At 45.8% G+C, this 144,179-nt stretch overlaps 1 protein-coding gene and 1 pseudogene across 1 annotated transcript; one reads left to right on the forward strand and one right to left on the reverse strand.

Annotated features, from left to right (window-relative positions):
• The first annotated feature begins 3,994 nt into the window (after nt 1–3,994).
• LOC123396676 (protein NRT1/ PTR FAMILY 2.3-like) lies at nt 3,995–80,868 on the forward strand. The gene is made up of 5 exons (XM_045091545.1): nt 3,995–4,241; nt 75,331–75,561; nt 75,678–75,895; nt 79,173–79,717; nt 79,806–80,868. Exons 1-5 carry the CDS (start codon nt 3,995–3,997, stop codon nt 80,641–80,643), a joined length of 2,079 nt encoding a protein of 692 aa, XP_044947480.1. The 3' UTR covers nt 80,644–80,868.
• A 4,702-nt stretch (nt 80,869–85,570) lies between these two features.
• On the reverse strand, nt 85,571–86,614 carry LOC123452743 (annotated as a pseudogene).
• Nucleotides 86,615–144,179: the final 57,565 nt, after the last annotated feature.

Raw genomic sequence — 144,179 nt, forward strand, 5'->3', positions numbered from 1 at the left:
TCTTTATCTCTTCGTCCATAAGAACTTCACCCAAAACTTGAAAACTTCACAACACGAAACTTAAACAGAAACTCGTGATAACATTAGTATAAGAAAGCAAACCACCAAAACTTCAATTCTACTTATGTTGATGTTGGGTTACTGTATTTTCAATCTTCCATGACTAATACCCCCCGATACTATCCATAGTTTCATCAAAATAAGCAACCAACTCAACAAAAACAGAATATGTTAACAGCAGACGAGTGTGTAGCAATATGTATACTTCGTATACTTCTAGTACTTAAAAAATTCTGAAAAATTACAAATTCTGAAGAATTTGCGTAGCAATCAGCAGCAGAAATAATCAACTCAAAAGCTCTTACAGAAAAAATGAAAATTCTTTTCGTGAGCATAAAGTTTATGTCTTTTCCAGCATGACCAAACGATCATCCCCAAGACTAACCATAACGGTTTTGCTTGGCACAAATGCAAAAAGAAACACAAAAAACACAATCATAACGGAATTATGAAAGTTTGGAAAACACAAAACATAAAGAAAAAGGATAGATTCGTTGGGTTGCCTCCCAACAAGCGCTATTGTTTGACGCCCTTAGCTAGGCAAAAGGTGATGGAATCACGTATAGTCATCTTTGGTGCTCAAACCATAAGTAGCCCTCATCATAGATTCATAAGGCAATATTATTTTCTTTCTGTTGGAAATATGCCCTAGAGGCAATAATAAATTAGTTATTATTATATTTATTTGTTCATGAACTACTCACGAGTCATTGGAGGGGCGATGATGTTGATGTAGATGCCCTCCAACTCCAAAGTCCCCTCCGGCAGGGCACCGGGAAGGGTCTCCAGATAAGATCTAGCGAAAACGGAAGCTTGCGGCGATGGAAAAGTGTTTTCGTGGATTCCCCTATTTTTTCTGTATTTTAGGGAATATATAGGCGAAGGAGCTAGGTCAGGGGGCGCCAGGGGGGCCAGAAGCCTGGTAGCCGCCGCCCACTGGTGGTGGCTACAGGGCTTGTGGGCCCCCTGTGGCTCTCCTGCATTGGCCCTCAAGTCCCCTGATCTTCTTCCGTTCTGAAAATTATTTCGGGGATTTTATTCCGTTTGGACTCTGTTCCAAAATCAGATCTGAAAGAGTCAAAAACACAGAAAAAACAGGAACTGGCACTTGGACCTGAATTAATAAGTAAGTCCCAAAAAAGATATAGAAGGTACATAAAACATCCAAAGATGACAAGATAACAGCATGAAACCATCAAAAATTATAGATACGTTTGAGACATATCATGTATATTGAGTAATCATCCACAATCACCAAGCGGTACCTTCTACCCCCAAGACTGCCAAAGGAATGAGGACCAAAGAGATCCATATGAAGGAGCTCCAAAGGCCTCTTAGTGTAGATGATTGTCGTGGGACGATGTGTTGTTTCATGAATCTTTCCTTCAATGCAAGCACTGCAAGCACGATCTCTGGCAAAGCTCACATTTGTTAGTCCATGAACATGGTCCCCTTTGAGGAGACTTTGCAAAGATCTCATATTGACATGAGCTAGCCGGCGATGCCAAAGCCAACCCAGATCAACTTTAGCCATTAGACAAGTTGCGGTCTTGTGTAGCGACCCGACTCAAAACGAGTCAAGCCTCTGTGTTTCTGTGCCATCCCTGGATCAGTATGCTGGCACACATAGTACATCAATATATATATCAAAGTGCAATCACATGTAAATAGCGTAAAACTGATATATACCTTAAATATCTCAGCGGAAGCAGTCAAGGGAGTGGAGTCCCAATAAACACCAACGGCAAGTTGAGTGTAGACCGTAACCCTGAATCGTACTCTTACTCGTCGAAGAAAATATTTGCAATATAAGACGTTGCAGCCGTGTAGGTCAGCATATTGAATATGCCGGCAAGTCACGTAAGAGAGGGGTGAAAAATAATCATCTATACTATATGCATATATGGCAGGTGGGGCTATAAATTTTTTTAGCGAAAACCAAGTTTTCTCCTACCTCAAGAGAGGGCTAAAAGCAAAATGTTACTACATTGTTGGTTGTTAACGAGATGGCTCCACCAACCAATTCTCGTACCCATGTTGTCAATAATACCCACATCAATATTATTATTTGTGTTGAGAAGTTCAGATAACTTCAGTTCCTTTGGCTCAAGTTGTCCATGACCGTGGACACGGCTAATCGATTAGGTTTGAGTACTCTGCAGAGTTTTGCACACGTTCCCCACAAGATTTGATCGCCTCCGTGTATGTCCTCGCACTTCAGGGTGTTTGAAGACCGGATGATCAAAACATGGTCTTTCAACAGGTCCCTCTGAATCCCTGTCGGTGCCCATCCATTCCTACAATTCTTCTACATCTGCTAGCACCGCCTGTCCAGAGTCGCCGCGTTGTCCAACCAAGCCAAAGCCCATAATGACTTGTGGCTGTGCAGGTAAGCCTTGGGTCTTGAAAATATACGTCCGTCTCTTTGAGCCTGGGTAAAGCTTTCCGCAAGATGTCATGGCCGTCTCCAACATCCCGGGTCATCCACTGGTTTCTCCAGGGAGCCGATCAACCGTCCTTCACCCAGAGTTGCATTGCATCACGAGGTCTTGAAAAGTCATGACTTAACCGGTCTTGGTTATTAAATTATTCTCGCATCACTCGTGGTAAACTCTCAACCAGAATCCCGTCTACTCAAGGATAGCAATATGAAATTTGTTGTCCCGGGCCAAGTAACGGGGTTGTTGGGTGCCTACCACATGATACTACAATATGTAACCATAATTTCCAAGTACCTACTCAGCATGCAATTGGGCATAGGATGGTAGAACTACGATGCATAAAACATAGGTGATACATGATCAAATGACTTGCCTGGTGATGTTGACGAAGAAGAATTTCTCGAGAAATAACTTGATAGACTACTCGTCACTCTCCGATGAGATCTATATAACAAACATATCATTCACATAAGCACTCATACAAGCAATCATTCTAGCAATCAAAACAAAAGAGAGAGTGAATAAGAATCCGAAGGAAACTTCAAATAAGACTAGGGAGTCTTCTACTACATCAAACACTAAATAGTTTTTGTCCAACGGAAAATAATAACAGGGAACTAAGATATAAATTTAACTAAGATAAAATAAAGTATTTTTCACAAAACTATTTGAAAGTATTTCCAAACGGGATTTGAAACAGTGGAGAAACCAATTAAAAGTTATTAGAGAACTAGAATTGATTTCATGATAACATATAAAAATCAAAATCAAAACTTGTTGCAAACCTACTGTTAACTAACAGAAACAAAAACATAATCTTTCTGAAATATAAAAAAAAAATTATAGAAAAGGAAATAGCCATAATCCTAAAAGAGGTGAAACAGAAATTGTTTCACAAGAAAAAATGAGCTAAAATACTCAAATAATTCTGAAATTTTTACCATGGATAACTAAGATCACTAGTGATCAGTAGCAAAAAGAATCAAATTAAAATCTGTTTTTAAACTCCTGGAATAAGCAAAACAAGGTTTACACTAAATCTGATCTAATTCAAATTTGAAAATTTCAAACATAGACAAATTATATGTTTTTAAAAACTACAGAACAATTGCGATCTACTGGAACACGTTACAACTCCATTGGAATTCGGGGTTAAATGCTATGATCAAAACAATTTTGAAACTTTCTCTGTTTTGGAATTAAACAGAAAAAGAGAAAACAGATTCTAACAGACAGGGGTACACGTGGCACGCCCTGATTGGTTGCGGGGTGTGTTTGCTGCGGGAGTAGTAAGCAAATGGCCGATAACTAAACAAAACTCCGGCTAAAATTAAGTGAGACAGAAAACCGTTCGGTTCTTTAACTAAAACCGAAGGGGTAAGTTGTTTTTAATGTACGCGGTTGGATCTAAATCTAACGGTAGGCTACACAATACAAAAACAAAAACAAAACGAACAAAAGAAAAAAAGAAAAGGAGGAGTTACCTCCCGTGGATGGAGTTGCTGGGCACGACAGAGGTGCTCCGGCGAGGGGGCTACGCCGGCGAGGTGGGGGAGAGTAGCTCCGGCGTGGGGAAAGGGTCGCCGGCGGGGTGTGGTGGCGGAGGAGGGGGCCGGTGGAGGAAGGGGTCGCTGGTTGGGGGGGAGAGGCGCTCCTGGGCGAGGGAGCTCGAGCTCCTAGAGCTCCTGGTGATGGCCGAATTCCGGCGAGGGGTGGTGCGGTGGCGTGGAGCGGCGATGGGTCGGGCTAGGGGGAAAAATTGGACGCGGTGGTTGTGGGGAACTTGCTGGTGGTCTCGGTGGTGCGTGGGGGCGAGGTGGTGACCGGGGCGGAGCGGGGAAAAATTCCTGTGGTGTTGCTCCGACGAGCAACAGAGGCAGGGGCGAGGCGGCGTGACGGCGAGGGGAGGAGGGGTCCGACGGGGTGGTGTGGCGGAGGTTTATATAGGGCAGAGGGGGCCGAAGGAAGGAAGGGGGAGGGGGAATCGGGGGGGATCCCATCGAATCAGGGGTGGCAGGAGGTCACGCCATGGCTGTGCGTTGGAAAGGAAAAGGGTCACGTGGGAAGAAAGAAGGAAGGAAGAAGAAAGAAGGAAGAAAAAAAGAAAGGAAAGAAAAGGAAGTGAAAGAAAAAAATAAAGAAAGGAAGAGGGGTGCGCTGGAGGGTTGGATGCTCATGGGGATGGCCAGGAATCTCTCCCAGCGATGGGGGGATCTGCCCAGGAAAATCTCCAGATTTCTTTTTTTAAACAGCAAGAGAAAAAATAAAAGGAAATAATTTATATGGAGTATTATATACCAAATCGATCAGAAAAATATTTCCTAATTGATTATCATTTTTCCAAAACCAAAATAAAAACTTTTTAAAAAATGTTTTTTCAGAAAAATCCCTAAGGCTTTATTTTCCTTTTGGCAATTAATTTCTCCATAAAACTTGGGTCTTCTTGGCTCAAAATATTTCAGAAATGCCTCACATTTTGGAGGGTCATTTTCCTCCGCTCTTTCTTGCGTGCAAGAATTTTGTCGGGGCATTTTCTCGGGGAAGAAAAATATAGAAGAGCAAAAGGATTTTTTTTAAAGAATTCAAATGCAAACTCCATTCAAATTCTTTATAGTTGAAGAAGTCATGTCATCTTCTCTCATTGCTTTCGAATTTAAATTTACCGGAAAAGGGGAAAGTCATTTTATTCCCTCTCATTCAAAAAATTTGAAAAGTTTCAAATTTCACTCAAGTTTCAATCACTCAAGCAAACAAACAAACAATATAATAATTATATTAACATTCCAATTTGGGATGTTACATCTTGGTGGGTCGTTGTGAAAAGTTCACCACATAGAGACCGTTTTTGACATATCCAACATAGGCTACTTTAAGAGTCTTGCTCCACAAAGGGGCCATGATATAAAGATTAAAAAAATGTGGCAAAGCCCATAATAGCAAGTTGACGAACACAAAGTAAATTGTATACAAGGGACTCGACAAGCATGACCTTCTCTATAGATAAATCTTCACAGATGACCACGTTACCAAATCCCAATACCTTAGACGTTGACGCATCAGCATGTTGGACATGTGTGGGCATAGAAGGAGTAGGATGCACATCCACCACCAAATCATTGCTCCTGATCATATGCTTTGTTGCTCCACTGTCGAGCAACAATGACACCCCACCGGAAGCAAACTCCTACAATAGATCAAGGTTTGGATTTAGGTACCCTTTCTTGAATGGTCCTTTGATGTGAGAAACAAGGGTCTTAGGAACCCAAATAGCCCATTCAATGCACTCATAATAGGAACCAACAAACTTGGTATAAACATGCCCATCACTAGCATGACATAAAACATAGGAAGGATTAAAATCGTCGGCTGTGTTGGTAGGGACAGTTTTGCCCTTCTTGGCATTACCGCCCCCTTCCTTGTCCATTTTCTCCTTGTGAGTACTCTCCCCCTCCTTGACAAAGATGTCCTTGAGAGTTAGAGGTTTCTTGTTCCTGTTCTTCCTTTTCCTCTTAGACTTGGGTGGAAACCCAAGTCCCTCCTTTCCTACAACTTCCTTTTGATTACTCAAAAGGCCATTTAGGTTCTTCTCGCCTTGGATGCATGACACAGGGCCCTTCTCAAGTTGATCTTTTAACTTAGCATTTTCCTCCACAAGATGCAAATGCTCACAACAAGGGTTCATAGCACAAGAATTATCAATTAGAACAAAAGGAGGACATGTAGAGATCTCCTTAGATAGTTTTACTTACATTTGATCATGAGACTCCTTAAGACAATAATGAACACCTTTCAAGACCTTGTGGGACTTGTCGAGTGTGTCAAACTCTTCCTTGAGTCTATCATGTCCAACCCCAAGTGCAACTTTTACAGACTTAAGCACACGGGCAAGGACAGTAGCATGATCAAGCTCTTTTTGTAATTTAGCACAGTCAACATTGTGTGACTCCTCAAGAGCCAAACGAAGATTGCACTCCTTCTCTAGAGCAATAGATAGTTCGACAATCTCATCGACATAGTCACGACTATGTCCTTGCATCTCGGAGATAGTCTCCTCATGAGTCTCAATGAGATCATTTGCCTCACCAAGTTGTTCCAACAGAGCAACAAAGTGCTTCTTGGATTCACCCTTGATTTTGCACAGTAATTTGTCAAAATCACGCTCATTCAACTCCACAACATCACCATCATAAACACAATTTAACAATGAGGGAGCAGTAGTGATGGTGGGCATAATGTTGGCTGTTACCTGATTGATACCTTTGGCCATAAGGCACTTGGTGATGCGGTTATCATTGGAAGTGCCGAAGAGAGACACCTTGGGAGAGGAGGTAGCAATGGCCACAGTAGTCGTTGCCATCCCTTCACAGCTTGTGTCATCCTCGTCATCATCGGAGCGGTACTCTTCAAGTGCCACCATACCCTTTGGATGAGGTTTCTTGGTGAAGTTGTTCTTGCTTGGGAAGAACTTGGCTTTGTCTTTTCGAATGAGTTTGCCACCATTGTCTTCCCTCTTCTCATAAGGACAATCAACCACGAAGTGACTCACATTGATGCAGTTGTAGCATCTCCTCGCACGCTGCTTGCTCTTGGACCCACTCGAGTTGTTCTTGGAGAAGTTTGGCCTTGAGTTTCTCTTGTTGCCCTAGAATTGCCTTGATGCAAGCGCCATGTGCTCGTGATAAGCATACTTAGTATCTTCCGGGCAACCATCCTCTTCTTCTTCCTCTTCGTCATCCGAGACAGCCTTAGCTTTCAAGGCAAGGTTGGGTGAGCCTTTCTTTGACCGAACACGAGCAAGAGCATTGTCGGCGGTCTTGTTCATGATATTCATGGCAATGAACTCATCGAACACTTCGCCTGAGGACAAGAAATGAAAATCTGGCCTTTGCCGAATGACCAAAGACATGGCTTTGTTGAAAGACATGATGGCCTTGAGAAACTTGCGTTTGATCCACATGTCATCCACATCCTTGCTCCCGTGATCTTGGAGAACAACGTCAGGAGTAGTCACCCTTCGATAGAGATCTTGTGGGTCCTCATCTTCCAGCAGTACAAACTCATCGGCCTCATCAAGAACCACTTCATAGTTGGATCGTTGGATGCTTGAGCTTCCCTTGTACAACAACATCATGTTCTCCCAACACTCCTTTGCACGGGTGAAGGGGCGCAGATGAGGTAGATCTTCGGGAGGAAATGTGGACTGTAGGATGAACAACACAGAGTGGTTTTATTGATTGTCCACTTCTTCTCTTGGGGTGAAGTTGTTTGGATCATGTGGGCAAAATCCTTGCTTGATGATTCTCCAAAGATTTGTTGAGCTCTGACTGACATGAGACTTGATACAAAAGACCCAGTTAGCAAATTCACCTTTAACAAGCTTGGGAGGAGGATCAGTATTATTGATATGCGGTGTAGGGACCGGTCCTCCATAGACCGGGGAAGGAGGAATTGAGACAAAACTTCCTATCCCATTCTTGTTACTGGGGGAAGAAGTTTGAGTACCTTTAGTCGCTTCCTTATCGGAATTGGCCTCCGACTCCGTCATGGTGGGTTTAACCACCAACACTGGATCAGGAGAATTCTTCATCCCCTCAAACAACTCTTTAATCATGGCCTTGACTTCAATCGTCATTGGAGTCTTGAGTGAAGCCATATGCTCATTCAAGTCGTCCCGTCTGACCGAACTCATCGCCACGGCCTCGGGTTGTCCACTCGTACCACCTCCGTCGTCAACCATACTCTTTAGGTGATTAAACCCTTAATAAAGAAACCTGGCACCGATACCAATTGAAAGGATCGACATGGTTGACTAGAGGGGGGTGAATAGGCAACTACCAATTTTTAGCTTTTCTTAACAAATTAGGGTTAGCAACAAAAGGTTCTCTATATGAACAACTAGGTGAGCAACCTATATGATGCTAACAACCACGAAAACAAGTGCAATCAAGGAATACAACACAACAATAATAAACACAATCTAAAGGTAAGAGATAACCGCAAGTGGAACCGGTGGAGACGAGGATGTGTTACTGAAGTTCCTTCCCTTTGACAGGAAGTACGTCTCCATTGGAGCGGTGTGGAGGCCCAATGCTCCCCAAGATTCCACTATTGGTGCCCTTGAAGGCGGCACCCGGACCTTTACAAACAAGGTTGGGGCAATCTCCACACAATGCTCGCAGGCTCCCAATAAGACCACCATAATAGATACAGCTTTGAGGTGACCTCAACCGTCTAGGGTGCTCAAACACCCAAGAGTAACAAGATCCGCAAGGGATTAGTGGGGGGAATCAAATATCTCTTGGTGGAATTGTAGATCAGGGCCTTCTCATCCAATCCCTAGAAAATTAACAAGTTTGATTGGCTAGGGAGAGAGATCGGGCAAGAATGAGTTTTAGAGAAACAATGGAGATTATGGAGGTAAGAGATGCCTGTTCTGAGGAAAAAAACACCCTTATATAGTGGGGGGGGGACAAATCCAACCGTTACCCCCCACTCACAGCCTTTGGCAGAGCGGTACTACCGCTACTAGGAGCCGTACTGCCACTTCTACGAGCGGTACTATTGCTACTAGGAGCGGTACTACCGCTTGGTAGTCTCACCTACCACTGTAGTTAAAAATTACTACCGTGCCTACCACGGCTGGGGGGAAAATATGCGCAAAATAATCCGACGGAGCGGTGGTAAAAAATTACTAACGCACCTGGAGCGGTAGTAAAAAATTGCTACCGCTCCTGGAGCGGTACTACCGCTGGACCTTTTTCTACAGACTTGAAATGGTAAGGTTGGAGATCCATTGGCAAGGAAAAGGTGGTCCAAAGGAATGTGGATGTGTTGATTCCACCCAAACCTTTCCGATGTGGACCCCCTCTTAATAGTACGACTTTCCTACGACACACATCCACCACAGAGAATCGTAGAAGACCACCGCTCTTGAAATATACCGAGGGGCACCGAATCGTCTTGTGCCTAATCATATAATATCTAAAATTCTCAATGCACACAATTAGTCCGCAGAGATACCGTCATCAATCACCAAAACCACTTAGGGAGAAATATGCCCTAACAGGTATGTATGGATGTAAGACTCTTGTTATTCAGTTTCTGTGTGTTCAGTGTGCATTGATCTCTGGGATCACTGAGCACGTACAATCGGCGATCTCGAGCTACAAGTCGGGCTCCCCACAGAGCTCGTATCAGAGCCATCCTGACTGTAGGAAGCCCTTAGTTAGCACAGACGTTAGTTATGACAAATAGTTTCCCAGACCCTTCAAAAGCACTTACAAAACTTCTATATTTCTCACCTCTCCTAAATCTTCAAAGGAAGCGAAGGTTTTACCTTAGCACTCCGACCCTTGTTCCTTTAACTCTCCTCTTCTGCCTCTCAAAACTTGCAAACGGTCACTAGCACCCTTATGCAGTGATCACTGGATTACTTAGAATCTTCGTGGGTAACTTGGAATGAAGCAAACTTTTCAAGCAATCAGCCATGTACTTGGAAGACAAGGTTGGCAATGCTGCGATAAGACGACACCAATAGAAGCTACCTTCTTGAGGAATGAGGACGTCAAGATGGTGACACCCTCGACCCTATTCCAGAGTGATTCGACCTTGGCCTGCAATGACCAGGACATAAGATATGCAAGATCATGATATGCATTGCTAATAGAACGACCATGTCATTATCATTGTAGTGTCGACCACCACCGGTAGATGAGAACCTCGCCATTTGGTCCGCCTCACATTAGTGAGCAAGAAAATGGTTCTCTTCACCCCCGCCCTTGGAGTCAATGTTGTCATCAACGTAACTGATAGTTCGGAACTCTATCAAGCCTTGTTAGTGTCATTGCATGATGGTTGTCAACTTGGAACCCTCAACGCCTTGGATGGCAAGAAGACATTGGCAGGATTATGAGACCTACAGAGGACCTTGTCAACGAGATCCGAGAGGAATCACCTTCGCCTATAGCTCACCAGATAAGAAGTCGCCAGGGACTCATTCCAGCTCAACCCGATTCGTTTCGGCAAATAACAACAAAGGGCATTGCGAAACTGTGAGAAGACCTAGAAGACGGAACAGACTCCTCTCCAAGGCACGAAGCAAACACGACTATTGAGTCCAAGTACCCCTAGGGTAGGATGAGTCGTGAAGCCCCTATGCGAAGCCGAGTCCGCGAAATGGTTTGAATGGGACCATATTGTGTGCTGCTTGTTTTACTTGTTTATGCATTGATATATGTCGCACTTTTTCCCTAGGCAATGAGTACGTGATTATATCTTGAAGTTTGTGTTGGCCTTTCGGCACTTCTTTGATTGCACTTGCACTATACCACCCCTTAGGAACTCCCGTGTGTGCTACTATTCTCTCTCTCTCACCCTTCTCGACAACTGAAGACCAGCAATACAAGATGCACCAAGGATCCACCCGACACGCGACTGGCATTGAAGACTCCGACTTCAACATACTCAACCATACGCAACCCCATAGCGTTATACTTCTCCCTCAAGATTTGAAACCCCTCCCTAGACCAACCTAGACCTCACAAGATTCTCCAGCTCAAACTTCTGGTCACGCGTCTAACACATGGATTTGCCAGAGCACGTGTTGAGCTCTAATAACCCCTGCTTAGCACTAGGTCCACTACGGAACAAGTGATCACAGTGACCAAGTATCCTTCATTCTTAAGCTAGCATGGAACCGTGATGCCACGGGAATGATCGTTCTAGAATATATGATTTGTGGGCAATGGGTAGTTGTGATGATAATAAGTGTCTTGAGGGTATAGCTAGACTATATTGGTGGATCGTGAGACCCATATGATGGTCGGTAAACTTGGTGGAACAAGTTGATAAAGTAGCATAACCTACATATTCATGGATTAAGTTCGGATTCAGTAGGAAAATTATGATCACGAGATAAAATTCTTGGTGGTACAATAAAATAAGTTTGTCAAGTAGTAGTCATGGTATGATGATGGTGCCATAATGACTTGGAATGACAAGTCGGAATTTTGAATCGGATTTAAATAGGTAATCCTACTAGAGTATTGGCGTTGAATGAAGCCACATGGTTCAAAGTAAATTGGATTTAGTCCGATGATCTCGATCATGATATCATGCTTCTACACGGGTAACAAGTAGGAGTAATCGGAGATGTCGACTTGATTTTTGAATCTATACAAGCCTGGCCTTGGAGATTAGTTGGCCATGATATTGGAAGATGGTGGGTATTGTATGGCATAGTCCGGGCAATGATATGAGGATGATGAGGACTCTAGGTGATCATGTAAAACCCATTTGATATTGGATTTGTAGGAGTGATGGTTCTAGTGATGGTTGATGGGATTGATGAACCACTTGATTGGATTCGTAGGAAGGAAACAAAACCTTGCATTGGTACACTACGTGTTTCCTTAAACATAGGAATGTGGTACCCTGTCCATTGGATGATCTAGCGGAACACTTGGATTTGTAGTGTCTTAATTTAAGCTTAGCAGCTTGCATGCTTTCCCGTACATAGGAATACATGTGCAACTTAGCTATAACATACTTATGATGTTTGGTTTAGTCCTTCTCTCAACCTTGGAGTTGAATAGCATGAGTGGTGTCGAGTTGACTTAAGTGAGATAGTACCTTCGATGATATAGGGTGTTTTTTTGTCCATAGATAGAGGATAGGTTGTTGGCACCCAAGGATGTGCTTAAGGATAAGATGATAGACGTTCGCTCACATCCTAAGTTCATTGGAACCCTAAATGTTCACCGAGCCCTAAAGTGATCGTACTAAGACCATAAGTAATGGCTCTAAGTCATTAAACTATGGCCAATTCTCTACCCCGACCATCACCAATCATGTCTATGAGGAACATGGGCATGAAGGACTAGATTATGTTGGACCACAAACCCCTCGGCAAGTGACTGCCCATAACAAACCCCCGCTCCTCTCACATGTGTCTCATGAGCAGTGTGCTTATGTGATTCTTGGGGAAGTATGTTATTATCCTCATGGATGGCATACTTCTTCACCCAACAAGAGGAGGAACACCTTGGTCCTGTTTGTACAAGCCCCAGGAACACAGATAGCCATGCCTCTCAAGAGTAAGGTATTTCCTTGAGAAAATTGATTACTCAAAGCAAACTCCAAACAGCAGAAGTCAATCCTACCCAAGACGACACTAAGAACCGGCATGGTTGGGAAGCCACAACGAAGGAGAAGAACCAGTAGAAGTCAACCGCCGCTCCTGTGCCGGCTACATCAACTATGTCAAGAAGCATAAACGTTCAAGAAGATGAAGCCTTTGGACATCAAGGGAAACTAAATAGACCTTCTTGGTCCAAATCAGGGACATGAGTCCTAAATCGACCATGGTGAATCCCCTCTCGAGAAGAAGTTCACCCCGCTTGCCAAGCCGCAGACCGTAGGGATTGGATGACTGGTCTATACTTCCGGGTATCCAGCTCATCTAGGACCCCTCAAGAACTTCCCTAGGTAATAGGAGCCATTCTAACACCGTGTCCTTAAGCTTAGTCTCATGGACGAGACCCAACCCAAACCTTTTCACGAGAAGCTACGAAGAGGCTAGAAGACCAAGCATGTGAAGACACACCAGAAGCATGCGTCCATGATGACAATGACAAATGGTCGGAGAATAATGAAGCACATACATGGGCAACTTACTCAAGCAGAAGATCTCGACGAAAATCCTACGACGAACCCTTCTATTCTAACCCAAGACATCTAGGTGTCACTAACCAACATGCGCAACCCCAGGACCAGCACCCACACACGCAACGTTGCCACGTATTTCGACTATGGAGTACACATGCAAGTTAGACCATTGCGAGGACTTCGTCCACCAAGCCCTTGACCCTTAGTCAAGCCTAGCTTATTTCCAGAACCCCGTTCACGGTCAGGCGAAGACGAGCGGAGCATTCGAAGTTGTATCATCAAGCACTTCAAGACCCATAGGAGCAACATGGGAATGTGAAGACTGCCTCTGACCCAAAGTTCTGTATCTCTCCAACACCTAGCCTAGAAATATCGAGGACGAGATTTTTCTTAAGGGGGTAAGGTCAGTCACCCCCTGTGTTTTGAGTCTCCTAGCTAAACAAACATAGCCCAAAAATTAGGACCAATTAAAAATTTTGTGAATGCTTGTGATGGTTGATGTGATTGTTGCTTGTTGCATGTTTGCTTGTGTTTTAGATCACAAGGTTCCTACTACCCTCTAGACTCACCTTCTCGTCCCATACCTTTGTCCAATGACCATAACATGTTTATAGGACCAAAAACTATTTTTTACCAAATATTATTTTGACCAAAAAGCATTTATTTAATTTAAACTTTCAAAAACACCTAAGTTGGGATTTGAACTACAAGTCCTCAAATTAGGGGAGTTGTTCGGCCGAAACTATTTTATTCGAATCCCATTGTGAAAAGGACTTACCAAAAAAATTAATGTTATTTTCCTATTTTATTTTAAAACATTTTTCTAAGGCCAGAAATGGACTTTTACAAAGGAAGATTATTTTTCTTGCTTACAAAATATTTGGGAAAATTTAGGGAAACTCACTGGATATATATATTCTATATGTAATAGTTTCAATGCGTGGTCATGTTAAAAATATTGGACAAAACCCTTTCTGTCTATTTCAAGATTTTGGTAGGAAATATTCACAATAAATTCCAGTAAAATTCTATAAATTAACACATGATATATGTGATGATCTTGCCAAGTTTCATCTCAACCCAAGTTGATTTGACTCAGCTAAATATTCCAAAACTCTATCTTTCCAGATCCAAATTTGAGAAACTCTACATTGCCAAATGTCTCCAATTGTGCTCAAATATTGTGGATATGTTTTTATGCTCCAATAATGCATCCAGACCAAGTAGTGCATCAAGGAGAATAGATTAACTTGTCAAGAAAAAACCTCAAAACCATCTCTGTTGATTTCTAGAATTGGGAAACTTTACATTGTGAAGTTTCTCCAATTAATCCCAAACTTTTTGGACATGCTCCGATACTCAAATATTGTCACCACACCAAGTGGTGCATTTGTGGGAATTAAATTTGCATGGGTTTTACTTCCGGAAGTCATTTTTGCCTATTTATTGAGTTTTTCAAGTCTACATTGGGAACTTTCTCCAAAAAATCCCAAATTTGGTGTCCAATCTTATTTTAACCTATCGTGTGATCGTGTTAAGCTTCATACCAATTGGAATCCATTTGCTAGCCCTAACACCCATCAAACACCTTCTGCTCATTTATCAAACTTGCTTCTTTGACCCCTTCTACTAATCTCCTTGAGTTCATTTTTTTTCCACACTATTCCCTCACCATATTTTACCTCCAGTAACCTTGCCATGGCCTCTGGTCAATTATTGTAAGGCGACTCCATCTCTCTACCTCTCCTTTTTACCATGGCAACAGCTATTTTACCCCTCTCTCAATAATTCAATTCAAGCCAATGCACCAACGTCCTTCCAGAGAATCTCTAGTAGGACAATGCACTATTTCAAGCAAAGATATGGCATGCTCATGTGGGAAAAATGAGCAGCCCTTCTGAAACTTGATTCTGGCAAAAATGGGGGGCCGAGGTGGACGCAGCTCATCGTCCCGACCGCGCAGGTGGCCGGACCGCCGCGGGAGATGGCCCGAGCCGTCGAATCGGTGGCGGTGGTTCGCGTGCCATCGCCTCCCCTACTCTCTCTGTTCAGGCGGGAGGTAGGGGACGAGCCTAACAAGCAGGGCCCGCATGCCACCGACCCAGCGGTCGAGCCCGCCCCGGATAAGTGGTCTTGCCCCATGGCCTTTTGCGTTTTCCCGCGTGGAGGTGTACTATAGGCAGTATGCCTCCTGCATGGCCACTTCTGTTCGCTTGGCCGACCGACTGGGCCGGCCCAGTACGTTGCAGCACTAAGCTGCGCCCACTGCACAGCTTAGGCCCACCTAGGTATTTCCCCTTTTTCCTTTCTCTTATTTTTGTTCACAGAGAGTATTTAAATCATAACTAATTCATATGGACTCCAAAAATGTTCATTCAAGTTCCTACTGACTCCTAAAATCATACTATATCAAAATATGTGCACTTCACATTTTTCTAAAAAGTTTTTCTTCACTGCCCTAATTAAAACTTCAATATTTCAAACCCACCTTGCAAAATTCCTATAGAGCTCAAATCAACTCCAAATGGAGTGATTCCAATTTCCAGAGACTTATAAAATCATGCTCTAATTATCTATGCTTAGTCAACATTTTTCTTTGTCATATTTGTGTTGCATCAAATTAATAGCACATGTTTCTATTTATTCCATGTTAGAAAAATTCATAGGAAATTCAGGCAAACTCCAAATCCAATGGAACCACTTCCTAAATATTTCTAAAATCATGCCCTATTAAATGAGTGCCTCCCATCATTTTTTTGCAGAATATTTTTTGTAGGCTTCTTGTGGGGCCACTAATGCCTCCATTTCCACCATTCAAAAATCTCTAGTGATCCAAATCCCATAGAACAACTTTAGGAATTTTTCTTATGACCAGAGATGTCCAAGAGTAATAAAAATCCTATTTATAGAGCACTTTTTGTTCCGCTTGTCGTGTGGCTTATCGTTGTTGTTTCCGATGATAGTTGCCCAAATAAACGGAGCACTCGGAGCTGGACCGGAAGACCTTGAAGACCCTGGAGACCTATTTGAGCTAGGCAAGCAGCCCTTTGACCATGTTTGAGAAAATACTTTGATGCATGCCATGTCAATTATTTCATTTCGATGCACGTGTTCATGATTGAATCGGTAAAACCCCTGGTACGGTGTTTCCGATGATTCCTCGATAAAACTTGCATTTGAGCTTGACCCTACCACCTATGAGGGTGACACAGATAAAAAGTTGATAGTCTCCTAGTAGTGCTACGCATACGATGAGCATATGCATGGTGATGGTAACACGGACGTGATTTCAAAAGCTTTTCAAAAACCCCGTCGGGTGACACTAATGCCCGAGGCTGATGGTGTTGAGATGGTGACCCTTGAGAAAGAAGTGGTGTACACGAAAAATGTTTCATGTGTGTGTGGTTTCGGAAACAAGGAGAGATTTAAGATGTGTCAACCATCCCAACCTTACATGTGCGACCACGATACCCCAATATGGGAACGGGGATTTGTTGATTACCTTGGTCGATGCTAGCAAAGAGCCTGCATTACTAGTGACGGGAGTGATAAGGTCACTCTCGGGACAGGATTGTGTCATGCACGACGACTATGATGTTTTACAGGTTCCGGGCACACCGTTGGTCCCTACATGGATGACACGATCTAGAGTGAGGCTCGTAAGATGTATATCATGTGGGTTGGGCACCAATCGAGTGGACTCTTTGTTTAGTGTCGTCAGGGGAAAGGCATTATTCGGGTGCTTACCTCGGGAATGTTACATATCGCAAGCCGTGGATGACACGGAAGTTCCCCGGGTCTCGTGGGTACAACGTGCAACCTCTGCAGAGTGTAAAACTATTTGAATAGCCGTGTCCACGGTCAAGGACAGTTGGGTAATCCTTCTTAAACTAAGCCTAGTCATTTTCACATAAACCAAGTGTGTGTGTGTGTGAAAAAGATGGTGGGTGAGGAAGATGTTACCCGGGTCAAGTCAGGCGACTTGGCATGGAGGGTGAACATGAGGTGTTCAGCCCTCAGTTGAGATATTGATATATGTAACATGTTCATGTGGTTACTACTTACCTTATGATGCATGTCCATACAAGAATTTGATCATGTTACTGTATTCAGGGAAAAACTTTCTTTCTGCGAAAACTGTATACTAGTGATATATCATGCTTCATTATTGCCTTGTTCCACATCATTGGTTGCTTTCAAGTACATTCAAAGTAATCATTGGCTTGCCACTAGTTATTTCATTAACCAGGTAAGAGAGAACATGAGATGGTGAAGAGTACGTCGGTGACGTTCCTGCGAGCTAGGACGCTTGGTGATACGTCTCCAACGTATCTATAATTTTGATGGTTTCATGCTATTATCTTGTCAAACTATGGATGTTTTGTATGCCTTTTATATCTATTTTGAGACTAACTTATTAACTCAGTGCCAAGTGCCAGTTCCTGTTTTTTTCCATGTTTTTGACCCCTTTCAGAGGAGGATTTTAAACGGGGTCCAAATGGAACGAAACTTCCAAAAAGATTTTTTCCGAAACAGAAAAATCGGGAAGCCTGAGAATCAGGGCAGGGGGCCAGCAGGGACCCCACAAGCCCCCTAGCCGCGGCCAGGGGGCCTGCACCTCCCAGGCTTGTGGGCTCCCTGGGCCACCTCTGCCCTAGGTCTTTCGCCTATAAATTCCCTAAAATCCCAGAAAAATCACGAGATCATCGAAAGTACTTTTCCGCCGCCGCAAGCTTGTGTCTCCGCAAGATCCCATCTGGGGCATGTTCTGGTGCCCTACCAGAGGGGGATTCGGATATGGAGGGCTTCTTCATCAACACCGTGACCTCTCCGATGATGCGTGAGTAGTTCACCATAGACCTACGGGTCCATAGCTAGTAGCTAGATGGCTTCTTCTCTCTCTTGGATGTTCAATACAAAGTTCTCCATGATCTTCACGGAGATCTATCCGATGTAATCTTCTTTTGTGGTGTGTTTGTAGAGATCCGATGAATTGTGGATTTATGATCAGATTATCTATGAATCTTATTTGAGTTTCTTCAGTTCTCTCTTATGCATGATTTCACATCCTTGTAATTCTCTTCGCGTTGTGGGTTTTGTTTGGCCAACTAGATCTATGATTCTTGCAATGGGAGAAGTGTTTGGTTTTGGGTTCATATCGTGCGGTGACCTCACCCAGTGACAGAAGGGGTAGGGAGGCACGCATCGTGTTGTTGCCATCAAGGGTAAAAAGATGGGGTTTTCGTCATTGGTTTGAGATTATCCCTCTACATCATGTCATGTTGCTTAAGGCGTTACTCTGTTTGTCATGAACTCAATACACTAGATGCATGCTCGATAGCGGTCGATGTGTGGAGTAATAGTAGTAGATGCAGAAAGTATGGGTCTACTTTTCTCGGACGTGATGCCTATATGTATGATCATTGCCTTAGATATCGTCATGACTTTGCGCGGTTCTATGAATTGCTCGATAGTAATTTGTTCACCTACCGTAATATTTGCTATTTTGAGAGAAGCCTCTAGTGAACACTATGGCCCCCGGGTCAACTACACACCATATTTTCAGCCTTACTCTTTTTCTTCGTTGCACTTTCCGCCTTCAGATCTCACTTTGCAATCAATCTTGAAGGAATTGACAACCCCTTTATAGCTTTTGGTGCAAGCTCGTTTGTGTTTGGGCAGGTACTCTGGACTTGACGAGATTCTCCTACTAGATTGATACCTTGGTTCTCAAACTGAGGGAAATACTTACTGCTCCTGTGCTGCATCACCCTTTCCTCTTCAAGGGAAAAACCGACGCAAGCAAGTCTCCATCAACGTGTCAATTTTTGGCGCTGTTGTTTGAGAAGTAGCAAGAAGAATTTCTGGCGCCGTTGCCGGGGAGGATCAAGTCAAGAACTCATACAAGTAAGTGTCGCAAACTCATCTCTTGCCTTTACTTTTTTTGCCTCTTGTTTTCCTCTCCCCCACTTCTGAAAAACAAAAAATTACAGAAAAATATTTGCCTTTTTTCGTTTGCCTTTTTCGTTCACCCTTTTCTCTTGCTTGCTTTCTGTTCGCTTGTGTGCCATGTGCCTTCAATATGCTTGCATCTTCGCTTGCTTAAAATCTAGTGATATGGATCCTCATCCACTTGCTAATCTCTTTAAAAGATCCAATTTCTAGTGAGTTGAGTGCACTTGACTATCTTTATGGCGTTTTGCTTGAGATGCGTGAATCTGAAAATTGTGAGGAATAAATTTATGAAGTGATTCACGAGGGCTCCTTGGATGAAAAGCATGATTGCAATGGTTTCACTATAAATTCTATTAGTGACAATCATGCTAAAAATATGCAAAACCCTAAGCTTGGGGATGCTAGTTTTGCTATGTCCACTACTTGTTGTAATGATCATGAGTGGGGCGATGATTTTTCTTATGATCTTGAAAAAAATTTAAGCCTCATGATGAATATGATATTTGCAATATTTTTGAAAGTGGGTTTGGAGAAGTCATGACTTTAGTTGATGATAATCCCACTATTTTTGAAGAGCGTCAACTTTGCATGCATGTGGATCATGAAAAGAATATCCTATGTGATAGTTACATTGTTGAATTCGAATATGATCCCACATGTAATTATTATGAGAGAGGAAAATATGGTGGTAGCAACTTTCATATCACTAAATCACCTCTCGTTATGTTGAGATTGCTATTGTCTCTTTCTTCTTCCTTGCATATGGTAACTATTGGTTGTCTTGACAATCTGTTTTCCTATAAAATGCCTATGCATAGGAAGTATGTTAGACTTAGATGTGATTTTCACATGCTTTATGATGCTCTCGTTGTGCTTCAATTCTTGTCTTTTGTGTGAGCAACATTGAATTATAAATGCCTAGCTAAGGGCGTTAAACAATAGCGCTTGTTGGGAGGCAACCCAATGAATTTATTTCTTTTTCTTTCTGTTTTGTTGCGTCCACACCATCATAATTATGTTATCATTGTGTTTTTTGTGTTTCTTTTTGTGTTTGAGCCAAGCAAAACCTTTATGACTAGTCTTGGTGATGGTTGTTTGATCCTGCTGGAAAAAGACAGAAACTTTTCGCTCACGAGATGATTTTCCATTTTTATTCATAAAGAGATTTTGAGTTAATTCTTTTAGCTGCTAGTTGATATGCCTTTTTCCGAGTCAGTCATAATTTTTCAGAATTTTTGAGGTACCAGAAGTATACGAAGTATACAGATTGCTACAAACTGGTCTGTTTTTGACATATTCTATTTTTGTTGAGTTGGTTGCTTGTTTTGATGAAACTATGGATAGTATCGGGGGGTACTAGCCATGGAAAAGTGAGAATAAAGTATCCCAACACCATTATAAATAGAAATCAAGATTACTACAGTACCTAAAGTGGTGGTACTTTGTTTTCTTGTGCTAATGTTATCATGAGTTTCTGTTTAAGTTTTGTGTTGTGAAGTTTTCAAGTTTTGGGTGATGTTCTCATGGACAAATAGATAAGGAGTGGAAAGAGCTCAACCTTGGGGATGCCCAAGGCAACCCAAGCCAAATTCAAGGACACCAAAAAGCCTAAGCTTGGTGATGCCCCGGGAAGGCATCCCCTCTTTCGTCTTCAATCCATCGGTAATGTTACTTGGAGCTTATTTTTATTCACCACATGATATGTGTTTCACTTGGAGCGTCTTGTATCTTAGGAGTCTTTTATTTTTGTTGTGTAACAATCATCCTTGCTGCACACCTTTACAGAGAGACATGCACTCATCGTGGTTTTGCTAGAATGCTCATAGTGCTTCACTTATATCTTTTGAGCTAGATAATTTTGCTCTATGTGCTTCACTTAGATCTTTTAGAGCACGGTGGTGCGTGACTTGGTAGTTGTCTTATGCTATGAAAGTAGTCCCAAGGGTGATAGGTACCCAAAGAGGATACAAAAACCTCCATCTTCATGTGCATTGAGTAGAAAGAGAAGTCTTGATTCCTCTCAATTAGTTTTGAGACGTGGATTTGGTAATATTAAGAGCTATGTTAGTAGGGTGTTGTGAATCTAGAAATACTTGTGTTGAAGTTAGTGATTCCCGTAGCATGCACGTATGGTGAACCGCTATGTTAGGAAGTCGGAGCATAATTGATCTATTGATTGTCATCCTTTGTGTTGCGGTTGGGATCGCGCGATGGTTAACACCTACCAACCCTTCCCCTAGGAGTATGCGTTTAGCACTTTGTTTCGGTTACTAATAAAAACTTTCGCAACAAGTATGTGAGTTCTTCATGACTAATGTGAGTCCATGGTATAGATGCACTTTCACCTTCCACCATTACTAACCTCTCTAGTGCCGCGCAATTTTCGCCGGTACATAAACCCACCATATGCCTTCCTCAAAACAGCCACCATACCTACCTACTATGGCATTTTGACAGCCATTCCGAGATATATTGCATGATTGTAAGATAGCTAGCGAGATGTTTCAACGTCATACGCCAAGCTAGATCGTTGCACATCCCGGTACACTGCCGGAGGCATTTCCAATAGAGTCATTTCTAAGCTTTGAGCTGTGAGTAAATAAAAGTGTGATGATCATCATTATTAGAGCATTGTCCCATGTGAGGAAATAAAAAAAGAGAAAAAAGGCCAAAGAGCCCAAATAAAAAAAAGAAAAAAAAGAGGCCTAAGAGCCCAAATAAAAAAATAAAAAAATAAAAAAAAGAGAGAAAAAGAGAGAAGGGGCATTGCTACTATCTTTTTCCACACTTGTGCTTCGTAATAGCACCATGTTCTTCAGGTTTGAGAGTCTCTCGTTTCGTCACTACCATATGATAGTGGGAATCTTCATTATATAACTTGGCTTGTATATTCCAATGATGGGCTTCCTCAAATTGCCCTCGGTCTTCGTGAGCAAGCAAGTTGGATGCACACCCACTAGTTCTCCTTTTGAGCTTTCACATACTTATTGCTCTAGTGCATCCCTTGTATGGCAATCCCTACTCATTCACATTGATATCTATTAATGGGCATCTCCATAGCCCTTTGATACGCCGAGTCAATGTGACCATCTCCTCCTTTTTTGTCTCACAACCACCACCACACTCTATTCCACCTATAGTGCTATATCCATGGCTCACGCTCATGTATTGCGTGATAGTTATAAAAAGTTTGAGAAAATAAGAGTGCGAAGACAATTACTTGCCAATACCGGAGTTGTGCATGATTTACATTAGTTCTGTGAAGATGATGGAGCATAGCCAGACTATATGATTTTGTAGGGATAACTTTCCTTGGCCTCGTTATTTTGAAAGTTCATGATTACCTTGCTAGTTTGCTTGAAGTATTATTGTTTTCATGTCAATATCAAACTATTGTTTTGAATCTTACGGATCTGAACATTCATGTCACACGAAAGAAGTTGCAAAGGACAACTATGCTAGGTAGCATTCCACATCAAGAATTCAGTCTTTATCACTTCCCTACTCGAGACGAGCAGGAGTTAAGCTTGGGGATGCTTGATACGTCTCCAACGTATCTATAATTTTTGATGGTTTCATTCTATTATCTTGTCAAACTTTGGATGTTTTGTACGCCTTTTATATCTTTTTTTAGACTAACTTATTAACTCAGTGCCAAGTGCCAGTTCCTGTTTTTTCCATGTTTTTGACCCCTTTCAGAGGAGGATTTTAAACGGAGTCCAAACGGAACGAAACTGCCAAAAAGATTTTTTTTCTGAAACAGAAAAAGAACGGGAAGCTTGAGAATCAGGGCAGGGGGCCAGCAGGGACCGCACAAGGTCCCTAGCCGCGGCCAGGGGGGCCCACGGCTCCCAGGCTTGTGGGCTCCCTGGGCCACCTCTGCCCTAGGTCTTTCGCCTATAAATTCCCTAAAATCCCAGAAAAAATCAGGAGATCATCGAAAGTACTTTTCCGCCGCCGCAAGCTTCTGTCTCCGCAAGATCCCATTTGGGGCACGTTCTGGTGCCCTGCCGGAGGGGGAATTCGGATACGGAGGGCTTCTTCATCAACACCATAACCTCTCCGATGATGCGTGAGTAGTTCACCATGGACCTACGGGTCCATAGCTAGTAGCTAGATGGCTTCTTCTCTCTCTTGGATCTTCAATACAAAGTTCTCCATGATCTTCATGGAGATCTATCCGATGTAATCTTCTTTTGCAGTGTGTTTGTCGAGATCTGATGAATTGTGGATTTATGATCAGATTATCTATGAATCTTATTTGAGTTTCTTCCGATCTCTCTTATGCATGATTTCATATCCTTGTAATTCTCTTCGAGTTGTGGGTTTTGTTTGGCCAACTAGATCTATGATTCTTGCAATGGGAGAACTGCCTGGTTTTGGGTTCATACCGTGCGGTGACCTCACCCAGTGACAGAAGGGGTAGCGAGGCACGCATCGTGTTGTTGCCATCAAGGGTAAAAAGATGGGGTTTTCAACATTGGTTTGAGATTATCCCTCTACATCATGTCATCTTGCTTAAGGCGTTACTCTGTTCGTCATGAACTCAATACACTAGATGCATGCTGGATAGCGGTCGATGTGTGGAGTAATAGTAGTAGATGCGGAAAGTATCGGTCTACTTGTCTCGGGTGTGATACCTATATGTATGATTGTTGCCTTAGATATCGTCATGACTTTGCGCGGTTCTATCAATTGCTCCACAGTAATTTGTTCACTCGCCGTAATATTTGCTATTTCGAGAGAAGCCTCTAGGGAACACTATGGCCCCGGGGTCTACTCCACACCATATTTTCAGCCTTACTCTTTTTCTTCGTTGCACTTTCCGCCTTCAGATCTCACTTTGCAATCAATCTTGGAGGGATTGTTAACCCCCTTATAGCGTTGGGTGCAAGCTCGTTTCTGTTTGCGCAGGTACTCTGGACTTGACGAGATTCTCCTACTGGATTGATACCTTGGTTCTCAAACTGAGGGAAATACTTACTGCTCCTCTGCTGCATCACCCTTTCCTCTTCAAGGGAAAAACCGACGCAAGCAAGTCTCCGTCAACGTGTCAATTTTTGGCGCTGTTTTTTGAGAAGTAGCACTTCCCAGTCAGAATAGGTTAGGGATGATGGCATGGGTTCACGCTTTCAACCAAGATTTCCGCTATTAGTTGAGTTTGGTGTGTTGGCCTACAAGGTCGTACCTATGTAAGACTTGACCTCAATGGTCCTTTTTTGTATCAAACGGTATGTACGGATGTAAGACTCTTGTTATTTAGTTTATGTGTGTTTAGTGAGCATTGCTCTCTGGGATTACTGAGCACGTACATTGGGCGATCTCGAGCTACAAGTCGGGGTCCCCAAGAGCTCGTATCAGAGCCATCCTTACTGTAGGAAGCCCATAGTTAGCACGGACATTAGTTACGACAAAATTGATTCCCAGACCCTTCAAAAGCACTTACGAAACCTCTATATTTCTCACCTCTCCTAAATCTTCAAAGGATGCGAAGGTTTTACCTTAGAACACCCATCCTTGTTCCTTTAACTCTCCTCTTCTGCCTTTCAAAACTTGCAAACGGTCGCTAGCACCCTTATGATGTGTGATGGGGTTATAGTCCCAGGGTAGGGTCATAGGCCTGCCCTATAGGTCCTACCCAAGGACTACCCTTCTTAGAGGACAAGTACCTTAGACAGTTCCGACTGAACTAAGGACTCCCCCATCATCCAGTCGGTGACGAGTATTCGGAGCGTATTTAACGTACCGACTGAATTCCACTCTGTACATCGTAACCTCCCAGGAAGGCAACGGTCATACGTTTTCATACACCATTATTAGCATTTAAGGCATACGTTACCTGTAACGTAGGCATTTATTTGCCACTATTCCACCCCTGTCCACCGGGCCGTTGTGGAGGGCAACGCACTCTATATAAGCCGCCCTTCCCCACTGGTGCAGGGGTTGGCATTTACTGTAATCCGATATTCCACTCGACACTAAGCTCCCAAGAGCACTGAGACGTAGGTCTTTTACCTCCACCGTAGAGGGCCCTGAACTCATACAACCTCGCCGTAGCTAAGGCTCTGCCCATCCTTTCGTACCCTACACATCTATTGTCAGACTTATACCCACGACAGTTGGCGCCCTCTGTGGGGCAGGCGTCTAAGCGACTTCCGGCAAGTTTGCGACTTCATTTTTTCATCATGTCGTCCGGCGGTGATTTGTGCATGGGTCATGAGATCCTCTTCGGCGCACTCTCCTTCATCATCGACGATTCGGCATGGCTTCGGGATGCACCCCTGGATGTCGAGGCGCTCCCCAGTCGCGGGGCTACGCACATCCGTGCCGGTTCCCGCGACATCCTTCTTCTCCAGCAATCGGCCCCGGTGTCGATCTTCGCCCCCGTCACGCGCCGCAACAAGCGGTCCCGCCGTCCGCGGCTCCAGCATTGGGTGTGACACGCCCAGGCGCGACAGAACGCATCCTCTCAAGTGGCGGTCCTCGAGTCGGTTGTGGTCGCGCCGCCGTCCCAGTGCTTGGACTCAATTCCAACTGAGTTACCTTTCGAGTACTTGGGTCGCGAGCCTCCAGCCGAAGTTCTCATGGCTGATTCCCACGAAAGTCCCCTCCGAACTGGTCGGAACGAGCATGAGGTCGGCGAATCATCCGGCGCTCATCGTCAACACCGCCGCTCTGCCAGTCGGCTCACTCGCCAGAGCAACGTCGAGGTGTTCCGCACAACCGTCCTCAACCTGGTTGTCGCTGCCAAGATAGCCGATTCCCTCCAACCGACTGATTCAGAGGCTGGTAGAGGGATCGAGCAGATCCGTGCCCTGTTGCACACGGCGCAGCAGCAGAATTCAGCGGTCTCCCAGTCGCACAACAGGATCCACAACAGTTTTGTTCACGCGAACACGCATCTGTCGGTTTTCAGCCCCGACTCTCATCAGCGACGGGGAGGGGGCAGCCATTCCAGGAATCCCGAAGATCTTCGCCGTTCACGCACCCCTCCGCGGGGTGGGCCTTACGGGCCCCGGCATCACGATGATCGGCGTTTAGTCGGTGACGCGTATGATCCAAGGCCCGACGCAAGAGGGTACATCGCCCGGAGGAATGTCGACAGGAGTGGAAGCAGGACCATTGTCTCTGGCCCCGAGTGCTTCAGTCGGGCCATCCGTTCAGCTGACATCCCTCCCAACTTCCGATTGGCGACGGGAATCAGCAAGTTCACACGAGAGTACAAGCCAGAAACGTGGCTAGACGACTACAGAGTGGCAGTCCAAATCGGGGACAGAGATGACCAGGTCGCCATGAAGCATCTCCCCCTGATGCTCGATGGCTCGGCACGAGCGTGGGTGAACCAGTTGGCTCCGTCAAGCATCTACAGCTGGGCAGATCTGTCCCGAGTATTCATCAGGACCTTCGAGGTCACGTGCAAGCGCCCTGCTGGTCTCGTGGAGCTCCAACACTGTGTCCAGAAGCAGAATGAGCCCCTGCGCGATTTCATCCAGCGCTGGACGACCCTCTACCACACGGTGGAGAACGTCACGGAGCATCAAGCAGTCTGCGCCTTCAAGGCAGGTGTGCGGTACAAGGACCTGTACCTGAAATTCGGTCGGACAGGCGACATCTCCATGAGTAAGATGATAGAGATAGCCGCGCGCTATGCAAATGGCGAAGAGGAAGACCGCATACGTAGCGGCAAGCATAAGCCAGTCGCCGATGGAGATGGGAACAGCAATCGGAAGCAGAAGCAGAAAGCTCCATCCACTCCGCACGCAGAGGCAGCAGCCGTTACAAATGCCAAGTTCAAGGGCAAGGGGAAAGCTCAGTACACCCCCAAGAAGAAACAGTTCGGGAATGACATATTCCCAATCCACACGAAGATGGATGAAGAAGGCAACGACATATTCCCAAAGCACACCACTCGGCAATGTTGCCTCCTGATCCAAGGGTTCGGCGAAGGGAAACCAAGTGAAAAGGACAACGAGCAGGATGATGAGAAAAAGGAGGATCCGTTCCCCCAAGTCCATGCAACATTGATGATTTTTGCTGACGTGGAAAGCAAGAGTCGACTGAAGCTGGTGAACAGGGAGGTGAACATGGCAACCCCAACCAACCCCACGTTCCTCAAATGGTGTCAGACTGCAATCACCTTTGACCAGTCGGACCATCCAGCACACGTGCCCACCCCAGGGAGGCAAGCTCTGGTCGTCGACCCGGTGGTGGAAGGAGTCCGACTGCGCAAAGTCCTCACGGACGGCGGCAGCGGCTTGAACATGATGTACGCCAACACTCTCAAGGGGATGGGCATTCCGATGTCCAAACTTAGCGAGAGCAGCATGCAGTTCCACGGAGTTGTCACAGGACGAAAGGCCAAGTCACTCGGCCAGATCGCGTTGGACATCGTTTTCGGCTCAGACAAGAACTTCCGCAAGGAAAGGCTGACATTCGAGGTGGTGGACTTCCAGAGTGCATACCATGCGATTCTGGGCCGTCCGGCGTATGCGCATTTCATGGCCCGTCCATGTTACGTGTATTTGAAGCTGAAGATGCCGGGTCCCAAAGGTGTGATCATGATCACAGGCAATCGGCAGCGGGCCGAGGAGTGTCTGCAGCAGGGGTCGAGGATTGCCGACCAGCAGATGGCTATCCTCGAGCTGGATGAGTACAAGAAGACAGCCGACCCCGCTGACCTGATGCGTTCGAAGAAGCCATCTTCGGAGTCCGCATTCCAGTCGGCGGGAGACACGAAGAAAGTCAGCATCCACCCGATGAACGACGCCGCTGCCCCGACGAACATCTCCACCACCCTTGATCCAAAATAGGAAGCCGAGCTCATCTAATTCCTCCGTGAGAATTGGGACATTTTTGCATGGAAGCCCGCTGACATGCCAGGTGTACCCAGGGAGTTGGCTGAGCACCGACTGCATGTGGATCCTGCTGCTCGGCCCATCCGAGAATGCCTGTGTCGGTCCGCCGCGCACGAAAAAAGGCAATCGGAGAGGAGGTGGCTGAACTTTTGGCCGCCAACTTCATTCGCGAGGTACACCACTCCGAGTGGCTCGCCAATGTTGTCATGGTGCCCAAGAAGGACAAGTATCTTCGTATGTGCATCGACTTCAAGCATCTCAAAAAGGCCTGCCCGAAAGATCATTTCCCGCTCCCCCGCATTGATCAAATTGTTGATTCGACTGCGGGTTGCGAGCGTTTATCATTCCTTGATGCCTATTCAGGCTATCATCAGATCCGTCTGTATGGTCCGGATGAATTAAAAACAGCCTTCATCACCCCATTCGGGTGCTTCTGCTACATCACTATGCCATTCAGTTTGAAGAATGCAGGAGCAACTTTTATGCGCATGATCCAAAAATGCCTCCTTGACCAGATCGGTCAAAATGTGGAGGCATATATGGACGAAATCGTAGTCAAGTCACGCAAATGTTCCGACCTGCTGACTGACTTGGCAAAAACATTCGCCAACCTACGTAGGTACGATATCAAGCTCAACCCAGCCAAGTGTTCATTCGGCGTTCCCAGCGGGAAGTTACTCGGTTTCTTCGTTTCTGAATGAGGGATCGATGTCAACCCCGAAAAGATCAGGACCATCGTCCGAATGGAATGGCCAGTCAGAATACATGATGTTCAAAGGCTCACAGGTTGCCTAGCGGCTTTGAGCAGGTTTATCGCTCGACTCGGCGAGAAGGCGTTACCTCTGTACCGACTCATGAAGAAATCAGATACCTTCGAGTGGACAGACGAAGCCCAAATTGCATTCGACGACCTCAAAGCCATGCTTTCCACCCATCCGGTTCTTACTGCCCCGCTCAGTAAAGAACCCCTTCTTCTATACATCGCGGCTACAAATCAAGTCGTCAGCACCGTTCTGACAGTCGAACGCGAAGAAGAAGGCAAAGCGTACAAGGTTCAACGGCCAGTATATTATGTCTCCAAAGTCCTGACTCCTTCCAAGCAGAGGTATCCCCATTATCAAAAGCTTATTTACGGGATCTACATGACTGCAAAGAAGGTGGCTCATTATTTCCAAGACCACTCGGTGTCTGTTATTTCTGATGTTCCATTGTCGGAAATCCTCCACAATCGGGACGCGTCACGCCGAGTGGCGAAGTGGGCAATGGAGATGTTATACTGCGACATCAAGTTCGAAGCCAAGAAGGCTATAAAGTGTCAAGCTCTGGCTGACTTCATAGCAGAATGGGTAGAACAACAGCAACCGACTCACATCTACTCAGCTCATTGGACCATGTTCTTCGATGGGTCCAAGATGTTGAATGGCTCCGGCGCTGGCGTAGTGATCATATCGCCAAAAGGTGATAAACTCAAGTATGTGTTGCAAATGCATTTCGATTCTTCCAACAATGAGGCAGAGCACGAAGCTCTCCTTCATGGATTGCGCATGGCCATCACACTCGGCGTCCGTCGCCTGATGTTCTATGGCGATTCAGATCTGGTGGTTAATCAAGTGATGAAGGAATGGGACGTAAGGAACCCCACCATGACCGCATACTGCAACGCAGTATGGAAGCTCGAGAAGAAGTTTGAAGGTCTGGAACTTCACCATGTTCCCCGACTAAAAAACCAAGCAGCTGATGAGTTGGCAAAACTCGGATCCACTCGGAGACCAGTCCCGAGTGATGTCTGCCTCGAGCACCTACATCTCCCTTCGGTGAAAGAAGATCCTTTTACGAAGGAACCGGTACAACCGAAGAGTTCAACAGATCCGACTGAAGTCGAGGTCCCCGCTGTGGTTGATTTGATTATGGATATTCTTTCCGTTGTCCCCGAATGGACTGTGTCGTTCATTGCGTACATCCTGAGGCAAGAATTACCAGAAGACGAAGTCCAAGCTAGGCAGATCGTCCGCAGGTCGAAGTCCTTCACCGTCATTGATGGCCAGTTGTACAAGGAAAGTGTTTCAGGCGTCCTTCAGCGGTGCGTCTCCCCTGAGGAGGGACAGTTAATCCTGGAAGAAATTCACTCGAGAACCTGCGGCCATCATGCCTCCTCAAGAGCAATCGTCGCCAAAGCATTCAGAGCTAGATCCTTCTGGTTGCAGGCGATGAAATGGCAAAAGATATGGTCGACCGATGCGAAGGCTGTCAGTTCTATTCAAACAAGTCCCACAAGCTAACATCTGCGTTGAAGACAATCCCTCTTGTTTGGCCGTTCGCCGTGTGGGGATTAGATACAGTCGGACCATTCAAAACAGGCCAAGGGGGATTCACTCATCTGTTGGTAGCAGTCGACAAGTTTACCAAGTGGATTGAAGCCAAGCCCATCAAGAAGCTCGACGCCCTTATGGCCATCAAATTTGTCAGAGACATCACCGCCAGATTCGCGGTTCCGCACAGCATGATCACCGACAATGGCACAAACTTTGACTCGGACGGATTCAAAGGTTTTTGCACAGGCCAAGGTATCCGAGTGGATTTTGTATCTGTGGCGCACCCCCAAACAAACGGGCAAGCGGAGCGGGCGAATGGACTTATTCTTCAAGGGTTGAAGCCTCGACTCCTGCGAGAAGTTGGACATGCCGCCGGCGCATGGGTCACCGAGCTGCCTTCGGTGTTGTGGGGCCTCCGCACAACTCCGAATAGATCTACAGGGCGATCCCCGTTCTTCCTCGTTTATGGAGCCGAGGCAGTCCTTCCGAGTGATTTGCTTCACAACTCCCCACGAGTCGAACTCTTCTCCGAAGCCTAAGCAGAGCAAGCCAGGCAAGACGGAGTAGATCTTCTAGAAGAAGAGCGCGAGGTGGCACTGACTCGCTCAACAATTTATCAACAAGATCTGCGGCGATTTCACGCGCGACACGTCAGGAGTCGTACATTCCAAGCAGGCGACCTGGTGCTCCGAGTGCATCAGCAGAGACCTCACAAGTTAGCTCCCGCCTGGGAAGGACCTTCATCATCTCTAAGGTGGTGAACAATAGAGCGTATCGACTCTACAACCTTGACAGAGAAACGGACGAGCCGCGAGCATGGAATGGAGATCTCCTGAAGCGCTTCTACACGTGACCACCGACGGGGACAATGTAAAGAACAAGTATCATTGAAGTAATACAAAGCAGATTTATTTCTTGCAGGTTCAAAAAAATTCCACGTTTGCAGACTCCGGTCTAAAAACTCACTCCGAGTGCGCACCAAAAGCCGCATTCTGGGACTTAGCTGCGACCCAGAATCGCCTAAGTAAAAACTCGCTCCGAGTGCGCAACAAAAGACGCACTCGGGCACTTAGCTGCGACCAAGAATCGCCTAAGTAAAAACTCGCTCCGAGTGCGCAACAAAAGCCGCACTCGGGGACTTAGCTGCGACCCAGAATCGCCTAAGTAAAAACTCGCTCCGAGTGCGCACCAAAAGCCGCACTCGGGGACTTAGCTGCGACCCAGAATCTCCTAAGTAAAAACTCGCTCCGAGTGCGCACCAAAAGCCGCAATCGGGGACTTAGCTGCGACCCAGAATCGCCTAAGTAAAAACTCGCTCCGAGTGCGCACCAAAAGCCACACTCGGGGACTTAGCTGCGACCCAGAATCGCCTAAGTAAAAACTCGCTCCGAGTGCGCACCAAAAGCCGCACTCGGGGACTTAGGTGCGACCCAAAATCGCCTAAGTAAAAACTCGCTCCGAGTGCGCACCAAAAGCCGCACTCGGGGACTTAGCTGCGACCCAGAATCGCCTAAGTAAAAACTCGCTCCGAGTGCGCACCAAAAGCCGCACTCGGGGACTTAGCTGCGACCCAGAATCACCTAAGTACAAACTCGCTCCGAGTGCGCACTAAAAGCCGCACTCGGAGACTTAGCTGCGATCCAGAATCGCCTAAGTAAAAAGCTTCCTTCGAGTGTATGCTCGAGATGCACTCGGAGGCTTAGCAGACCCTCATTGAGGCTCATGTGGATGTGAAGACAACAGACAACTACATGAGTAACAACTCGCTCCGAGTGCGAGCTTACAGCCGCACTCGGGGACTTAGCTACGACCCAGAATCGCCTAAGTAAAAACTCGCTTCGAGTGTGCACCAAAAGCCGCACTCGGGGACTTAGTTGCGACCCAGAATCGCCTAAGTACAAACTCGCTCCGAGTGCGCACTAAAAGCCGCACTCGGAGACTTAGTTGCGATCTAGAATCGCCTAAGTAAAAAAGCTTCCTTCGAGTGTATCCTCGAGATCCACTCGGAGGCTTAGCAGACCCTCATTGAGGCTCATGTGGATATGAAGACAACTGACAACTACATGAGTATCAACTCACTCCGAGTGCGCACGAAAAGTCACACTCGGGGACTTAGCTGCGACTGAGAGTCGCCTAAGTAAAAAGCTCCCTCATGTTTGCCATTAGCTTCACCAAGAAACGCCAAACAAAAACCACGAGCCAAAATTGTGTCAAAAAATTTTATTTTATTTTTTGGCGAAAGAAGAGCAAAACATTCGATTCGAATTCAAAGTTGGATCTACGATCAGTCGGTTCGGTGTGGATCAAGCTTATCCACACCGAACCACGAATGTGACGGCCAACAGCACTGGCCAAAGTTTGATACAGATACCACTCGGCATACCGAGGTAAAGTTTTTCAAGCGTCACCGGGACTGGCAGGCTCCACAAAGGTGTCAAGGTCGATCCCGTCTGCGATGCGAGTGGCTGTGTCGAGGAAGGTCTCCATGAAATCTTCGAATCGAAGCTTCTTGGTGTTGGCGACCTGCAACGCCTTCAGATTTTCTTCGCGAGCTTCCTTGTAATGCACTCGGACCAGTGATAGCGCCACGTCCGCACCACAACGAGCGCCAGACTTCTTCCATGCCTGCACTCTGTTCAGGACGTCCTCCAGCCGAGTCATCAACCCTTCTATTTCTTGCCGGGAGTCGTCTTCGGGCCACACCTCCTTGTCGATCCGGCCGATGACTTCTCTCAGGCGGCCAATGAAATGTCCCACTCTGCCAAGGCGAATATGTGCTCGGAGCAAGTCCCGGTTGGCTTCGTCGCCGAGTGGAACGTTCGGAACAACCGACCGTTCAATGTCGGCTGCTTCAGCCTCAGCGTCCAGACAAAAATCTTCCAAGAAAAGACAAGCAGAAAGTAAGCGCAGAATAAACTCCAAAGTCAAGAAGCACTCGGCAAAAATCTTACCACCAAGCAGTGCAATCATCTTCCTTGCCTAGTCGTTGACGTACTTCTCCTGCGCCATGCACCGATTGTTCATCAACTTCAGCTGACCCATCCGTTCGGTTCTTTGACTCTTCACTTTCTCAATTTCGGCTACCAATGCCTTGTTGGTCTCCCGGGACTCCTCCAAAGACTTCTCTCTGTCAGCAAGAGCCTCCTTCACACCAGCCAAGTCATTCACAGCCGCCTCCAAGTCCGCAGCAAGCTGACTCTTTTCAGCCTTCAGAGCATTGTACGCGGATCCCATTTCGCAAGTCTTCTGCCAAATCAGCGCAAAGGGAAGATCAGACACAGTCAACAAGGAAAACAATCAAAGCTCAAAGTTCTTCAGACCCCTGCCGATGCAAGCAATCGACAGCGGTCTCGGGGACTACACCCAGTGGGTTCACTAAGAGTGACCCCACTGGCATGAAGCTCGAACAGGCCGGCCCTATTGAGCTACATGACAAACAGACAAATCTATGACACTACTATTACCCGACCTAAGTAACATTACTCTCGGGGACTACTCCCAGTGGGTGCACTCGGAGTGCCCCCACTGGAACCATTTGGGCAGATCAGCTCTGATCCGCTCAGGTCACGGAAAATGCATCTAAAGACAACTGCCGGTGCAAGCACTCGACAGAAGTCTCGGGGACTACACCCACTGGGTTCACTCGGAATGAACCCACTGCAAAATCATCCTACTGTATCCGAGTCTATCACTGAAACCCCAAGTGGGTGACAAGAGGAAAGTAAACACTTACTAGCGCACTTACTCGGATATCGTCCCGGAGCTCCAAGCTTCTCTTGTACAAAGACGCGATGGAGTCGTACGCTCCCTTGGCATCACCCACCATCAATTCCACCTGCACCATGGCGTCCTTGGTGGCCCCCACCTGGTCTTCCGGGAGATGTCGGGCGTCATACTGAACGGTTGACGGAACCGGCGCGGCATAAGACTCCTTGGGCATCCCAAGCTCTGCTCCAGTCGGTTCCGCCACGAGGAGCACCGTCTCAGTCGGCGGCATCGTCTCAGTCGGCGGCACGTTCATGGTGGGAGCAGCAGCAGATGGGACAACCTCAAGGACAGGCGCTAAAGCTAGCCCTGACCCCCTTTAGTCGTCGTCCTCCAAATGAATCACCTCCGAAGGAAGCCCGACTGAACAACATGAAATTACAGAAAAAGGGCAGGATTAAAGGCAGCACTCGCGAAACAATAAATACAAACTCTCAGAGTCGTGACAACATACCTTGCTGGGATGTGGCAGCATTATCCGTGTCCATGGGATCATCGTCCTGGTGCGGCAGAGAGGCGGCGGAGGTAGCAGCTCTGTTGAGTGAAATCCACTCGACAGATAAGCATGAGTTCAATCAGATACTGAAGGATGATGGGAGAGCAAGACACTTATGCTGAGGCGACTCGAACAACGATCCTCATCCAAGGCAAAGCTTTCCGAGGCTTGGGCCCGCTAGGTTTGGCCACCTTGGACGGCTGGTCCGTGGGTTCGGCAGCAGCGTCCCTAGTCCTCTTCACACTCCGAGCACTCGGGGCTATGGGAGGGCCTGGCGGAGCACTCAGGGCCACTGGAGGAGCCGGCGGAGTCGTGGGAACGTGACGGCGCTTGGTTCGATGTTCTGATGGAGGAGGTGGCGAGCTCTGCTCCCCAACCTCCTCCTCCTCCTCTTCGGTCTCCTCCTTCGTCTCCCCACTGTCGGAGACGTACTCGGCGCTGTCCACGCTGCCCTCCTGGCTGCCCTCCTCTTCGTCAGCTAGATTCCCGTTCGAGACGGCAGAATGCCAGTTAGTCCACTCCTGCACAAGACACAGTCGGCAAGGTCAGACGCCAGGCGGTGGTACAAGAAAAGCGATAAATCTAAGAAGATTGAAAGCACTCGACAAGATGCGCTCACCTCATTCGGAGGAGGATTGTCGGCGCGGAAGGGCCTCACTCGTCGGGCTCCTTGGGGGTTGTCGCATGCGCCCGTGATGCCGCGGACCCACGCTGTCACAGTCTCCCCGGTCACGCACTCTGGATGAGTCCGAGTGGAATCCTCAGGCCCCACGTAGTGCCACATGGCGTGGTGTCGGGCTTGCAGCGGCTGGATGCGCCGACCCAGAAAAGTCTCCAGCAAGTCCGTGCCGGTGACTCCCTTGCGGACGACGGCTATCAACGCGTCGACCAGAGGCTGGATCTGGACCTTTTCCACCTTTGAGAGCGCAAGCTGCCTGGGAGGGGCTGGACAGTCTAGGCTAAAAGGTGGCAGCCCAGTCGCAGCATTCGGACAGGCGATGTCCTGGCAATAGAACCAGGTCGACTGCCAGTTCCTAACTGACTCGGACAACTGGAGAGGGGGGTAGCTACTTTTTGTTTTCTTCTGGAAGCCTAAGCCCCCGCAGAGTTGGAGGAGATGGGTCTTATCGTCTGACTGGCTAATCTTTTTGACAGTCTGGGACCTAGCGGAGAAGACGTACTTAAAGAGCCCCCACTGGGGGGGACATCCAATAAAGCACTCGCAAAGGGTGACGAATGCGGCAAGGTGGGCAATCGCGTTCGGAGGAAAATGATGGAGCTGCGCCCCGAAGTGATTCATAATACCTCTGAAGAAGGGGTGGGGACGCAGGGAGAAACCCCTGAACACGTGGCTGAGCAGCAGGACGCGCTCCCCCTCCTTCGGCATCTGCTCCGTCTCGCCCTCCGCCGGCAGCCTCCATGACTTGTTGGCGATCATGTCATGCTCCACTAGCTCCAGCAAGTCGTCCGCCGTCACCGTGGAGGGGAGGAAATCCCCCTGGATCCAACCCGTCGGCAGCGCCCGCTGTCGCCGCTGAGCAGGGGCCGCCCCCTTCTTCTTCTTCTTCTTCTGTGCTTCGAGTTTGCTGGTCTGCCCCTTTGTCATGGTGAAGGCAACAGATCCGCAGAGGAGGAGAGCAAGGAGGAGGCTTGGGACGCGCAGAGAGCTGCGGGAGGAGCGATGTTAATGCGAGGAAGAAGAGTAGTGCAACAAGAGATCCCCGCCGGAAGGGCTTAAATAAGCTTCCAACTGAGTCGCTAACAGGTGGCCCCAAAATCTTATCCCCCCGACCGGCTGCTGCGATGTTAGTGGAGAAGATAACGGCGTGGTAATCGAGGCGGCAGAAACTACTCGATGGCGATGTCGTCATCCCCGCTGAGCGCACGGCAACCGAAATTTGAGGATCCCGGAAAATCCGTCGTTGTCAGTTTGACCAGTCACATCGAAAGATTCCGCGGAAGCACTCGGTCCCTAACGGTTCGTTTCACTGGTATATTCACTCGGATCACTGGTCAAAAGGATAAAATGGATCGAGGCAAACAACGCCAAAGTCACATCCATACCAGTCGGATCCGCACTCCAGGCATCACTTCATCGTTCCAACCCCGATCCAGTCGGGGACTAATGATGGGGTTATAGTCCCAGGGTAGGGTCATAGGCCTGCCCTATAGGTCCTACCCAAGGACTACCCTTCTTAGAGGACAAGGCCCTTAGACAGTTCCGACTGAACTAAGGACTCCCCCATCATCCAGTCGGTGACGAGCATTCGGAGCGTATTTAACGTACCGACTGAATTCCACTCTGTACATCGTAACCTCCCAGGAAGGCAACGGTCATACGTTTTCATACACCATTATTAGCATTTAAGGCATACGTTACCTATAACGTAGGCATTTATTCGCCACTATTCCACCCCTGTCCACCGGGCCGTTGTGGAGGGCATCGCACTCTATATAAGCCGCCCTTCCCCACTGGTGCAGGGGTTGGCATTTACTGTAATCCGATATTCCACTCGACACTAAGCTCCCAAGAGCACTGAGACGTAGGGCTTTTACTTCCACCGTAGAGGGGCCTGAACTCATACAACCTCGCCGTAGCTAAGGCTCTGCCCAGCCTTTCGTACCCTACACATCTACTGTCAGACTTATACTCACGACAATGTGATCACTCGATTACTTAGAATCTTTGTGGGTAACTTGCAAGGAAGAAAACTTTTCAAGAAATCACCCACGTACTTGGAAGACAAGGTTGGCAATGCGGCGACAAGACGACACCAACAGAAGCTACTGATAACCCACAAGTATAGGAGATCGCAACAGTTTTCGAGGGTAGAGTATTCAACCCAAATTTATTGATTCGACTCAAGGGGAAGCAAAAGAATATCCTCAAGTATTAGCAGTTGATTTGTCAATTCAACCACACCTGAATGATTTAGTGTGTGCAGCAAAGTATCAGTAGGAAAGTAGTATGATAGCAGCAGTAGCAACGGTAACCAGTAGCAGCAAAGTGACAGCAGTAGCGGCAAAGTAACAACAATAGCAACAGAGTAACAGTGGCAGCAGTGACAGCAGTAGCGGCAAAGTAACGTAGCAAGTACTAGTAGGAAAGACTCGTAGGCATTGTATCGGTGATGGATGATTATGCCGGATGCTATTCATCATGTAACAGTTATAACACGGAGAGATAAGTAACTAGCTCGAGTTTGTCAATCTAATGTAGGCATGTATTCCGTATGTAGTCATACATGCTTAGGGAAAAGAACATGCATGGCATCTATTGTCCATCCCTCCCGTGGCACTGGAGTCCTAATGGAAACTACGGGATATTAAGGTTCTCCTTTTAATAAAGAACCAGACCAACGCATTAACACTTGGTGAATACATGAACTCCTCATACTATGGTCATCTCCGGGAGTGGTTCCGAATATTGTCACTCCGGGGTTGCCGGGTCATAACACATAGTAGGTGACTACAACTTGCAAGATAGGATGTGAAACACACATATATTGGCGACAACATAATAGGTTCAGATCTGAAATCATGGCACTTGGGCCCTAGTGACAAGCATTAAGCATGGCAAAGTAGTAGCAACATCAATCTCAGAACATAGTGGATACTAGGGATCAATCCCCGTCAAAACTAACTCGATTACATGATAGATCTCATCCAACCCATCACCGTCCAGCAAGCCTACGATCAGATTACTCACGAACGGTGAAGAGCATCATGGAATTGGCGATGGAGGAAGGTTGATGATGACGATGGCGACGATCTCCCCTCTCCGGAGCCCAAAACGGACTCCAGATCTGCCCTCCACCGGAAGAACGGGAGGTGGCGGCGCCTCCGTATCGTAAAACGCGATGAACTCTTCTTCTTGATTTTTTTTCGGACGAAAGAGGATATATAGAGCTGGAATTGGGGGCGGCGTAGATCCGAGGGGCTCACAAGCCTGCCAGGCCCGGCCAGGGGGGGGGGGGGCTGGTGGGCTTGTGAGCTCCTGGCTCCGTCCCTCCAGTTGATTCTTGCTCCAGTATTTTTTATATATTCCACAAAAAATCCTCGTAGATTTCCAGGTCATTTCGAGAACTTTTATTTCTGCGCAAAAACAACACCATGGCAATTCTGCTGAAAACAGCGTCAGTCCAGGTTAGTTCCATTCAAATCATGCAGATTAGAGACCAAAACAAGGGCAAAAGAGTTTGGAAAAGTAGATACGACGGAGACGTATCGACTCCCCCAAGCTTAAAGCCTTGCTTGTCCTCAAGAAACTCAGTTGACAAACTGAAAGAGACAAAAGAAAAACTTTTACGAACTCTGTTTGATCTTGTTGTTGCAATTATGCCTAACTCATATCGAGAATTTCAGCAAGATCATAAGCAAACCACAAAAGCAAATGACATCTAGGTCTCACGGTATACTCATATCAATGGCATAATCAACTAGCGAGCAAATAATAATAAGTTTCAAATGTCAACACTTCAATCAAAACAATCATGAAGCAGTACGAATAGATGGTATCTTGCTAGCTCTTTTTGAGACCGCAAAACATAAATGCAGAGGACCTCCAAAGACCAAGGGCTGACTAAACAATGTAATTCATGGCAAAGAAGATCCAGTCACAGTCATACACAACACAGTTAAAAGCAAAGCATAAAAATGACAAAGGTGCTCTCTAATTGGTGCTTTTATAAGAGGAGGATGACTCAACAGGAACACAAATAGACAGGCCCTTCGCAGAGGGAAGCATTGACTTGCAGAGGTGCCAGAGCTCAAGCTTTGAAAACAGAGATAATAATTTTGGGTGGCATGCTTTCATTGTCGACGCAATGACTAAGAGTTCTCACTATCTTCCACGCTACACACGCTATAGGAGGTTCCCAAACAGAAAAGAAAAGTTTTGACTCCCCCACCACCAATCAGTCACACTCCATGACTAGCCGAATACTCGGGTGCCGTCCATACCAACATCAATCCGAGGGGAGTTTTGTTTGCAATTATCTTTTCGATTTGAGCATGGAGCTGGGCATTCCAATTACCGGTCCCTTTCTTGTGAATGATAGTGAATAAACACATCTAGAGTATAACACACCTAGCATGGAAGATATTGATAGCCCCCTGTCACCACATGAGCGGTTCGGGCATGCAAAACAGATTATTTCTTGAAGATTTAGAGAGTGACACATGCAAATTTACTTGGAACGGCAGGTAGATACCGCATATAGGTAGGTATGGTGGACTCATATAGAACAACTTTGGGTTTATGGAAATGGGTGCACAAGTAGTATTCCCGCTTAGTACAAGTGAAGGCTAGCAAAAGACTGGGAAACGACCAACTAGAGAGTGACAACAGTCATCAAAATGCATTGAGATTAACTAACATTGAGTGCAAGCATGAGTAGGACATAAATCACCATGAACATGAATATCATAGAGGCTATGTTGATTTTGTTTCAACTACATGCGTGAACATGCACCAAGTCAAGCCACTTGAATCATTCAAAGGAGAATACCATCCTATCATACTACATCATAGTCATCTCAACATTAATGTGAGCATCCAAGACAAACCATTATAAGATCCTAGCTAATTAAGCATGGCATCAGCAACTGTGATCTCTAAGTTGTCATTGCAAACATGTTTCTCTCACAACAAAGCTGAACAAGAACGATGAGCTAGTCATATTTACAAAAATAAAATAGATCGAGTCCATACCAGATTTTCCAGGCTCACTCACTTCATCATATATCGTCATTATTGCCTTTCACTTGCACGACCGAACGATGTGAACAATAATAAGAGTGCTTGTGCATTGGAATAAGCTGGAATCTCCATGCAAACACAAAGGAGAAGACAAAGTAATATGACTCTTTAACAGATAAACAGATATGCATGCGAGAGCCACTAAGCATTGTAACCATGATCTTCTACCTTGACCGAACGAAAAGAAAATTATTTACATGGGAAAGCTCCCAACAAGAAAAATAAGAACAAGAAAATCTTTTTGGGTTTTCTCAAACTAGACAGGCACACGAAAAGAAAACGAGAAAAAGAAAATAAACTAGCATGGATGATATAGTGGCAAAGTGTGAACACCGATGAACAAAGTGAAAGCGTAAGCAAGAATGTAAAGTCGGTGAGAAACACGTACTCCCCCAAGCTTAGGCTTTTGGCCTAAGTTGGTCTACTCCCAAGGATGGTTCGGGTGATATCCGAAATCATAATGGGGGTTGTACGGGAGCGCTGCAGCCACAGCCTGATTAGCTGCCTCTCGGAGATGAGCAGCCTTTGCCTCCCTCTCATACTCCTCTGCCTCTCCCTGGAGCTCCCCTGCCCTAGCTCTTTCGCCTATATATTCCCTAAAATCCCAGAAAAAATTAGGGCATCCACGAAAACACTTTTCCGCCGCCGCAAGCTTCCGTTTCCACGAGATCTCATCTTGAGACCCTTCCCGGTGCCCTGCCGGAGGGGACTTTGGAGTTGGAGGGCTTCTACGTCAACATCATTGCCTCTCCAATGAGTCGTGAGTAGTCCACTTCAGACCTACGGGTCCGTAGTTAGTAGCTAGATGGCTTCTTCTCTCTCTTGGATCTTCAATACAAAGTTTACATGATCTTCATGGAGATCTATCCGATGTAATCCTATTTGGCGGTGTGTTTGTCGAGATCCGATGAATTGTGGATTTGTGATCAGATTATCTATGAAATATATTTGAGTCTTTGCTGATTTCTTATATGCATGACTTGATATCCTTGTAAGTCTCTCCGAGTCTTGGGTTTTGTTTGGCCAACTAGATCTATGATTCTTGCTATGGGAGAAGTGCTTGGTTTTGGGTTCATAATGTGAGGTGATCTTTCCCAATGACAGAAGGGGCAGCAAGGCACGCATCGTGTTGTTGCCATCAAGGGTAACAAGATGGGATTTTATCATAGATATGAGATTGTCCATCTACATCATGTCATCTTGCTTAAGGCGTTACTCTGTTCTTATGAACTTAATACACTAGATGCATGTTGGATAGCGATCGACGTGTGGAGTAATAGTAGTAGATGCAGAAAGTATCGGTCTACTTGTTTTGGACGTGATGCCTATAGATATAATTATTGCCATAGATAACGTCACGACTTTGCGCGGTTCTATCAATTGCTCGACAGTAATTCGTTCACCCACCGTCTACTTGCTTTCATGAGAGAAGCCACTAGTGAACACTACGGCCCCTGGGTCTATTCACAACTATCGTCTCCACTTTCACTTTTACTTTGCTTTATTTACTTTTTGCTTTCAGTTCTCACTTTGCAAACAATCTATAAGGGATTGACAACCCCTTCATAGTGTTGGTTGCAAGCTCTTTGTGTTTGTGTAGGTACTTGTGACTTGACGCGATCCTCCCACTGGATCGATACCTTGGTTCTCAAACTGGGTGAAATACTTACCGGCGCTGTGCTACATCACCCTTTCCTCTTCAAGGGAACACCAACACAAGGCTCCAAGGCCGCGGGGAAATCCTTTGCATATTTGCCAAGGAAGTCCCTATAGGCATAGCCCGTACAGCAGGATTCCTGGCACCATTGTCAGGGAAGGTCTGTTGTCGCAGTAGCAGAAGGATTTGTGGCGCTGTTGCCGGGGAGGAGGATCGCTTGTCGAGGAAGATCAAGACAGGAATAATCTCCCGTCAACACGCCTATTTCTGGCGCCGTTGCCGAGGAGGAGAGAGCAAGTCAAGATCTATCCAAGTAGGTGTCACAAACTCATCTCTTGCATTTACCTTTTTTTCCAGTTGCCTCTCGTTTTCCTCTCCCCACTTCACATTTGCCGTTTTCATTTGCCTTTCTCCTTTGCCGTTTTCATTTGCCTTTCTCTTTTGCCGTTTTCTTTTGCCTTTTGCCGTTTTCCTTTGCCAGTGTTCTTGCTTGCTTGTGCTCTTGTTGGTTTGTTGAAGTCATCATGGCTGAAAACACCAAACTTTGCAACTTTTAGAGTACTAATATTAATGATTTTGTTAGTAGTCCGATTGCTCCCGCCACTAGTGCGGAATCGTATGAAATCAACACTGCCTTGCTGAATCTTGTTATGAAAGAGCAATTCTCTGGCCTTCCTAGTGAAGATGCCGCATCCCATCTCAATACCTTCATTGAGCTTTGCGATATGCAAAAGAAAAGAGATGTGGATAATGACGTGATTAAGTTGAAGCTTTTTCCTTTCTCGTTGCGAGATCGCGCAAAAACTTGGTTTTCTTCTTTGCCTAAAAATAGTATCGATTCTTGGGATAAGTGCAAAGATGCTTACATATCCAAATATTTTCCGCCGGCTAAGATTATCTCTCTACGTAAGGATATCATGAATTTCAAGCAACTTGATCATGAACACGTTGCACAATCTTGGGAGAGGATGAAGTTAATGATTAGAAATTGTCCCGCTCATGGCTTGAGTTTGTGGATGATTATACAAATCTTTTACGTTGGTTTGAATTTTGCTTCTTGCAATATCTTGGACTCCGCCTAGGTGGAACATTCAGGGAAATATCATGACCAACTACTCTCAGTGGCACACTGAAAGGTCACCTGCTAGCAAAAAGGTACACACTATAGAAGAAATTAACTCGCTTAGTGCTAAGATGGACGAGTTGATGAATTTGGTTGCTAGTAGAAATGCTCCTTTAGATCCTAATGACATTCCACTATCTTCCTCGATTGAGAGTAGCAACGCTAGTTTGGACGTTAATTTTGTTGGTAGGGACAATTTTGGCAACAACAATGCTTTTAGAGGAAACTATGTTCCTAGGCCTTTTCCTGGTAACTCCTCTAACAATTATGGCAATTCCTACAACAACACTGATGGAAATCACAACAAATTACCCCATGATTTAGAGAGTAATATCAACGAGTTCATCAACTCTCAAAAGATTTTCAATGCGTCCATAGAGGAAAAACTACTCGAAATAGATGGTTTGGCTAAGAGCGTTGATAGGATGTCTTGTGATATTGATGCTTTGAAAGTTAGATGTGCTCCTCCCAAGGTCAACTTGGATGAAACTTTAAAAGCTATGTGTGTCTCCATGAATAAGAGCAAAGAAAGAACCGCCCAAATTCGCGCTAGTCATGAATGGTTTAAAAGGGTGCGTTCTAGTGATGCAAATCACGAAGATCTTAAAGTGCTTGGTATGACTCCTCTTGAATCTTTGTTTTCGCGTGTCAACCCTATTGATGAAGGGGCTGTTGGGGAACGTCGCATGGGAAACAAAAAATTTCCTACGCGCACGAAGACCTATCATGGTGATGTCCATCTACGAGAGGGGATGAGTGATCTACGTACCCTTGTAGATCGTACAGCAGAAGCGTTAGTGAATGCGGTTGATGTAGTGGAACGTCCTCACATCCCTCGATCCGCCCCGCGAACAATCCCGGGATCAGTCCCACGATCTAGTACCGAACGGACGGCACCTCCGCGTTCAGCACACGTACAGCTCGACGATGATCTCGGCCTTCTTGATCCAGCAAGAGAGACGGAGAGGTAGAAGAGTTCTCCGGCAGCGTGACGGCGCTCCGGAGGTTGGTGATGACCTTGTCTCAGCAGGGCTCCGCCCGAGCTCCGCAGAAACGCGATCTAGAGGAAAAACCATGGAGGTATGTGCTCGGGCTGCCGTGGAAAAGTCGTCTCAAATCAGCCGTAAAACCTCCGTATATATAGGTGGGAGGGAGGGGACCTTGCCTTGGGGCTCAAGGAGCCCCAAGGGGGTCGGCCGAGTCCAAGGGGGAAGGCTCCCCCCCCCAAACCGAGTTGGACTTGGTTTGGTGGGTGGGAGTCCTTCCTTCCCTTCCCACCTCCCTTTTTTTCCTTTCTCTTTGATTTTTCTTTGTATGGCGCATAGGGCCCTTTTGGGCTGTCCCACCAGCCCACTAAGGGCTGATGCGCCACCCTCATGGCCTATGGGCTTCCCCGGGGTGGGTTCCCCCCCCCCCGGTGAACTCCCGGAACCCATTCGTCATTCCCGGTAAATTCCCGGTAACTCCGAAAACCTTCCGGTAATCAAATGAGGTCTTCCTATATATCAATCTTCGTTTCCGGACCATCCCTGAAACCCTCATGACGTCTGTCATCTCATCCGGGACTCTGAACAACATTCGGTAACCAACCATATAACTCAAATACGCATAAAACAACGTCGAACCTTAAGTGTGCAGACCCTGCGGGTTCGAGAACTATGTAGACATGACCCGAGACACTCCTCGGTCAATATCCAATAGCGGGACCTGGATGCCCATATTGGATCCTACATATTCTACGAAGATCTTGTCGTTTGAACCTCAGTGCCAAGGATTCATATAATCTCGTATGTCATTCCCTTTGTCCTTCGGTATGTTACTTGCCCGAGATTCGATCGTCAGTATCCGCGTACCTATTTCAATCTCGTTTACCGGCAAGTCTCTTTACTCGTTCCGTAATACAAGATCCCGCAACTTACACTAAGTTACATTGCTTGCAAGGCTTGTGTGTGATGTTGTATTACCGAGTGGGCCCCGAGATACCTCTCCGTCACACGGAGTGACAAATCCCAGTCTTGATCCATACTAACTCAACTAACACCTTCGGAGATACCTGTAGAGCATCTTTATAGTCACCCAGTTACGTTGCAACGTTTGATACACACAAAGCATTCCTCCGGTGTCAGTGAGTTATATGATCTCATGGTCATAGGAATAAATACTTGACACGCAGAAAATAGTAGCAACAAAATGACACGATCAACATGCTACGTCTATTAGTTTCGGTCCAGTCCATCACATGATTCTCCTAATGACGTGATCCAGTTATCAAGGAACAACACTTTGTTCATAATCAGAAGACACTGACTATCTTTGATCAACTGGCTAGCCAACTAGAGGCTTGCTAGGGACGGTGTTTTGTCTATGTATCCACACATGTAAATGAGTCTTCATTCAATACAATTATAGCATGGATAATAAATGATTATCTTGATATAGGAATTATAATAATAACTATATTTATTATTGCCTCTAGGGCATAATTCCAACAGTCTCCCACTTGCACTAGAGTCAATAATCTAGCCCTCACATCATCATGTGAATTACATTGTAATTAATCTAACACCCATACAGTTCTGGTGTTGATCATGCTTTGGTCGTGGAAGAGGTTTAGTCAACGGGTCTGCTACATTCAGATCCGTGTGCACTTTGCATATATTTACGTCCTCTCCCTCGACGTAGTCGCGGATGAGGTTGAAGCGTCATTTGATGTGTCTGGTCTTCTTGTGAAACCATGGTTCCTTTGCGAAGGCAATGGCACCCGTGTTGTCACAGAACAAGGTTATTGGATTCAGTGCGCTTGGCACCACTCCAAGATCCGTTATGAACTGCTTCATCGAGACACCCTCCTTAGCCGCCTCCGAGGCAGCCATGTACTCCGCTTCACATGTAGAATCTACTACGACGCTTTTCTTGGAACTGCACCAGCTTACCGCACCCCCATTAAGAATAAATACATATCCGGTTTGCGACTTAGAGTCGTCCGGATCTGTGTCAAAGCTTGCATCGACGTAACCTTTTACGGCGAGCTCTTCGTCACCTCCATACACGAGAAACATCTCCTTAGTCCTTTTCAGGTACTTCAGGATATTCTTGACCGCTGTCCAGTGATCCACTCCTGGATTACTCTGGAACCTACCTGCCATACTTATGGCCAGGCTAACATCCGGTCTAGTGCACAACATTGCATACATGATAGAACCTATGGCTGAAGCATAGGGGACGGAGCGCATATGCTCTCTATCTTCATCAGTTGCTGGGCACTGAGTTTTACTCAATCTCGTACCTTGTAAAACTGGCAAGAACCCTTTCTTGGACTGTTCCATTTTGAACCTCTTCAAAACTTTATCAAGGTATGTGGTTTGTGAAAGTCCTATCAGGCGTTTTGATCAATCCCTATAGATCTTAATGCCTAGAATGTAAGCAGCTTCTCCTAGGTCCTTCATAGAGAAACTTTTATTCAAGTAATCCTTTATGCTCTCTAAAAACTCCACGTTGTTTCCAATCAGCAATATGTCATCCACATATAATATTAGAAACGCCACAGAGCTCCCACTCACTTTCTTGTAAATACAAGATACTCCAACCACTTGTATAAACCCAAATGCTTTGATCACCTCATCAAAGCGTTTGTTCCAACTCCGAGATGCTTGCACCAGTCCATAAATGGATCGCTGGAGCTTGCACACCTTGTTAGCATTCTTAGGATCGACAAAACCTTCGGGTTGTATCATATACAACTCTTCCTTAAGGAAACCGTTAAGGAACGCCGTTTTGACATCCATCTGCCAGATTTCATAATCGAAAAATGCAGCTATTGCTAACATGATTCTGACGGACTTAAGCATTGCTATGGGTGAGAATGTCTCATCGTAGTCAACTCCTTGAACTTGTGAAAAACCCTTTGCCACAAGTCGAGCTTTATAAATGGTCACATTGCCGTCAGCGTCCGTCTTCCTCTTAAAGATCCATTTGTTCTGAATAGCCTTGCGGCCTTCAGGTAGTACCTCCAAAGTCCACACTTTGTTCTCATACATGGATCCTATCTCGGACTTCATGGCTTCTAGCCATTTGTTGGAATCTGGGCCCACCATTGCTTCTTCATAATTTGCAGGTTCATTGTTGTCTAACAACATGATTGATAAGACGGGATTACCGTACCACTCTGGAGCAGCACGTGGTCTCGTCGACCTGCGTGGTTCGACAGAAACTTGAACTGGAGTTTCGTGATCATCATCATTAACTTCCTCCTCAACCGGCGTCGCAACGACAGAGGTTTCCCCTTGCCCTGCACCACCATCCAGAGGGATGAGAGGTTCGACAACCTCGTCAAGTTCTATCTTCCTCCCACTCAATTCTCTCGAGAGAAACTCCTTCTCGAGAAAAGCTCCGTTTTTAGCAACAAACACTTTGCCCTCGGATTTGAGATAGAAGGTGTACCCAACTGTCTCTTTTGGGTAACCTATGAAGACACACTTTTCCGCTTTGGGTTCCAGCTTTTCAGGCTGAAGCTTTTTGACATAAGCATCACACCCCCAAACTTTAAGAAACGACAACTTTGGCCTTTTGCCATACGACAATTCGTATGGTGTCGTCTCAACGGATTTTGATGGTGCCCTATTTAAAGTGAATGCAGCTGTTTCTAATGCATAGCCCCAAAACGATAACGGCAAATCAGTAAGAGACATCATAGATCGCACCATCTCTAATAGAGTACGATTACGACATTCGGACACACCATTACGCTGTGGTGTTCCAGGCGGTGTTAGCTGTGAAACAATTCCACATTGTCTTAAGTGAGTACCAAACTCGAAACTCAGATATTCACCCCCACGATCAGACCGCAGGAACTTGATCTTCTTGTTACGATGATTTTCCATTTCACTCTGAAATTGCTTGAACTTTTCAAATGTTTCAGACTTGTGCTTCATCAAGTAGACATAACCATATCTACTCAAATCGTCAGTGAAGGTGAGAAAATAACGATATCCGCCGCGTGCCTCCACGCTCATCGGACCACACACATCGGTATGTATGATTTCCAACAAGTCACTTGCACGCTCCATTGTTCCGGAGAACGGAGTCTTAGTCATCTTGCCCATGAGGCATGGTTCGCACGTGTCAAGTGAATCAAAGTCAAGTGACTCCAAAAGTCCATCAGCATAGAGTTTCTTCATGCGCTTTACACCAATATGACCTAAGCGGCAGTGCCACAAAAATATGGCGCTATCATTGTTAACTCTAACTCTTTTGGTCTCAATGTTATGTATATGCGTATCGCTATCAAGATTCAATATGAACAATCCTCTCACATTTGGTGCATGACCATAAAAGATGTTACTCATAGAAATAGAACAACCATTATTCTCTGACTTAAAAGAGTAACCGTCTCGCAATAAACAAGATCCAGATATAATGTTCATGCTCAACGCAGGCACTAAATAACAATGATTTAAGTTCATCACTAATCCTGATGGTAACTGAAGTGAAACTGTGCCGACAGCGATTGCATCAACCTTGGAACCATTTCCTACGCGCATCATCACTTCATCTTTCGCCAGCCTTCGTCTATTCCGCAGTTCCTGTTTCGAGTTGCAAATATGAGCAACAGAACCGGTATCGAATACCCAGGCACTACTACGAGAGCCGGTTAAGTACACATCAATAACATGTATATCAAATATACCTGATTTTTCTTTGGCCACCTTCTTATCTGCCACATACTTGGGGCAATTGCGCTTCCAATGACCCATACCCTTGCAATAGTAACACTCCGTTTCAGGCTTAGGTCCAGCTTTGGGTTTCTTCGTCGGATTGGCAACAGGATTGCCGCTCTTCTTCGAATTACCGTTCTTGCCTTTGCCGTTTCTCTTGAAACTAGTGGTCTTATTCACCATCAACACTTGATGCTCTTTACGGAGTTCAGACTCTGCGACTTTCAGCATCGCAAACAACTCGCTGGGAGACTTGTTCATCCCTTGCATATTGTAGTTCAACACAAAGCCTTTATAGCTTGGCGGCAGTGATTGAAGGATTCTGTCAGTGATAGCCTCTTGCGGGAGTTCAATCCCCAGCTCAGCTAGAAGGTTTGAGTACCCAGACATTTTGAGCACATGTTCACTGACAGACGAGTTTTCCTCCATCTTGCAAGCATAGAATTTATCGGAGGTCTCATACCTCTCGATCCGGGCGTTCTTCTCAAAGATAAACTTCAACTCCTGGAACATCTCAAATGCTCCATGACACTCAAAGCGACGTTGAAGTCCCGGTTCTAAGCCATACAAGACTGCACATTGAACTATTGAGTAGTCCTCCTTACGTGCTAACCAAGCGTTCTTAACATCCTGATCAGCCGTAGCGGGTGGTTCATCTCCTAGCGCAGCATTAAGGACATAATCCTTCTTCCCAGCTTGTAAGATTAGCTTAAGATTACGAGCCCAGTCTACAAAGTTGCTTCCATCATCTTTCAACTTAGCTTTCTCTAGGAACGTATTAAAATTCAGGATGACTGTAGCGTGAGCCATGATCTACAACACAAATATATTCAAAGTGGACTTAGACTATGTTCAAGATAATTAGAGTTTAACTTAATCAAATTATTCGCTAAACTCCCACTCAAAAAGTACATCTCTCTAGTCATTTGAGTGGTTCATGATCCACTTACACTAGCTCAAGTCCGATCATCACGTGAGTTGAGTATAGTTTCAGTGGTAAGCATCCCTATGCTAATCATATCATCTATATGATTCATGATCGACCTTTCGGTCTCATGTGTTCCGAGGCCATGTCTGCACATGCTAGGCTCGTCAAGTTTAACCCGAGTGTTCCGCGTGCGCAACTGTTTTGCACCCGTTGTATGTGAACGTTGAGTCTATCACACCCGATCATCACGTGGTGTCTCGAAACGACGAACTATAGCAACGGTGCACAGTCAGGGAGAACACAATTTCGTCTTGAAATTTTAGTGAGAGATCACCTCATAATGCTACCGTCGTTCTAAGCAAAATAAGGTGCATAAAAGGATTAACATCACATGCAATTCATAAGTGACATGATATGGCCATCATCACGTGCTTCTTGATCTCCATCACCAAAGCACTGGCACGATCTTCTTGTCACCGACGCCACACCATGATCTCCATCAACGTGTTGCCATCGGGGTTGTCGTGCTACTCATGCTATTACTATTAAAGCTACATCCTAGCAAAATAGTAAACGCATCTGCAAGCACAAACGTTAGTATAAAGACAACCCTATGGCTCCTGCCGGTTGCCGTACCATCGACGTGCAAGTCGATATTTTCTATTACAACATGATCATCTCACACATCCAATATATCACATCACATCGTTGGCCATATCACATCACAAGCATACCCTGCAAAAACAAGTTAGACGTCCTCTAATTTTGTTGTTGCATGTTTTACGTGGTGACCATGGGTATCTAGTAGGATCGCATCTTACTTACGCAAACACCACAACGGAGATATATGAGTTGCTATTTAACCTCATCCAAGGACCTCCTCGGTCAAATCAGATTCAACTAAAGTTGGAGAAACCGACACTTGTCAGTCATCTTTGAGCAACGGGGTTACTCGTAACGATGAAACTAGTCTCTCGTAAGCGTACGAGTAATGTCGGTCCAAGCCGCTTCAATCCAACAATACTGTGGAATCAAGAAAAGACTAAGGAGGGCAGCAAAACGCACATCACCGCCCACAAAAACTTTTGTGTTCTACTCGAGAAGACATCTACGCATGAAACTAGCTCATGATGCCACTGTTGGGGAACGTCGCATGGGAAACAAAAAATTTCCTACGCGCACGAAGACCTATCATGGTGATGTCCATCTACGAGAGGGGATGAGTGATCTACGTACCCTTGTAGATCGTACAGCAGAAGCGTTAGTGAACACGGTTGATGTAGTGGAACGTCCTCACGTCCCTTGATCCGCCCCGCGAACAATCCCGCGATCAGTCCCACGATCTAGTACCGAACGGACGGCACCTCCGCGTTCAGCACACGTATAGCTCGACGATGATCTCGGCCTTCTTGATCCAGCAAGAGAGACGGAGAGGTAGAAGAGTTCTCCGGCAGTGTGACGGCGCTCCGGAGGTTGGTGATGACCTTGTCTCAGCAGGGCTCCAACCGAGCTCCGCAGAGACGCGATCTAGAGGAAAAACCGTGGACGTATGTGGTCGGGCTGCCGTGGAAAAGTCGTCTCAAATCAGCCGTAAAACCTCCGTATATATAGGTGGGAGGGAGGGGACCTTGCCTTGGGGATCAAGGAGCCCCAAGGGGGTCGGCCAAGTCCAAGGGGGAAGGCTCCCCCCCCCAAACCGAGTTGGACTTGGTTTGGTGGGTGGCAGTCCTTCCTTCCCTTCCCACCTCCCTTTTTTTTCCTTTCTCTTTGATTTTTCTTTATATGGCGCATAGGGCCCTTTTGGGCTGTCCCACCAGCCCACTAAGGGCTGATGCGCCACCCTCATGGCCTATGGGCTTCCCCGGGGTGGGTTGCCCCCCCCCCCCCCGGTGAACTCCCGGAACCCATGCGTCATTCCCGGTACATTCCCGGTAACTGCGAAAACCTTCCGGTAATCAAATGTGGTCATCCTATATATCAATCTTCGTTTCCGGACCATCCCGGAAACCCTCGTGACGTCCGTGATCTCATCCGGGACTCCGAACAACATTCAGTAACGAACCATATAAGTCAAATACGCATAAAACAACGTCGAACCTTAAGTGTGCACCCTACGGGTTCGAGAACTATGTAGACATGACCCGAGACACTCCTCGGTCAATATCCAATAGCGGGACCTGGATGCCCATATTGGATCCTACATATTCTACGAAGATCTTATCGTTTGAACCTCAGTGCCAAGGATTCATATAATCCCGTATGTCATTCCCTTTGTCCTTCGGTATGTTACTTGCCCGAGATTCGATCGTCAGTATCCGCATACCTATTTCAATCTTGTTTACCGGCAAGTCTCTTTACTCGTTCCATAATACAAGATCCCGCAACTTACACTAAGTTACATTGCTTGCAAGGCTTGTGTGTGATGTTGTATTACCGAGTGGGCCCCGAGATACCTCTCCGTCACACGGAGTGACAAATCCCAGTCTTGATCCATACTAACTCAACTAACACCTTCGGAGATACCTGTAGAGCATCTTTATAGTCACCCAGTTACGTTGCGGCATTTGATACACACAAAGCATTCCTCCGGTGTCAGTGAGTTATATGATCTCATGGTCATAGGAATAAATACTTGACACGCAGAAAACAGTAGCAACAAAATGACACGATCAACATGCTACGTCTATTAGTTTGGGTCTAGTCCATCATGTGATTCTCCTAATGACGTGATCCAGTTATCAAGCAACAACACTTTGTTCATAATCAGAAGACACTGACTATCTTTGATCAACTGGCTAGCCAACTAGAGGCTTGCTAGGGACGGTGTTTTGTGTATGTATGCACACATGTAAATGAGTCTTCATTCAATACAATTATAGCATGGATAATAAACGATTATCTTGTTACAGGAATTATAATAATAACTATATTTATTATTGCCTCTAGGGCATAATTCCAACAGGGGCTGCATATGAACCCACTTTGGTTGAAAAACGCCCCAATGATTCGGAGTCCACCTATCTTGATGATAAAGGTGTGGACAGTGGAGTAGAAGAAATCAAAATATTGGGTAGTATTGAAATTCCCACTTTCGATTTCAAGGAATTCAATTATGATAGTTGGTCCTTGTTTGAATGCATTTCTTTGATGCAATCCATTGCAAACTCTCCATATGCTTATAGCCAAAGCAAAGCCTTTACCGCACAAATTTGTAGATGCTATGATGAAATCTCTTGAAGAGAAACTCGACTTAGAAGTCTCTATACCTAGAAAACTTCATGATGAGTGAGAACCTACTATCAAAATCAAAATCAAAAATTATGGATGCAATGCTTTGTGTGATTTGGGTGCTAGTGTTTCCGCGATTCCATAGTCTTTATGTGATATTCTTGGTTTTCATGAGATTGAAGAGTGTTCTCTTAATTTGCATCTTGCGGATTATACTGTCAAGATACCCATGGGAAGAATCGATGATGCTTTATTGTTGCAAATAAGAACTATGTACCCGTGGATTTCATTGTACTTGACATAGATTGCAATCCTTCATGTCCAATTATTCCTGGTAGACCTTTCCTAAGGACTATTGGTGTTATCATCGATATGAAGGAAGGGAATATTAGATTTCAATTTCCTCTAAAGAAGGTCATGGAGCATTTTCCTAGAAAGTGATGGGGAACGTCGCATGGGAAACTAAAAAAAATTCCTACACGCACGAGGACCTATCATGGTGATGTCCATCTGCGAGAGGGGATTTCCGATCTACGTACCCTTGTACATCGCACAACAGAAGCGTTAATAAATGCGGTTGATGTAGTGGAACATCCTCACGTCCCTCGATCCGCCCCGCGATCCGTCCCACGATCCGCTCCAATCTAGTGCCGAACGGACGGCACCTCCGCGTTCAGCACATGTACTTCTCGACGATGATCTCGGCCTTCTTGATCCAGCAAGAGAGACGGAGAGGTAGATGAGTTCTCCGGCAGCGTGACGGCGCTTCAGAGGTTGGTGGTGATCTAATCTCAGCAGGGCTCCGCCCGAGCTCCGCAGAAACACGATCTAGAGGAAAAACCGTGGAGGTATGTGGTTGGGCTGCCGTGAAAAAGTTGTCTCAAATCAGCCCTAAAACCTCCGTATATATAGGTGTGAGGGGAGGGGCCTTGCGTTGGGGCTCAAGGAGCCCCAAGGGGTTCGGCCGAAGCAAGGGGGAGAGTCCTCCCCTTCCAATCCTCGTCCAACTAGGATTGGAAGGCGGAGTCCTTCTCCACTTTCCCACTTCCCTTTTTTTTCTTTTCTCTTTGATTTTTCTTTCTCCTGTGCATAGGGCTTCTTGGGCTGTCCCACCAGCCCACTAAGGGCTGGTGTGGCACCCCTAAGGCCTATGGGCTTCCCCCGGGGTGGGCTGCCCCCCCCCCCCCCCTCGGTGAACATCCGGAACCCATTCGTCATTCCTAGTAACTCCGAAAACCTTCCGGCAATCAAATGAGGTCATCCCATATATCAATCTTCGTCTCCGGACCATTCCGGAAACCCTCGGGACGTCCGTGATCTCATCCGGGACTCCGAGCAACATTCGGTAACCAACCATATAACTCAAATACGCATAAAACAACGTTGAACCTTAAGTGTGCAAACCCTGCGGGTTCGAAAACTATGTAGACATTACCCGAGGGACTCCTCGGTCAATATCCAATAGCGGGACCTGGATGCACATATTGGATCCTACCTATTCTACGAAGATCTTATCGTTTGAACCTCAGTGCCAAGGATTCATATAATCATGTATGTCATTCCCTTTGTCCTTCGGTATGTTACTTGCCCGAGATTCGATCGTCAGTATCCGCATACCTATTTCAATCTCGTTTACCGGCAAGTCTCTTTACTTGTTCCATAATACAAGATCCCATGACATACACTAAGTCACATTTCTTGCAAGGCTTGTGTGTGATGTTGTATTACCGAGTGGGCCCCGAGATACCTCTTCGTCACACGGGGTGACAAATTCCAGTCTTGACCCATACTAACTCAACGGACACCTTCGGAGATACCTGTAGAGCATCTTTATAGTCACCCAGTTACGTTGCGATATTTGATACACACAAGGTATTCCTCCGGTGCCAGTGAGTTATATGATTTCATGGTCATAGGAATAAATACTTGACACGCAGAAAAACAGTAGCAATAAAATGACACGATCAACATGCTACGTTCATTAGTTTGGGTCTAGTCCATCACATGATTCTCCTATTGGTGTGATCCCGTTATCAAGTGACAACACTTGCCTATGGTCATGAAACCTTCACCATCTTCGATCAACGAGCTAGTCAACTAGAGGCTTACTAGGGACAGTGTTTTGTCTATGTATCCACACAAGTATTGTGTTTCCAATCAATACAATTATAGCATGGATAATAAACGATTATCATGAACCAATAAATATAATAATAACTAATTTATTATTGCCTCTAGGGCATATTTCCAACAGTCTCCCACTTGCACTAGAGTCAATAATCTAGTTCACATCACCATGTGATTTCAACGAATCCAACACCCATATATTTCTGGGGTATGATCACGTCTTCCTCATGAGAGAGCTTTTATTCAATGGTTCTGAAACTTTCAGATCCGTGTGTTCTTTACAAATATTTATGTCATCTTATAGATGATGCTACTATGTGCTATTCGGAAATACTCCAAATATCTACTCCACTATACGAATCAGTTTCACTACTCATAGTTATTCGGATTAGTGTCAAAGCTTGCATCGATGTAACCCTTTACAACGAACTCTTTAACCACCTCCATAATCGAGAAAAAATCCTTAGTCCATTTAGTTACTAAGGATAACTTTGACCGCTGATCAGTGATTCAATCCTGGATCACTCTTTGTACCTCTTAACAGACTTGCTGCAAGGCACACATCAGGTGCGGTACTCAGGATGGCATACTTTAGAGTCAATGGCTAAGGCACAGAAGACGACCTTCCTCTATTCTCTTTATTCTGCCGTGGTCAGGTTTTGAGTCTTACTCAAATTTACACCTTTAAACACAACCAAGAACTCCTTCTTTGCTGATCTATTTTGAACTCCTTCAAAACTTGTCAAGGCATGCATCTTGTTGAAACTTCTATCAAGAATTTCGATCTATCTCCATAGATCTTGATGCTCAATGTTCAAGTCACTCAATCCAGGTATTCCTTGGAAAAACTCCTTTCAAACAACCTTTTATGCTTTACAGAAATTCTACATTACTTCTGATCCACAATATGTCAACCACATATACTTATCAAAAATTCTATAGTGCTCCCACTCACTTCTTTGGAAGTACAAGTTTCTCATAAACCTTGTACACACCCAAAATCTTTGATCATCTCATCAAAGTTTATATTCCAACTCCGAGATGCTTGCACCAGTCCATTGAAGGATCGCTGGAGTTTGCACACTTGTTAGTATCCTTAGGATCGCCAAAACCTTCTGATTGTATCACATACAATCTTTCCTCAAGGAAACCGTCGAGGAAACAATGTTTTTTCTTCCTATGTGAAATATTTCACAAATAATGCAGCAGCTACTAACATAATTACAACAGACTTTTAGCATCGCTATGAGTGAGAAAGTCACATCATAGTCAACTCTTTGATCTTGTCGAAAACATCTTTGCGACAAATCGAGCTTTTCTTAATAGTGACTTATCACCATCATTGTATGTCTTCCTTATAAAGATCCATCTTTACTTAGTAGTCTTACAACCATCAAGTAGTTCCTCCAAAATCTACACTTTGTTTTATACATGGATCCTCTCTCGGATTGCATGGCCTCCAGCCATTTGTCGGAATCCGGGCCCACCATTGCTTCTCCATAATTCGTAGGTTCATTGTTGCTCAACAACATGACCTCCAAGACAGGGTTACCATACCACTCTGTAGTAGTACGCGAGCTTTGTCGACCTACGAGGTTTGCAGTAGCTTGATCCGAAGCTCCAATGATCACTATCATCAGCTTCCACTTCAATTGGTGTAGGCACCACAGGAACAACTTCATGCGCCCTGCTACACACTGGTTGAAGTGACGGTTCAATAACCTCATCAAGTTACACCACTCTCCCACTCAATTCTTTCGAGAGAAACCTTTCTTCGAGAAAGGATCCATTTCTAGAAACAAACACTTTGCTTCCGGATCTGAGATAGGAGATGTATCCAATTGTTTTGGATATCCTATGAAGATGCTTTCATTCGCTTCGGGTTCGAGCTTATCAGACTGAAACTTTTTTCGCATAAGCATAGCAGCCCCAAACTTTCAAGAAACGGCAGCTTAGATTTCTCTAAACCTCAGTCTATAGTGTGTCATCTCAACGGAAATACACGGTGCCCTATTTAAAGTGAATGCGGTTGTCTCTAATGCATAACCCATAAACGATAGTGGTAATTTGATAAGAGACATCATAGTATGCACCATATCAAATAGGGTGTGGCTATGACGTTCAGACACATCATCATCCTATGGTGTTCTAGGTGGCATGAACTGTGAAACAATTTCCACATTGTCTTAACTGCGTACCAAAACTCGTAACTCAGATATTCATCTCTATGATCATATCGTAGACAGTTTATCCTCTTGTCACGACGATCTTCACTCTGAAATTGTTTTGAACTTTTCAATACTTCAGACTTGTGATTCATCAAGTAAATACTCCTGTATCTACTCAAATCGTCAGTGAAGTAAGAACACAACGATATCCACTGCGTGCCTTACCACTCATTGGACTGCACACATCAAAAATGCATTAGTCCCAACAAGTTACTCTTCTTGTTTCATGTGGCATGTTTTGCATGTCTCAAGTGATTCAAAATCAAGTGAGTCCAAATGAACCATCTCTATGGAGTCTCTTCATGCATTTATACAAACAGGTATGGTTTGCATGTCTCAAACGTTTCAAAAATGAGTGAGTACAAAGATACATCAGCATGGAGCTTCTTCATGCATTTTACACCAACATGACTCAAGTGGCAGTGCCACAACTAAGTGGTACTATCATTATCACTTTGTATCTTTTGGCACTAATATTATGAACATGTGTAATACTACGATCGAGATTCAATAAACCATTGAGGGTATTTATTCAAGCAAATAGAACAACTATTATTCTCTTTAAATGAATAATCGTATTGCAATAAACACGATCCAATCATGTTCATGCTCAACGTAAACACCAAATAACAATTATTTAGGTTTTACCACCAATCCCAATGATAGAGGGAGCGTGCGACGTTTGATCATATCAACCTTGGAAACACTTCCAACACGTATCGTCACCTCGCCTTTAGCTAGTCTCCGTTTATTCCGTAGCTTTCATTTCGAGTTACTAATCACTTAGCAACCGAACCGGTATCCAATACCCTCGCGCTACTAGGAGTACTAGTAAAGTACACATCAACATCATGTATATCAAATATACTTCTTTCGACTTTGCCAGCCTTCTTATCTACCAAGTATCTAGAGTTGCTCCGCCTCAGTGACAGTTCCCCTCATATCAGAAACACTTAGTCTCGGGCTTGGGTTTAATCTTGGGTCTATTCATTAGTGCAGCAACTGTTTTGCCGTTTCACGAAGTATCCCTTCTAGCATTTGCCTTTCTCGAAACTTAGTGGTTTTACTAACCATCAACTATTGATGCTCCTTCTTGATTTCTACTTTCGCAGTGTCAAACATCGCGAATAACTCAAGGATCATTGTATCTATCCTTGATATGTTATAGTTCATCACGAAGCTCTCACAGCTTGGTGGCAGTGTCTTTGGAGAACCATCACTATCTCATCTGGAAGATTAACTCCCACTTGATTCAAGCGATTGTCGTACTTAGACAATCTGAGCACACGCTCAACGATTGAGCTTTTCTCCTTTACTTCATGGACAAAGAATCTTGTCGGAGGCCTCATACCTCTTAACAAGGGCACAAGCATGAAATCACAATTTCATCTCTTTAGAACATCTCTTATGTTCCGCGACGTTTCAAAACGTCTTCGGCGCCTTGCTTCTAAGCCATCAAGTATTTTGCACTGAACTATTGCATAGTCATCAGAAACGTGTATGTCGGATGTTCACAGCATCCACAGACGACGCTCGAGGTGCAGCACACCGAGTGGTGCATTAAGGACATAAACCTTCTGCTTAGCAACAAGGACAATCCTCAGTTTTGCAGACTCAGTCCGCAAAGTTTGCTACTATCATCTTTCAACTAAATTTTCTCTAGGAACATATAAAAACAGTAGAGCTATAGAGCAAGCTACATCGTAATTCGCAAAGACCATTAGACTATGTTCATGACAATTAGTTCAATTAATCATACTACTTAAGAACTCCCACTCAAAAAGTACATATCTCTAGTCATTTGAGTGGTACATGATCCAAATCCACTATCTCAAGTCCGATCATCACGTGAGTCGAGAATAGTTTCAGTGGTAAGCATCTCTATGCTAATCATATCTCCTATATGATTCATGCTCGACCTTTCAGTCTCATGTGTTCCGAGGCCATGTCTGCACATGCTAGGCTTGTCAAGCTTAACCCGAGTGTTCCGCGTGTGTAACTTTTTGCACCCGTTGTATGTGAACGTTGAGTCTATCACACCCGTTCATCATGTGGTGTCTCGAAACGACGAACTGTCGCAACGGTGCACAGTCGGGGAGAACACAATTTCGTCTTGAAATTTTAGTGAGAGATCACCTCATAATGCTACCGTCATTCTAAGCAAGATAAGGTGCATAAAGGATTGACATCACATGGAATTCATAAGTGACATGATATGGCCATCATCATGTGCTTCTTGATCTCCATCACCAAAGCACCGGCACGATCTTCTTGTCACAGGCGCCACACCATGATCTCCATCATCATGATCTCCATCAACGTGTCGCCATCGGGGTTGTCGTGCTACTCATGCCATTACTACTAAAGCTACGTCCTAGCAATATAGTAAATGCATCTGCAAGGACAAATGTTAGTTTAAAGACAACCCTATGGCTCCTGCCGGTTGCCGTACCATTGACGTGCAAGTCGATATTAACTATTACAACATGATCATCTCATACATCCAATATATCTCATCACGTCGTTGGCCATATCACATCACAAGCATACCCTGCAAAAACAAGTTAGACGTCCTCTAATTGTTGTTGCATGTTTTACGTGGTTGCCATGGGTATCTAGTAGGATCGCATCTTACTTACGCAAACACCACAACATAGATATATGAGTTGCTATTTAACCTCATCCAAGGACCTCCTCTGTCAAATCCGATTCAACTAAAGTTGGAGAAACCGACACTCGCTAGTCATCTTTGAGCAACGGGGTTGCTCGTAGCGATGAAACCAGTCTCTCGTAAGCGTACGAGTAATGTCGGTCCGAGCCGCTTCGATCCAACAATACCGCGGAATGAAGAAAAGACTAAGGAGGGCAGCAAATCGCACATCACCGCCCACAAAAACTTTTTTGTTCTACTCGAGATAACATCTACGTATGAACCTAGCTCATGATGCCACTGATGGGGAACGTTGCATGGGAAACTAAAAAAAATTCCTACGCGCATGAAGACCTATCATGGTGATGTCCATCTACGAGAGGGGATTTCCGATCTACGTACCCTTGTAGATCGCACAGTAGAACCGTTAATAAACGCGGTTGATGTAGTGGAACGTCTTCACGTCCCTCGATCCGCCCCGCGAACCGTCTCACGAACCGTCCCGCGATCCGCTCCGATCTAGTGCCGAACGGATGGCACCTCCACGTTCAGCACACGTATAGCTCGACGATGATCTCGGCCTTCTTGATCCAGCAAGAGAGACGGAGAGTTAGATGAGTTCTCCGGCAGCGTGACGGCGCTCCGAAGGTTGGTGGTGATCAAATCTCAGCAGGGCTCCGCCCGAGCTCCGCAGAAACGCGATCTAGAGGAAAAACCGTGGAGGTATGTGGTCGGGCTGCCGTGAAAAAGTTGTCTCAAATCAGCCCTAAAACCTTCGTATATATAGGTGGAAAGGGAGGGGCCTTGCCTTGGGGCTCAAGGAGCCCAAGGGGTTCGGCCGAAGCAAGGGGGAGAGTCCTCCCCTTCCAATCCTAGTCCAACTAGGATTGGAAGGTGGATTCCTTCTCCACTTTCCCACTTCCTTTTTTTTCTTTTTTCTTTGATTTTTCTTTCTCCTGCACACAGGGCTTCTTGGGTTGTCCCACCAGCCCACTAAGGGTTGGTGTGGCACCCCTAAGTCCTATGGGCTACCCCCGGGGTGGGCTGCCCCCCCCCCCGGGTGAACATCCGGAACCCATTCGTCATTCCCGGTACATTCCCGGTAACTCCGAAAACCTTCTGGTAATCAAATGAGGTCATCCTATATATCAATCTTCGTCTCCGAACCATTCCGGAAACCCTCGTGACATCTGTGATCTCATCCGGGAATCCGAACAACATTCGGTAACGAACCATATAAGTCAAATACGCATAAAACAACGTCGAATCTTAAGTGTGCAGACCCTACGGGTTCGAGAACTATGTAGACATGACCCGAGGGACTCCTCGGTCAATATCCAATAGCGGGACCTGGATGCCCATATTGGATCCTACATATTCTACGAAGATCTTATAGTTTGAACCTCAGTTCCAAGGATTCATATAATCCTGTATGTCATTCCCTTTGTCCTTCGGTATGTTACTTGCCCGAGATTCGATCGTCAGTATCCGCATACCAATTTCAATCTCGTTTAGAGGCAAGTCTCTTTACTCGTTCCATAATACAAGATCCCGTGACATACACTAAGTCACATTGCTTGCAAGGCTTGTGTGTGATGTTGTATTACCGAGTGGGCCCCGAGATACCTCTCCATCACATGGAGTGACAAATCCCAGTCTTGATCCATACTAACTCAACGGACACCTTCGGAGATACCTGTAGAGCATCTTTATAGTCACCCAGTTACGTTGCGATGTTTGATACACACAAGGTATTCCTCGGGTGCCAGTGAGTTATATTATCTCATGGTCATAGGAATAAATACTTGACACGTAGAAAAATAGTAGCAATAAAATGACACGATCAACATGCTACGTTCATTAGTTTGGGTCTAGTCCATCACATGATTCTCCTAATGATGTGATCCCGTTATCAAGTGACAACACTTGCCTATGGTCATGAAACCTTGACCATCTTTGATCAACGAGCTAGTCAACTAGAGGCTTACTAGGGACAATGTTTTGTCTATGTATCCACACAAGTATTGTGTTTCCAATCAATACAATTATAGCATGGATAATAAACAATTATCATGAACAAAGAAATATAATAATAACTAATTTATTATTGCCTCTAGGGCATATTTCCAACAGAAAGAAAATAAGATTGCCTTATGAATCTATGATGAGGGCTACTTATGGTTTGAGCACCAAAGATGACTATACATGATTCCATCACCTTTTGCCTAGCTAAGGGCGTTAAACAATAGCGCTTGTTGGAAGGCAACCCAACGAATCTATACTTTTTCTTTTTGTTCTGTGTTTTCCACACTTTCATATTTCTTTTATGATTGTGTTTTTTGTGTTTATTTTTGCGTTTTTGCCAAGTAAAACCGTTATGATTAGTCTTGGGGTTCATCGTTTGGTCATGCTGAAAAAGACAGAAACTGTCTGCTCATGAAAAGAATTTTTATTTTTTTATGTAAGAGCTTTTGAGTTGATTCTTTTTGCTGTTGATTGCTACGCAAATTCTTTAGACTGTCGTAATTTTTCAGAATTTTTGAAGTACCAGAAGTATACGAAGTATACAGATTGCTAGACACTGGTCTCTTCTTAACAGATTATGTTTTTGTTGAGTTGGTTGCTTATTTTGATGAAACTATGGATAGTATCGGGGGGTATTAGCCATGGAAGATTGAAAATACAGTAACCCAACATCAACATAAGTAGAATCTAAGTTTGCTACAGTACCTAAGGAAGTGGTGGTTTCTTTCTTATACTAATGATATCACGAGTTTCTGTTTAAATTTCGTGTTGTGAAGTTTTCAAGTTTTGGGTGAAGTTCGTATGGACAAAGAGATAAAGAGTGGCAAGACCTCAAGCTTGGGGATGCCCAAGGCACCCCAAGTTGATTCAAGGATGCCGTAAAAGCCTAAGCTTGGGGATGCCCCGGGAAGGCATCCCCTCTTTCGTCTTCAATCCATCGGTAACGTTACTTGGGGCTATATTTTTATTCACCACATGTTATGTGTTTTTCTTGGAGCGTCTTGTATCGTAGGAGTCTTTTATTTTTGTTGTGTCAAAATCTTCCTTGCTGCACACCTAGAGAGAGAAACATGCACTCACCGTGATTTTGTCGAGCTTCACTTGTATCCTTTCGTTAGACAATTCAGCTCACATGTGCTTCACTTATATCTTTTGAGCTAGTTGATTTTGCTCTGTGTGCTTCACTTATATCGTTTAGAGCACGGAAGCGTGTGTCTTGGTAGTTGATCTAAGCTATGATAGTAGTCTCAAAAGGGGTAGTTATCCAAAGGGATATGAAAACTTCCACCTTCATGTGCATTGAGTAGTTGGAGAAGTTTGATTCATCTCAATTAGTTTTGAGTTGTGGTTGTGGTAATATTGAAGTTATACTAGTAAGGTGTTGTGGATCTAGAAATACTTGTGTTGAAGTTAGTGATTCCCGTAGCATGCACGTATGGTGAACCACTATGTGATGAAGTCTGAGCATGATTAGTCTATTGATTGTCATCCTTTGTGTGGCGGTCGGGATCGCTCGATGGTTTATACCTACCAACCCTTCCCCTAGGAGTATGCGTTGAATGATTTGTTTCGATTACTGCTAAAACTTTTGCAACAAGTATATGAGTTCTTCATGACTAATGTTGAGTCCATGGTTTAGATGCACTTTCACCTTCCACCATCACTATCTTCTTTAGTGCCGTCCAACTTTCGCCGGTGCACAAAACCCACCATATAGCCTCCCTCAAAACAGCCACCATACCTACCTACTATGGCTTTTTCATAGCCATTCCGATATATATTGCCATGCAACTACCACCATGAATGTGCCACAGCTTCTACATTGCCATTGCATGATCGTAAGATAGCTAGCATGATGTTTCCATTAATGTCTATGCCATGCTAGATCATTGTCACGATACACTACCGAAGGCATCCATATAGAATCATCATTGCTCTAAGTTTTGAGTTGTAAGTGTGATGATCATCATTGATGGAGCATTGTCCCATGTGAGGAAATAAAAGAGGCCAAAGATGCCCACCCAAAAAAAAGAGGCCAAAGAGCCCACATACAAAAAATGAGAGAAAAAGAGAGAAGGGACAATGCTACTATCCTTCCACACTTGTGCTTATTAAGCACCATGATCTTCATGATTGAGAGTCTCTCGTTTTGTCACCACAATATAGCTAGTGGGAAATTTTCATTATATAACTTGGCTTGTATATTCCAATGATAGGCTTCCTCAAATTTGCCTTAGGTCTTCGTGAGCAAGAAAGTTGGATGCACACCCACTAGTTTTCTTTAAGAGCTTTCACATACTCTTAGCTCTAGTGCATCATTTGTATGGCAATCCCTACTCATTCACATTGATATCTATTGATGAGCATCTCCATAGCTCATTGATATGCCTAGTTAATGTGACCATCTTCTCCTTGTTTGTCTTGCAACCTCCACCACACTCCATTCCACTTATAGTGCTAAAACCATGGCTCACGCTCATGTATTGCGTGAGAGTTGAAAAGGTTCGAGAAAGTAAAGGTGTGAAAACAATTACTTGGCCAATAAAGAGGTTGTGCATGATTTAAATTCGTTGTGCAATGATGATAGAGCATAGCCAGACTATATGATTTTGTAGGGATAACTTTCTTTTGGCCTCGTTATTTTGAAAGTTCATGATTACCTTGCTAGTTTGCTTGAAGTATTATTGTCTCCACATCAATAGCAAACTATTGTTTTGAATCTAACGGATCTGAACATTCACATCACATAAGAGGAGTTACAAAGGACGTCTATGCTTGGTAGCATGAATGCATCAGAAATTCATTCTTTATCACTTCCCTACTCGAGGACGAGCAGGAGTTAAGCTTGGGGATGCTTGATACGTCTCAAACGTATCTATAATTTTTGATGGTTTCATGTTGTTATCTTGTCAACTTTGGATGTTTTATATACCTTTTATATCTTTTTTGGGACTAACTCATTAATTCAGTGCCAAGTGTCAGTTCCCGTTTTTTTGTGTGTTTTTGACTCTTTTCAGATCTGGTTTTGGAACGGAGTCCAAACGGAATAAAATCCCCGAAATAAATTTTGCAGAACGGAAGAAGATCGGGGGACTTGAGGGCCAAGGCAGGAGGGCCACAGGGGGCCCACAAGCCCTGTAGGAGCCACCAGGGGGGTCGGCGGCTACCAGGCTTGTGGCCCCCCTGGAGCTCCCCTCCCCTAGCTCTTTCGCCTATATATTCCCTAAAATCCCAGAAAAAATCAGGGCATCCATGAAAACACTTTTCCGCCGCCGCAAGCTTCCGTTTCCACGAGATCTCATCTGGAGACCCTTCCCGGTGCCCTGCCGGAGGGGACTTTGGAGTTGGAGGGCTTCTACATCAACATCATCGCCTATCCAATGACTCGTGAGTGGTCCACTTCAGACCTACGGGTCCGTAGTTAGTACCTAGATGGCTTCTTCTCTCTCTCTTGGATCTTCAATACAAAGTTCTCCATGATCTTCATGGAGATCTATCCAATGTAATCCTCTTTGGCGGTGTGTTTGTCGACATCCGGTGAATTGTGGATTTGTGATCACATTATCTATGAATTGTATTTGAGTCTTTGCTGATTTATTATATGCATGATTTGATATCCTTGTAAGTCTCTCCGAGTCTTGGGTTTTGTTTGGCCAACTAGATCTATGATTCTTGCAATGGGAGAAGTGCTTGGTTTTGGGTTCATACCGTGTGGCGACCTTTCCTAGTGACAGAAGGGGCAGCAAGGCACGCATCGTGTTGTTTCCATCAAGGGTAACAAGATGGGCTTTTATCATAGATATGAGATTGTCCATCTACATCATGTCATCTTGCTTAAGGCATTACTCTGTTCTTATGAACTTAATACACTAGATGCATGTTGGATAGCGGTCGACGTGTGGAGTAATAGTAGTAGATGCAGAAAGTATCGGTCTACTTGTTTTGGACGTGATGCCTATAGATATAATCATTGCCATAGATAACGTCACGACTTTGCAAGGTTCTATCAATTGCTCGACAGTAATTCGTTCACCCACCGTCTACTTGCTTTCATGAGATAAGCCACTAGTGAACACTACGGCCCCCGGGTCTATTCACAACTATCGTCTCCACTTTCACTTTTACTTTGCTTAGTTTACTTTTTGCTTTCAGTTCTCACTTTGCAAACAATCTATAAGGGATTGCCAAACCCTTCATAGCATTGGGTGCAAGCTCTTTGTGTTTGTGCAGGTACTTGTGACTTGACACGATCCTCCCACTTGATCGATACATTGGTTCTCAAACTGAGGGAAATACTTACCGCCGTTGTGCTACATCACCCTTTCCTCTTCAAGGGAACACCAACGCGAGGCTCCAAGGCCGCGGGGAAATCCTTTCCATATTTGCCAAGTAAGTCCCTATAGGTGTAGCAGTAGCACTGGTCTATACTTCCGGGTATCCAGCTCATCTAGGACTCCTCAAGTACTTGCCTAGGTAATAGGACCCATTCTAACACCGTGTCCTTAAGCTTAGTCTCATGGACGAGACCCAACCCAGGCCTTTTCACGAGAAGCTACGAAGTGGCTAGAAGACCAATCATGTGAAGACACACCGGAAGCATGCGTCCATGATGACAACGACAAATGGCCGGAGAAGAACGAAGCACATACATGGGCAAATTACTCAAGCAGAAGATCTCGAAAAAAAGCCTACGATGAACCCTTCTATTCTAACCCGAGACATCTAGGTATCACTAACCAATGTGCGCAGCCCCAGGACCAGCACCCAGACACGCAACGTTGCCACGTATTCCGACTTTGGAGTACACATGCAAGTCAAACCCTTGCGAGGACTTAGTCCACCAAGCCCTTGACCCTTAGTCAAGTTAGCTCATTGCCAGAACCGCATTCACGGTCAGGCGAAGATGAGAGGATCATTCGAAGTTGTATCATCAAGCACTTCAAGACCCATAGGAGCAACAAGGGAATGTGAAGACTGCCTCTGACCCAAAGTTTTGTATCTCTCCAGCACCTAGCCTAGAAATCTCGAGGACGAGATTTTTCTTAAGGGGGTAAGGTCTGTCACAACCTAAGTTTGAGTCTGTTGGCTAAACTAACATAGCCCAAAAATTAGGACCAATTATTTTTTTTGTGAATGCTTGTGATGATTGATGTGATTGTTGCTTGCTGCATGTTTGCTTTTGTTTGAGATCACAAGGTTCCTACTACCCTCTAGACTCACCTTCTTGTCCCAAACCTTTGTCCAGTGACCATAGCATGTTTATAGGACCAAAACCTATTGTTTTACCAAATATTATTTTGACCAAAAATCATTTATTTAATTTAAACTTTCAAAACCCCCTAAGTTGGGATTTGAACTACAAGTCCTTAAATTAGGGGTGTTATTCGGCCGAAACTATTTTATCCGAATCCCATTGTGAAAAGGACTTACCAAAATAAAAAAAATATTTTAAACGTTATTTTCCTATTTTAGTTAAAAACATTTTTCTGAGGCCAGAAATGATCTTTTACAAAGGAAGATTATTTTTCTTGCTTTCAAAATATTTGGGGAAATTTAGGGAAACTCAGTGGATATATATATATTCTATATGTAATAGTTTCAATGCGTGGTCATGTTCAAAATATTGGATAAAACCCTTCAAAACCTTTTCTGCCTATTTCAAGCTTTTGGAATATTCACAATAAATTCTAGTAAAATTCTAAAAATTAACACATGATATATGTGATGATCTTGCCAAGTTTCATCTCAATCCAAGGTTATTTGACTCAGCTATATATTCCAAAACCCTATCTTTCCTGATCCAAATTTGAGCAACTCTAGCTACATTGCCAAGTGTCTCCAATTGTGCTCAAATTTTGTGGATATGTTTTTATGCTCCAATAATGCATCCGCACCAAGTGGTGCATCAAGGAGAATAGATTAACTTGTCCAAAACCCCTCAAAACCATCTCTGTTGATTTCTAGAATTGGGAAACTTTATGTTGTGAAGTTCCTCCAATTAATCCCAAACTTTTTGGACATGCTCTAATACTCAAATATTGTCACCAGACCAAGTGGTGCATTTCTGGGAACTAAAATTGCATGGTTTTATCTTCAGAAAGTCATTTTTGCCTATGTCTTAAGTTTTTCAAGTCTACATTGGAAACTTTCTCCAAAAAATCCCACATTTGGTGTTCAATCTTATTTTAACCTATCATGTGATCATGTTAAGTTTCATAGCAATTGGAATCCATTTGTTAGCCCTAACACCCATCAAACACCTTCTGCTCATTTATCAAACTTGCTTCTTTGACCCCTTTTACTAACTCCTTGAGCCCAATTATTTACCACAGTATTACCTCACCCTATTTTACCTCCAGTAACCTTTCCATGGCCTCTGGTCAATTATTGGAAGGTGACTCCATCTCTCTACCTCTCCTTTTTACCTTGGCAACACCTATTTTACCCCTCTCTCAATAATTATATTCAAGCCAATGCCCCCACATCCTTCCAGAGCATCTCTAGTAGTCCAATGCACTATTTCAAGAAAAGATATGGCATGCTCATGTGGGAAAAATGAGCAGCCCTTTTGAAACTTGATTCTTGCAGAAATAGGGGCTGAGGCGGACGCGGCTCATCGCCCCGACCGCACAGGCGGCCGAAGCACCGCGGGAGACGACCTGAGTCGTCAGATCGGTGCCTGTGTTCGCGTGGCCTCGCCTCCCCTGTTCTCCCTGTTCACGTGGGAGGTAGGGGACGAGCCTAACAAGCGGGGCCCGCATGCCACTGACCCAGCGGTCGGGCCTGCCCCGTATAAGTTTTCACGCGTGTGTTTTCCCGCGTGGGAGATGTACTCTAGGCAGCACGCCTCCTGCGTGGCCACTTCTGCTCGCTTGGCTGAGCGACTAGGCCGGCCCAGTGTGCTCCAGCACTAAGTTGTGCCCACTACGTGGCTTAGGCCCACCTAGGTATACCCCCTTTATTCTTTCTCTTATTTTTTTCACATGGAGTATTTAAATCATAACAAATTCATATGGACTCCAAAAATGTTGATTCAAGTTACTACAGACTCCTGAAATCATATTCTATCCAAATATGTGCATTGCCCATTTTCCAGAATTTTTTCTTCACGGTCCTAATTAAAACTTCAATATTTCAAACCCACATTACAAAATTCCTACACAGCTCAAATCAACTCCAAATGGAGTGATTCCAATTTCCAGAGACTTATAAAATCATGCTCTAATTTTCTATCCTTAATCAACATTTTTCTGTGCCATATTTGGGTTGCATCAAATTAATAGCACCTATTTCTATTTATTACATGTTAGAAAAATCCATAGGAAATTCATGCCAACTCCAATTCAAGTGGAACCACTTCCTAAATATTTCTAAAATCATGCCCTATTAAATGAGTGCCTCGACTCCTTTTTAGCAGAATATTTTCTGTAGGCTTCTTGTGAGGCCACTGATGCCTCCATTTCCACCATTCAAAAATCTCTGGTGATCTAAATCCCTTAGAACAACTTTAGGCATTTTTCTTATGACCAGAGATGTCCAACACAAATAAAACTCCAATTTATAGAGCAGTTTGTGTTCCTCTTGTTGTGTGGCTTATCGTTGTTGTTTTTGACGATAGTTGGCCAAATAAACGGAGTACTCGGAGCTGGATCGGAAGACCTTGAAGACCCCGGAGACCTATTTGAGCAAGGCAAGCAGCCCTTTGACCATGTCTGAGAAAATACTTTCATGCATGCCATGTTTATTGTTTCATTATGATGCACACGATCATGATTGAATCGGTAAACCCCTCGGTATGGTGTTTACGATGCTTCCTCGATAAAACTTGAATTTGAGCTTGACCCTACCACCTATGAGGGTGACGCAGATAAAAAGTTGATAGTCTGCTAGTAGTGCTACGCATAGGATGAGCATATGCATGGTGATGGTAACACGGAGGTGATTTCAAAAGCTTTTCAAAAAAACCATCGGGTCCCACTAATGCCCGAGGGTGATGGTGTTGAGATGGTGACCACTTGAGAAAGAAGTGGTGTACAGGAAAAAGGTTTTATGTGTGTGTGGTTTCGGAAACAAGGAGAGATTTAAGATGCGTCGACCATCCCAACATTACATGTGCGGCCATGATACCCCAATATGGGAACGGGGCTTTGTTGATTATCTTGGTCGATGCTAGCAAAGAGCCCGGATTACTAGTGACGGGAGTGATATGGTCACTCTCGCGATGGGGTCGTGCCACGCAGGATGACTATGCTGTTTTTACAGGTTCCGGGAACACCGTTGGTCCCTGCATGGATGATACGATCTAGAGTGAGGCTCGTAAGATGTACATCATGTGGACTGGGCACCAATACAGTGGACTCTTTGTTTAGGGTCGTCAGGGGAAAGGCATTGTTCAGGTGCTTACCTCGGGAATGTTACATACCGCGAGTCATGGATTACACGAAAGTTCCCCGAGTCTTGTGGGTACAGTGCGCAACCTCTGCAGAGTGTAAAACTATTCGAATAGCCGTGCCCACGGTCAAGGATAGTTGGGTAATCATGGTTAAACTATGTCCAGTCTTTTTCACATAAACCAAATGTGTGTGTGTGTGTGCAAAAGATGGTGGGTGAGGAAGATGTTACCCGGGTCAAGTTAGACGACTTGGCATGGAAGGTGAACATGAGGTGTTCATCCCTCGGTTGAGATATTGATATATGTAACCTGTTCATGTGGTTACCACTTAGCTTATGATGCATGTTCGTACAAGCTTTTGATCATGTTACTGAATTGAGGGAAAACTTGCTTTCCGCAAAAACTGTATACTAGTGATATATCATGCTTCATTATTGCCTTGTTCCACATCATGGGTTGCTTGCGAGTACATTCAAAGTACTCATTGGTTTGCCACTGGTTATTTCATTGACCATGTAAGAGAGAACAGGAGATAGTCAAGAGTACCTTTGTGACGTTCCTGCGAGCTAGGACGCTTCTCACTCAGAATGCTTGTACGTTAAGGCTAATGGCATGGGTTCACACTTTCAACCAAGATTTCCGCTATTAGTTGAGTTTGGTGTGTTGTCCTACAAGGTCGTACCTATGTAAGACTTGACCTCAATGGTCCTTATTTGTATCAGACGGTATGTATGGATGTAAGACTCTTGTTATTCAGTTTCTATGTGTTCACTGAGCATTGATCTCTAGGACCACTAAGCACGTACATTCGGCGATCTCGACCTACAAGTCGGGGTCCCGACATATAAACACCTTTAGCATAAGAAGATAAGTTTCCATAATCACTAGGCTCACATTGGTAGGGAAGGTGTATCTTTGGGTCTTCGAACAACAAGTAAAATCATATATTTCACATGAATTCAAAGCATAGCAATGCAAAGTATTAATATGATGCCATAAAAGTTTCCCTTTTTGAGATAAGTGGTGTCGCACATAATAAGCATCCTCATCTAATGATTTGCCCTCAGCTAAACTAGTTGGGGTTTCAGCACGAGCACATAGGGATCGAAAATGATCCAAGTAAAAAAGCTTCAGCAGTATGATAGATTTTGGGTGGTTCTTCAACCATTGGTTCGTTGGTACAACTATTTTTTTTGGTATTTTACATTTTCTACCCATAACTAAAGATATAAAATAAGAACAAAATAAAAAAAAACTACTTAGTGATAAAGCAAACAAGCACACAGGAGAATATTCACCCCACACTATTGCTCCCCGGCAACGGCGCCAAAAATGTCTTGATAACCCACAAGTATAGGGGATCGTTTGTAGCCCTTTTCGATAAATAAGACTGTCGAACCCAACGATGAGCTAAAGGTAGAACAAATATTCCCTCAAGTTCTATCGACCACCAATACAACTCTATGCACACTTAACATTTGCTTTACCTAAAACAAGGATAAAACTAGAAGTACTTTGCGAGAATAAAACTAGAAATAAATTGCAAGATAATAAATATAGTAGTGTAGTAGCAATTTCTTTGTAACACAAGAGAAGGAGTTGTCCCTAGGAAATTGACCACATTACTAGATCGACAATAAGTTTTTATGTGGGAGAGGCCACTTCTAGCATGTCATCCCTTACTTGGAACTCTATGCACTTATGATTGGAACTATTAGCAAGCATCCACAACTACTAACGTTCATTGAGGCAAAACCCAACCATACCATTAAGATATATATTGGTCCCCCTTCAATCCCATATGCATCAATTTCTATGTTAGGAAGAAGTATTCTATCACTCTTGCCCTCCGATGCATAGTCCTATCAACATACAACTAACCTATGGTGGAACCAAAGGACATTAACATATCCACAAGAAAATTAAACTAATCGTAGAAATTTCACTAATTAGCCCATAGGACAAACGGATCTACTCAAACATCATAGGATAGCCACATATCATTGGGGAATAGTATGTAGTATTGAGCACCATGTTTAAGTAGAGAGTTACGATGGGAAAAGAGGTGTTACAATGCTGCATAGAGGGGGAGAGAGTTGGTGTTGACGGCGGCAAGATTGTTGATGTAGATCGCCGTCACGCTCCTTGCCCCGGTGACACTTCGACGCCACCGGGAGAGAGGGGAGAGATCCACCCGCCTTCTTCCTAGGCCTCCCCCTAGATGGGAGGAGAGTTCCCCCTCTCGTCCATGGCCTCCATGGCGGTGAAGGGAAGGAGCCCCTATGAAAGCACATATGCTCCCTTGGTGGTTTTGATAATTCATGACAACATGCATTGTCTCTTGGACTAACACTTTTACCTAATATATTTCAGGTATAGTCCACCTAGAGCCTTGGCTATAGGATTGTGAGGAGATGCCCCTTGAATGCAAGGAAGGAATAGGATTGGCTCAAGCTTCAAGAAAGAAGACTCTTCATTTTATACTTTGTGAGAAATCACTTTGAGTCCATAGGAAAGCCAATACTATTAAAAGGGGATGAGGTATCATGATGAATTGGTTTCTCAAATTCTTAGAGGTAGCCACCAAAAATACTCAGACATTCTCCCACAAAATATCTTTGTCCAAAACCATAACAGCAAAATCGGTGCCACCAACAATTTCCATTCGGCCCTACCGATTTTCCACGAGACAAATCCTTTGCCAAACCCTACCATCTTGGTACCACCAACATTCCTCTCGGTGCCACCGAGATTCAGTGACCAACCTGCTCTTGAGAAGATTTTAAGAATCGGAATTTCTGAGTTTGAAATCGGTCTCGCCAAGATTTGGAAACTAGTCAAGGTCATCGTATCGGTACCACCGATATTCCTATATCGGTCTCACCGAGAATTCAAAATTTGCCACATTTAGTGCAACTCGGTACCACCGAGATTCTTTTCGGTGTCACGGAGTCGGGCAATAATGTTGTAACGGTTGGATTTTGGGGGATGCCTATATATATCCCTGCACCTACCTCTCAGTCATAGAGGAAGCACTCAGAACACACCTACACTTGTCAGATCCATATTTTTGAGAGAGAGCCACCTACTCATGTGTTGAGACCAAGATATTCTAATCCAATCATTTGAAACTTGATCTCTAGCCTCTCCAAGTTGATTTTCACAAGATCAATCTCTCCTATCCATGCCAAATCAGAGAGAGAGTGATTGAGTGTTGATGAGACTTTATTTTGAAGCACAAGAGCAAGGAGTTCATCGTTCTACCACATCTAATACCTTTTGGAGGGTGGTGCCTCCTAGATTGGTTAGGTCGCCTGGGAGCCTCCTACTTCGTGTTGTGGAGTTGAACTAAGAAGTTTGTACGGGCAAGGAGATCGCCTACTTAATGAAGATCTACCGTGAGTGCGGCTAGTCTATGTGGACGGAAGCCATTGTGGAATAGACAAGGCCGCTTCTTCATGGACCCTTGTGGGTGAAGCCCTCCATGGACTCTCGCAACCGTTACCCGCTATGGGTTGAAGTCTCCACTAACATGGACGTACGATAGCACCACCTATCGGAGCCATGCCAAAATTGTCGTGTCAACTTCTTTGCCTTTGGTCTTCCTAAACTCTACTCCTTACTACATGTGCAAAGTGTTTACTTTCCGCTGCCATACTTGTTGAGTAGTATGTGTAGGATGCACTAGAATTGTTAGAATGCTAAAATCTGTCAACCGTTAAATTTGGGAAAAGGCTAGGATTTTAATTTATGCAGGTAGTCTATTCTCCCCCCCCCCTCTAGACACCTCTTCTATCGATCTCACACCCTCCGAGATTGGATCTCCCTCTCTGTTCTCTTCTGTTTCGCGTTCCTGTTTTCTGGCCCTTCACCATTTCTTAAATTCCCAAAGATCCATAACTCCGATCGGGCTGAGATTTTTACACGAATGTTTTTCCATAAATTATGTTTCTTGCACCCCGAAGAAGAGCCCCAACCGATTCATGGTGTGGCCACTAGAGAGCAGGGCGCGCCAAGGGGTATGGGTCACGCCCTGGTAGGTAGTGGAGGTCGTGGGCCTCTATTTACGTTGATTCCACCTCCCAAAAATCACATATATTTCAAAATAATACCCCGTAAATTTGTACCGCGTTTGGACAATTTTTTATACGGATATTCTGCGAAACAAAAAACATGCAACAAACAGGAACTGACACTTGGCACTAGATCAATATGTTAGTCCAATAAATCATATAAAATGTTGCCAAAAATATGTGAAAGTTGTATAATATTGACATGGAACAATCAAGAATTATAGATACGATGGAGACGTATCAGTGATATGCATATAGCGAAAGACACGTGCATCGGGCAATGCTCTCGGTTGGCATGCCGCTTCAATGTTGTCGGTCAAAGGTCGCGCCCGCTCTAGGCCGAATGCGGTGCTGACCACTTCGGGGAGGGTGGCGCATGTGAGGGAGAGGGTTTTAGGTGGACTAGGGTCATCCAAAGCGTGCGACGGTGGTCCGAACGCCCGCAAAGCCTCCCTTCCCTTCCCCAGTTTGCTTCGGGTTTACGAAAAAAGGCTCCACACCCCCTTATATAGATAAAGAAATAAACGATACAATCAATCCACTCGAATAGGTGTCCTCAAAGAAAGTTACACAGGTAAACAAGAGAAGAGAAGAACTCTACAATAGGGGCACAACAAAACAAGCCCGAACAATAAAAAAATCATTTTACTTTGGGTTTGCGGGAAAAAGATGTCCGGACCCATCAACAAATGGATAGAGACTCGTATGAATATGGTTGCGGATAATTTTAACGTCATTTAGTGCTACAGATTAATGTCTAAACACAGCATTGATTTTGGTTAGCAAAATAAATAACATACAACTACCAGTTGATCAAAATTTAATTCGTTATCTTTTGCCTCTGTTTTGAGATTTTTTTTTTATTTCTTCACAAGCTATCCAACCCAGCAAGAGACCCTACTTCCATTTGGCATATATACATCTATGTACGCGTAGCAGAATCCGTGTACTTCAAGCCCCATTTTCGACACCAAAGAAGCCAGGAGCAGTGGCAGAAGCAGAGATGGAGGGCTCGCCGAGACCTGAGCCCAAGCCATCCGACCAAGAAGGGCAAGCGAAGGGAGAGACGAAGCAAGGAGGATGGATCACCCTTCCCTTCATAGCCGGTTCGTGATCTCTCTCTCTCTCTCTCTCTTCCTCGCTTCCACCACACAATTTAGAACTCAAAACAAACATGTGTCCTGCACATGCATGCGTGTGTTTCGTGTGAGCATGCATGCAGGGAGCATGCTTGGGCTGGGGCTGGCCATCAACGGAACCACCAGCAACCTGCAGATTTACCTGATCAAGCAGTACAACGTGGACAGCATCGACGCGGCGCAGATCGCCAACATCGTCCGCGGCTCGCTCAATTTCGTCCCTGTCGCCGGAGCCATCCTCTCCGACTCCTACTTGGGCTGCTTCCCGGTCATCCTCGCCGGCGCAGCCATCAACGTTCTGGTGCGTACGTGCACCTGCTTCCTCTGTTCAAAACTTGCCGAGTATACGTTTTGGGATTTGATGTAGTGCATAGGCATCGGCTCAGAAAAACAAGAAGTAGTGCACGGGAATATAGGATGGAACAGATCAACTATAAAGCCTTAGCAAATACTCCCTCCGTTCCAAAATTCTTGTTTTAGGTTTGTCTAAAAAAGGATGTATCTAAATACTAAAACGTGACTAGATACATTTATATCTAGACAAATCTAAAACAATAATTTTGGAACGGAGGGATTACCCCCTATGTACCTAAATAATTGTTGTTGAGGAGAACTAGACTAGTTCTCTACAACTATAATTATTTAAAAACGGAGAGAATAATATATACATTGTTTTTGAGTCTCAACTAATACTAGACGGAGGAAAGTATGTATCAAACTATATCTATTGACTAGGTTTGCTATCATTTTGTCTGGATGATTTATCTCACTGTGTTCAAATGACTGACTTGGCTAGCTTATTTTATTAAACCATGCAAGGAAAATAGCCTAGGAAGCATGGAAGAAGCTCTTCAGTCCAATGATGAAATAGTGAAATATGTCATTAGTCCATTAACTCGAAGTATTTGCACAATTTAACTAAAATTTCAAAAAGTGGTCATATTTAGACTAAACTCCTCGAACCTACATCTTAAGGAAAGGACCAGCATGTCCACTGTAGAATGTGAAGTGGTTTATTCGTAAAGCAGGTTACATAATATATTTTGCTAAGGATAAGCTTTGGAACATCTTAACTTTCATTTCTCATGTTTAAATACACATTTCCACAGCTCGACCTTCATTTCTCATAAACGGGCAAAATTTGGTCGAGCGAGCATGTATTCATAATAATTATTTTTTTAAGCGGAGGTAAAAGATTTGCTTCATCTCGTTAATTAAGCAGAGAAGAGTACGGATGGATTATTGGTTACATGGCCACAAAGGCCGGATATAAGAAACAAAGATATCACTCTGCTGGAATAATGTTTCCAAGATACTTGGCCCCTCCTCTCACCCCTAGCTGCGCCTCCGCCTTGATAGATGAAAGTACGTGAGTGGGCAAGCAGGCCTTGTTTTAAAAGATTATTGCATTCCTTTCGTTTCAAATTGCCCAACACATTAACATCTTCAGAGAGTTCAAGGCCTTCATGTTTGGGTCATTGAGAAGTCTGTTGGTGAACGGATGGGAGATCGGCCCATGCGGTCGTCTGCGAGTGTATCCCCAGCTAATCGTTGACAATATTCCAAATCTTGACCGAGTAGCGATATTTAAACATGGGTTGTGCGAAAGATTCTGATTCTCTTTTACAAAGCCGACAAAGACCGTAATTGGGTCAGTCCCTACGGACAGGTCTATCTGCCGTCCAAACACTGTCTCGGAAAATAAGCCATGAGAAGAATTTCATTTTAGGAAGCGCCCAGACCATCAAGACCACCCTAGGCATGTTAGATTTTATCAGTACAACGAATTGCATTCTATAGGCCATGACAGCAGAGTAGCATTCGTCCGACGTAAATTTTCATTGAATGATATCCTCCGTGTCGGACGCAAGTTGAACCTCCTCGACCTTGCTCCATAGATTGACGAATTGTTGTATGTAGTCAATAGAGAGGCATCCCTGCATGTCGATGTGACGGATACAGTCACTATTTGTCAGAGCCTTTGCCACACAGGTATTCATGCGCTTTGAAAGGGCGAAGATACCCAGAGCCACATCCTTTGGCTTTTGCCTCTGTAGCTAGAGCACGAATCAAAAACTCGCCTTGGTGTCGTCACCTATGGTAGCAGTCGTCGCAGAGTAGAAAAGACTTGTGTTGGCATCATCGCAAGGGATGTCAAAACTAATCCAAGCTCTTTGGGGTCCACCCATTGAAACCATAGCCACCGAAGCCTGAGTGCTCTAAAGGATTTATCGAGGTCGAGGATTCCACCCAGGTTTAAGGGTCCGCAAACTAGCTACCAGTTAACCTTGCACTGTCCTCCTGACACCTTATCTGTGCCGGACCATAAGAAGGATCTTTGAATCTTAGTTATATCAACAGTGGTCCCAACCGGAATATCGAGTGCGATGAGATAGTTGATGGCCTCGGAGGATAACGCGGACTTCACAAGAATGGTTCGTCCAACAATGTTAATGTTCCTGCCTTGTCAAGGGGGGAGTTTCTGGGCCACCTTTTCATAACTTACGCCAATCCCAATATGGATGGAATTAGTTGCAGAAATCAACACTCTTGTTTTTAGAAGAAGTATAGATATAGATTATTGTTTGATGTGTAACATACATAATTAAAGCTCGTAATCAATACCAATAGAAATTATAGACTTATTGTTGTCATGTCTCACTCTCTCCAGAAACAACTACACGTAATTATACAAACATGACCACTTGACATTAATGCGATGACGTTGACAACTAATAACAATTATGTTTGTGACAAACAACGTCCATGGGTATGCTCCTTTCATTGCCAATAACCAATGATTTATTACCAGCATGAGTAGCTAGTACTACGATGAATCACATGCACTGTTATCAGTCAAAAACAACTCGTACGGATTGAATCATGTGGCTCAAAGGAGTTAATTAAAGAAAACATCGACATTGAAGGCTATGGTTGCAGGAACAACTCGGCTCACAGTTGTGTTGTATCAAAATCAGACTTCAAACCACGGCATGAGCGTTTCAAAAAAAAACATCGCATGCACATCATCAGTTTTGTTCTACATAAAAGCACTTCTTGAGCATTACAGTACCATTTATGGTGGATATCACATGGAAACAAAGTTCTGGTGAAAACTAAGTTTTGATGGAAACCAGTAAAAACTATGTGAAGTGATATTTTGAAGTTTCGAACAAATCTCAAAACAAAACAAGATTGTTAAGAGGGTGATGTTCTATTAGCATGTGAAACTCCCAAACACATTAGTACCGTTTACATTGTACAGAAAAAGAAAACAAAATCAGCATTGAATAGCATTGTGCAGTAAACATCGATATTCATTGCTGAATTTGTTCCTTCTATAGCTCGTAAATGGTAATGTGTTTGAAATTGAAATTTCGCATGGCAATGGAATATCATCCTTTCAATTTCCTCATTTCTTTAGATTTTTTCAAAACTTTCGAAGTGGTTTTCCACACATAAAAACATGAACTTGGTTTTGATGTGATATTCTCTCTTGAACAATTATTTATTCAATTAATGTTTGTTTTTTGGAGCACTGTTAATTAATTTCCTGCCCATCCAATGTCATTTTCCAGTCCTTTGTGTTGTTCACTCTCTCAGCGGCATTGCCGTCCCTGCGACCGCCGCACTGCCCGGCGCCGTCCGCCGCGTGCCAGCGCGGAACGCCCGAGCAGCTTGCCGTGCTGTACGCCGCGGCCTCCCTTCTAGCCATTGGCACCGGCGGGACGCGTTTCAACGTAGCGACCATGGGCGCTGACCAGTTCGGTGGCGAGCGCGAGCAGGACACCTTCTTCAACTGGTACTTTGTCTTCCTCTCCGCTTCCTTCCTGGTCGGCGACACGGCCATCGTCTACATCCAGGACGGCGTATCCTGGGCCCTGGGCTTCGGCGTCTGCCTCGCCGCGACGGCGTTCAGTCTGGCCCTGTTTCTCCTAGGCGCGCGGTACTACCGGATGCCCGCGGCAAAGGGCAGCCCGTACTCCGAGCTGGCCCGCGTCGTCGTGGCCGCCGTGCACAAGGCTCGCGTCCATGTCGGCGCTCTAGGTCCTGTGCAGTACTACGTGGGAGACAATGCCGTGGCGGGCTCGGCCGGCGAGGGTGCTCCAAGTAAACGATTAAGGTTGGTGCCATTCCAGTATTCCGATTTCTGGAAGAAGGATGAGCGTTGGTATGTGCTGACATTCGTGCTCATGCCATCTTGCTTCCAGCTTCCTTAACCGTGCCGCCATGATCACCGCCACCGACAACCCCATGGGTGATGCGTCTGGTGGCCGTCGTACAAGCGGATGGCGGCTGTGCAAGGTGCAGCAAGTGGAGGATCTCAAGTCTGTGCTCGGCGTCTTCCCGCTGTGGTCATCGGGTATAATGATCAGCGTGTCCATCGGGGTGATGATCGGCATGATCATCCTGCAGGCTCTCGCCATGGACCGCTCCCTCGGACCGCGCTTCAAGATCCCAGCAGGATCCATCACCGTCTGCTCGCTCGTGGCCTTTATCGCTATCACCCCGGTCCTTGACCGTGCTGTCTTCCCGCTCTGGCGCAGGATCACCGGCATGCCGCCGTCCCCGCTGCAGCGCGTGGGGCTCGGCCACGTCGTGAACATTACGGGCATGGTGGTGGCAGCTCTGGTGGAGCGCCGAAGGTTAAGCGTCGTGCACGCGCACGACGGTGCCGATGGGGAGGCCGGCTGGGTTACCCCCATGTCCGTATTGTGGCTCCTCCTTCCTCTTGGTGTCGTAGGAATCGGAGAGGCCCTCCACTTCCCAGGAAACATGGCCTTCTACTATCTGGAGTTCCCCAAGACGTTGCGGAGCTTGGCGACGGCCATGGCGCCGCTGCTCATCGCCATGGGGTTCTACCTCAGCACAGTGTTCGTCGACGTGGTGAGACGGGTCACCGCATGGCTGCCGGAGAACATAAACCAGGCGAGGCTGGACAACGTGTACTGGACACTGGCTGTGGCGGTGACTGTGAACTTTGGCTATTTCCTCATTTGTGTCAGCCGATATCGGTATCAAAACCAATCGACCACCATGGTAATGTAAATGGAGAACACTTTGGATCCACCAATTGATTTTATCCAAAAATCAATCTGGTCGCTGGCTTCACACGTGTTGCTCTTGCATGCTGCCCTTCAGGCTTCCGTATGTTTCTTTTACTTGACGCTGTACTACATGGCTCTTGTATGACTTTTTTTACTTGGCGCAGCTTTCCGTGGCTCTTATACCTTAGCTAAGAGCATCTCTAGTGGATCCTCTATATTAACGTGTATAGTAAATATGCATGATCCCAGCAGTTTTTTTACCTCCCAGCGACTTGTGTTAAAGGGGGTGTAAAACATCCACACCCAGCCACGACGGTACGAGGCATGGAAACAACCACGACCAAGCCACGCTCATGAGCTCGCCTGCTTCGTCCCGCGGCCCTACCTCGCCCCAGATCGCCGTCGCGTTCTTCTCCGGCCGCCGCCCAAGGTAACTTCTTCCTCTCTGGTCGAGCTCACGAGCGGGAGGGCGGGGACGAGGGGCTGCATGCCCTGCAGCCAGATCTGGCGACGGGAGGGGTAGGGCGGCGGCCGGCGCTACCTGCGCCTCGGGAGAGGTAGGGCGGCGGCCTGGGCAGAGGAAGGGCGGCGGCTGGCGCTACCTGCAGATGGGGAGAGGTAGGGCGGCGGCCGACGCTACCTGCAGATGAGGAGAGGTAGGGCGGCGGCCTGGGCAGAGGTAGGGAGGGGCAGCGACGGGAGGGGGAGAGACGGCGACGGGAGAGGGAGAGGTAGCGAGCCAGCGACGGGAGGGGGAGAGGCAGCGAGCCAGCGACGGGCAGGGGGAGCGAAGGCAGCGACGGGAGGGGTAGGAGGCATGGGACTGAAACTTCTGAACATTTAGATTGTTGTCAATTTTACACGCCTTTTTTTGTCTATTGTTGTCAATTTGATTCAGATTGTGGTGTAAAATAGCTGCCAATTGAACTATTGCTGTTAATTTGAAGTCAGATGGATGATGACCAAGACTTCTTGGACACCATTGATTTTGGTTACACACAAACACAACCAAATAGTCCAATTGGAGAGCAGGCAACTCCATCAACTCAGCATCGTTCTGCAATAACAGAGAAAGCAAAATCCAACAAAGGAAAAAATTGGTCTAGTGATGAGAACAAGGTTCTCATAGCAGCATGGGCAAATACAAGTTTGGGACAGATCAAAACCGAGATACTTATTGGGCTAGAATTTCAGAGTACTACAACAGACAGAAGGAATCATCATGGCCGGAGCAAAATGATAATGCAATCAATTGCCGTTACACATTCATTAACAGAGAGACCTCTAAATTTTGTGGTTGCCTTCAGCAGATTTTAAATAGGCAAGAAAGTGGAAGGACTATAGAAGAAAAGGTATGCGCCAATATGTGATGTGCAATATTCTATATGTGTTGTGCATATTTTAACCATATATTTATATGTGCAGACAAACGATGCACACATTTTGTTCAAGGAAATGGATCCTAAAAAAGAAGTCTTTCACATTGATGCATTGCTACATAGAGTTTTCGAAGTATCCAAAGTGGCAGACAAGAGAACTTGAAACTTCTGTGAAGAAACAAAAGAAGACCATTGATGCAAGTCCGGGCACAGCCACCAATGATCCGGCTGATGCATCCTCGGTACGTACTGATGCTACCTCGACACGCACTGATGCTCTTGAACATGAGAAAAGACCTGATGGTGTGAAGAAGGACAAGAGAGGTAAGGCTGATGACATTGCTTGCAAGCTTTCATTAGAAACTGTGTGGGCAGCAAAGCAAGGGAAGGATGAGATCAAAGAGGCAGCAAGAAATGCTCGCTACGCGCAGTAACTTGAATTGCGAAAAGAGGAGATTGCACTAAAAAAGAAGGAGGATGCACGAAACGAGAGGGAGGATGCACGAAGACAGTTTGAATTAGATGAGAGGGTCATGCTCATCGACACTAGTGGTATGACTGATGCGCAAAAGCAGTTCTACCAAGCTAAGCACAAGGAGATCCTTGCTCACAGCCTAGAGTAATGTAAGCTATATGTTGTTGTTGTAAGAACAATTTACTGCTTTCTGCTAGTTGTTATAAGAACAATTTACTGCTTTCTGCTAGTTGAAGACATGGATTACGTCACTCATTTTTATTGATAGCTGCATTACAAAGACATGGATTACAAACTTATAACTAGGACATCACTCGTTTCCAAACTTTTGCCACACATGGTCAATTACATCAAGTTTAAGATGATCATGTTCATTGAAATTTCTAATCCGTTGAGTCATCTGAATAAACGAGCTCAGTTCTTCTGCATGAGTACGAGAGATTGTGACTCTTTCTCCTATTGCGTCAAAAGTGCATCCTTATAGTATGTATTTACGCAACACTCAATTACGATCAGAACATATGTGTGAAAGTTTGGCGTGGACAAAAGCATCCTTATATGATTATATGTTTTGCAATTCATATACCTAATGCTCTTTATTACATGCGAGTGTTTAAAATCAGTCCCCTCAAAGGAAAAATTGTTGAGAAATTTCCCTTAGGAAAGAGTAATTTTCGACGACTACGAGCCGACTATGCATCCAAAGATATGGTTTGGCATAAATAATGTATTAATTTTCCCTATTATGCATCGCAATAGCCGTCGAAGCAGACCATCACCGCATCATTGCAGCCGTAGAAGCACGGCGTTGCACTAGCATTGAAACAACCATGGCTATGGTTACAATAGTGTTGCGTCGTGAAACATGCCAAGTGTCACGTCATGAAACACGCCATTGCAGCATCATTGAAGTAGCTGGGCCTCCATCGTAGCACGCCATGGTTGTCGAAGCATGATGCCTCAACATCGCCACCACTGTTTGAAGCACGTCATCGTAGCATCGTCGTGGGTGTCAAAGCAAACCGTCGTAACATCGTAGCATCGCTGCGATTGTGGAAGCATGATGCGGCAACATCACACCATCGTTCGAAGCACGTTATCGTAGCATAATCATCGTTGTCGATGCAAACCGTCCTAGCATCATCGCGGTTGTCGAAGCATGGTCGTAGCATCGCCGTGATTGTCGAAGCATGATGCGGAAACATCACACCACCGTTCGAAGCACATCGTCATAGCATCGTCATGGTCGTCGATGCAAACCTTTGTAGCATCATTGCGGTTGTTGAAGCATGGTCGTAGCATCGCCAAGGTTGTCGAAGCATGATGCCTCAACGTCGCCACCACTGTTCGAAGCACGTCGTCATAGCATCGTTGTGGCTGTCGAAGCAAACCGTCATAAAATCGTAGCATCGATGTGACTGTGAAGCATGATGTATCAACATCACACCATCGTTCGAAGCACGTTGTCGTACCATCGTCGTGGTCGTCGAAGCAAACCGTCGTAGCATCACCGCGGTTGTTGAAGTATGGTCGTAGCATAGCCGTGGTTGTTGTCTTCTTGAAGTATGATGCTGCAACGTCGCCACCACTGTTCAGAGCACGTCATCGTAGCATCGTCGTGGCCGTCGATGCAAACCGTCATAACATTGTCGTGGCCGTCGAAGCACACCGGGGGCACTCAAAGCATGTAATCGTGCCATCGCTGCGACCACTACAACACGTCTCGTAGCGTCAGCACGGCCGTCGAAGCATGTCATCACGGTATCGTCGCAGTCATCGAAGCACAAGGAGTGTGTGAAGCATGCTGTTGTGCCAATGTTGCAACCGTCGCAACACGTCTCGTAGCATCACCACTGTCGTCGGAGCATGTTGTCACAACAACCATGAAGTAGCCGAGATGCCGAGCAGCATTACCGCAGCCACCGAAGCACACTACTGACACTTAATAAGCATATCATCGCACCATTGTCAGGGTCGCACCATTGTCAGGGTGATGCAAAGACCGTTGTTAAGCATCGCAGCACCGCATGCGGCCTCATAGTGATGCCCGTAGCAGCCGGATCACCCTCGTAGCATCGTCGTCTCGGCGAGTTGGCATACAGTTGTGAGCTCTCGTACGAAGCCACTCCGCAACTGGTCTTGCAGCCCTTGTTGCTACAGCGACAGCTGTTGTTTCGCTTTCTAGTACCTAAGTTGCACGCTCCTGCATGTTACTATAAGCCAGAGACGCTAGTACGTCAGGCATGAAAGCAAAAGAACGTGATGTGAGGTGTGAGCGAGCGGCTGTGAGGCGTCAAAGAAAAAGAACGGGCTGGTTTCTCATCTAGCGGCCATGATCATACCAATCGAGTGGCAGGGAAGGCGGCTTATCCTTGGACCAATGTAAATAGGATTTGTAGGTTGGGCCTTGAACTATTATTTTCATGATCACGTACCTGATTTCCTTTTTCTTTTTGAGAAATGGTGAGGTGTCTGGTTAGATTTGGTTTGTCTTTCTTCTTGCCTTAGCCTGATGGGCTTTCTTTGTGTGCTTCTTCCAGTGTTTTGTACTCCAAGGAGTAGTTATTATGCAACGGACTGCATAGTGTTGTTTGTTGCTTTGGCCCTTAGATATGTGGTACTATCGATAGTTACATATGTCAGTCACAAGAAGCCGAAGCATGAATTCATGATTTTGAAGGATTTGGTGTAATTCTAAATTTTATTAAAGGCGATTATTTGCTTTGTACTCCACATGCCGTTGCGTACACTACAAGTCACTAAGGCCTTCCGTAATGCATGGTTTCTTAGCGCAGTATCCTAGGTGGTAGTGTATTCTAAGATACTACTATCCTAATGCATTGTATCTTAAGTGTTGTATCTTACAAAGATGTATTTAATTGCTTGGGTGATCATATTTGCATTTCAACATTGTGGCCTAGTTGTGGCATTACTAAACACTACCTATGCATACGTACACATGACCAAATTTCAGAGTACACATTTGATATTATTATTTAAAAGTACCAATATATTATCATAAGAAAATCATAACATATGTCAGGTTACATAAATCATTTCACGAACACATATTATTATGGCCCGAACTTTTCCCAAATATGATCAACCAAGTCATTTTTAAGCGCTTTATGTGCCGAGCGATCTCGGATCTCAGAATCTCTTCGTAGTACGCCGGCGAAATCCTCCATTCCATCATGATTGAATACCGGTGGTAGAACTGTCGATGTGCTTGCAGTCTCATTCAAATCGAGAATATCTGACGCCTCCTCTTTTTCATCAATGACAATCATATTATGAAGAATGATGCAAGCTAACATGACCCTCCGGAGATCGCCTCGATCATGCAAACGAGCCGGATAGCGTTAGACAGAAAACCGACCCTGCAAAACACCAAATGCACGTTCAACATCCTTCCTTGCTCCTTCCTGATGTTGGGCAAACAACTTGTGCTTCTGAGTCTGCGGGAGAGATATTGTCTTCATAAATGCGGCCCACTCTGGGTATATGCCATCTACAAGGTAATAACCATGTTTGTATTGTTTGCCGTTAACATAATAGTCGACCCGAGGTGCTTGTCCTTTCAACTGTTGAATGAACAATGATGACTGATTAAGCACATTGATATCATTATTCGATCCAGCTAAACCGAAATAGGCATGCCATATACGAAGATCATGTGACGCCACCGCCTCTAGAATAAGTGTAGGCACCTTTTTATCTCCACGAACAAATTGACCTCTCCATTCTATGGGACATTTTTCCCAATGCCAATGCATACAATCAAGACTTCCTAACATTCCAGGGAAACCACGACTCTCATTGATATGAAGTATGTTTTCCACATCTTCCGTATTTGGTCGTCGCAAATACTCGGCACCAAAAATTTCAATCACACCTTCCGTGAAATTCTTCAAGCTGTCAGATGAAGTTTTCTCCCCAAGCTTGATGTGCTCATCAAGCAAGTCTGCAGGGGTACCATATGCCAATTGGCGAATAGCGGCTGTACACTTTTGTAGTGGAGATAGCCCTTGGCGATGAACAGCGTCTTCCCTTAAGGTGAAATATGGAGACCACTCCCCAAGTGCATGAACAATGCGTAGAAACAGTGGTTTTCTCATCCGGAATCTTCTACGGAAATCTTTGTCGCTGTAGAGAGGATTATCACAGAAGTAATCAGCAACTAACCGTTCATGGATTTCTTCACGAGGCCTGTCCTTGTACATCCTTGGACCACTCCTCCTGAGAGAACTTTGGAGAGCTTCAAGTCTTCCCTTCAGATCAACAACAATCTCACCCGCAAAAGAGTCCAAGATGTCCTCTTCGGCGAGATATTCTTCTAGGGTGTACAGATCAGCTGGCTCTTCTTCTTCATCTTTGTCTTCTGGATTATTGGGCTGGTGAGACATTATGTTCAAAGAAGCTAGTTCACCACAAGAGGGTGTAGTGTGTTTGTGCCTATACGTCTCAGCTTATATAGGACTGGCAAGAGAATAGGAAATGAGAAGTCAACCGTGAATGTGCATCTGTTCACATACCTCAACAAATGCAACTGTTCACATACAAACAAAAGGCAACCATACGAATCCGTTCACATGCCTGAGACCATTCAGTTCACGTTCACTGACACACACACACACATCCATTCAGTTCACAAATTAAAATAACAACTTGTGCCAACAAAATCTGCACTACGGATTCATGCCTCTCAACTTCATGATGCTTCTTCTCCTCCAGGTCCTAGAAAAGAAACAAGAAAATGAGAGTTTGTTAATTGTTTAGATGAACCTTGCTGATTATTAAAGAAACGATATTGGAACAGGAACGTACAATAGAAAACTTCCATCTACTAGTATCTTGCAGAACATGTGAAAAATATAGATATTTGCATACCTGAACCTCCTTGCGGAAATAGCATTGACTCCATATTGACCAGTGCCCTCGCACGCGCAGCCTTTGCGTTCTCATCCATCACACTTGTGTCGGCCAACAATAGGTTTTGGTAAACATCAAGCATCTTTGTCTCTTTGGCGAGCCTTGCCGTTTGTAGCTTCTCACTTGACATGCGTTGCTGACATTCTATAACCTTTTGATGCTCCTGCTTAGACGCAGCCTGAACCTCGATGAACTTGTCCAGTTTGTCGCCAAGCTCGCTTACAACTTCCGGGGTCTTGCGTTTACCATCACGTTCAGCCCTAGCTTTATTGCGACCTAAAAGAGGACGCTTCTCACCATCCACATCGAGAACATGAGATGTGAGATCAATCCTCGTCGGTGGATTCTTATTTTTCTCACCGTTCAGTCTTGCAACTAACGCCAACCATTTTCCATTTTCCTTGAATTTCCTCCACATAAGCAGATGTTGGAAGGTTTTCTTATGATTTTTCTCATACTTCTCCAGGGCCTTTGCTTGAAGTTGCTCCTCAGAATAACCACTTGTGTACACTTGACTAACAGCACATTACTCCCCATGGAAAGCATTGATCTTGGTCTTCACCTTATGGAAATGTTGCTTGAGTTGTTGAGCATCCCTCTTCGGATCACTTGACGTTATACTGTTGTAGTCAGCAGCAATATCATCCCAGTACTTCTCGTTCTTCTTGTTATTCCCATCGATTGGATCAGTTGAGTTCTCCAACCACGTGCCTGCCTACAATTGAGAATAGATATAATTGGTGATCATGCAAATAAGCTAAAATGAATGACTTGAGAATTAGGGAAAGTAATCCCATTACCAATCTCGTCTCTTCATCTGATGTCCAAGCTAAACGTTGTGCTGTCCTAGCAGGATCTGAATCATCTTCAAGGTTGACGACAAGTTTTTTCTTTTTCAAAGAACCTCTAGATGATGGAGCTACTTTGGCCGAAGCAGGCTGGGACGATGATGGAATCGCTTTAGTGTGTGGTGGTGGCGGCGGCGTCGAAAATGAACCAAATTGCGGGGGAACACCAACAAAATGGAAATTTTCCATACTAGATTGGCCTTGCCGTGGAGGGTGGAAATTTGATGGATGAGGCATTGCCGGGAATGGTGGTGTTTGTGGATTGTGTACGAAACTTAGTAAACCATCGGGTGGGTGAGTGTACACTGGCCTGAAATATACAACAACCAGAAAGATGTCATTTCCTAAATCTTATGTGGATGCCATGAACTATATTACCATTTACTGGAACATCACAATAGCACCGTAATCGAACTAATAATGCAGAGTATATATGTTATTCTTCTAAACGTCAGCATTGAGATACTTGTGACCAATTTCACCTACACAACTAAAATAAAATACATGTACCCAATTCCTACATGGTAAACAGAACACTTCAGATTTGATGAACCCATCAGATATGAGTAATCTATAGATAAAAATCCTCATTAGATAGTAGTGTTGGCTTTTGAACGTGCGTATGCAGCTGTACAGGCGTGCCTACGCGATTCTTGCTTCGGCCGGCTACTTGACGGAACTTGCGTAACTAGCGACACGAATAAAACTGATCGATGGATTTGATGGCTAAAGGCCCGTGTCGAGCCTTTGCTTTGTATTGCTTTTCGTTTTTCTGGTGTTACAATCAACACCCCTAGGGTGTCTTTTATACACGTCCACAAGGGACTATGGAAATAGACTAGGACTAGGAATCCTAATACTACTAGGACTCGGTTTGGCTTTCTTTCCTAATCCTACATGAGCAACATGATTAACATCTACATTCACCTCCTCAATCTTGTTGCTTGACTTCACTTCTTGCACTCCGACTTTCCTCCTCATCTCGATGAACTTCTGTCGACCGAGGGACTTGGTGAAAATATCGGCAAGTTGGTCTTTCGTGTTCACATGTTGAACCTCGATCAACCCTTCTTCAATGCACTCCCGGATATGGTGGAACCGGGTATCTATGTGCTTGCTCCTTTCGTGATGAACCGGATTTTTGCACAACGAGATTGCAGCTTGGTTATCGATCTTCAGTGATACCTTCTGCACCTCCCGCTTTGCAAGAATAGCTAGGAGTCTTCTCAGCCACACTGCTTGACAAGCCGCCGTGCTTGCCGCTATGTATTCTGCCTCGCATGAAGACAGTGCCACCACCTTTTGCTTCTGAGAATTCCAGCTAATCGGATTCGGGCCAAGGTAGAAAACCATGCCCGTTGTGCTCTTTCGGTCATCAACATCACCTGCCATGTCGCTATCTGAATATCCACGAAGGATCAATCCTTCCTTTCCCTTTCTGTACGTGCAACCAAGATTAATGGTGCCTTTCACATAGCGCAAGATTTGATTGACCGCGCTCATGTGCTCGGTTGTCGGATTCTCCATGAAACGACTCACGATCCCGACTGAATAAGCCAAGTCAGGTCGGGTATGCACCAAATATCTTAGGCTGCCCACAACGCTTCGATACATTGTGGTGTCCACCGGCGGATTTGAGCTACGCTTGTTCAACTTGTGACGTTGGTCCATTGGAACTTGTGTCGCGTAGCAATCTGACATGCCACACTTGTCCAATAACTTGACCGCGTAAGCCGATTGACATAGGGAAATCTCTCCGGAGCTTTGCTTCACTTCGATGCCCAAGTAATAGCTGAGTAATCCCAGATCACTCATGCTAAACTTGTTCTTCATTTGCGCCTTGAAACGTTCAATTTCTTGTACGCTATCTCCGGTGATAATCAGATCGTCGACATAAACTCCAACTAGCAGGTTTGAGCCTTTGGAGTTCTTTGTATAGACTGCGTGCTCGAGGGGACATCTCTTGAACCCGAGCGAGACCAGACTTCGGTCTAACTTTGAGTTCGAAGCTCTTGGCGCTTGCTTTAACCCGTAAAGTGCCTTCTTGAGCTTGTAAACTTTCCCTTCTTCGCCTTTCTTCTCGTAGCCGAGGGGTTGTTCCACGTACACTTCTTCTGTGAGATCGCCGTTGAGGAAAGCGGATTTAACATCCATATGATGAACCTTCCAATCCTCTTGTGCTGCCAAAGCTAGGAGCACTCTCACCATCTCGATTCGAGCAACCGGTGCAAACACCTCATCATAGTCAACTCCTTGACGTTGAACGTAGCCCTTTGCAACGAGTCTTGCCTTGTACTTCACAATGGCACCCTCCGTGTCCTTCTTTAACTTGTAAACCCACTTCAAACCTATCGTCTTTTGGTTTGGAGGTCGGGTTACCAAAGTCCACGTGCCATTGCTCTCAATTGCCTTCATCTCCTCATCCATGGCGTGCGTCCAGCTAGGACTTTTTCTCGCCTCTACGAAGTTCGACGGCTCCTCAACTCCGAACAGACATAGTCCGGAGTACTCGAGCGTAACTGGCTTTGTGTACTTGTAGACTTTCTTGAGGGTCTTGTAGCGACGAGGCCCTGAGGAGTCCGTTGTGGCTTGCGAAGGAGGTGACACAAATTGTGTCGGTGTTGATGCACTTGAGGAAGACGGCTGAGACCTTGGTGTGTCATCGACATCCGTGTCGTCGGCGTAGTCGTCATGACCGTGACCATCATCTTGATTGTCGTCGTCACTATGCGCCTCGTTGTCGATGTTGTCGTCGAGATCTCCGCCTGTGTCGTGCGCGGCGTTGTCGCTATCTCCTTGCGACCTATGCGCGTCATCGTCGGTGTCGGCACCATGATGATCACTACCATTGTGGTCACCTTGGTTGGGTGTCTTGCCAATCACCTGGACATCCTCCCCTGCATCATCATCAGTTGGAAATTCAACTGCAAATATGTTACTGTTTGGAGCATCGTCGGCTGCGGCGCTCCAATTCCACGCTTGGTTTTCTTCAAACACGACGTCGCGTGAAATCCGTAGACGCTTGGTTTGTGGATCGTAGAAACGGTATGCCTTGGTGCCAGAACTGCTCTCGTATCCGATGAACACCATCTCGGTGCTACGATCGGCAAGCTTTGAGAGGTGCGGCTCCGCCGTCTTCACATGTGCCACGCACCCGAATGTCCGTAGATGAGACACATTCGGCTTACGTCCGTAAATTGCTTCATACGGAGTCTTGCCGATCACCGCCTTCATTGGAGCCCGGTTGAGAAGATAGACCGCCGTCGAGACAGCTTCTCCCCAAAAAATCCCCGGCAGGTTCTTGCTCTTAAGTAAACTCCTTGCCATGTCAACGACGGTTCGATTGCGCCTTTCAACGACCCCATTCTGCTGCGGCGTGTAAGGTGCCGTGAGGAACCTCTTTATGCCAATCTTCTCGCAGTAGTCGTTGAACTCATTCGACATAAACTCTCCGCCGCGATCTGTCCGTAGAGCGCGAACCTTCAGCTTGTGTTCCATCTCTGTTGCAGCCTTCAATTTCTTGAACGCTTCAAACGCCTCATCTTTAGATCGTAGGAGAATGACCCACATATATCTCGAGTAGTCGTCTACCACAAGGAAGAAATACTTATTTCCAGCGTGAGTTGCCGGGGTGATAGGGCCACATAGATCACCATGGAGCAGCTCGAGTGCATCACTTGCACGATAGGTAGACTGAGCAGGGAATGGCCTGCGGTGCTGTTTTCCAACCAAGCACCCGTCACATACTCAATCAACATGGTCGATAACTGGCATCCCGGATACCATATGCATCTTTGACATCTTCTTCAAGGCGTAGAAGTTAACGTGTCCAAATCTAGCATGCCATAACCACGAATCATCATCACTCTTGGCAAGCCAACACTCCGGTTGAGATTGATGAAGGTTGAGGATATAGAGCCTATTCCGTGTGCGATTATCACGAGCTAGCACGTTTCGGAGGTTGTCGAAGATCGTCATCACTCCGCTCTCTATATTCACCTTGCATCCATTCTCGTCAAGCTTCCCAATAGAGATGATGTTGTTGCGCAACCGTGGGATGTAGTACACTCCGGTGAGTATGCGATGTTCGCCTGTGAGACCCTCAAAGAGGACAGATCCTTGCCCGCAAATCTCCACAGCTGAACCATCACCGAACTTGACCGAGCCTTCAACATCGTATTCCAGCTCGAGGAATGTCTCCTTGCACCCCGTCATGTGGTTACTGGCACCCGTGTCGAGATACCACGACACGTTCTGATCACCGGATAACTTTGGTGTCACTTTTTCCTCATGAAGTAGCACCTTCCGGCTTGGTTTTACAACCACCGTTTCAGCGACATCACAAACTTCGGCCATCAGAAGACCTGGACCTTCGTCTTCCTGCTTTGCCAAATTTGCCTTGATCTCCCGCTTGTTAGGCTTTGGACAATCCTTCGCAAAGTGACCCATCTTATTGCAGTTATAGCACTTGACCTCGGACAAGTCCAAGTTCTGTGGTTTCTGCTCTTAGATTGGCCCGCCTTACCACGACCTTGTGGTTTGCCTTTTCCTTTGCCTTTTCCATTTTGTCCATCGCCCTTCGTGTTGCTTGAGCCTTCGCCACCGTCACGCCTTCCTTTGCTACTTGGGGACTCCCAATCTGTACGCGAGTACATGAGTTGGTCACTACCTCCTCCGTTGCCTTTTCGACAGCCACGAGCATTCTCTTCCCACGTCCGCAGGCGTCCAATCGCCTCCGTTATGGTCATGTCGTCGATGTCGTAAAGCTGCTCGAGCGTGCCGATGATGTACGTGAATTTGTCAGTCACTGAACTGAAAAATTTCTCCACAATCTCGGTCTCCTCGAGCTTTGCACCAAGCGCGCGGATCTCTCCCACCAAAGTAGTAAGACGCATGGCATAGTCGTTCACCGATTCAGTTTCCTCCATCTGCAACTTGTGAAATTGGCGCTTCAGCACTTGTGCCCGAGCCTTGGTGACGCGATTTTCTCCGATCCTCATCTCCTTGAGTGCGTTCCACGCCTCTCTTGCCGTCTCGAACTCCGCCAATGTCATTAGCACGGAATCCGGCACGGACTGGGCTATGGCGGCCATGGCACCTTCGTCGCGCTCCTCGTCGACGTCGTCGTCCGTGATGGCCTCCCACACTCGAAGGGATCGAAGAATAGTCTTCATCTTCACCGCCCACACGCCGTAGTTGGCGTCGGTGAGCATCGGGTACTGGATGGGGATGTTGCGATGCGCCTGGACGTTAGCGCCGCTCGTTCCTCCACCACTGGTTGCTGACTTGACGCCCTTCTTCACCTTGTCGCCGTTCTTGTTCGCCTTGGCACCGCCGCTGCCGGACTTGACCGACTCAGCGTCGCTGTCCGTCATCGTAGATCGTAGATCGTCGAGGCTCTGATACCAATTGTTGGCTTTTGAACGTGCGTATGCAGCTGTACAGGCGTGCCTACGCGATTCTTGCTTCGGCCGGCTACTTGACGGAACTTGCGTAACTAGCGACACGAATAAAACTGATCGATGGATTTGATGGCTAAAGGCCCGTGTCGAGCCTTTGCTTTGTATTGCTTTTCGTTTTTCTGGTGTTACAATCAACACCCCTAGGGTGTCTTTTATACACGTCCACAAGGGACTATGGAAATAGACTAGGACTAGGAATCCTAATACTACTAGGACTCAGTTTGGCTTTCTTTCCTAATCCTACATGAGCAACATGATTAACATCTACAAGTAGTTCTGTTTCTCATTTTCGGAAATCTTATTCCATGGCCGATTTTCATGCTAACTAAAACTAATTTTTGTTGAGAAGTTCAGAGCAAGAACAATATAGGATGAGTTCTTTACCACTGAGGTGATCTGCAGGCGGCACTACTGGCAGCGGCGACACGGGAACTGAATTGCGCCGTCGGCGGCGGAACTGGTGTTCTTGGCGCTTTCTCCATGGGGGCCGGCTTCTCGTCCAGAAAGGCGCGGGTGAGTGTGGAAGCTGGTGGCGATGGAGGCGTACACGAGCACAGGGTAGCTCAATCGGGCGATTCGTCGATGTGGAAAGATGCGGCGGTCAATGGGGGACGAGGGAGGCGCGGGCTGACAAGGAGTAGGACCAGAGGCGGCGTAGGAGAGAGCCCTGCCGAGGCGCTTGGCTAGGAAGAGCTTGCAGCCATGGCACAAGCGGTGGATGGGGGCAGAGATGCTGCTAGGAGGTGGGGCGGGCGGTGCACGCGAGAGAAGAAAGGGATCGCTGGGTTGCCGCACGGGATCGCTGCGTTTATTGCGCTGCTTCGAGACCTCCGCTAAGAGTCGTAGTCAAGCTAACATACGGCTGTAGTCTCTCTCCTCCTTAATTATCTATCCACGTCAGCGTTTTGCCTACGTGGCACAGCTAAGAAACGGCAAGCCGTTCCGCATTACGGAAGGCCTAATACCATGAAACCCCCACATCCAACATAACCACGAATATTTACTATAGATTCATTGTAACTAACGTAAGCACGAATATCGTGAAACTTAATGTTGATGCTTCTTTTGATCATGACCTACTTAGAGCAAGTATAATAGTATAGCCAGCTGCTGGCTATAAGCCATTGTCATGCCATCCATAGTCCATCTTATAGCTAAAAGCATGGTTAATAGTATAGCCAACTGCTGGCTATAAGCAGTCTTATAGCCCACCTTATAGCTAGCTTGTACAATAGTTAGATATAAAAGAGTACTACTTTTATCATATATGGCCCACGTTTCATTCTCACAAAACGCCTAGGAGCACGTGCTAGAGCTGGCTATTCACGAAGAGTCCGCTTCCTTTCTCTCTCCTCTTCTCTCTCATCCAACTCAGCAAAAATATAGTATTTTAATCCTTACAGCGTGCTGACTGTATCTTATTGTACTTGCTCTAACATGTACAATAGTTCATTGCAAATGTGTACTACTTTTTTATTATATGACCCACCTTTCATACTCATAAAATGCCTAGGAGCACGTGCTAGAGCTGGCTCTTAGCTAAGAGCTCGCTTACCTTCTCTCTCCTCTTCTCTTTCCTCTAACTAAATAAAAATATATTAATTTATTCCTTATAGCCAGCTGACTCAGCTCTATTGTACTTGCTCTTAGAGGCACGAAGGGGGGTAGTGCTTAGAGATGGTGCAAAGGAAAAAAATTATTGGTGGGGGTTGGGGTGGGGGGAGAGAGATATACTATTGTGTGGACGTCGTGACGGCTAAAGCCTTCACACTCAAATTCGGTTTATCACTATGATACGTCTCCAACGTATCTATAATTTTTTATTGTTCTATGTTGTTATATTATCATTCTTCGATGTTTTATTTTCATTTTATAGAAACTTTATATCATTTTTTGGACTAACATATTGACATGCCTAGTGCCACTTGCTGTTTTTTATCCTTTTTTTCCTTCGCAGAAAATCCATATCAGATGGAGTTCAAATGCCACAAAACTTTACGGAGATTTTTTTGGACCAGAAGAAAACTTGGTAGCCAAGATTGAGCAAAAAATGAGGCCCGGGGGGCACTAGACATCAGGGCGCGCTAAAGGCCCCTGGCGCCGCCTGGTGTCTAGTGGAGCCCTCGGTCACCTCCTCCACCGCCTCTGAGCTCTATAGGGACACTAGAGGCTCACCGCCTGGTGTCAACGAGATAGCCAATTAGAGGCTCACTAAGGACACGTTGTGATCTATATATTCACACATGTATTATTATTTTTGGTTAATACAATTATAACATGAACAATAGACAATTATTATGAACAAAAAATATAATAACAAACACTTTATTATTGCCTCTACGACATATTTCTAATACGCATGTCTTTCTCCCTCACGGGCCGACCGCGAGTGGCAATGCACCACCGAAAGACTTTTGGAATGCTACCATAAATTAATTCTCCACACTCATGTTGTTTCTCCTAATACTTAAATAGTTCATCCTCACATTTTCCTCGGCATGCAAGCAATCCACATCACCAGTCAAGCCACATCATCGTTTGTCACTGGCTTACATGAGGAACGTACAACGGTACAAAACCGCCTCGTTAGCATTCAGTTACCACCAGGAGGACCCATCACAGGCATGTCTTCCCCCTCAGAGGAGGACCGCCAGTGGCAAAGCACCACCGAAAGACTTTTGGAACGCTGCCATAAATTAATTCTCGACGCTCACGTCGTTTCCCCTAGTAGCGGACCGCTTGCTGCTTTGCATCCTTCTCCATGGAGATAATTGCACGACACTACCACATTTGGACACCATGTAATGAATTGGTATCAATAGTCATTTTTTTGCATGTCAGTATCATCTCATAGCCTAATTGTTGCAATACGATCTGACAGCCGTATAACACGTATTGATGATGTATCTGACGTACCGGGCCCGCATGTAAGTGTCGGCGCGAACCTGTTCAATCGATCTTTGTGTGTCGCTCCAACCTGGTCGACCGAGCCAGTCGCCTCCTTCCCTCTTCTTCCTCTCTCCTCGCACTCTGCCCCTCTCGTCGCCGAACCTCGTCGGCCGCCGCCACCTCTGCCGCGTCATGGTTTATGAGGATGAGAGTAGCAACGACTTATCGAGCCTGGACATCACCTCTTCCTCCGACGGCATGATGTACCGGGTAATTTGTAGAGCTAGGGTTAGGTTTAGGGTTTAGGTTTCTTCACATTGGGGATTTATCTCTGTTTTTTGGTTCATTTTTAGATCCCTGCTACCATCGACGACGAAGACTACATGGGCATCGAGAATTCTGTCCTGGATGTTTGCTTGGAGCATGGGCTGCCGCCTGAGCGTCGCGTAGCATTCAAAGGATTTGAGACACACAGGAGGTTTTTAGTGTGTGCTCAGCCGGTAAGATGCATGAAGTTGCTTCTGTTTTTTCTATCTGCTGGTTTCTGCAATTTTCTAGATGCAACTTAGTTAGATTAGCTAATTCCTGTTTAGATCCCTGTTTATTCAATATAGAAGACTACATAGTTTATTGTTTTTGGTTGGTTCTTTAGATGCAAACTATCATTGTTCCTGATCCCAGCACTGTCATTGTTTATTACAAATAGGCAAGTGTTCCTGATCCCAGCACTGTCATTGTTTATTCTGGCTTAGTTGGAAGTGCTGACATTTTTTTACAAGTAGTGGAAGTAGTGGTCAGTACTTCTACAATTCCTGGTATTTTTTTATTGATTGTAAAGATGGAGCTTTAGCTCAAAGATTTTCGCTTACTTCTACAATTGCTGGTATTTTTTTATTGATTGTAAACATGGAAGTGCTGGTGTCGGTGAATACTCACAACATATGCCATAGGTAGGCTAAAGTCGATGAGAACCGAAGGGACAAAGGTGGCCGCTGGGAACGAGGTTGGTACACGCATGGGACGCACGATGTACCCAGGTTCAGGGCTCTCTGTAGAGATAATACCCCTAATCCTGCTGGTGTTTTTGATGTATGGGAACAGAGTACAATGTTGCTCCTGGAGCTGTGTTGGGAGGAAGAAGAGGGGAGCAGCCAGCTCGTCTCTACCTCTCTCTCTGTGGGTTGGTGAGTGTGTAGTGTAGAATGACTGATGAATGATCGGCCTCTCTGCATGGGGGGCGACCGGTGGGTTTTATAGACGAACCCGCCGGCTTACAATATGGATAAAGGGTACAAGCGTGGGACCCGATTGGCTGCTTCGCCGGCTGGCCAGGGGCCCACAAGGGTCTTGTCTTGTCAATGAGGGGCCCGCCGGCTGCATGGTCTTGATTGCCCGTGGGACCCGCCGGCTGGCCAATGGCGCTCTACGTCAAGCGTCGCCCCGCGAGATTCTTCATGGGCAAGCAGTACGACCGCCTCCACTGTTCCCCACGCCGAGTGCAGTAATGGAGTGGGAGTGTGACGGTCTGACACTATGCTAGGTGATGGATCAGAGCCGGGGTAGGTCAGCGGCGTGGCCGCCGACGCTCGTACCTGCCGGGCGCCCTGATCCTGTACCTTTGCTCACGCGTAGCTACCTTTAATCGTGAGGTCTCTTCCTGACCTACGATCGGATGTGACTTGTGATCCTCAGCCGGCTAGCCTGCTTGGTCATCCGGCTTGAGGGTGGCCGCCTCCTCCTCAGTCTGGCTGGCGGGACCAGGCCGGCTCTGAAGGGGAGGCCGCCTGTATTCTAGGCGGCAGGGGCTGCCTGGCTGGCCAGAAAAGTGGCCGCCTCGTCTTCCAGCCGGCAGGTGATGCCTAGTCGGTCAGAAGACTTGGGCCTTGGGAATCTCCATATCTTCATGTCCATTGGGCCGGAAATGAAGGAACAGGCATGATGAGCCTACCCCGGGGTTATCCCCCCGACAGCTGGTATTTTTTACAAGTAGTGAAAGTAGTGGTGAGTACTTCTGCAATTGTTGTTATTTTTTTACAAGTAGTTAGAAGTGCCGGTATTGATGGACTGCTAAAGATGCAGCTTAGTTACAATTGTTGTTATTTTCTTACCTGTTCATGGAAGTAGTGGTCAGTACTTTTGCAATTATTTTATTGGTGTTTGATACGTCTCCAACGTATCTATAATTTTTTATGGTTTCATGCTATTATCTTGTCAAACTTTGGATGTTTTGCATTCCTTTTATATATTTTTGGAACTAACTTATTAACTCAGTGCCAAGTGCCAGTTCCTGTTTTTTCCATGTTTTTTACCCCTTTCAGAGGAGATTTTGAAACGGAGTCCAAACGGAAGAAAATCCCCGAAAAGATTTTTTTTCTGGAATGGAAGAAGATCGGGAAGCTTGGGAGCCAAGGCAGGGGAGCCTCAGGTGCCCCACAAGCCCCCACCCCGCGACCAGGGGGTAGGCCGCGCCACCTAGGCTTGTGGGCTCCCTGAGAGCCCCCTGACCTAGGGGTTGCACCTATAAATTCCCTAAAAATCCCAAAAAAATCAGGAGATCATCGAAAGTACTTCTCTTATCCGAAGCCATCAAGACATAAAGAACAAGACATAAGCCAATCAGAGGCCGGCTTGAATGAGCCAACTCGAGCCGGTCATCGCTAGTATAGCCGGACTGTGCATGTATTCGACCTGGCCTGGGGTCATATCGCGAACCGAGCGACCGAAGCCAGCCCGCAGGTTTGAGCAAAGGACCAGGAGTCAGCCGGAACACTATGTGCCCGTCTACAAGGATTGACCGTCCGAGCGGCTGGCGAGCTCCCGAGCTTGTTTAAAGCTAGCAAGGGGCCGTGCTGCGTAGCCTCCGATCTTGATTAAGCCAGCAAGAGGTGGTATGCGGTGTAGCCCGTACACTGAGTGAAAACTCCTTAGCAAGAAGAAGCATGGAGCATGCTCTTTTTATCATATTTGTTGTTCCCGGCAGTCAGAGGCCGTCTTGAGTCTTGAATGAGATCGTATATACGATCGAGCCAGCCCGAGCCGGTCGTCCCAAGTATAGCCGGACTTTGCATGTATTCGACCTGACCTGGCGTCATATCGCGAACCGAGCGACCGGAGTCAGCCCACAGGCTCGAGCGAAGGACCAGGAGTCAGCTGGTACACTATGTGTCCGTTATAAGGGTGGACCGTTCAGGCGGCTCGCGAGCCCCCGAGCTTGTTTTAAAGCTAGCAAGGGGCCGCGCTGCGTAGCCTTCGAGCTTGATTAACCCGGCAAGAGGTGATACGCTGTGTACCCTGTACACTGAGTGAAAACTCTTGACAAAAAGAAACATGGAGCATGTTCTTTTTATTACCTTCTTTGTTCCCTGAAGAGGGAGGAAGATACATGTGCTTGCTCTTTCCTTTGCTTGTCTTCTGCCTTTTGGCAATAGAACGGGCGAAGCAACGGTGCGTTCCATGGGCGCTCCGTTTCTTGGCCGGAGTCGTCCCTCTTGTGCTTCCTTGGCTTTTGGGCGTCAATCAGGTAGTAAGCATTGTTGTGCAGCGCCCTACTGATGATGAAGGGTCCCTCCCAGGGGGGTAAGAGCTTGTGCTGGCCGGCAGTGCGCTGGATTCTTCTGAGGACCAAGTCTCCCTCTCTGAAAGAGAGAGGCCTGATCCTTTTGTTGTGTACTATCTCAGCTTCTGTTGGTAGATGGCCGTCCGGCTTAAAGCCAACTCCCTTGCTTCTTCGAGGAGATCCACACCGTCTTCTCTGGCCTCCTTCGCCTCTGTTTCTGTGTATAGGGTGACCCGAGGCGAGTCGAACTCGACATCCGTGGGGATAATAGCCTCAGACCCATATACTAGAAAGAATGGAGTGAAGCCGGTCGACCGGTTGGGCGTGGTGTGGAGGCTCCATAGCACAGCCGACATTTCTTCAATCTAGCAGCCGGCTGACCTGACTAGTGGTGCCACCAGCCTTGGCTTGATGCCGGCTAGGATCAGGCCGTTGGCCCTCTCCGCTTGGCCGTTTGACTGAGGGTGTGCCACTGAGGCCAGGTCGAGCCAGATGCCTACCTTGGAACAGTAGAGCGCCAGGGCGCCTTTGGCGAAGTTGGTGCCATTGTCAGTGATGATGCTGTGGGGAACGCCATATCAGACAGAGATGTCTGTGATGAACCTGACAGCAGTGGGGCCGTCAAGCTTCTTGATAGGCCTGGCTTCGATCCACTTGGTGAACTTGTTGACGGCTACCAAAAGATGTGTCATCCCTCTGCGAATGGCCATGATAAGGGAATGGTTTTCAGCGCTGAAGGCGGCATATGGCTTTGTGCACTGAAGCGTTGGCAGCCTTCGCATTTGTCCACCAGATCCACGGCCTCCTCGAGGGCCGTGGGCCAGTAGAATCCATGGCGGAATGCTTTGGCCACCAGGGTTCTGGAGGCGGCATGATGCCCACACTCCCCCTGGTGGATGTCTCTAAGGATCTCCAGCCCTTTTTCTGATTCGACGCAGCATTGGAACACGCCGGTCGTGCTGCGTCGCACCAGTTGGCGATTGATGATGGCGTAGGCGGCGGACCTGTGCTGGATCTGTCTCGCCTCCACCTCGTTCTGAGGAAGTTCTCCGCAAAGAAGGAAAGCCAGAATGGCCTGAGCCCATGATGGAGCCGACACAAGGGTCGCCTCTGCTTTGATTTGACTGTTGGGGGCTTCTGCAGCCCCCGAGCTTGATGGTGTTATTACTGTAGCTGGCTCAGTGTCTATCTCCATGACATCCACCCACTGGGAGGATTCGAGCCAGGATAGAGCCGGGGTTGTTGTTGTAGCTGGTGCCGCTATTGGAGTCGGTTGGACCAATGGAGCCGGATTAGGATCTGAAGCCGGCGTAGTTGGCGGAGCCGACGGCGCTTGCACCATAGACTCAGTCGGTGCCGCATTTGGAGCTGGTGCCGCCAGCGCAGCCGGCGTGGGGTCCAGAGCCGGCGTAACTGGCGGAGCCGGAGGCGCTTGTATCGTCGAGTTGGCTGGTACGAAGATTGATGCCGACTCGGGAGACGGCTTGATAGACGGCTTGTGGAGTTGCTCGAGGGGGATGCCGGCTAGGATGGCCTGCCTCGTGGAGCCGATCTTCGCCAGCGTATCGGCCGCCTCTTTTTCCGCCCTGGGAACATGGTGGAACTCACAACCCTCGAAGGGACCGCTAAGCTGCTGGATGAGGAAGCGGTAGCTCGCCACGTTGGCGTCCCTGGCGTCCCATTCGCCAGAGACCTGCTGCACCACCAAGTCTCAATCGCTGAAGCATATGAGCCGCCGGATGCCGATCTCCTTGGCAAGCCAGAGGCCATGAGCCAGTGCTTCGTACTCGGCGACGTTGTTGGAGGCGGCGAAATGGATCTGGAGAGCGTACTTGAGCTGGCCCCCTTTCGGAGACGTCAAGATGATGCCGGCTCCCAGTCCTGTCCGCATCTTCGAGCCGTCGAAGTGCATCCACCAATGCGTGGAGTTTGGAGGCGGTGGCTCGAACTGGGTCTCGGCCCAGTCGACTAAGAAGTCGGCCACCACCTGTGATTTGATGGCGGTGCGAGGCTCGTACCGAATATCATGGTCCGCCATGGCGATGGACCATTTGGCAATTCTGCCCGTGGCATCACGGTTGCCCATGATCTCTGAGAGAGGAGCGGTGCTCACCACAGTGATGGCATGCTCTTGGAAGTATTGTTTCAATTTCTTTGCAGCAAGGTAAACACCATAACACATTTTCTGATAATGAGGGTAGTTCTGCTTAGAGGCGGACAAGACCTCGCTAAGGTAGTAGACAGGGCGCTGCACTGGCAGGGCTTTGCCTTCCTCTTTGCACTGAACTACCAACACTACGCTGACCACGCGAGTGGTCGCCGTGATGTATATGAGTATGGGTTCCCTTTCAGATGGGGCTGCCAAGCTTGGCAGGCTCGAGATTACCCGCTTGAGGTCGCGGAAGGCTTCGTCTGCCTGGTCGTTCCACTCAAACTTCGTCGTCTTCTTCATGAGCTGGTAGAGTGGAAGGGCCTTCTCGCCAAGCCGGCTGACGAACCGGCTGAGGGACGCCAAGCAGCCGGTGAACTTCTGGACGTCGAGGATCCGAGATGGCCGTACCATCCGCTCGATGGTGCTGATCTTCTCAGGGTTCGCTTCGATACTGTGGGCAGATACGAAGAATCCCAAGAGCTTGCCGCCTGGGACCCCGAAGACGCACTTCTCACGGTTGAGCCAGATCTTGTATTCGCGCAGATTGGCGAATGTATCCCGCAGGTCGTCGAGGAGGCTGAAGTGCTGCTTCGTCTTGACGACGATGTCATCCACATAGACGTGGATGTTTCTGCCAATCTGTGGCAGTAGGCACTGCTGCATGCAGCATTTGAACGTCGCACCTGCGTTCTTCAGACCGAACGTCATGGTGGTATAGCAGTAGGCCCCGAAGGGCATGATGAAGGAGGTCTTCAGGCGATCAGCTGGATCCAGCTTGATTTGATGGTAGCCCGAATAAGCATCCAGAAACGACAGCAGTTCGCAGCCTGCAGTGGAGTCGACCACTTGATCTATCCTAGGCAACGCGAAAGGGTCTTTTGGACATGCCTTATTCAGGCTAGTTTAGTCGATACACATTCACCATGTGTTGTTTTTCTTCAGCACCAGGACTGGGTTCGCTAGCCAGTCCGGGTGGAAAACCTCCATGATGAAGCCGTCTGCAAGGAGCCGGGTGATCTCTTCTCCGATTGTGCGCCACTTCCCATCGGCGAAGCGGCGCAAAGGTTATTTCACCGGCTTTGCATCCGGTCGCACGTGAAGTTTGTGCTCGGCGTACTTCCTTGGAACACCCGGCATGTCCTCGGGGGACCATGCAAAGATGTCCTGATTCTCACGGGGAAGTCGACGAGCTCGCCTTCCTATTTGGGGATGAGGCCAGCCCCAATGGTGATGCACTGCTTCGGGTTGGCAGGGTCGAGTGGGACCTGCTTGGTCTCTTTAGCCGGCTTGAAAGAGCCCTCGCCGGCCGACTGGGACGGAGGAGAAGGAATCGCCGGCTGCTCGGTAGCTTGGGCCACGAGCCAATCTATCTCCCGCTTCTCCTCAGCAATCACCAAGGCGTCGGCGAGGCGGCTGCTATCTTGGGCACACTCGAGCGACTTCTTGTAGTCGCCAACAATAGTGATGATGCCCTTGGGACCCTGCATCTTCATTTTCAGGTAGGCGTAGTGCGGAATAGCCATGAACTTGGCCAGAGCCGGTCTCCCCAGCAGCGCGTGATATGGGCTACTGAGGTCCACTACCTCGAACCATATGGACTCTCAGCGGAAGTGGGCCTTATCGCCGAAGAGAACGTCTAGCTGGATCTTGCGGATGGGCGAGCATGACTGCCGAGGCACGATGCCATGGAAGACAGTGCTGGTTGGCAGGACGTCCGTCTCCTTGAGCCCGAGCTTGCGGAGGGTGTCGAGGTAGAGGATGTTGATGCTGCTGCCGCCATCGACCAGCACCCGGGAGAATCGGCAGGTGAGCCTTTTGGAGGCGAAGGTGGGGTCAAGGACGAGTGCGTATGACCCCGGATTGGGCATCACCGCAGGATGGTCCACCCGGCTCCATGTGATTGGTTTGTCAGACCAATGCATGTACTGGGGAACCGGGGGGATAGTGGCATTTACCTCGCGCCGTCTTTGGCGCAGGCTGTGTTTGTCATCGCCTTCGCTGGTGAAGACGACGGACGCTCCGGCTTGGTGGGGATAGTCGTCAGGGTGAGGACCGTCATCGCGAGGCGGTGGCGGCGGAGGCAGAGCGTGATTGGGAGCCGGTGCACGGGGCGCCGCCTGCGCACCCGGAGGAGCCGGCAGGCCCTCCCCTTGCGACAGCCGGCGTGTGATGCTGCACTGTCGAATGGTGTGGGTAGACGGCATCGCCCAAGAATGTATCTTGCAGGGGCGTCGAGCAGCTGCTCGCGAGTCTGCCTGGGCAGCCACTTGGGGTTGCCCTGATTGCGACGCTTTCATGGAGGGCCGGCTTGAGAGGCCGACGCCTCGACCTCCACATTGGCCACCAGCTTGTTGTTGGAGCGGGGATCCATCTGATCCGCCTTGCGCTTGTAGTTGTTCTGGCCGCCTCAGTTGTCCCCAGCCGGCTTGGGAGTAGCTGGCGCAGGCACAACCTTGTCCAAGGCGGTCACCTTGATGCACATTGCGGAGTCGGCTGTGGCGTACTTGTCCGCCTTGGCCATGAGCACCGCCAAAGAGATGGGCTCGGTGCACATGAGCTTGTGCTTGAGGAGGGTGCCGTCTCGGCATCCGTCGATGAAGTACTGGATGGCTTGTACCTCATGCACCCCCTCACAGGAGTTGTGGAGCTCAGTCCACCGGGTGACATAGTCGCGGAGGGGTTCATCGGCCTTCTGGACGCACATGGCCAGCTCGCGGGGCCGACCAGGGCGCTTGTAGGTGCCGGTGAAGTTGCGGACGAACGCCTCCTCGAAGTCCACCCAGGAGTTGACACTGCCGGCCGGGAGGCTATTAAGCCAAGTCTGGGACGAGCCGGCCAACATGAGTGGCACATAGCGAACCGCTACGCGTTTGTTGCCCCTGGTGATGCCTACGGCCGTGGTGTAATCGATCAGCCAGTCTTCTGGCTTGGCAGTGCCATTGTATTTCGGCGTATCCCGAGGCAGGGTGAAACCTCGGGGGAACGGCTCCCCTCAGATCGGGGGCCGAAGCATGCCGGCCCGACAGTTCCGTCCTCCTCTAGGAGGGCCGCATGGGCTAGGGCGACGATACGCCGGCGAGCGTCCCACTCATCCTGTGTGGCGGGGGCGCCAGCCCCGGTGGCGAGAGGGGAGGTGCCTCGGGAGCCAGAGGCGTGAGTTCTTCGCGGGGGAAGATCCCCGTACTCCAAATCGCCCTCGTCGCCCCCGCGACGTAAGCCCGAAGTGTGCTCGCTCTGGCTCTGCGAGCGTCGGTCTTGGCTTCCCTCGCCCCTCCAGCCGGAAGGGCGATGCGAGGAAGATCCTTCGGCGTGGTGCTGGCCGCTAGGTTTGCGGCAAGCCCCCGAGTTTGGTCCCGGGGATTCCGATTGAGCCTGACTAGGGTCAATCCGAGTGTGTTGCTGGTTGGCGGCATCAAGGAGATCCTTGACACGCTTCTCCTGGAAGGCGCGCTCCTCGCCTTCCAGGCTTGCCATCTCCTCCATGGCTGCCTGCGCCACTCGCATGTTGGCCGCAGGAGTCTCGTAGGTGGGCAGATCACCGCCTAGAACTTCGGCGATGAACCGGCCGCGGTTGCGGACCGATCCAAGCCGACTAGGGGCCTCAGAAATCGGAGTGAGACCGTACACGAAGTTATACTTGCGATGCATGGCCTCCAACCGACGTTTCACCGAGCCCACAGCGATGCCCTCCTCCAAGATACGCTTGCGAGCCTCCTCCAGCGAGGCCCGAGCGTCTGCAGGGTCGGCGGAAGTGGTGACCAGTGTCTTCAGGCCGGCGATGGCGTCCCAAAGAGTATCAGCTACGGCCGCAGCGGACTCGCCGGCGCCTGCGGAGGCCTTGCCGGGAGCCGTGCTGGTGCCGGCGCAGATAACCATCACTTCCACGGTGTTGGAGACGGCAGCAACGTGGTAGGGGGTGAAGAACCCTACCGACAGCGGACGACCGTCGAAGATGAGGACGTTACTGGGGTAAACGTCGTGGGCAGACATCTCAGCGAGTGAGAGCCTGTTGAAGCTGGCGCAGAGCGCCTCAACATCGTAGTCCTCGCCGAAGTAGCGCGGGCCGTCGTTAAGGCGAAGGTCGCTGAAGAGAACGCTGAGGTTCTCCATAGCAGCAACGACGACGCTAGGGAGCGCCTCGTCACCAGAATCTTTGTCCGAATCCGCATGGCGGACGGGGACGTCGATCATCATGGGCGTCGCCTCGTCGAAAGCAAGCTCCATGGGCATGCAGACAGATCCGGATGCGATGCATCCGGTGGTGTAGGTGCGGGGCCCCGCCCAGCGGGTAAAGCCAGCCGATGTCGCGATCGGCCCCACAGTGGGCGCCAAATGTTGGTGAATACTCACAACATATGCCATAGGTAGGCTAAAGTAGGTGAGAACCGAAGGGACAAAGGTGGGCGCTGGGAACGAGGTTGGTACTCGCATGGGACGCACGATGTACCCAGATTCAGGGCTCTCCGTAGAGATAATACCCCTAAGCCTGTTGGTGTGTTTGATGTATGGGAACAGAGTACATTGTTGCTCCTGGAGCTGTGTTGGGAGGAAGAAGAGGGGAGCAGCCGCCTCGTCTCTACCTCTCTCTTTGTGGGTTGGTGAGTGTGTAGTGTAGAATGACTGATGAATGATCGGCCCCTTTGCATAGGGGGCGACCGGGGGGGGGGGGGTTATAGATGAACCCGCCGGCCTACAATATGAATAAAGGGTACAGGCATGGGACCCGGTTGGCTGCTTCGTTGGCTGGCCAGGGGCCCAAAAGGGTCTTGTCTTGTCGATGAGGGGCCCGTCGGCTAAATGGTCTCGATTGCCCGTGGGACCCGCCGGCTGGCCAATGGGGCTCCCGCGTAAGGTTGACGCTGAGCACGCGCTGTACATCAACCGTCGCCCCGCGAGATTCTTCATGGGCAGGCAGTACGACCGCCTCCACTGTTCCCCACGCCGAGTGCAGTAATGGAGTGGGAGTGTGACGGTCTGACACTATGCTAGGTGATGGATCAGAGCCGGGGTAGGTCAGCGGCGTGGCCGCCGACGCTCGTACTTGCCGGGCGCCCTGATCCTGTACCTTTGCTGACGCATAGCTACCTTTAATTGTGAGGTCTCTTCCTGACCTACGATCGGATGTGACTTGTGATCCTCAACCGGCTAGCCTGCTTGGTCAGCCGGCTAGAGGGTGGCCGCCTCCTCCTCAGTCCGGCTGGCGGGACCAGGCCGACTCTGAAGGGGAGGCCGCCTGTATTTTAGCCGGCAGGGGCTGCCTGGCCGGCCAGAAAGGTGGCCGCCTCGTCTTCCAGCCGGCAGGTGATGCCTAGCTGGTCAGAAGACTTGGGCCTTGGGAATCTCCATATCTTCATGTCCATTGGGCCGGAAATGAAGGAACACGCTTGATGAGCCTACCCCGGGGTTATCCCCCCGACAGCTGATATTTTTTACAAGTAGTGGAAGTAGTGGTGAGTACTTCTGCAATTGTTGTTATTTTTTTACAAGTAGTTAGAAGTGCTGGTATTGATGGACTGCTAAAGATGCAGCTTAGTTACAATTGCTGTTATTTTCTTACCTCTTCATGGAAGTAGTGGTTAGTACTTTTGCAATTATTTTATTGGTGTTTGATACGTCTCCAACGTATCTATAATTTTTTATGGTTTGATGCTATTATCTTGTCAAACTCAGTGCCAAGTGCCAGTTCCTGTTTTTTCCATGTTTTTGACCCCTTTCAGAGGAGATTTTGAAACGGAGTACAAACGGAAGAAGATCCCCTAAAAGATTTTTTCTGGAACGGAAGAAGATCGGGAAGCTTGGGAGCCAAGGCAGGGGAGCCTCAGGGACCCCACAAGCCCCCACCCTGCGGCCAGGGGGTAGGCCGCGCCACCCAGGCTTGTGGCCCCCCTGAGCTCCCCCTGACCTAGGGGTTGCGCCTATAAATTCCCTAAAAATCCCAAAAAAATCACGAGATCATCGAAAGTACTTTTCCGCCGCCGCATGCATCTGTCTCCCCAAGATCCCATCCGGGGCATGTTCTGGTGCCCTGCCGGAGGGGAGATTCGGACACGGTGGGCTTCTTCATCAACACCATGACCTCTCCGATGATGCGTGAGTAGTTCACCATAGACCTACGGGTCCATAGCTAGTAACTAGATGGCTTCTTCTCTCTCTTAGATCTTCAATACAAAGTTCTCCATGATCTTACTGGAGATCTATCCGATGTAATCTTCTTTTGCGGTGTATTTGTCGAGATCCGATGAATTGTGGATTTATGATCAGATTATCTATGAATCTTATTTGAGTTTCTTCTGATCTCTCTTATCCATGATTTCATATCCTTGTAATTCTCTTCGAGTTGTGGGTTTTGTCTGGCCAACTAGATCTATGATTCCTGCAATGGGAGAAGTGCTTGATTTTGGGTTCATACCGTGTGTGACCTCACCCAGTGATAGAAGGGGTAGCGAGGCACACATCATGTTGTTGCCATCAAGGGTAAAAGGATGGGGTTTTCATCACTGGTTTGAGATTATCCCTCTACATCATGTCATCTTGCTTAAGGCGTTACTCTGTTCATCATGAACTCAATACACTATTTGCATGTTGGATAGTGATACGTCTCCATCGTATCTACTTTTGCAAACTCTTTTGCCCTTGTTTTGGACTCTAATTTGCATGATTTGAATGGAACTAACCTGGACTGACGTTGTTTTCAGCAGAATTGCCTTGGTGTTATTTTTGTGCAGAAACCAAAGTTCTCCAAACGTCCTGAAAATTTACGGAGATCATTTTTGGAAAATATGAAAAATATCTGCGCCAAGATCCACCTGAGGGGGTGGGCCACAAGCCCTGGCTCCGCCACCCCCTGGTGGCGGTGGGGACGCTTGTGGGGCCCACATAGCTCTGTCGCCCCCAATTCCAACTCCATAAGTTCACTTTCGTACTAGAAAAAATAAAAAAGAGAAGTTTTCCTCGTGTTTGCGATACGGAGGCTCCGCCACAACCTGTTCTTCATCTGGAGGGCAGATCTGGAGTCCGTCTTGGGCTCCGGAGAGGGGAAATCGTCGCCATTGTCATCATCAACCTTCTTCCCTCTCCAATTCCATGAAGCTCTTCGTCGTTCGTGAGTAATCTATTCGTAGGCTCGCTGGGCGGTGATGAGTATGATGAGATCTATCATGTAATCGAGTTAGTTTTGATGGGGATTGATCCCTAGTATACACTATGTTCCGAGATTGATGTTGCTACTACTTTGACATGCTTAATGCTTGTCACTAGGGCCCGAGTGCCATGATTTCAGATCTGAAATATTATGTTGTCACCAATATATGTGTGTTTTAGATCCGATCTTGCAAATTGTAGTTACCTACTATGTGTTATGATCCGGCAACCCTGGAGTGACAATAACCGGAACCACTCCCTGTGATGACCATAGTTTGAGGAGTTCATGTGTTCACCAAGTGTTAATGCGTTAGTCCGGTTCTTTATTAAAAGGAGAACCTTAATATCCCGTAGTTACCTTTTGGACCCCACTGCCACGGGAGGGATGGACAATAGATGTCATGCAAGTTCTTTTCCCTAAGCACGTATGACGACACACAAAATGCATGCCTACATCACATTGACGAACTGGAGCTAGCCACATATCTCTCCGTGTTATAACTGTTGCATGATGAATATCATCCAAACAAATCACCAACCCATTGCCTACGAGTTTGTCCTACTGCTGCTGTTACTTGTCTTGCTCTCCTGCTGTTACTTGTCTTGCTCTACTGCTACTGTTGCTACTACTGTCGCTTGCTACTGTTGCTACTTGCTACTGCTGTCACTACTGTTGTTCCTTGCCACTGCCGTTACTCGCTACTTTGTTGTTACTACTTTGCTTGCATTACTAATCTTTCAGGTGTGGTTGAATCTGATAAATTCAGCTGCTAATACTTGAAAGTATCCTCTCACCTCCTGTCTCGGGAACCAACAAATTTGGGTTGAATACTCTACCCTCGAAAACTGCTACGATCCCACGCGCTGGTGGGCCGTCAACAACATTCTTCTAGTTTCGATTGCCGGAGAGTGCTAGCAGCATTCTTCTGGCACCGTTGCCATGGAAGCACAGCTGACATCAAGCATTTTTCTGGCGCCGTTGCCGGGGAGGTATTGCTAAATTCTCTGAGTCACTTGGGATTTACATCTGCTGATCACTATGAAGAATCTGAAGGATCCGAAGACCAAAGTCTTGCCCTCAACTACGAGGGGAGGTAAGGAATTGCCATCTAGCTCTCCACTTGATTCACCTTCAGTTATGAGTAAGTTTGCGACATCACCTCCTGCTAGAAATCTTGATATGTCGTCTGTGCTTGATGATGCTTATGATGCTACTGCTAGAGATGCTATGCTTGATACTATGCCTGATGATACTATGCTTGATACTATGGTTGATGCTATGCCTGATACTTCTAGAGATGATATGCTTGATACTATGCGTGATACTGCTTTGCCTGATATTGCTAGAGATGCTATGCCTGATACTGCTAGAAATTCTATGCCTGATACTGCTTTGCCTGATGATGCTATGCTTCATACTGCTAGAGATACTACTTTGCCTGATGTTCCACTGGGGGTATTCCTTGATGCTCATATTGCTAGAGTTACTGCCAATGCTCGTGATGCTTCTGAAACTGCCGATACTATTGAGTTAGAACCTGCTTTTGCTCCTGTTAGATCTAGCTCTCCTCGATATGAATTGCCTGCTATACCTGAGGGTTACGTTATGGAGGGAGAGATAGCTGAGGATTTTCTTGTGTGTAAGGATGCCTATGACACTGAGAAATTACTTGTCAAGTGGAAGGAAAAATCTTTGAAAGCTAGGATGAAAGACGACCCGAAGTTTGCCACTTCACCTATCTTTATCACCGGTAAGGATTATGAATTCTCTGTCGATCCTGAGATAATCTCTCTAGTCGAATCTGATCCTTTCCACGGTTATGAGTCTGAGACGGTCGTAGCCCATCTTACCAAACTACACGATATAGCCACCCTTTTCACTAGGGAGGAGAAGATTCGCCACTACTATATCCTTAAGTTGTTTCCTTTCTCTCTAAAGGATGACGCTAAAGCCTGGTTCACCTCTCTTGCTCCTGGATGTGTGAGTAGTCCCCAGGATATGATCTATTACTTCTGTGAGAAATATTTCCCTGCCCATAAGAAGCAAGCTGCCTTGCAGGAAATATACAACTTTGCTCAACTCCAAGAAGAGAGTCTCCCACAAGCTTGGGGGAGGCTCGTCCACCTACAGAATGCTTTGCCTGATCACCCTCTTAAGAAAAGCGATACTTGATATCTTCTATAACGGACTTACTAATGCCTCTAGAGACCACCTAGATAGTTGTGCCGATTGTGTTTTTAGGGAACGAACTGTAGAACAAGCGGAGGCCCTACTGAATAACATCTTGATCAATGATAATGCTTGGACTATTCCCGAACCACCTCCTAAGCCAACTCCGAAGAAAAGAGGTATTCTATTCCTCAGTCCCGAAGATATGCAAGAAGCCAAGAAATCTATGCAAGAGAAAGGCATTAGATCTGAAGATGTCAAAAATCTACCACCTATCGAAGAGATCCATGGTCTCGATAACCCGATACAGGTAGTAGAAGTAAATTCTCTGCGTAGGTTTGATGAGAGTGATATTCCTTTTGATAAACCTGCTAGCCTAAGCTTTGATGAATTTGACAACTTTGTTGCCAAACAACAGAGTTTCAATGATTATGTTGGCAGACATTTGGAACAAAGTACACGTATGCTTAGCCATTTAAGTGCTTGTGTAGACAGAAATGTCAATGATCTGAAGCTTGTGAGTAAACATGCCTCTATGATTACTACTCAGGTAGAAGAAGTACTTAAAGCTCAAAATGACATGCTCAATGAATTAAATGACAACTCTGTCAGAGTCATTACTAGAGGAGGCAAAATGACTCAGGAATCTTTGTATCCTGAAGGTCATCCTAAGAGAATTGATCAAGATTCTCAAGGAATCAATGCTGATACACCTATTCATCCTAAGGAGAAGAAGAAGGATGACAGAAACCTACACGTCCGTTCACCAAATACTGTCACACCTGAAGAACCTAATGATATTTATGCGTCTCATGCAGAAACACAGTCTGGTGATGAACATGAACCTGGTGACAATATGGATAGTGATGTTCATAATAATGCTCAACCTAGCAATGATGAGGATGTGGAGATTGAACCTACGGTTATTCCTGATAACCCACAACCAAAGAAATACGATAAGAATGACTTCACTGCTAGGAAGCATGGTAAAGAAAGGGAACCATGGGTTCAGAGATCTATGCCCATTCCTCCTAAGCCATCCAAGAAAAAGGATGATGAGGATTTTGTGCGCTTCGTTGAGATGATAAGACCCATCTTTTTGCAGATGCGGTTAACTGATATGCTCAAGATGTCTCTGTATGCCAAGTACATGAAAGATATCATGACTAATAAACGGAAGATACTAGATCTTGAGTTCTCCACCATGCTTGCCAACTACACTTTCAAAGGTGGAACTCCTAAGAAACTTGGTGATCCCGGAGTGCCCACTATACCTTGCTCCATTAAAGGAAACTACGTAAGAACTGCCTTATGTGACCTTGGAGCCGGTGTTAGTGTTATGCCTCTCTCTCTTTATCGTAGACTTGAATTGGATAAGTCGACACCTACTAAAATTTCTCTGCAAATGGCCGACAAATCAACTGCTTTCCCTATCGGCATTTGCGAGGATGTGCCTGTTGTGGTTGCTAACACCACTATCTTAACAGACTTTGTTATCTTGGATATTCCCGAGGACGATGCCATGGCTGTCATCCTCGGAAGACCCTTTTTAAACACTGCAGGGGCTGTTATAGATTGCAACAAAGGCAATGTCACTTTCCATGTCAACGGTAATGAGCACACAGTGCACTTTCCGAAGAAACGATATCAAGTACATTGCATCAATGCTATCGAAAAGGCTTCAACGATCCTTATTGGGAGCTTTGAATGCCCTATTCCTCGTTTCAAGATGAAGTATGATTTGCTTGTTGGGGAGATACATATCCCCATTGAGGTGACTTAGTGTCTATTCGAAAATTCTCCGTTCTCTCTTGCGATTCGAGAAGGTTTTGTCATGAGGACTTGATCAATCCTATTGACGGATTTCTTTCGATGACCATGAAATGGATGAATCAATGAGTCACATACCTCTGTTTTGAGCTTTCATTTTCTTTTGCTTAGAAGAAAAATGATAGAATTAGTTTAGTTTTCTTGCTTTCTATTTTAGCGTCCCGGAGAAAAATACCTCGAAAATAAAAGTTCTCCGATGGTCCTGAAAATTTAGTATGATTTTTTCTGGAGTTTTTGAAAATTACTAGGCCTGAGAGCTGGCCTGGGGGCCAGACCAGTGGGCCACAAGCCCTGCCACTTCCACCCCCCCGGTGACAGAGTGCAAGCTTGTGGGGCCCACAGGGACCCCCTCCACTTATTGCAGCTCCCAGCCTCTTCCACCTCGAGAAAAAATTGTTTCACAGCTCAAACCCGTGTTCTTGCTCATTTGGCTGTGATTTTCGATCTCCTTGCTCAAAGCACCATTCTCCTAACCGTTTTGGGGAAATTACTCCTTGGTAAGTGACTCCTCCATTGGTCCAATTAGTTTTTGCTCTAGTGCTTTATCCTTCGCGTATTCTTGCAACCTTGGTGACCCTGTTCTTGAGCTAGAAATGTTGATTTTAGCTGGTTCCAAGTAGTTTTAGCGCGTGATATTGTCTCTAGGCACTACTAGGAGTAGTTGCTACAAGGTGTGGTGGGTCTTCATTCACTTTTCTCTTGAACTTAAAAAATTTCAGCAAAAGGAAATTATGTTCAGGAGGAAGTTTCATGGTTGCTCCTCAAGTAAGAAGGGTCCTAGTCTTTCTTTTCGGGAGCCCGAACCTTTTCAACTAAGGGACGCACCGGTACAACCATGTGAATGGCCTTCCGATGAGTTCATGATTGAAGCAGGTTTCAAGGATGAGTTTGATACACTTGTCCGCAATGCCGGGTTAGAAGAATTCCTCTCAGATAAATGTGAACAGTATGCTATGCTCAGTGCCTCTTTCGTGCGTAGATTTAAATTTTCAGTTGGCCGTGACTCATCCATACTATTTGATTTGTACGATAAATCCTATACCGTGGATTTGGAGGATTTAAATTGGATTTGTAAGATACCCGATGGGGGTAGTATTAGTGATCCTTCTAAGTCTTCGGTCAGAGACTTTGTCTCTAGTATAACTGTTGGAGAAACCAGAGATATCACGCAAGCCACCATAGGAAGCATCCATTTCCCCGCCTTGCACTACCTTGCCCTCTTCATAGGTAGGTGCATTAACGGCAAGGGTGCACATTGTCACCTATGCGCTTCCGACCTTAGTATCCTTAAGAGCGAAGTAACAGTTGACAGGAGCTTCAATATGGGAGCTATAATAGAAAGGAGGCTGACTAAAAATGCCAGTGAGGGGGATTTCTTTGGTGGAGTTTATGCTACACGCTTAGCAAATTTTCTTGGAGTATCCATCCGTCCAGAAGACCCTCCTCTCCGTACAGCCTACCTTGATAGTGTCGCTCTAACACGCTACCAGTTCCTTGAGAGAGATCATGGATCCCTCCTATACCGCTTGATATTTAACCGGCAGAGTGTTTTCCATATTACACTTCCTGCTCCTGCTTTCTTTGACTTTCAGGTAAAACGAAGATACTACATAACCATAGGAGAGGCAGAGGAGTATGAGAGGGAGGCGACGGCTGCTCGACTTCGTGAGGCAGCTATTCAGGCAGTGGCTGCAGCACTCCCGTATAACACCCATTATGATTTTGGGTTTCGCCAGGACCATCCATGGGAGTAGACCAAGTTAGGCCAAAAGCCTAAGCCTGGGGGAGTACGTGTGCTCACCGACTTTACATTCATGCTTATCTTTCACTTTATTAGCCGGTGTTTACACTTTGCCACTGTATTATCCATGCTAGTTTATTTTCGTTTTCTTGTTTTCTTGTTTTGTGTCCTTTTGAGAAAACCCAAAAAGATTTTTCTTGCTTCTTTTGCTTGTTGGGAGCTTTCCCATGTAAATAGATTTCTTTTTCTTTGGGTCAAGGTAGAAGATATTGGTTTCAATGTTTCGTGGTTCTTGCATGCTTACCTGTTTAGCTTTCAAAGAGCCATATTACTTTGTCTTCTCCTTTGTGTTTGCCTGCAAATTCAGCTTAGTCCAATGCACGAGCACTCTTATTATTGTTCACATCGTTCGATCGTGCAAATGAAAGGCAATAATGATGATATATGATGAAGTCATTGAGACTGGAAAAGCTGGTATGAACTCTATCTATTTTGTTTTTGTAAATATGACTAGCTTGTCGACCTAGATTCAGCTTTGTTGTGAGAGAACCATGTTCCCAATGACAACTTAGAGATCATAGTTTCTGATGCCATGCTTATTTAGCTGAGAGCTTATAATGGTTTGTCTTGAATGCCAACATAGATTCTGAGATGACTATGATGTAGTATGATAGGATGGTATTCTCCTTTGAATGTTTCAAGTGGCTTGACTTGGCGCATGTTCATGCATGTAGTTGAAACAAAATCAATATAGCCTCTATGATGTTCGTGTTCATGGTGATTTATATCCTGTTCATGCTTGCATTCCATGTTAGTGAAACTCATTGCATCTTGATGACTCTTGTCGCTCTCTAGTTGGTCGCTTCCCAGTCTTTTGCTAGCCTTCACTTGTACTAAGCGGAATACTGCTTGTGCATCCACTTCCATAAACCCAAAAGTTTTTCCATGAGAGTCCACCATACCTACCTATTTGCGGTATCTACCTGTCGTTCCAAGTAAATTTGCATGTGCCATTCTCTAAACGTTCAAGAAATAATCTGTTTTGCATGCCCGAACCGCTCATGTGGTGACAGGGGGCTATTGGTATCTTCCATGCTAGGAGTGTTATCCTCGACATGTGTTTATTCACTGTCATTCACGAGAAAGGGGCCGGTAATTGGAATGCCCAGTTCCACGCTTAAATTAAAAACATAACTGTAAAACAAGACTCCCCAGGATTGATGTTAGTATGGACGGTACCCGAGGATTCGGCTAGCCGTGGAGTGTGATTGATTGGTGGTGGGGGAGTTAAAACTTTAGTTTTCTGTTTGGGAACCACCTATAGCATGAGTAGCATGGAAGATATTGAGAACTCTTGGTCATTGCGTTGACAATGAAAGCATGCCACCCAAAATTATTATCTCTGTTTTCAAAGATTGAGCTCTGGCACCTCTACAAATCAATGCTTCCCTGTGCGAAGAGCCTGTCTATTTATTTTCCTGCCGAGTCATCCTCCTCTTTTATAAGCACCAATTAGAGATCACCTCTGTCATTTTTATGCTTTGCTTTTGATTGATCTTGAGTATGACTATGACTGGATCTTCGTTGCTATGAATTACAATGTTTAGTCAGCCCTTGATCTTTGAAAGTGCTCTGCATTTATGTTTTGCGGTCTCAGAAAGAGCTAGCGAGATACCACCTATTCATATTGCTTCATGCTTGTTTTGATTGAAGTGTTGGTATTTGAAACTCATTATTATTTGCTCGTTAGCTGATTATGCCATTGATATTAGTTTACCGTGAGACCTTTGTGTCATTTGCTTATGTGGTTAACATGTGATCTTGCTGATATTCTGGTTATGAGTTAGACATAGTTGCAACAACAAGATCAAATAGAGTTTGTCAAAGTTTTTCTTTCTCTCTCAGTTTGTCAACTAAGTTGCTTGAGGACAAGCAAGGTTTTAAGCTTGGGGGAGTTGATACGTCTCCATCGTATCTACTTTTCCAAACTCTTTTGCCCTTGTTTTGGACTCTAATTTGCATGATTTGAATGGAACTAACTTGGACTGGCGCTATTTTCAGCAGAATTGCCTTGGTGTTATTTTTGTGCTGAAATCAAAGTTCTTCAAACGTCCAGAAAATTTACGGAGATCATTTTTGGAAAATATGAAAAATATATGCGCCAAGATCCACCTCACGGGGTGGGCCAGTGGGCCACAAGCCCTGGCTCTGCCACCCCCTGGTGGCGGTGGGCAAGCTTGTGGGGCCCACACAGCTCTGCCGCCCCCAATTCCAGCTCTATAAGTTCACTTTCGTCCCAGAAAAAATAAAAAAGAGAAGTTTTCGTCGCGTTTGCGATACGGAGGCGCCGACACAACCTATTCTTCATCTGGAGGGTAGATCTGGAGTCCGTCTTGGGCTCCGGAGAGGGGAAATCATCGCCATCGTCATCATCAACCTTCTTCCCTCTCCAATTCCATGAAGCTCTTTGTCGTTCGTGAGTAATCTATTCGTAGGCTCGCTGGGCGGTGATGAGTAGGATGAGATCTATCATGTAATCGAGTTAGTTTTGATGGGGATTGATCCCTAGTATCCACTATGTTCTGAGATTGATGTTGCTACTACTTTGCCATGCTTAATGCTTGTCACTAGGGCCCGAGTGCCATGATTTCAGATCTGAAATATTATGTTGTCACCAATATATGTGTGTTTTTGATCCGATCTTGCAAGTTGTAGTTACCTACTATGTGTTATGATCCGGCAACCCCGGAGTGACAATAACTGGAACCACTCCCGCTGATGACCATAGTTTGAGGAGTTCATGTGTTCACCAAGTGCTAATGCGTTGGTCCGGTTCTTTATTAAAAGGAGAAACTTAATATCCCGTAATTTCCTTTTGGACCCCGCTGCCACGGGAGGGATGGACAATAGATGTCATGCAAGTTCTTTTCCCTAAGCACGTATGACGATACACGGAATGCATGCCTACATCACATTGACGAACTGGAGCTAGCCACATATCTCTCCGTGTTATAACTGTTGCATGATGAATATCATCCAAACAAATCACCGACCCATTGCCTACGAGTTTGTCCTACTGCTGTTGTTACTTGTCTTGCTCTGCTGTTGTTACTTGTGTTGCTCTGCTGCTACTGTTGCTACTATTGTCGCTTGCTACTGTAACATCCCAATTTTCGTAAATTCGGATGTTAATAGATCATTCATTTGCATCCCATATTTTATGCATCGTTGCGTTCTTCTGAAAAATTTTATCGTTATGTGACTGCGGGCAATTTATCGGAGTGGAGATAATATGACTTCTCCCCTGTGAGTCAAAGTCACCATTTTTGGTTTTTGCAAATTTTTCCAAACTCTGAATTATTTTTAGTTGAGTTGTTTTTTTTCTTCGCATTGTGTGACCTATTGCATAAAATTTTTTTAAAAAAAATTGCATTAGGTGGAACTAGGGTTCCTATATGTATTATATATATTAGTACTCCTTATAGTATTTGTTAGTGAGGCCATATTTTATTTTTTTATATATATTTTTTACTGTTGTTTGTTTGTTTGTTTTTTCAAAAAATAAATAAATATAGAACACTGCCAGGCCGAGCCACAAGGGCTCAGCCCAGCCGCCCCATGCATGCACGCATGCCTTGCATGCAAACCCCTCCCCACGTTTCCCTCTCTTTCCTAAGTTCTCTCTCTCTTCTCTTCCCCACGTGAGTACTCCCTCCCTTTCCTTATTTCTCTCTTTCCTATTTCTACTCCCTCCTTTTCCTTTTGTCTCCACCGCCACCTCTCCCTCTCTTTCCTATTTTCTCTCCCATGATCTCCTTCCCAAAGTTCTCCCTCTCCTTCCTTTTACTCTCCTCCCCTAAGCCTATATAAACCCCCCCCCCACCGTCACCTCTCCCCAGCCCTAGCCGCCGTCTCCACCGCCGCCACCACAAGCCGCCGCCGGCGCCTCACCCCACCGCCGCCCTAGCCGCTGCCGCGAGTAGCGGCAGCAGCCCAAAAGCTGCTGCACCTCGGCCTCGCCGCGGAGGAGGAGCCCTCCCCGAACTCTCTCTCCACCGCCGCCTCTTCCCCGCGGAGGAGGAACCTCACCGCCGCCACCCGACGCCCCACCGCCCGGAGCTACTCCCTCCTTCCTCGCCGGCCATCTCCTTTCTTGCCGGTACAACACCTCCAGAAGCAGGTAGCAACCTCTCTCTCTATATATATTTCATGCACTCCATCTCAGCCCTTAGATCCCATGCAATCCCATGCAATGGCTAGGATTAGATCACCTATACCCCTTCGGTTTATTCCGGAAAACCAACGGTTCTTTTGTTCACTTAAGATTTAGCCAGTGGTTTTGCTAGTCATGGGACGTTTGCTCCAAAACCAAGAAACACACAGCCACTACAGCCAATAGAAGTTGCCACGTGTGCCTCTCTTTAGCACTAGTAGTTTTGTAAATTTTCTGTCCAGATTTCGAAAACAGAAACTTTCAATCTTGTTTTGATCACAACGTTTTATCCCTACGTCCAATGACATTGATTCTTTTTCCAGTAGCTCACAAATGTCCTGTAGTTTTTAAAAATATATAATTTTTATGTGTTTGGAATTTTTAAATATAAGTTAGAGCAGATTTAGTTTAAACACTGTTTTGCCTATTCCAGGAGTTTGAAAAACGATATTGAGTTGATTCTTTTTGCTACTGTTTTCTAGTGATAAAACCTTACTGTGGTAGAATTTTCAGAATTTTCCAAGTATTGTTACTAGTGTTTTCAACAGAAACAAGTTTCTGTCCTACCGACGCGCGGTAAAATTCTTTTGCGTAGTCGTTTGCCAATCATTGCATGTGCTGTTATTTTTACTCGTGGCATGATTGAATTGCTTATGGTGTGCTTTGTGTTTGTATCGGTAGATCATCCGGAGTGCGAAGCGTGTTACTTAGAGACGCTCGAGCAGGACAACTATCATCAAGGCAAGTCATCTTTGATCATGTTATTTTTACCTATGTTTTCAATGCATAGTAGATCACCTTCTTTGCCCTATTTGCATGCTGCCTAGGTACTTGGAAACTTTAGTCATAGGTGTAGTATCATGTGGTAGGAACACCAACACCCCGATACTTGGCCCCGGGACGACAAAGTTATATATACGCTATGCTTAAGTAGACGGGTTATCGGTTGAGTGTATGCCACGAGTGATGCGAGATTGATATAATAACCAAGACCGGACTAAGACAAGATTTTCAAGACCTCGGATGCAATGCAACACTGGGTGAAGGACGGTTGATCGGCTCCCTGGAAAACCCAGCGGATGCCCGGGATGCTGGAGAGGCCATGTCATCCTGCGGAAAGCTTCACCCAGGCTCAAAGGGACGGACGGAGACTTCAAGACTCAAGGCTTACCTGCACAGCCACAAGTCATTCTGGGCTCTGGCTTCGTTGGACAATGCGGCGACTCTAGACAGGCGGTGCTAGCAGATGTAGACGAACGGTAGGAATGGATGGGCACCGACAGGGATTCAGAGGGACCCGTTGAAAGACCATGTTTTGATCATCCGGTCTTCAAACACCCTGAAGTGCGAGGACAAACCCGGAGGCGATCAAATCTTGTGGGGAACGTGTGCAAAACTCTGCAGAGTACCCAACCTAATCGATTAGCCGTGTCCACGGTCATGGACAACTTGAGCCGAAGGCATTGAATTTCCCCTGAACTCTCGACACAACTTAATAATGATGTGGGTGTTAACAACTATTCGGGTACGAGAACTGGTTGGCGGAACCATCTCGTTAACAACAAACTATGTAGTAATATTTTGCTTTCAAACCCTTTTGTTGTAGGATAAAACTAGCTTTATGCAAAAACTTAGCTCCACCGGCCAAATATGCATGTAGAGATAGTGATTATTATTTTACTCCCTCTCTTGATGATTTGCCAGCATATTCAATATGCTGACCTACACGGCTGCAACGTATCATGTTGCAGAGTACTTTTCCGACCAGGAGTGAGGCTACGGTTCTACGCTCAGCGACATGCCCTTGGAGTCGGATGGACTCGTCTACCTGATGCTTCCGCTTAGTCTTCGTTAGATAATCTCATGAGTTTGGCCTTCAGCCACTTTATGGTACTCCGTTATTGTAATAAAGTACTCTTTATGAGATTTCGATTAATAAAGCTATGTGATTGCACTCTTGAATATATACATTATGTACTGTGTGTGTACCAGCATGATCTTGGGATGGTACAGAAACACCAGAGGCTTGACTCGTTGAGTCGGGTCGCTACAGAAATGGTATTCAGAGCACACGCTGACCTTAGGACGTAACCTCTAGGAATGGAAAAGCCTTAGGAAGAAAACTATTTTCTCTTAATCTTCTATTTCCTCTTCTGATCATTTCTGACTTCTCTCCGATTTTCCAATGTTTAGATGGCCACCTTCGTCCCTGTTAAGTTCACGGAGTTTTGCCAGCCCGACACCACTATGCGGTTCGGAAAAGAGCTGGTGCAGATCACCAAGGATTTGAGGATTGCTCTGCCGCCTATCACAGGGAAGCCAACTTCGTCTTACCCGGAGGATTCACGCTACAGGATCGAGGTGCATATTCCCGGAAGGACATTCGAGCCGCGCACTGAGCCGATGGATTTCAAGTTCATCGCACCCAACTGGATTCTCGGAAGGGACATGGCGATCCATTGTGCACTCGGGCGTATCAAGGATGAATACAAAGGCTGCCCTATTTCTCCAGACCTATTCGCTGTATCCCGGAGAAATGAAGACGGAGACATCATCTCAAACAAGACCAATGACGCTCTCTTGTCTTATGCCCAGACCTTGGAGAAGCACAGCGGAACTCTGGAGTATCACGCGATCAAGGACGCCAGGAAGATCAAGCAACTATCACTCCGCGAGCTTGAACTTGAAGATGCAGCCCGGGAAGCCCACTATGAGCATGAGCTGGAAGTGAAGGATTTTCTGGAGCGGATCAAGAAGCTGAAGACTCGAGTTGCAAACCTCGAGGAGGAACTGGACATGGGCGAGAATCTTCATCCCGAAGGAGACGTAGCCCCCGTGATCAGCAACGACGAGGACTATGAAGAAAGCTCCACCGAACGACCCGACACTATGCTATTTTGAGGAGGACACTTAGACTAGACCACCAATTTTACTTTATCGTTTTACGTGTTAGGCCGATGTTTAGGATTATCGAATTTTGTATCCTCGTGTGAACCTTTGTGATGATTGAATAAAATGTGTGGTGTGATACTTGTGTGTTGCATTCATATGGGTAGTGTAATTACTCTTAGACAATTGTTCTATGCTAATCTCACCCCTCTACAAAAGTCAGATGCCTCCGAGACGCGCCCCTGAGTCCAACTTTCCACCGGAACTCACTCAGTTGATCCAGCAACAAAACACCCTGATGCAGCTGATCATCCAGAACCAGAACAACAACAACCATCATCCACCCCAGGCCGACAACCTTACCCGTTTTCTGAGGTTGAACCCTCCAACTTTCTCCAGCAGCATTGAGCCCATTGTGGCAGATGATTGGCTTCGCAAGATGGAGCGTGAGCTCATCACCGTTGGTTGTTCTGAAGCTGAGAAGGTGCGTTTTGCCGCGCATCAACTTGAAGGCCCTGCAGCTGCTTGGTGGGAGAACTACACCACCACTTATCCCATTGCTGGAGTCACTTGGGAGCAATTCAAGCAAGCTTTCCGCACCGCGCATGTCTCAGCTGGTGCAATGAGTCTGAAGAAGCGTGAGTTTCGCAACTTACGCCAGGGGAGTCGCACTGTGACCCAGTACGTTGATGATTTCAGCATGCTCGCCCGTTATGCACCTGGAGATGTGGCTGATGATGCGGCCAAGAAGGAAAAGTTCTTGGAAGGACTGAATGATGAGCTGAGCATTCAGTTGACGGTAGCCACCTTCAACAACTACCAGGAGCTGGTTGATAAGGCCCTCATCTTGGAGGGGAAACATCATCAGATGGAGAACCGCAAGCGAAAATATGGGGTTGGAAAGGTCAACTCCGGCACTCAGCAGAAGCCTCGCTACACCCCCTACTCAGGGAATACCGGGACAGGATCCGGTAAGTTTGGTGGACATGTTCAGCATAACCACCCTGTGCACAACCATGGAGGCCACAACCATGAAGGAAATGGGAATCACCGCAACAACAACAACTTCAAGAATGGCGGTACTGGCACTCAGCAGCAGTCAGCTCCAGTTCAGAAGGATCTGACTCACATCACTTGCTTCAAGTGTCAGAAGAAGGGACACTATGCCACTGATTGTCCCCAGAACAAGCAGGGAAATGGCAACGGCAACGGCAACTCTGCAGCAAAGAAGCCCAATCCTTTTCCTCAAGCTCAGGTGAACCACATTGATGTGGAAGAGGTCTACGATCACCCCGATACTGTGGTTGGTAAGTTTTTGCTAAATTCACATCCAGTATTGGTACTTTTTGATTCTGGTGCAACGCATTCATTTATATCAAGGGTAGTTGTGGAAAAGTATAGTTTGCCAACTAGAACCCTCAGCCAACCTATTAAGGTCAGTTCCCCAGGAGGCATGATGACAGCCGGGATAGGATGCCATGCTTTGAGTCTCAACATCGGGAACCATAATTTCCCCACCGACCTCATCGTATTAGAGTCCCAGGGATTGGATGTAATTCTAGGCATGGATTGGATGGCCAAGTATGAAGGGAATATCGATTGTGCCCTTAAGTCTATTTTGCTCACCACCCCCGAGCAGAAGCGGATTAAGTACGTGTCTCAGCGCCCGACCCGGAGTAAGCGAGTAAACTCTCTCACGGGAGTAGTCCAGGAGGAAGTACCGATTGTATAGGTGTATCCAGATGTATTTCCGGAGGAATTGCCGGGCATGCCACCCGATAGAGAGATTGAGTTTTTGATTGAGCTATTACCCGGAACAGCACCGATATCCAAGAGACCTTATCGGATGCCCGCTAACGACTTGATAGAAATCAAGAAGCAAATTAAAGAGTTATTGGACAAAGGGTATATTCGCCCAAGTTCTTCACCTTGGGGAGCCCCAGTGCTCTTGGTTGAAAAGAAGGACAAGTCCCTGAGAATGGTTGTCGATTATCGTGCATTGAACGATGTGACCATCAAGAACAAGTACCCCTTGCCGATGATCAATGATCTGTTTGATCAGTTAGTTGGAGCTCGCATATTCTCAAAGATCGATCTTCGATCCGGGTATCATCAGTTGAAGATTCGTGAACAGGATATACCCAAGACAGCCTTTACCACTCGGTACGGCTTGTATGAGTACACGGTCATGTCATTTGGACTGACTAATGCTCCGGCATATTTTATGAATCTGATGAACAAGGTATTTATGGAGTACTTGGACAAGTTTGTCGTGGTGTTCATCGATGACATACTGATATTCTCCAAGAACGAAGAGGAACACAAGGAACATCTGCGTTTAGTTCTGGAGAAGCTTCGAGAGCATAAGTTATATGCAAAGTTCAGCAAATGTGAGTTTTGGTTGAAGGAAGTCGGATTTCTCGGACACGTCATCTCAGGAGAAGGAATAGCAGTGGACCGTGCCAAGGTCGCAGCAGTCACCGAATGGGTAGCACCCACTTCAGTCAAGGAGATCCGCAGTTTCCTCGGACTTGCCGGATATTACCGGAGGTTCATTGAGAATTTCTCAAAGATTGCCAAGCCCATGACAGAGTTATTGAAGAAGGAATCCAAGTATGTTTGGACTGAGGAATGTGAAACCAGTTTTCAAGAGCTAAAGAAACGTCTTGTTACAGCCCCAGTGCTGATATTGCCGAACATTCAGAAGGATTTCCAGGTTTATTGTGACGCTTCTCGTCAAGGACTCGGAGGAGTGCTCATGCAAGAACGCAATGTTGTTGCCTATGCATCCAGACAGCTCAGACCTCATGAGTTGAATTATGCCACACATGACTTGGAACTAGCAGCCGTAGTGCACGCTCTCAAGAGCTGGAGACATTTCATGATCGGAAATAGTTGTGATGTTTACACTGATCACAAGAGCCTGAAATATATCTTCACGCAGAAGGAGTTGAACCTCAGACAGAGGCGATGGCTAGAGTTGATCAAGGACTACGACATGAGATTGCATTATCACCCAGGCAAGGCAAATGTTGTAGCCGATGCGTTGAGCCGCAAGAGTTATGTGAACACGCTCATAGCGGGAGGATTACCCCAGGAGTTGGTCGATGATCTCCGAGATCTCAAATTGGAGATAGTTCCAAGAGGATTTGTTGCCACACTGGAAATTCAGTCTACTTTGACGGAAAAGATCCGTGAAGCACAGAAGGTTGACAAAGAGATAGCTGAGATTAAGCAGAAAATGGAAGACGGGAAAGCTAAAGGTTTTCGTGAGGATGAACACGGAACTTTATGGTTTGAGGATCGCATCTATGTGCCCAATGATCCCGAACTCAGGAAGTTGATACTTCAGGAAGCTCATGATTCCCCGTACTCGATACACCCCGGTAACACCAAGATGTATCTGGATCTGAAAGAAAGTTTCTGGTGGACAGGATTGAAGAAAGACATTGCCGAGTTCGTAGCTATATGCGATGTTTGTCAGCGAGTAAAAGTCGAGCATCAGAAGCCAGCAGGTTTGCTCCAACCTCTTCCGATACCCGAATGGAAATGGGAAAAGCTTGGTATGGACTTCATCACAGGATTACCCAGGACCCGTTCTGGCTATGATTCTATTTGGGTTGTGGTCGATCGTTTGACCAAGGTAGCTCACTTCATTCCGGTGAAGACTACCTACACGAGTGCCAAGCTGGCCAAGATTTATATGACGAGGATCGTATGTCTGCACGGAGTACCGAAGAGCATTGTGTCCGATAGAGGGACTCAGTTCACATCAAAATTTTGGCACCAACTGCACGAAACCTTGGGAACGAGATTGGAGTTCAGCACAACATTTCACCCGCAGACAGATGGACAGACCGAGAGAGTTAATCAGATTCTGGAGGACATGTTGAGAGCTTGCGCAGTAGACTATGGGTCTAGTTGGGATGACAATTTACCGTATGCCGAGTTCTCATACAACAACAGCTACCAGACCAGTCTGAAGATGGCCCCTTTCGAAGCTCTATACGGAAGGAGGTGCAGAACACCGTTGATGTGGGATGGAGTTGGAGACCGACAACTTTTTGGTCCCGACCTCATCCGAGATTCTGAAGAGAAGGTCAAGCTTATTCGTGACCGACTCAAGATAGCTCAGTCCAGGCAGAAGAGTTATGCCGACAGCAAACGCAAGGAAGTAACGTACGAAGTGGGAGACCGAGCATATCTTCGGGTGTCTCCACTTCGAGGAATCAAGAGATTCGGTGTGAAAGGAAAACTAGCACCACGTTTCATTGGCCCCTACAAAATTCTTGAACGTAGAGGCGAAGTTGCATACAAACTGGAACTGCCGGAAGGATTGTCCGGAGTTCATGATGTCTTCCATGTTTCCCAGTTGAAGAAATGCCATGCTGAGATGGCCGATGTTCCGTTGAGAGATACAGTGCCCCTAGAGGCCATACAGCTTGACAGCGATCTGACGTATAAGGAGAAACCCGTCCGGATTCTCGAGACCGCCAAAAGAGTTACCCGCAGCAAGATCATCAAGTTCTGCAAGGTGTTGTGGAGCCACCACACCGAGGAAGAAGCCACCTGGGAACGAGAAGAGGACCTTCGTCGAGACCACCCGCACCTATTTTCTAGCCAACCCGAATCTCGAGGGCGAGATTCATCTTAAGGTGGGTAGGTTTGTAACATCCCAATTTTCGTAAATTCGGATGTTAATAGATCATTCATTTGCATCCCATATTTTATGCATCGTTGCGTTCTTCTGAATAATTTTATCGTTATGTGACTGCGGGCAATTTATCGGAGTGGAGATAATATGACTTCTCCCCTGTGAATCAAAGCCACCATTTTTGGTTTTTGCAAATTTTTCCAAACTCTGAATTATTTTTAGTTGAGTTGTTTTTTTTCTTCGCATTGTGTGACCTATTGCATAAAAAAAAAATTAAAAAAAATTGCATTAGGTGCAACTAGGGTTCCTATATGTGTTATATATATTAGTACTCCTTATAGTATTTGTTAGTGAGGCCATATTTTATTTTTTTTATATTTTTTTACTGCTGTTTGTTTGTTTTTTTTTCAATAAATAAATAAATATAGAACACTGCCAGGCCGAGCCACAAGGGCTCAGCCCAGCCGCCCCATGCATGCACGCATGCCTTGCATGCAAACCCCTCCCCACGTTTCCCTCTCTTTCCTAAGTTCTCTCTCTCTTCTCTTCCCCACGTGAGTACTCCCTCCCTTTCCTTATTTCTCTCTTTCCTATTTCTACTCCCTCCTTTTCCTTTTGTCTCCACCGCCACCTCTCCCTCTCTTTCCTATTTTCTCTCCCATGATCTCCTTCCCAAAGTTCTCCCTCTCCTTCCTTTTACTCTCCTCCCCTAAGCCTATATAAACCCCCCCCCCCACCGTCACCTCTCCCCAACCCTAGCCGCCGTCTCCACCGCCGCCTCCACAAGCCGCCGCCGGCGCCTCACCCCACCGCCGCCCTAGCCGCAGCCGCGAGTAGCGGCAGCAGCCCAAAAGCTGCTGCACCTCGGCCTCGCCGCGGAGGAGGAGCCCTCCCCGAACTCTCTCTCCACCGCCGCCTCTTCCCCGCGGAGGAGGAACCTCACCGCCGCCACCCGACGCCCCACCGCCCGGAGCTACTCCCTCCTTCCTCACCGGCCATCTCCTTTCTTGCCGGTGGAACACCTCCAGCAGCAGGTAGCAACCTCTCTCTATATATATATTTCATGCACTCCATCTCAGCCCTTAGATCCCATGCAATCCCATGCAATGGCTAGGATTAGATCACCTATACCCCTTCGGTTTATTCCGGAAAACCAACGGTTCTTTTGTTCACTTAAGATTTAGCCAGTGGTTTTGCTAGTCATGGGACGTTTTCTCCAAAACCAAGAAACACACAGCCACTACAGTCAATAGAACTTGCCACGTGTGCCTCTCTTTAGCACTAGCAGTTTTGTAAATTTTCTGTCCAGATTTCGAAAACAGAAACTTTCAATCTTGTTTTGATCACAACTTTTTATCCCTACGTCCAATGACATTGATTCTTTTTCCAGTAGCTCATAAATTTCCTGTAGTTTTTAAAAATATATAATTTTTCTGTGTTTGGAATTTTTAAATATAAGTTAGAGCAGATTTAGTTTAAACACTGTTTTGCCTATTCCAGGAGTTTGAAAAATGATATTGAGTTGGTTCTTTTTGCTACTGTTTTCTAGTGATAAAACCTTAACGTGGTAGAATTTCCAGAATTTTCCAAGTATTGTTACTAGTGTTTTCAACAGAAACAAGTTTCTGTCCTACCGACGCGCGATAAAATTCTTTTGCGTAGTCGTTTGCCAATCATTGCATGTGCTGTTATTTTTACTCGTGGCATGATTGAATTGCTTATGGTGTGCTTTGTGTTTGTATCGGTAGATCATCCGGAGTGCGAAGCGTGTTACTTAGAGACGCTCGAGCAGGACAACTATCATCAAGGCAAGTCATCTTTGATCATGTTATTTTTACCTATGTTTTCAATGCATAGTAGATCACCTTCTTTGCCCTATTTGCATGCTGCCTAGGTACTTGGAAACTTTAGTCATAGGTGTAGTATCATGTGGTAGGAACACCAACACCCCGATACTTGGCCCTGGGACGACAAAGTTATATATACGCTATGCTTAAGTAGACGGGTTATCGGTTGAGTGTATGCCACGAGTGATGCGAGATTGATATAATAACCAAGACCAGACTAAGACAAGATTTTCAAGACCTCGGACGCAATGCAACACTGGGTGAAGGACGGTTGATCGGCTCCCTGGAAAACCCAGCGGATGCCCGGGATGCTGGAGAGGCCATGTCATCCTGCGGAAAGCTTCACCCAGGCTCAAAGGGACGGACGGAGACTTCAAGACTCAAGGCTTACCTGCACAGCCACAAGTCATTATGGGCTCTGGCTTGGTTGGACAACGCGGTGACTCTGGACAGGCGGTGCTAGCAGATGTAGACGAACGGTAGGAATGGATGGGCACCGACAGGGATTCAGAGGGACCCGTTGAAAGACCATGTTTTGATCATCCGGTCTTCAAACACCCTGAAGTGCGAGGACAAACCCGGAGGCGATCAAATCTTGTGGGGAACGTGTGCAAAACTCTACAGAGTACCCAACCTAATCGATTAGCCGTGTCCACGGTCATGGACAACTTGAGCCGAAGGCATTGAATTTCCCCTGAACTCTCGACACAACTTAATAATGATGTGGGTGTTAACAACTATTCGGGTACGAGAACTGGTTGGCGGAACCATCTCGTTAACAACAAACTATGTAGTAATATTTTGCTTTCAAACCCTTTTGTTGTAGGATAAAACTAGCTTTATGCAAAAACTTAGCTCCACCGGCCAAATATGCATGTAGAGATAGTGATTATTATTTTACTCCCTCTCTTGATGATTTGCCATCATATTCAATATGCTGACCTACACGGCTGCAACGTATCATGTTGCACAGTACTTTCCCGACCAGGAGTGAGGCTACGGTTCTACGCTCAGCGACATGCCCTTGGAGTCGGATGGACTCATCTACCTGATGCTTCCGCTTAGTCTTCGTTAGATAATCTCATGAGTTTGGCCTTCAGCCACTTTATGGTACTCCGTTATTGTAATAAAGTACTCTTTATGAGATTTCGATTAATAGAGCTGTGTGATTGCACTCTTGAATATATACATTATGTACTGTGTGTGTACCAGCATGATCTTGGGATGGTACAGAAACACCAGAGGCTTGACTCGTTGAGTCGGGTCGCTACAGCTACTATTGCTACTTGCTACTGCTGTCACTACTGTTGTTCCTTGCCACTGCTGTTACTCGCTACTTTGCTGTTACTACTTTGCTTGCAGATACTAATCTTTCAGGTGTGGTTGAATCTGATAAATTCAGCTGCTAATACTTGAGAGTATCCTCTCACCTCCTGTGTGGCGAACCAACAAATTTGGGTTGAATACTCTACCCTCGAAAACTACTACGATCCCACGCGCTGGTGGGCCGTCAACAACATTCATCTAGTTTCGATTGCCGGAGAGTGCTAGCAGGATTCTTCTGGCGCCGCTGCCAAGGAAGCACAGCTGACATCAGATAGGGGTCGATGTGTGGAATAATAGTAGTAGATGCAGAAAGTATCGGTCTACTTGTCTCGGACATGATGCCTATATGTATGATCATTGCCTTAGATATCGTCATGACTTTATGCCGTTCTATCAATTGCTCGACAGTAATTTGTTCACCCACCGTGATATTTTCTATTATGAGAGAAGCCTCTAGTGAACACTATGGCCCCCAGGGTCTACTCCACACCATATTTTCAGCCTTACACTTTTTACTTCGTTGCACTTTCCGCCTTAGATCTCACTTTGCAAACAATCTTGAAGGGATTGACAACCCCTTTGAAGCGTTGGGTGCAAGCTCGTTTGTGTTTGCACAGTTACTCTCGACTTGACAAGGCCCTCCTTCTGGATCGATACCTTGGTTCTCAAACTGAGGGAAATACTTACTGCTCCTGTGCTGCATCACCGTTTCCTTTTCAAGGGAAAAACCGACGCAAACCAGAGAAGTAACAAGAAGAATTCCTAGCGCCAAGGAAGGACTTTTGTTGCCGCAGCAGAAGAATTTTGGGCGCTGTTGCCGGGGAGGAAGATCATGTCAAGGACTCATCCAAGTAGGTGTCGCAAACTCATCTCTTTCATTTACTTTGTTTGCGAGTTACCTCTCGTTTTCCTCTCCCCCACTTCACCAATTTGCCTTTTTTGTTTGCCTTTTTCGTTCGCCTTTTCGTTCGCCCTTTTTCTTGCCTGCTCTTTGTTTGCTTGTGTGCTTGCTTGGTTGCTGAAGTCACCATGAACGAAAACACCAAACTTTGTGAATTCTCGAATACTAATAATAATGATTTTATTAGTACTCCCATTGCTCCCGCCACTAGTGCGGAGTCATACGAAATCAATGTCGCTTTGCTGGATCTTGTTATGAAAGAGAAATTCTCTGGCCTTCCTAGTGAAGATGCCGCATCCCATCTCAATACCTTCATTGAGCTTTGTGATATGCAAAAGAAAAAAGATGTGGATAATGACGTGATTAAATTGAAGCCTTTTCCTTTCTCATTGCGAGATCGCGCAAAAACTTGGTTTTCTTCTTTGCCCAAAAATAGTATCGATTCTAGGGATAAGTGCAAAGATGCTTATATATCCAAGTATTTTCCGCCGGCTAAGATCATTTCTCTACGTAATGATATCATGAATTTCAAGCAACTTGATCATGAACATGTTGCACAATCTTGGGAGAGAATGAAATTAATGATTATAAATTCTCCCGCTCATGGCTTGAGTCTTTGGATGATTATTCAAATCTTTTACGCTGGCTTGAATTTCGCTTCTAGAAATATCTTGGACTCCGCCTCAGGTGGAACGTTCATGCAAATCACGTTAGGCGAAGCCACAAAGCTCTTAGACAACATCATGATGAACTACTCTCAGTGGCACACTGAAAGGTCACCTACTAGTAAGAAGGTACACGCTATAGAAGAAATTAACTCGTTGAGTGCTAAGATGGATGAGTTAATGAATTTGGTTGCTAGTAGAAGTGCTCCTTTGGATCCTAATGATATGTCCTTGTCTTCTTTGCTTGAGAGTAGCAACGCTAGCTTGGACGTTAATTTTGTTGGTAGGAATAACTTTGGCAACAACAATGCTTTTAGAGGAAACTATGTTCCTAGGTCTTTTCCTAGTAACCCCTCTAATAATTTTGGCAACTCCTACAAAAATACTCATGGAAATTACAATAGATTACCCTCTGATCTAGAGAGTAATATCAAAGAGTTCATCAACTCTCAAAAGATTTTCAATGCGTCCATAGAGGAAAAACTACTCAAAATTGACGATTTCGCTAAGAGCGTTGATAGAATTTCTAGTGATGTTGATACTTTGAAAGTTAGATGTGCTCCTCCCAAAATCAACATGGATGAAACTTTAAAAGCTATGCGTGTTTCCATGATTGAGAGCCAAGAAACAACCGCCCAAATTCGTGCTAGACATGAATGGCTTAAAAAGGCGTGTTATCATGATGAGAATCACGAAGATCTTAAAGTGCTTGGTGTGACTCCCATTAAATCTTTGTTCTCTCGTGTCAAACCTAATGATTATGGGGCTGGATATGAATCCACTTTGGTTGAAAAGTGCCCCAATGATTCGGAGTCCACCTACTTTGATGCTAAAAGCATTGAAAGTGGAGTAGAGGATGTTAAAACTTTGAGTAGTAATGAAATTACTACCGTGGATTTCAAGGAATTCAATTATGATAGTTGCTCCTTGATTGAATGCATTTCTTTGATGCAATCCATGTTCAACTCTCCACATGCTTATAGCCAAAACAAGGCCTTTACCGATCATATCATCGAAGCTATGATAAAATCTCTTGAACAAAAACTTGAATTGGAAGTCTCTATCCCTAGAAATATTCATTATGAGTGGGAACCTACCATCAAAATCAAAATCAAAAACTATGAGTGCAATGCTTTGTGTGACTTGGGTGCTAGTGTTTTCGCGATTCTAAAGTCTTTTTGTGATGTTCTGGGTTTTAATGAGATTGAAGAGTGTTCTCTTAATTTGCATCTTGTTGATTCTACTATCAAGAAACCCATGGGAAGGATCAATGATGTTCTTATTATTGCAAATAGGAACTATGTACCCGTGGATTTCATTGTGCTTGACATTCATTGCAATCCTACATGCCCTATTATTCTTGGTAGACCTTTCCTAAGGACTATCGGTGCTATCATCGATATGAAGGAAGGAAATATTAGATTTCAATTTCCTTTAAGGAAGGGCATGGAACACTTTCCTAGAAAGAAAATAAGATTGCCTTATGAATCCATGATGAGGGCCACTTATGGTTTGAGCACCAAAGACGATGATACGTGATTCTATCGCTTTTATGCCTAGCTAAGGGCGTTAAACAATAGCGCTTGTTGGGAGGCAACCCAATGAATTTATCTTTTTCTTTCTGTTTTGTTGCGTACACATTTCATAATTCTGTTTTGATTGTGTTTTTTGTGTCTCTTTTTGTGTTTGAGCCAAGCAAAACCTTTATGACTAGCCTTGGTAATGGTTGTTTGATCCTGCTGGAAAAAGACACAAACTTTTCGCTCATGAGATGATTTTTCATTTTTATTCAGAAAGAGATTTTGAGTTGATTCTTTTTTCTGCTGTTAGATATGCTTTTTTCTCAGGCCTTCATAATTGTTCAGATTTTTTGAGGTAACAGAAGTATACGAAGTATAATGATTGGTAGAGACTGGTCTGTTTTTGACAGATTCTGTTTTTGTTGAGTTGGTTGCTTGTTTTGATGAAACTATGGTTAGTATCGGGGGGTACTAGCCATGGAAAAGTGAGAATACAATATCCCAACATCAATATAGATAGAATTCAAGTTTGCTACAGTACCAAAAGGAGTGGTAGTTTGTTTTCTTGTGCTAATGTTATCACGAGTTTCTGTTTATGTTTTGTGTTGTGAAGTTTTCAAGTTTTGTGTGATATTCTCATGGACGATGAGATAAGGAGTGGAAAGAGCTCAAGCTTGGGGATGCCCAAGGCATCCCAAGCCAAATTCAAGGATGCAAAAAAGCCTAAGATTGGGGATGCCCCGGGAAGGCATCCCTTCTTTCGTCTTCAATCCATCGGTAACATTACTTGGAGCTATATTTTTATTCACCACATGATATGTGTTTTACTTGGAGCGTCTTGTATCGTAGGAGTCTTTTCCTTTGGTTGTGTCACAATCATCCTTGCTGCACACCCTTTTGAGAGAGAGATACATGCACTCATCGTGATTTTGCTAGAATGCTCATAGTGCTTCACTTATATCTTTTTGAGCTAGATACTTTTGCTCTATGTGCTTCACTTATATCTTTTAGAGCATGGCAGTGCGTGACTTAGTAGTTGGCTTATGCTATGAAAGTAGTCCGAAATGTGATAGGTACCCAAAGAGGATGCAAAAACCTCCATTTTCATGTGCATTGAGTAGAAAGAGAAGTTTTGATTCCTCTCAATTAGTTTTGAGACATGGATTTAGTAATATCAAAAGCTATGTTAGTAGGGTGTTGTGAATCTAGAAATACTTGTGTTGAAGTTAGTGATTCCCGTAGCATGCACGTATGGTGAACCGCTATGTTAGGAAGTCGGGGCATAATTGATCTATTAATTGTCATCCTTTGTGTTGAGGTCGGGATCGCGCGATGGTTTACACCTACCAACCCTTCCCCTCGGAGTATGCGTTTAGCACTTTGTTTCGATTTCTAATAAAAACTTTCGCAACAAGTATGTGAGTTCTTCATGACTAATGTGAGACCATGGTATAGATGCACTTTCACCTTCCACCATTTCTAGCCTCTCTAGTGCCGCGCAATTCTCATTGGTGCACAAACCCACCAAATTCCTTCCTCAAAACAGCCACCATATCTACCTACTATGGCATTTTCATAGCCATTCCAATATATATTGCCATGCAACTCCCACCGTTCCATCTCATGACTTGTGCCATCACTCTCATATTGCCATTGCATGATCGCAAGATAGCTAGCGAGATGTTTCAATGTCATACGTCGTGCTAGATCGTTGCACATCCTGGTACACTGCCGGAGGCATTTCCTATGGAGTCATCATCATTGTGATCTTTCAGCTGTGAGTAAATAAAACTGTGATGATCATCATTATTAGAGCATTGTCCCATGTGAGAAAAAAAAGAGGCCAAAGAGCCCAAAAACAAACAAAAAAGAGAAAAGAAAAGAAAAGAAAAAAAAGAGGCCTAAGAGCCCAAATAAAAAAAGAGAAAAAGAGAGAAGGGGCAATGTTACTATCTTTTTCACACTTGTGCTTCATGATAGCACCATGTTCTTCATGATTGAGAGCTTCTTGCATTGTCACTACCATATGCTAGTGGGAATCTTCATTATATAACTTGTCTTGTATATTCCAATGATGGGCTTCCTCAAAATTGCCCTAGGTCTTCGTGAGCAAGCAAGTTGGATGCACACCCACTAGTTTTCCTTTTGAGCTTTCACATACTTATAGCTCTAGTGCATCTCTTGTATGGCAATCCCTACTCATTCACATTGATATCTATTAATGGGCATCTCCATAGCCTATTGATATGCCGAGTCAATGTGACCATCTCCTCCTTTTTGTCTCACAACCACCAACACACTCTATTCCACCTATAGTGCTATATCCATGGCTCGCGCTCATGTATTGTGTGATAGTTATAAAAAGTTTGAGAAAGTAAGAGTGCGAAAGCAATTACTTGGCTAATACCGGGGTTGTGCATGATTTACATTAGTTGTGTGAGGATGATGGATCATAGCCACACTATATGATTTTGTAGGGATAACTTTCATTGGCCTTGTTATTTTGAAAGTTCATGATTACTTTGCTAGTTTGCTTGAAGTATTAATGTTTTCATGTCAATAGCAAACTATTGTTTTGAATCTTACGGATCTGAACATTCATGTCACGTGAAAGAAGTTGCAAAGGACAACTATGCTAGGTAGCATTCCACATCAAAAATTTATTCTTTATAACTTCCCTACTCGAGGACGAGCGGGAATTAAGCTTGGGGATGCTTGATACGTCTCCAACGTATCTATAATATTTTATGGTTTCATGCTATTATCTTGTCAAACTTTGGATGTTTTGCATGCCTTTTATATATTTTTTGGGACTAACTTATTAACTCAGTGCCAGTTCCTGTTTTTTACATGTTTTTGACCCCTTTCAGAGGAGATTTTGAAACGGTGTCGAAACGGAATAAAATCCCCGAAAAGAATTTTTCTGTAACGAAAGAAGATCAGGAGACTTGAGAGCCAAGGCAGGGGGGCCAGGGGCCCCACAAGCCTTCACCCCGCGGCCAGGGGGGAGGCCGCGGCCCACAGGCTTGTGGGCCCCCTGGACCTCCTTTTCCCTAGGGTTTGCGCCTATATATCCCCAAAAATTCAACAAAAAATCAGGATATCATCGAAAGTACTTTTCCGCCGCCGCAAGCTTCTGTCTTCGCAAGATCCCATCTGGGGCATGTTCTGGTGCCCTGCCGGAGGGGGGATTCGGACATGGAGGGTTTCTTCATCAACACCATGACCTCTCCGATGATGCGTGAGTAGTTCACCATAGACCTCCGGGTCCATAGCTAGTAACTAGATGGTATATTCTCTCTCTTGGATCTTCAATACAAAGTTCTCCATGATCTTCATGGAGATCTATCCGATGTAATCTTATTTTGCGGTGTGTTTGTCGAGATCCGATGAATTGTGGATTTATGATCAGATTATCCATGAATCTTATTTGAGTTTCTTCTGATCTCTCTTATGCATGATTTCATATCCTTGTAATTCTCTTCGAGTTGTGGGTTTTGTCTGGCCAACTAGATCTATGATTCTTGCAATGGGAGAAGTGCTTGGTTTTGGGTTCATACCGTGCGGTGAACTCACCCAGTGATAGAAGGGGTAGCGAGGCACGCATCGTGTTGTTGCCATCAAGGGTAAAAAGATGGGGTTTTCATCATTGGTTTGAGATTATCCCTCTACATCATGTCATCTTGCTTAAGGCGTTACTCTGTTCGTCATGAACTCAATACACTAGATGCATGCTGGATAGTGGTCGATGTGTGGAGTAATAGTAGTAGATACAAAAAGTATCGGTCTACTTGTCTCGGACGTGATGCCTATATGTATGATCATTGCCTTAGATATCGTCATGACTTTGCGCGGTTCTATCAATTGCTCGACAGTAATATGTTCACCCACCATAATACTTGCTATTTTGAGAGAAGCCTCTATTGGAAACTATGGCCCCCAGGGTCTACTCCACACCATATTTTCAGCCTTACACTTTTTTACTTCGTTGCACTTTCCGCCTTCAGATCTCACTTTGCAAACAATCTTGAAGGGATTGACAACCCCTTTATAGCGTTGGGTGCAAGCTCTTTTGTGTTTGTGCAGGTACTCTGGAGTTGACGAGATTCTCCTACTGGATTGATACCTTGGTTCTCAAACTGAGGGAATTACTTACTGCTCCTGTGCTGCATCACCCTTTCCTCTTCAAGGGAAAAACCAACACAAGCAAGTCTCCGTCAACGTGTCAATTTCTGGCGCTGTTGTTTGAGAAGTAGCAGAAGGATTTCTGGCGCCATTCCCGGGGAAAGACTTTTGTTGCTGTAGCAAGTACTCCTTCTGGTCAGAAAAAAATCATTATATATTTCTCGAAAGGTCTGACCCTCGTATCACGTAGATTTCCTCTGTTTTCGTTTCGAGCCTGTTTCTGCTGCAGATCTAGATCGCTATGGCGTCCCCAAAAGCTCCGAAGGACAAGATCTTCGAGAAGGTCATCAATCCCTACCTCGCGGGAGTGCTGCAACACCCTCAATCTATCGAGATGCGTGAGGGGATGTTGCACATCCGTGATGTTGAGGGGCCCAAGAAGACCGGAAGCGTGGAGGCGAGGCTCGAAGCAATGGAGCAACAAGTCTTCAAGTGCCCAGGGATGGTAGAGCGTGGACTAACCGCCAACCACATGATGATCACGGAGTTCACCAACCAGCACAAGATCGATGCCAATGACATCGGGAAGCACCTCTCCAGGCTCTATGACAGAATTGATCACCTCCAAGCCCAGATCTATGACCTGCAGAACCAAAACTGTGAGTATGAGTATAGATTTAAATCAATACGGTTGGCTGCAAATTTGAGGATTCTGGAGACTCGGTCATCTTTCCATGATGGAGCACCTATGCCTTGGAAGACGGAGGATAAAACCCATGTTGCAAGAAATCCACCACCATCACCTCCAAAGCAAGACAACTAAGGACGAGTATGGGCAATCCCCTTGGCTTGTGCCAAGCTTGGGGGAGTTGCCCCGGTATCGTATCACCATCACATATTTTGCCTTTACCTTTGTTTAGTTCGTTCCTTTTTGGTCTTATCTTTCTCTAGTAGAATAAAGTTCTTAGTGTTTTAGGCTTGAGTTTTGCTTTGTGTCACCCCCGATGTATTCGAGCTCGTGAGCCATATAATAAAGAGTGTTTTAGTTAAGGGCCTTGCCTCATGCCATAATCATGAGAATGATAAAAGAACAAAAGCATGAAAGATCATGTAATGATCTTATGAGAAGTGATGGCTTCACATATAAAAAGAATGTTGATTGAGACTTGTTGAGGGTGGACAAACGTAGACCTTGGTCATTGCAGCAATTAATAGGAAGTAATAAAGAAAGAGAGGTTCACATATAAATATATCATCTTGGGCACCATCTATGATTTTGAACACACTCACTAAACTATTGCATGCTTAGAAGTAGATGTTGGACAAGGAAGACAACATAATGAATTATGTTTGCTTGGTTCAGAGCAAGATTAAATGACTAGAGATCCCTTAGCATGTGACAATTGCTTCCACCTCTTATCAGCCAAAACTTCCCCACTAAGTAGAGATACTACTTGTGCATCCATAAACCTTCAACCCAGTTTTTCCATGAGAGTCCACCATACCTACCTATGGATTGAATAAGATCCCTCAAGTAAGTTGTCATCGGTGCGAGCAATAAAAATTTCTCCCTAAATATGTATGATCTATTAGTGTGTGGAAAATAAGCTTTGTACGAACCTGTGATGAGGAAGACATAAAAGCGACATACTGCATAATAAAGTTCTTTATCACAGGAGGCAATATAAAGTGATGTACCTTCACACTAAGAGGACACACATCCAAACCTCAAAAGCGCATGACAACATCTGCTTCCCTCTGCGAAGGGCCTATCTTGTACCTTTACTTTTTGCCCTTGAAAGAGTCATGGTGATCTACACCAACTCCTTATTTCGCCTTTATCTTGGCTAACGTCATATGCTAGGGAAAGATCTATATTCATATGTCAACTTGGAAGTAAGTTCTCATGAATTATTATTGTTGACACTACCCTTGAGCTAAATAGTTGGGAGGTGACACTATAAGCCCCTATCTTTCTCTGTGTCCGACTGAAACTTTGATCTCATGAGTACCACGTGAGTTGTAGCAATTGTAGAAGACAAAAGGATGGTTGAGTATGTGGATTTGCTTTACAAGCTCTTATTTGACTCTTTCTGATGTTATGATAAATTGCAACTGCTTCAATGACTAAAGGCTATTGGTTGTTAATTCTCATTAAGTTTCTTGATCCTTACTTTACTTCGTGAAGGAATTGTCACTTTAGCATGAGAGATTATATGATGATATTGTTGTTCTAATTATGATCATGATGCCTGCATGTCCGTATCTTGTTTTGTCGACACCTCTCTCTCTCTCTCTAAACATGTGGGCATATTTATTGATCTCGGCTTTCGCTTGAGGACAAGCGAGATCTAAGCTTGGGGAGTTGATACGTCCATATTGCATCATGCTTTCATGTTGATATTTATCGCTTTATGGGATGTTATTACACTTCACGGTACAATACTTATGCCTTTTCTCTCTTATTTTGCAAGGTTTACATGAAGAGGGAGAATGCCGGCAGGTGGAATTCTAGCCTGAAAAGGAGCAAGTTTGAGATACCTATTCTGCGCAACTCCAAAAGCTGTGAAAATCAACGAGGATTTATTTTGGAATTTATAAAAAATACTGTGCCGAAGAAGTACCATAGGGAAGCCAGCAGGAGGCCACAAGCCTGCTAGGCGCGGCCTACCCCCCTCGCCGCGCCTAGGGGGCTTGTGGGCTCCCAGTTGGCCCTCTGGCCCCCCTCTTTTGCTATAAGGAGGGCTTTGTTCCGAAAAAATCAAGGGGAGGATTTCGGGAGGAATCGTCGCCGCCACGAGGCGGAACTTGAGCAGAACCAATCTAGAGCTCCGGCAGGGTCGTCCTGCTAGGGAAACTTCCCTCCCGGAGGGGGAAATCATCGCCATCGTCATCACCAACACTCCTCTCATTGGAGGGGACTCATCACCATCAACATCTTCATCAGCACCATCTCATCTCCAAACGCTAGTTCATCTCTTGTAATCAATCTCCGTCTCGCGACTCCGATTGGTACTTGTAAGGTTGCTAGTAGTGTTAATTACTCTTTGTAGTTTATGCTAGTTGGATTACTTGGTGGAAGATTATATGTTCAGATACTTGATGCTATTCAATACCTCTCTGGTCATGAATATTATTATGCTTTGTGAGTAGTTACTTTTGTTCATGAGGACATGGGATAAGTCATGCTATAAGTAGTCATGTGAATTTGGTATTCGTTCGATATTTTGATGTTTTGTATGTTGTTTTTACTCTAGTGGTGTTATGTGAATGTAGACTACATAACACTTCACCATTATTTGGGCCTAGAGGAAGGCATTGGGAAGTAGTAAGTAGATGATGGGTTGCTAGAGTGACAGAAGCTTAAACCCTAGTTTATGCGTTGCTTCGTAAGGGGCTGATTTGGATCCACTAGTTTAATGCTATGGTTAGACTTTGTCTTTATTCTTCTTTCGTAGTTGTGGATGCTTGCGAGAGGGGTTAATCATAAGTGGGATGCTTGTCCAAGTAAGGGCAGTACCCAAGCGCCGGTCCACCCACATATCAAACTATCAAAGTAGCGAACGTGAATCATATGAACATGATGAAAACTAGCTTGACAGAAATTCCCGTGTGTCCTCGGGAGCGTTTTACCTCCTATAAGAGTTTCTCCAGGTTTGTCCCTTGCTACAAAACTGATTGGGCCACTTTGTTGCACCTTTGTTGCTACTTGCTACTTGTTACTTGCTTCTTGCTACTTGTTACTTGCTACTTGCTACGAATCATCTTCTCACACAACTATCTGTTACAGATAATTTCACTGCTTGCACAGAATACCTTGCTGAAAACCACTTGTCAGATCCTTCTGCTCCTCGTTGGATTCGACACTCTTACTTATCGAAAGGACTACGATAGATCCCCTATACTTGTGGGTCATCACCCTCACTAGCAAGTTGAGAACTAAACTGTGGTTATATTCCTTTTTTAGGTCCTGCAGTTTGATGTTTGTGTCAATCAAATCTAAGCACTGCTCTCTCTCCTCTCTTATTCCTAAATTCCTCATGTGGTATAACTCATCTGACAAATAAAAACCTTGTGTTTGCAACACTGCATACAGGTTCAGAAATGTAACATCTGAGCTACATAGCTTCATATCAATATTTGGCTGAGAATCAAAGTGAATCCTCCGTTCCCAAACATCATCATTAAAACTACAGTTCAGACATAAAAATTCAGAGAAGCACAAGCATCAAAATTTAGATAAGCAAGCATATCAATTCAGATAAGCAAGCATATAAATTCAGATAAGCACATAAACATCAAATATTCAGATAAGCACATAAGCACTTGCTGTCTTCATCATTCAAACTATAAGCATATAAAGCATCTACTATGAATTCTTAATTGCATAGGAGCAACACACAACCTGTACTATGAATTTTGGTATGTCACAGGAGCACTGGTTCAGAGTCCACGAGCAACACAGAACCTCTACCATTGCTAAACCTAGCTGGAACAACACACATATCGAGTCTAGGAGCATTGGTTCAGAGTCCACGAGCAAGAGACAACCTCTAGCATTGATACAACTAGCCTCTACCATTGACAAAACCCAAAAAAAGAAAGAAAAAAATTTGCAATGTTCATCAGTGACTTACATCATGCCGCCCCCACCACCACTGGTCCAGTGATGGCTACAGCTAGGGTTAGCGACTCAGATCTCTGCCATCTTCACCCTATCCTCCATGGACAGCGCCGCCTCCTCCTCCAAATCCTCATCCTTCGAACCAGCGTCGGAGAAGTGGTTTGACCTGTAGTCGCCATCGTCCACAGCCAGACCTATGTGGTCATCTACCCCGAGGCCGGGGAGGTCTCCGTAGCCGCCAGCAACGTCACCGCCGCCGGGAGTCGCCATCGCCATCGTCGGAGAGCCGCACAAAGAGGGAGAGGGGAGAGCAAGTCTAGGGTTCGAGCGAGATGGTTGGGTTCGACCATGTTCGAGCGAGATGGTCGGGTTCAACCAGGTTCGAGTGAGTGACCGAGCCGGTACGTGTACGCCACCGTGGAGACTCACATGCGGGCCCGGTACGTCAGATACATCGTCAATACGTGTTATACGGCTATCAGATCGTATTGCAACAATTAGGCTATGAGATGGTACTCACACGCAAAAAAATGACTATTGGTACCAATTCGTTACATGGTGCCCAAGTGTGATAGTGCCCTGCAATTATCTCTTCTACATGCGAGCGTCTTTTCTCCAAATGATTCTAGTGGCCTTCTTCCCCTGCCGAAGGATTCCCCATGTTGCTCTATATGGAAGCCTCTCTCTCTCTTTTTACCTTCTCCAATTTCCATTAAATCCCACTACTCTTCTACAATACTACCTCAGTCCAAGTGTATAGGGCATGCGTGTACTTCTACGTTGTCAATTTAACTAGTTAAATATATATTATATGCGATAAAAATTATATATTCAGAAATTAAATCTTCGCATGAATCTAATAATATATTATTTGTTACATATAATACATATTTAAGTAGTTAAATTAACGACCTAGAACTACGCGCATGCCCTATACACTTGGACGGAGGGAGTAGAAATGATCTCCATTAAGTATCACTACCTCCCCTACAACAAAAATTGATGGATTTACTCCCATCTTTTGCACGAGTAACCAACGGGGATATGGAACTGCTCCACTCTCGTCACCTCTACCAAATCTCGCCCATGCCCTCGCTCGGGAGTAGCCGGGGTTTCGCGGGATAATCAGCAACGGCCATCACCGCTGGTGCGTGTTAGTCGGGACACATCTGCTTCGGAGACATCGCGTCCACTTTTAGTACCAGGTTCTTTGCGCAACCTCCTCTTGGCTACATGTCTGAGAGCAATTCCAACGGAACAACTCATTTCATCCGCCCGTGTTCGTTTGGATCGTCGCGGACACAAAACACAACCAAACGCGTGGACCCAAACAGATGCACGTTTGCTTTTTGTCCGTCTCTGGTCCATTTCATAATTAAATTTGTGTCAGATTTGCGTCTGTGCGTACATAGGACGGACGCACGTGATGCCCGCGAGATCCCTGCCTTTCTCCTCCCTTGGCCCGCCCATTGGTGCACACAACCAACATTCCCACCAACAAAATCCCGCCCACCTCTCCCTGCGCGCGCCATGCACGATGACGCGTCAACCCTCGATAACATCGCCGGCCTTGGCTCCTTCGCCTTCGCTGGGAGCCACGGCGGGCAAAAAAGGTCGGCGCCAGTTAAGAAGATGTTAGAATTAAATGGGCTTGGCCCATCTACAAAATTCTGAAATCTCAAATTGAAGCCATGAATAAAATGGCAAGTGATGGTGTGGTGGTGCTAAAGTTTAGTCCCGTACCGCTAGTGGAGGAAGTGTTGGACCTCTTTATATAGTGAGTTCTCCCCACCACTCTAAGTGTGTGTTGAGAAAATAAATGAGAGAACCACACGCGCGCGCTCGCTCGCCTCTCCTCGCCTGGCCAGGCAGGGCAGGGCGGCGCGTACGTGCGACATGGGCATGCATCTAGTGCCCCTTACTGATTTTGGTGGTTTGAAGACTTATAGGTTAAGTATCTAATGTGTTTATGAGTGTACACAGTATCTATAAGTCACTGAGGAGTTTGAGATATTTGATGAATATCGACCCCTAAAAATGTATATCTTCGTTTGAAGAAATTGGTCTGAAGCTGAAGAATTGAATCGCGAAGAATCTGCGATGAAATTGATATTCCTCATGAAGATACTGAAATTGAGGAATTCGGTGTGTCCTGAAGAAAATCATTTTGAAGACTTTGAAGCATGAAGATTTACTCTT

This window comes from Hordeum vulgare, chromosome 5H (genome assembly GCF_904849725.1).
Source record: "Hordeum vulgare subsp. vulgare chromosome 5H, MorexV3_pseudomolecules_assembly, whole genome shotgun sequence".
Taxonomy (NCBI): Eukaryota; Viridiplantae; Streptophyta; class Magnoliopsida; order Poales; family Poaceae; genus Hordeum; species Hordeum vulgare.

Coding starts and splice junctions, on each gene's coding strand:
- LOC123396676 (XM_045091545.1), top strand. CDS start 3,995: ATGGAGTTGCTGGGCACGACAGAGGTGCTCCGGCGAGGGGGCTACGCC. Junction 75,562..75,677: donor CACCCTTCCCTTCATAGCCG/GTTCGTGATCTC, acceptor GCATGCATGCAG/GGAGCATGCTTGGGCTGGGG. Junction 75,896..79,172: donor GCGCAGCCATCAACGTTCTG/GTGCGTACGTGC, acceptor GTCATTTTCCAG/TCCTTTGTGTTGTTCACTCT.